We start from the raw sequence: 137,480 nt of genomic DNA on the forward strand, positions 1-137,480 counted from the left end.
AATGGAGATGATGGGCCTTTCAGAGAAGAGCTATCGAAATGGTGCCCTTTGTTCTCCACCCCACCCCCACATTTTTTTTTTTTTTTTGCTTCCGTTCCCCTCCTCTTTATCCTCTTCCTCCTCCTCTTCTCTCTCCTGCCTACCCTCTGAGTTGAACTCCCCAGTTTGCGGTAGCAGCTCAGGTATTAACTCACACTTTCTCTGGGCAGCCCATGTGCTTGCGGATGACCCTCCCAGGTCAAGAGCAGTGGTCAAACCTTAGTTTCCTTCCAGAGTTAACCACTGCCCTGGCTGTGGCTGCTGCTCTTTTCTCTTCCCCGGAGAGGGGATGTAAAGAGAATTGGAGCAAACTCTGAGCATCATCTCTCCACTCACACTCCCTGACGTGTAAACACAGCACAAGGAGCATACCAGATACCTATAGGACCTCTCAATAGCACTCTACTTCTCAACAGTAGTATATATTCTTATCCAGAGGCACAAAATTACATCCTAACTTCATTTCAATATAGGCTCCTCTACTAAAAATAATTTTAAATGCTATCTGAATAAAGAAACCCACATTCTTCTGTTTGCATATTCACAACATCTCCCTGGAAGGTAGGGGAAATGTTTACAATGTGAGAAATCAGATCTATCATGTTTCTCCAGTGAGGTGAAAGGCAGGAAGGAGCAGTCATTTTAGGGAGAGCCTGGAGAGCAGTGTCTATTGGTTAAGGGGCCCCTTCCTCCATGGGACCCCTGTGCCCACACTCCTTAGTCTCCATACCACCTGGGTCACACCTGAGGAAAAGTTTTCCCACTAAAGAGCTATGAATTAAATAAAGCTACCTCATGAAGTTGAAAGAAACTGTTGACATGGAAGCAGTGATCACTCTACAGTGAAAAACAAAAGAGTTTTATAGAAACTCAGCTGTGATGGTAACATTTAAAGCTGTCACATTTTATATAGTTATTAGTTTTTAATTAGGTGCTTTTGAGGGAACATCTAAAACTAGAAAGAAGTTTTGATTTTCTTAGTCTATGAACCAAACATAAAACAATAATAATTGGTTAGAAGCCTATATGAAGGTTGCAAAGTGACTCCTTATTTCTTGGAGGACAATGGGTACCCTGGCGTTGGAGAGTCCCCTGAAGCTCAGCCTGTGGGTAGAGACATGGTCATCCATGTGTGCAGACCAGGACCCCTACCCTTTATCTAAGTCTCAAGGAAGCAGGGGGCTGCACAAGCCCTAACCTTCCTTCTCCTTTCCCCAAAGAACTAATTTTTATGCAAAGTACATCATGTGAAATGTCAGACTGGATGAATCACAAACTGGAATCAAGAATGCCAGGAGAAATATTAGCAGTTTCAGATATGCAGATGATACCACTCTAATGGCAGAACGTGAAGAGGAATTAAAGAGCCTCTTGATGAGGGTGAAAGAGGAGAGTTAAAAAGCTGGCTTGAAACTCAGCATTCAAAAACTAAGATCATGGCATTTTGTCCCATTACGTCATGGCAAATAGAAGGGGAAAAAGTGGTAGCAGTGGCAGATTTTATTTTCTTGGGCTCCAAGATCACTGCAGATGGTGACTGCAGCCATGAAATTAAAAGACTCTTGCCCCTTGAAAGGAAAGCTATGACAAACCTTAGACAGTATATTGAAAAGTATACCTGTGGTGGATTCATTTCAATATTTGGCAAAACCAATACAATATTATCAAGTTTAAAAATAAAATAAAATTTAAAAAAATTAAAAAAAAGAAAAGCAGAGACATCACTTTGCTAACAAAGATTCAGATAGTCAAAGCTATGGTTTTTCAAGTAGTCATGTATGGATGTGATAGCTGGACCATAAGGAAAGCTGTTGCTGTTTTCAGTCACTCAGTTCTGTCCAACTCTTTGCAGCCCCATAGACAGAAGCACACCAGGCTTCCCTGTCCTTCATTATCTCCCTGATTTTGCTCAAACTCATGTCCATTGTGTCAGTGATGCCATCCAACCATCTCAACTTTTGTCGTCCCCTTCTCCTCCTGCCTTCAATCTTTCCCAGCATCAGGGTCTTTTCCAGTGAGTCAGTTCTTCGCATCAGGTAGCCAAAGTATTGGAGTTTCAGCTTCCCCATCAGTCCTTCCAATGAATATTCAGGACTGATTTCCTTTAGGATTGACTGGTTTGATCTCCTTGCAGTCCAAGGGACTCTCAAGAGTCTTCTCCAGCACCGCAATTCAAAAACATCAGTTCTTTAGTGCTGAGCCTTCTTTATGGTCCAACTATCACATCCATACATGACGGCTGGAAAAACCATAGCTTTGACTAGACGAACATTTGTTGGCAAAGTAATGCCTCTGCTTTTTAATATGCTGGCTAGGTTGGTCATAACTTTTCTTCCAAGGAGCAAGCGTCTTTTAGTTTCATGGTGGCAGTCACTACCTGCAATGATTTTAGAACCCAAGAAAATAAAGTCTGTCACTGTTTCCATTGTCTCCCCATTTATTTACCTTGAAGTGATGGGACCACATGCCATAATCTTCATTTTTTGAATGTTGAGTTTTAAGCCAACTTTTTCACTCTCCTCTTTCACTTTCATCAAGAGGCTCTTTAATTCCTCTTTGTTTTATGCCATTTGGGTGGTGTCACCTGCATATCTATGGTTGATATTTCTCTCAGCAATCTTGATTTCAGCTTGAGCTTCATCCAGCCCAGCATTTCACATGATGTACTCTGCATATAAGTTAAATAAGTAGGGTGACAATATACACTTCGAGTGTTTGAGGGTCTCCTGAGGAGGCATGAGTCAGCAGTGGCCTGCCATGGGGACAAGGGCTCTGGCAGCAGTAGTCCTGGGAGGCTCAGCATGTGGCATAAGTTCTCTTGAAGGAGGTCACCATTAGCCCCACTATAGAGCCACAGGGCGGGTGACTCACAAACTGGAGAACAATTACACAAAAGAAGTTCTCCACTGCTATGACAGTTCTAGGCCCCACAACAGACTTCCCAACCTGGGGATCTGGCACAGGGAGTGAGTATCCCCAGGGAATCTAACTTTGAAGGTCAGCAGGATTTGATTACAGAACTTACCCAGGACTGGGGAAACGAGAATCTCGGGCATGAACAAAATACTGTATGAACCCCAGGACCAGGAGAAAGGAGCAGTAACCCCAGAAGACACTGAGCCAGACTTGCCTGTGTATGTTTGGGAGTTTCTGGTGGAGGCATGGGTTGATAGTGGCCTGCTGTGGGGTCAGGGCCACTGACTACAAAGAAGGCTGAGCACTGAAGAATTGATGCTTTCGAATTGTGGTCCCGGAGAAGACTCTTGAGGGTCCCTTAGACTGCAAAAAGATCAAACAAGTCAATCCTAAAGGAAAACCACCCTGAATACTCTTTGGAAGTACTGATGCTGAAGTGCCAATACTTTGGCCACCTGGTGTAAAGAACCAACTCATTAGAAAAGACCCTGATGTTGGGAAAGATTGAAGGCAAAAGGAGAAGAGGGTGGTAGAGGATAAGATGGTTAGATAGCATCACCAACTCAATGGACATGAATCTGAGCAAACTCTGGGAGATAGTGAAGAATAGGGGAGCCTGGCATGCTGTATTCCATGGGGCTGCAAAGAGTTGGACGTGACTTAGTGAATGAACAATAGCAACTATGATCCTCAGGCTGCTGCAAAGCAGGTATGAAGGCTTTCCAAAGAGGGAATCAAACTAAAGAATGGTGTGAGTTACCCAGAAGCGCACGCAGAGAAGGGGAGCTTCTCAGGCAGACACCATAGTGGTACTCACATTCAAATGAATGTGGTCTTCCAGGATTTCATTGAAGTCTAGTAATTGCATAGCGGTATCTCAAATATGATGCTACCTTAAAAAATTCCAACTCACCTGCATTAGTGTGGATTCTCACCAGTAGAAGATGCTGAAGGACATGGGTGCAAGCAGATAATTTGGGGTGTGACCCTCAGAAGGAGGGCCAACATAAGGGTGAATTGTCAAGGTCACCATTGTGGGCAATGTAGATCAATTCCACCTAGACTTCCTGAGAAGTGTTCCAGGTACTTCTGCTTGAGGACAGGGGCATTGATCCGTGGGCTCCATCTTTTCCACTGGTCAAGGGTGTCTCTTACGTATTAGTCTCTCTGCTCTTCTGAGCTGGGCATTCACCAAGAAAGGTATCATGGACCAGGGGGAGCCCAGAGCAACCATCCAGATGTGCAGAGTGTGCTGGAGAAGGGGCATCAAGTATGGCACACCCACTGGGACTCACTCTCCCTGTAAACACATATTTTCTAAGGACTCCCAAGCAGAGGCACTGTCTACACTTTAGAAGGAAGGCTTGGTAAAGGAGCCTTTTGCCCATGGTGTCTGCCTAGTAAGGAATACATGTAGAGTTTTAGCTCAGGAAAGGTTTTTTTCTCACAACCCCTACATGGTGTAACCCAGTCCTCCAGTCCCCAATTTGTTTCTAATCTTCTTCATTTTTTACCTTTCTTTATATCCCATTTCGAGTTACCACTTGAGGACTAGGGAACCAAATCCCGCTTTGTAATGATTCTAAAAGGTTCTCAACTATTAGTTGGGTTCCTCTGAGAAGCAGAACCTGAGATGTGGTTTAAGAGCATATAGTTTTTGTTTTTGACTTTTTGAGACGTAAGGAGATGCAACAGGCATGGGGAGGTGACACAGGAAAGGGAAGGAACCCACAAAAGGTTGCATTAGTAAGTCAGCTAATACCAAAGATAACTGATTCATAACCTCATCATAAGGCTCTAGAAATGGTATAAAACATCTACTGCAAAATGACCCCAACTAAGGGGAGAAAGGATAGTGTTACTCATGACCCACATTCTGTGCCATGTTTAAAGGGCACCAAGCTCTGTGGTTCCAGCAGCTCCCCAGCAAGGTGCTGCCCTGGGTATCAGGCTGAAGTACTTTGACATAGAGGAGGCTGAGGAGACACTTGGTGGACCCATCAAGTCGGCTGCAATCTCCCATGCACCTTGACCTTCCAAGAGACAGACTTTTGGGGATTGAAGCTCACTGGGATAAAATTCCTCAGGGTTCTTCTCCTAATGAAAACCTAAGCTGTCAACTGCTCAGTGATACTCTTGATTACCCCTTTTTCTTCCCTACTTATTTGCTTAGCTCTTCACTCTCCTCTGTACTGTTGTGCTTAGCCAGCAAGTGACAAGTTTCTACATTTCTAAGGCATGATATTTTTCATATATTGCCTGTTATGTATAAGCTCCCAACTGCCTGTTCACCCTAAAACACTAAATGTTTTAAATCTAGCATATATCTGCTTAAGCTTAAGATGATATTGGAAGAGATTCGTCTGTAAATGTCACAAATGACAAAGAGCCTTCACCACCCGAGGGCTCCTTCTCACAGGTACTGTTTTGATCACATCTCAGGAGTCATAAAACAGGCTCTGGAGACGCACCTGTGCTTGTTACATAGATTCTGAGTGACTGCGATGCCGCCCACCTGCAACAACACCCAGACTCCTCATGCCCATCGGTTTTTGCTCCCAAGCCTAGATTATGTGGCTTTGTTTGTGTAGCACATAACTTCACAAATTACCTTATGGGTTGTAATTTGAATCAGAGAACATAAATTACCACCTTTGTTCTCTGGCAAGTGCCAGCAGAAGAAAAGGGAAGTGACTTTGCTGAGTAACTGGCAGCTACCAGAAATTTAACATCTCTTTAAGGTGCCATTAGTAAGCTACTAATATCAAAGGCAAATTATATGACGAACGATATTTCTGTCTTGCTGAGAAAATGAACACAATGTAACTTTAGACAAAGCTTTTTTTAAATTCAGAATTTCACTAGCTATGGTTGAAGAAGCTTGCCATTTTCATTCTTTTATTCTCACATAAATGTTTTAAGTTATTACAAAAATATCTCTCATAATCTCAATCATTAAAAAAAAAACAAACAACTTTGTCACCCCTCTCTGAAAGGCTTAGCTTCAGGTTTATTTTCAATAAGCCCTGTTTTCATCTCTATTTGTTGATCCTGGTAGAGAAATGCAGCGTTTTGTCACTAAAGTACACCAATAGTTACAGCAAGGCTGGTTTACAGAAAACATTCTTTCCCTGATTTTGTTCAAATGCAAGTGCTGATACAATTTGATTAAAGTAGCTGTAAAATATGCTGGGTATGTGGGAGGTAAGAGTATGGAAAGAGTTTGAGAAATCCTAATCCTGCAGCTCTCAAGACTGTGAGAGTTGGACTCCATCTGGTGTAAATGGATTAAAAATCTTCTCTCATTTCAAAGGTTTGATCTCAACAAGGGCTTGATTTGATGAAATCAAAGTGGCAGCTTGGATTTGAAAACTATTTAGAGTGGAACTTCCTAAAGTTTACATGTGAGGGAAGAATTGGCAGAGGTATGAATGTGGAGTGACCATGTATTTATATGTGTGTTTCACTGGAGGTCTGTTTGCAGAGAGAAGGGGCGAGGGGGCGGGGGGCGGAAAAAAAAGTTGAGAATGAGGATAAGTGTAAGTATCAGGTTATTTGCTTAACAGAAGGATACAGAAGGATGTTTTTATAATTCTTAGCTTGGAAGGTGAAAAAGTGTGTTAGCTTTTAAAGAACAGAGTCTCCTTCTGCAAAAGCCATTTTTTTCTATTATCTCTCCTTTCTTCGTATTCAAGCCCTGATATTTACTCTCAGGAATTTGTACTTCAAGTTACCTTCCTCTTAACTGTGTGCTATCTTTAGTGACTAATACCCCAAATAGGCACAGGAGAGAAAACAAAAACAAAAAAGTGGTCCAATGGTAGATGGTCAATGGAGTGTGGGCATGAAGACAGCCTACATATGTGGCCTTTAAAGCCTAAATCTTTACAAGTTGCAAAGAGTGATTTCTTTAGAAAGGGACTTCACCTTCTTCCATTGAATTGGGGCAATTATATCTCACTAATAATGTGCATACAACCCTGTCTCTCTGGGATGGTGCAGAAGTATTCTGCATAGTCTCCCATCCCCCACTATACCACGCACAATATTAACAAAAACTCTGGCGATTTCTACTGTTGCCAATAGGCAAATTCTACACAGTATTTGCAATGGAAAAGGTATTGGTAAAAAATCTGGTTCAATATTCTGCATAAATTTTGAAATGATAGTAGAGGAGAGCAAGATGGCAGTGGTGGGTATGATTCCTGGTGAAACAGAAAGCAGCAACCCAAAGTGGCTTTGCTACTCAGAGTTAGCAAGTGAATGCAGAAATCCCTGAGCAGGATTCTTATACATAGGCATAAGAAACCACCAAGATGTAAATAAAGTACCTCTGTACATTTTATAAACTGTAAGTTCACACTGTGTTCTATATATACCTTGAACAAATAGAGGTTATTGAAAGCAATACTCTACCAGGAAAAAAAAGAATGCATTTAAACTCTACAATCTGCTTTCATCCTTGCTGCCTTTACAAGTCATTCAACTCTCTGCTCTCCCTTTCATGCTTGCTTTCCCCTACAGTTATTGTATTACCAGCATATGGGACAAAAACTATTGTAAAGCAGGTAAATTTAGAATTTCCTGCATAAAGCAAATGACATAAATGTTTGCAATCTGTCTTCTATTGGTGCTATAACAAACTGTCACAAATTTAATGGCTAAAAACAACACAAACATTATCTTATGGTTCTGTAGGTCAGAAATCTGAAATGAATCTCATGAAGTTAATAATAAGGTTTCATTTAGTTGGTGGAGGAGAGATTCTATTTCCTTCCCTTTTTCAGCTTCTAGAAACTGTAGGCATTCCTTGGCTCATAGCCCCACCTCCTTCTATCTTCAAAGCCAGCAATTGGATTATTTCAACCTCCTTTTCAGACTCTCTCCCTCCTGCCTCCTCTCTCACTTATAAAGACCATTGTGATTATATTGGACCCATCTGGATAATCCTGGATAATCTCTCCATCTCAAAATCCTTAACTTAATCACATCTACAAAGTCCCTTTTTCCATCTAAGGTAAATAGTAACACATTCTGAGATTAGGATGAGAATATCTTGGCTATCTTTTATGTATCTATCACAGGTACATAAAGTAAAACACACATCCTGACAAAGCACTACTCTAAAATACAGGTTTTAGTATGCTAAATTTATTCTTTGTTACCTGAATTGAATTAGTTCTACTGTCTAATTTGTTTTCAATAGAAGGAAAATAGGAATGTGCTAACTTTCAAAGCTGTTTAATGAGTTACCCAAGTGGCTCCAAAGTAATGCTATGGTCTTCAAGGATTTAGGATTTTTTTTTTTAAGTTCACAGTGGTAAGTGGACTGAAGGTGATATTCTTTGTTGTGATTTCCAATTTTGGTACATAAGAACAAAGTGAACAACCTAGCACTTTTGGAGAACTCTGTTTATGGAAATAATTAAAAAAGTGAGAATGTCAGTGTCAAGGAACTGGTTGGTTATTACAGATATTTGTCTCTGACTCATCTCATTCCATTTAATTATGAAAGAACAACTTTCAGAAGTTCAGTGGATAGTGGGATTTACAGAATGTTCCTCCAATAAAGTAACAGAAACACTGGCAAAATTTGTCAAAATCAACATTTTCATAACCCTGGAAATTAACCAAAGGCTGCAAGAATCTAATGAGGGTTTTTTCAAGAAAAACTGAAAAACATTATTAAGAACAGCAGAGATTGTGTTATTTTTAATTTGACTTACTGTCATTCCCTTCTCCCCAGCTCCACAGTAGCCTTAAAACCAACAGAGCACAACCATGGTGGCAGCTGTGAAGAGGCTGTGAATGAGACATCCACAGTGGACTCTGAAAAGCTCTGACATATTCCCAAGATCTACAAGGCTGTAAATATGTAGAGCCTGTAGGGTTGTGCTCATGACCAAGAAAGACCTGAGGGAACCCCACACTCTCACTCTGGCTGATCTTGAAGCTGTACATAAGCAGGAAGTGAAGGCTAAGACAGAGCTATAAAAATATTGGGACATCATTGGTATACCCCAACACAAACACTTTGAAAAGAATGGAAGATTTATTGGTTAAAAGGCTCTAAGGAGTCTCTAGGGAAATCTCTGCTGCTGCTGCTGCTGCTGCTGCTGCTAAGTCGCTTCAGTCGTGTCCGACTCTGTGCAACCCCATAGACGGCAGCCCACCAGGCTCCCTTGTCCCTGGGATTCTCCAGGCAAGATCACTGGAGTGGGTTGCCATTTCCTTCTCCAATGCAGGAAAGTGGAAAGTGAAAGTAGGAAGTCACTTGGTCGTGTCCGACTCTCAGTGACCCCTTGGACTGCAGCCTACCAGCCTCCTCCATCCATGGGATTTTCCAGGCAAGAGTACTGGAGTGGGGTGCCATTGCCTTCTCCAGGGAAATCTCTAACCAATCATTATCCAACCACTAAGCTAACTGAGCAAAGACTTGAGTGACTGCACACTACAAAGAATGCAAATTTTACAGAATTAGTCTAGGAAATTACTTACTTACTGAAGCAAGTAAGCAGCATCAGTAACAACAAAGCAATAAGACAGCGTGGGTTGGGATGGGGGTAATCTGATTTTTAGAGTTGCCACATTATATTATTTAAAATGTTCAGGGGCTTCCCTGGTGGCCCAGTGGTTAAGAATCTGCCTGCAAATGCAGGGGACACAGGTTAGATCCCTGCTCTGGGAAGGTCCCACATGTCAAGGAGCAACTAAGTCTGTATGCCACAACTACTGAGCTCGTGCTCTAGAACCTGTGAACTGCAGCTACTGAGCTACTATTAAAGTCTGTAAGCCTAGAGTCCATTCTCTGTAACAAGAGAAGCCACTTCAATGAGAAGCCCATCAAGCACAATGAAGAGTAGCCCCTGCTCAGCACAACTAGAGGAAGCCCATGGACAGCAATGAAAACCCACCACTCTCATAAAACAAATTCTAAAAATAAAATAAAATGTTCAGTTTTCAACAAGTTATAAGACATGCAAAGAAAGACAAAAGTTTGGTCTACATTGGAGGGTGGGAAGCAGGGGAAAACAAACCATAGAATGTGCATTTGAGGAGACCCAGATGTTTGACTCACTTGACAAAGACTTTAAATGAACTATTGTAACTATGTTCAAAGAACTAAAAGAAATCATGTCTAAAGAATTAAAGGAATGTTGGACAACAATGTCTCACAAAGCAGAAATATCAGCAAAGATAAATTACATTAAAAAGTACCAAATAGAAATTCTTGTTTTGAAAACTAAATAACAGAAATGGAAAAAGTCCTAAAGAGACTCAACAGCAAAGATAAACTGGAAAAAAAAGATCAGAGAACTTGAAGACAGGTCCATTGAGATTATCTTGTCTAATGAATAGAAATAAAAAGAATGAGTAAAAATAACTGAGCCTCAGAAACCTGTAGGATATCACTGAGTATACCAATATATGTATAATGGTAGTCCCAGAAGGAGCTGAAAGAAAAGGAGAAATAGATGGAATATCTGAAGAAATATAGTCAAAAATTTCTCAAACTTGATGAAAAGAATAGTTTTCAAGAAGCTCAAAACCCCAAGATAAGCACAAATATATTTGTACCTATACACATCATAATCAAACTGCCAAAAGTCAAAGAAAATCTTAAAAGCAGCAATTCCTTCTATGAGGTCAGTATTAAACTGATACTAAGGTTACACAAAGACATCAGAAGAAAACTATAGGCCAATATCTGTTATGAATATAGATGCCAAAATCCTCAACAACTAGCAAACTGAATCCATGAACACATTAAAAAGGATTATACATTATGACTAAGTAAAATTTATCTCAGGATGCAAGGTTTGTTTGACATCTGAAAAATTAGTTTTATCAATAGAATAAAGAACAAAAGCCACATGATCATCTGAATAGATGAAGGACAAGCATTTGAGAAAAATCCAGCAGGTTTCAATGATAAAACACTGGACACACCAGGAATAGAAGAAAACTTCCCCAACCTGAGAAAGGCCATCCATGAAAAGTGCAGAATTAGCATCATGTTTAATGTATATGTTCTGAATGTTTTCTTCTAAGATCAGGAGCAAGAGAAGAATATCTGTTCTTACCACATGTAGTTAATATTGTATTAGAGGTTCTAGCCCAGACAATTAGGCCAGAAAAAGAAATAAAGTCCATCTAGACTGGAGAAAAGTAAACCCATTTATACTGATAGAAAGTATAATCTTGACTATATAAAATCCTAAATAATCCACAAAAATAGCATTTCATTGGGGTTGCAAGTTATAATGTCAATGTGAAAAAAGTCAATTGTATTTTTCTTTAGTATCAATGAACATTCTGAAAATGAAACATGAAGTTGAGAAAATAATTCCACTTTACAATAGCATTAAAAATAAAATGCTTAGTAATAAATTCAACAACAGAATTTACACACCAAAATATGCAAATTTATTAAAATAAATTAAGAAATCTAAATAAATGAAAAGACACACATGTTCATGGATCAGAAGACTTAATACTGTTAAAACGGGAATATGCCCCCAAACTGATCTACTGATTCAGTACAATTCTTATAAAATACCAACTGACTTTGTTTTAAAAGAAATTGACAGATTTTTAAAATTTAATGGAAATGTAAGGAATCCAAAATAGCCAAAAACAATATTGAGAAGGCAAAGGTTGAGAGATTCCAGAACTTAGTATTATTGTTGTTTTAGTTACTAAGCCTTGTCTGACTCTTTTGCAACCCCATGGACTGTAGCCTGCCAGCTCCTCTGTCCATGGGATTTCCCAGACAAGAATACTGGAGTGGGTTGCCATTTCCTCCTCCACAGGATCTTCTTGACCCAGGGATTGAACCTGAGTCTCCTGCATTGGCAAGAGGTTTCTTTATCACTGAGCCACCAGGGAAGCCTGGTGTAGTAATCTGTAGTAATCAAGACATAACAAAGGACATATAGATTAATGGAATAGAATTCAGGGTCCAAAAATAATCTCTTATATATTTATAGTCAATTGATTTTCTACAAATGTTCCAAGATAACACAATGGAGGAAATAATAGTCTTTCAACAAATGGTACAATATCCTTTGTAAAAGATTGGAGATGGATCCCTACCTCACACTACACACAAAACATAAATCAAAAAGGGACCGTATACTAAACATCTAAAGTAATAGCTAAAACTATTAAAACTTTTACAAGGAAACAAAGTTAATCTAATGAGTTTGGGTTAGGTAATAGTTTCTTAGATATTACAACAATATGAAAAAAAATGGACTTAAATTTTTAAAACTTTTGTGCTGTGAATAATAATATAAAAAGATTGAAAAGACTACTCACAGGATGGGAGAAAATATTTGTAAATCTAGGTACAAGGGACTTGTACTCAGAATATATAAAGAATTCATAACTCAACAATGATAAATAATCCAATTTAAAAATAGGCAAAGGATTTGAATGGATATTTTCCAAAGAAGGTACAAAAATGATCAATACACATGAGAAAAGATGCTTGATATCACTAGTCACTGGGGAAATTAAATTAGAATCACAGTAAGATTCCACATACCATTAGCATGACTGAAATAAAAAAGACATAATAGCAAATGACAATGAGGATGTACGTAAATGGAACTATCTAAATCACTGGTCTAAATGTTAAGTGGTACAACTCATTTAGAAAACAATTTGACAGTTCCTTAAAAAGCTAAGCATAGAGTTACCATTTGAGTTAAACATAGAGTTACCATTTCCACTCCACTTATCACCCAAGACAAGTGAAAATATATATTCACACAAAAATGGATCTTCCCAACCCAGGAATCGAACCGGGGTCTCCTGACTTGCAGGAGGATTCTTTACCAACTGAGCCATCAGGGAAGCCCATAGTGAAAATTTATATTCACACAAAAAATGTGTATGTGAATGCTCATAGCAAGATTTGTAATAGCCCAAAAGTGAAAAGGAAACAACCCAAATGTCTAAATGATGAATGGGTAAACAAAATTGGGTATATGTATATAATGAAAGAAGTAGACAGACACAAAAGGTCACATATAATATGATTCCATTTGTGTGAAAAGTCAATAACATGTAAATATATTGAATCAGAAAGTATATTAGTGATTCCTTAGGACCAGATAGAAAGGGAGTGTTGGGGCAAATAAGGAATGACTGCTACTGGGTACTGGGTTCCTTTTTAGGGTAATGAAAGTTCTAAAATGAGATAGTGATGATGATTGCACGATTCAGTGAATACTAAAAGCCACTAAACTGTATAGTTTGAATAGGTGAATTCATGATATGTAAATTGTCTTAATAAAGCTATTTATATATATGTTTCATATATATATATGAAACAATGTATTTTACTGAGAAATGTATATACATATATATTGGAAAAATACCAGGTACAAGGAGCTTCTTAGCTAGCGTTTCAACTCAACCATCAATCTTACCTGAAACCTTAGGGCAATCAGTTTTTCTCTCTTGGACTCAGTTTTCTTATCTGAAAAATGGGCTACTAGTAACATCCATTCTTCAGGTCATACAGAGTTGCTATGAGGCTTGAATGAGATTATTAGGGCGGAAGCAATGGTCAACTAGGTAGAGTTGGACACCACATAATGTTTTTAGGTGTATCTTAGACTGTAGAGTGTCGAGGTCAAGAACATGAAATCTAGGGCCAGGCCGCCTGTGTTTACTGACTCACAATGATAAAGAGCAAGTAACTTTACCTTTGAATGTGTGGTCTTCTGTAAAATGGAATCACAGTAGGGCTGCTTTCACAAGCTTGTTACAACAAAGAAATGAATTAATAAAACACATACAGACTTACAAACAGTGAAATTCAGTGGACTATGGGATGGATATGGATTCTGAGAATGTACTGCTCAATCTCTGAGTGTTAGAAGGAAGAAGAGGGAGGGAGAGGAGTGATAAGAAGATGTTGGAGGGACCGAGAGAGAAAGCTATTACGTCAAATTGACATCATTTGAGATTATGAAACAAACTGTGATGGTGAGGAGTGACTTCAGTACATTAATATCATTCATTAATCAGCTATAGACATTTCTAGCAAAGAGAAGGAAAGTACTTCTTTGTCCATATCCTAGATTATTCCATGTTACCATATTGTTAAAAACAATGGTAAGAAGTATAAGAAAAAACTAGTCAAATAGCTTTGTTCTCATGTGACTTTGCAAATGTCATTCCTGAGAAAATCTGGAGGTTATAAAGAAACCATTCACTCATTTGAAGCTACTCATTAGGCACCTAGGTGGGCTGCTGAGGAGTAAGATGACTTTAACTTGTGGGCCCTAAGGCAGATGTCCAAAATGAAGTTTCTTGACTCTCCTCCTAGAAGGATAAACTCACCAAGACCAGTTTAATGTTTCCTATGTTGTCTGGAATATAATGGAATGAATGAATGCATTTTTCATCATTGCTGGGAAATTTACATTTTCATATTGAACAGGCCCTTTCAGAACTCCATCTGTTTCTGCACATTTCATATCTTGAGCTAAGTGTTTAGTAAATGGGTCTTCAACAGAACAGCCTTTGCAGAGGAAGGCTAAAGCAGTCTCAGCCTCCACTTTGGAAGAGTTGAAGGTCCATTAACAGATACACGCATCATGGCATGAGGTAGAATGACACCAAAATCAACCCGAGGGTCTCAGAGAATCATGGAGAATTAGAAAGGAGAGCAAACTAGAAGAGGGAACTAGGGAGAGACCTAAGGAGATGGCAGTGCGGCTGGGGAGAGGCATTCCTGGCAAGCATGGGATGCATGCAGACCCGAGATGCGGGGGGTAATTCTGTTTGCCTGATATGCAAGGAACATATGAGGGAGGGATGAGAGGAAAGACTGAAAGATAACACAGTATTTAGCCATTCACCCAACCTCAGGTTGCAGTCTAAGAAGTTTGGAATTCATTTTTCAATTTATGGGAGGATAGTTTTTAAAGTTTTAAACAGAAAAATATTGTGATTGGATCTATGCTTTAGAAAAACTTGTTCCCTTTAAGACACTTTCATTTGGAAACGTTATTCTCAAATGAAGTGCCAGACACATTGTTGCTTCTGAGAAACTATTCAGTTTTGTCTTTATAGAGAAGGGAATCATCTGATTGTTTTCTTTTTCTATTTGGCTCCCAGGACACAAAGTGCAAACTGCCATTTGATTTTTACTAGGTTAAATGCATGGCCTGTATTTCTGCAATGGCTTTCTCCTAGATCTTGATCTTCCATTCTCATGTCTGTGTGCCATGATTCTGACTTTTATCCTTTACATTTTCTCTTTCATGTTATGGATTCAGGAAACTTATTGCAAATCCTCTGGTTAAAACGAAGTAGAGATGTCTCATTTTACATCTGCATCTACCAGTACGTACATTGGCATATAGTTTGTGGGAAGGATTGGATAAGCATGCATTTGAACCCAGTACACCAGTGAGGCAATAGCAATGTATGATGAGATCTGAGTTGGAATCACAGCAACACAAATGGATGGTGTACAGTGTGAGTCCTTAGAAATGTCAATGTTAGTGAGAGTTCAGTTCAGTTCAGTTCAGTCGCTCAGTCGTGTCCGACTCTGTGACCCCATGAATTGCATCACGCCAGGCCTCCCTGTCCATCACCAACTCTCGGAGTTCACTCAGACTCACGTTCATTGAGTCAGTGATGCCATCCAGCCATCTCATCCTCTGTCGTCCCCTTCTCCTCCTGCCCCCAATCCCTCCCAGCATCAGAGTCTTTTCCAATGACTCAGCTCTTCGCATGAGGTGGCCAAAGTACTAGAGTTTCAGCTTTAGCATCATTTCTTCCAAAGAAATCTCAGGGCTGATCTCCTTCAGAATGGACTGGTTGGATCTCCTTGCAATCCAAGGGTCTCTCAAGAGTCTTCTCCAACACCACAGTTCAAAAGCATCAATTCTTTGGCACTCAGCCTTCTTCACAGTCCAACTCTCACATCCATACATGACCACAGGAAAAACCATAGCCTTGACTAGACGGACCTTTGTTGGCAAAGTAATGTCTCTGCTTTTGAATATGCTATCTAGGTTGGTCATAACTTTCCTTCCAAGGAGTAAGCGTCTTTTAATTTCATGGCTGCAGTCACCATCTGCAGTGATTTTGGAACCCCAAAAAATAAGTCTGACACTGTTTCCCCATCTATTTCCAATGAGGTGATGGGACCGATGCCATGATCTTTGTTTTCTGAATGTTGAGCTTTAAGCCAACTTTTTCCACTCTCCACTTTGACTTTCATCAAGAAGCTTTTTAGTTCCTCTTCACTTTCTGCCATAAGGGTGGTGTCATCTGCATATCTGAGGTTATTGATATTTCTCCCAGCAATCTTGATTCCAGCTTGTGTTTCATCCAGCCCAGCGTTTCTTATGATGTACCCTGCATATAAGTTAAATAAGCAGGGTGACAATATACAGCCTTGACATACTCCTTTTCCTATTTGGAACCAGTCTGTTGTTCCATGTCCAATTCTAACTGTTGTTTTCTGAACTGCATACAGATTTCTCAAGAGGCAGGTCAGGTGGTCTGGTATTCCGAACATCTCCTTCAGAATTTTCTACAGTTTATTGTGATCCACACAGTCAAAGGCTTTGGCATCATCAATAAAGCAGAAATAGACCTTTTTCTGGAACTCTCTTGCTTTTTCATGATCCAGCAGATGTTGGCAATTTGATCTCTAGTTCCTCTGCCTTTTCTAAAAGCAGCTTGAACATCTGGAAGTTCATGGTTCACGTATTGCTGAAGAGCATGGCTTGAAGAATTTTGAGCATTACTTTACTAGCATGTGAGATGAGTGCAATTGTGTGGTAGTTTGAGCATTCTTTGGCATTGCCTTTCTTTGGGATTGGAATGAAAACTGACCTTTTCCAGTCCTGTGGCGTCTGCTGAGTTTTCCAAATTTGCTGGCATATTGAGTGTAGCACTTTCACAGCATCATCTTTCAGGATTTGAAAGAGCTCAAATGGAATTCCATCACCTCCACTGGCTTTGTTCGTAGTGATGCTTTCTAAGCCCCACTTGACTTCACATTCCAGGATGTCTGTTGTCTGGCTCTAGGTGAATGATCACGCCATCATGATTATCTTGGTTGTGAAGATCTTTTTTGTACAGTTCTTCTGTGTATTCTTGCCACCTCTTCTTAATATCTTCTGCTTCTGTTAGGTCCATGCCATTTCTGTCCTTTATCGAGCCCATCTTTGCATGAAATGTTCCCTTGGTATCTCTAATTTTCTTGAAGAGATCTCTAGTCTTTCCCATTCTGTTGTTTTCCTCTATTTCTTTGCATTGATCGCTGAAGAAGACTTTCTTATCTCATCTTGCTATTCTTTAGAACTCTGCATTCAGACGCTTTTTTCTTTCCTTTTCTCCTTTGCTTTTCGCTTCTCTTCTTTTCACAGCTATTTGTAAGTCCTCCCCAGACAGCCATTTTGCTTTTTTGCATTTCTTTTCCATGGGGATGATCTTGATCCCTGTCTCGTGCACAATGTCATGAACCTCATTCCATAGTTCATCAGGAACTCTATCTATCAGATCTAGGCCTTTAAATCTATTTCTGACTTCCACTGTATAATCATAAGGGATTTGATTTAGTGAGAGTTAGTGAATGCCAATGTTGGTGAGAGTCTTAGATGTGTGGTGTGGGCAGACCAAAAAGTCAAAGCTGCTTGATGTCATGAATCAAAGACCAGATGACTAGATTTCTTTGAGAATAGTGGCAGCCTTAATATAAGCAAAAATATATAAGAGGAAGAAAAGATTTTTATGTGAGGGTGATGAGGAGGATTCTAGAAATGTTGACTCAATTGGACACACCCAGTGGGCAGACAGAAGTGGGGGGTGGGGGGCAGTCATAAGGGCATCTAAGCTTGTGGCATAGCTTGGGAAATCACTTGCATAGAGATGGGAGTTGAGGGAATGCAAGGTGGTGAAATTTCTGAAGAGGAGTGAATAATGAGTGAAAAGCAAAAAGCTAAAATTGGGGTCTTGGTCAATATTTACACTACAGGATGAGAGAACTGAGAAGAATCAGAATAGTACACCCATAAGAGAACCAAAATGAACATGTGACAAGACAGGCAAGAGTGGAGACAGTAACAAGGAGGAATCTGTGATCAGTAAGAAAAACCACTGGATTTATTCATGAGCAAATCACTGATAACTTTTAAGAAAACTATTTCAGTCAAGTGATGAGGTAGGTAGAAGTCAACTTTGAGGATTTAAGAAGTGATTGGACCTTGAGAAAGTAAAGTGTGTAGGTATAGACCAGTAGCTCTCAAACACAACCAGCAGGCTGGATTGAGTATGTGAGACACATGGGCAGGTGAGTGACAAGAGTACTAAATCTTCACAAAAGCCACAGCGAGACAACCAGAATTCTGCATCTGCAATGGGAACATGTCTCGTGTGTGCACATGTGAGCATGTGAGCATGTGTGTGTGCGCGCACATGTGGGAGTATTTTGTGTGTGCGTGCTTGCACATGTGTGTCTGGTGGAAGGCAAAGGTTCTTTATTCACCTGCTGTGCTGCAGTTCATGGGTGTGCAAAGAGTCAGACACGACTTAGCCAGTAAACAACATGAACGTGCGTACATGGTCTCACTTTTATTAAGATGGAATGTCATTCATAAAAGGCTACCTTATGGTTTCAAACGGTCCTGACTTTCTTGTTTTGAATGGCTTTATTTTTTAAAACAATTTTAGATTTGTAGAAAAATTAAACAGATAATTTAATTTTACTCATATACCCACTCTCATAGTTTCCCTTCTTACTGACATCTTACATTTGTATTACATTTGTTGTAATCAATGAACCAACATGGATAAATTATAGTCCATAGTTTATTTGAGCTTCCCAGGTGGCACTAATGGTAAAGAACCCACCTGCCAGTGCAGGGTAGGTGAAAGAGATGTGGATTCAGTCTTTGGGTTGGGAAGATCCCATGAGGAAGGCATGCAACTCACTCCAATATTTTTACCTGGAGAATCCTATGGACAGAGGAGCTTGGCGAGCTACAGTCCATAGGGTTGCAAAGAGTTGGACATGACTTAGCAACTAAACAACAACAACAATAGTTTATTCAGATTTGCTTAGTTTTTGCCAAATGTTTTCTTTCTGTTTCAGGATCCCATCCAGGATATATTACATTTACTTGTCATGTATCCATAGGCTCCCCTTGGCTGTGACAGTTTCTCAGAGTCTCCCTGGTTTTGATGACCTTGACAGTTCTGAGGGAGTACTGGTCAAGTATTTTGATGTTTTACTTTTAACATGGCAAAAAAAAAAAAATCTAACATAACACTTGCTAAACATTTTTTTCCATGTGATATCTCTTAGTACTCACAGTACTTCCTGTCTGTGTAGTATTATATTGTCATGATTCTGCAGGTGGGGAAACTGAGGCTTTTTCTTTCTCATGAAACATTTAGCAAAGCTGAGTTGGGATAGGAAGTTGAGGACAGAAATGTACAATTTTAAAACTGGTGAACAAACCTTTACTACCTTGCACTGCTTTTCTGGATGTTTCCAATTCCTCCCAATCCAGGAAGGCAACTGAACTTTTTCTGATAGGTTCACACTTTTAAAAGTTGGTAGATTGTATGATGGCTGATCTTTAGACGTCTGCTTCTCACTTCTCCAAACAGGTCATTCAAAGTCCATGTTGTAACAGAACATATTCTGCAGAAACCTAGGAAGGCTGTTGCCGTGTCAGATCCTAGGGTGTCTGCAGAAAGCCACTCTCTGCAGGCTGAATCTGGGCTCAACACCCTTCTGTCCACACTCATACCCAGCATCACAGTCAACTCAGTGTCTGACCACTTTTTCATCAGCGAGCATATAATCATTCAAAGGCCCGGCCCAAAGCAACCTCTCTGAAAAGATCTTATGAAATCATTTCTTTTTGCAAATCCATAAAAATCACCTCGGACTCCTTATCAATAGGGAGGCTTAGAGGGAGAGCAGAAGTCATTGGATTATGATGTGCTCATTTTAATGAAATTCCTCTCCTGCTGAGATGTTCCCTGCAGATTTTCCATATTTCTGCCTGGGAAAGGTTTGATGCTTTCCTGCCAGTGCCAAGAGTTAATTGAAAACATTTCAGGATAAATTCTACTCGGGGGCCAATGCTTCTAGTCCATCGTTATTCCTAGCAATAATAGAGGAGTAATACAATTATTAATAGGCATGCTGTATCCTCTTAAAATGGCCGTGATTTAGGAACCGCGTCTTCAGTATTCTTTCTAAAACTCCACACAAAACCCTGAAATAAGAGGCTGGGAACTTAGAAGAAAAGTAAGCTTGGCTGCTAAATTATATATAGTTTGGATCTTCCTGTTTGGAGTGCATGCTTGGTGGTACATGGTTGCTGTTTTAGTCTCAGAGTTCTATTTTCAAGTCTAGTATTGGGTTTTGAGCAATACATACTTATGGATATTAAAAGAAAATGTCTGTAAACATTGACAAAACAATTTAAAAAAACAATTTGTAATTGTGTGAGATTTTGTGACAGTGCTGGTCTGGGCAACTTACATTGTGGTAATCTCTATCAAAATTGAATTAGATTTAAATTGAAAATACAGCCTATTTTATTCTCTATCTGCTATTTGACGATCTCCAAAACTTTATTGAATAACGTGGAAAACTAATAGTAATTGTTGTGAACAGAAATTTTTATTTTCTTTACTTTTCCATGTGGTTGAAATGTTAATTCCTTTATTAACACCTTTCCATCTTGTTTGAAAAACCAGTGGTCAAGCCTTTTTTTTTGAAACTTGATCTCTGTGGCCCTTCTAGAAATGCCAGGATAACTGAGCAAATTAGAAACACATCTCTGCCCTTGGTGTTGCTTGTTAAAAGGAGCAATTAACAGCATCCAATCTTCAAATCTTTTCCTTTTTTAGTGAGGATTCACAGACAAAATGTCTATGAAAGAATGGGTAAATCATAGAGTATTAGCAGCACAATTATTCAGAGTGATACTATAGCTTTAAATCAATACAGGACATTGAGTCAATCAATCATTGTGCCATCTTTTTGTTCTCAAAAACTGTATGAATCTTACACATATTCATAAATTTAAGAAATCTTTTAAAATATTCTCATGTAATCATTTTCTATGTAGGGAAAATTGAAACTTGTGGTATAAGAGAGTAAGAGACAGTAGGGGCTAGAATTCTCATCTGTTCTTAGATATTCTTGTTTGCCTTCCCTTCTAGAGTATAAGCTCAGTGGAGGCAGGGACAGTTCAATCACTGCTTTTTTCTCCTATGCCTAGAAGGGAGCCGAGTATTCACTGAATCAGTGAAATAATTTTCTGGCTCTTCTTGACTCTTGCCGTTACTTGGGGAAATAAACCCAATCAGAAGTAATTTTCTCCTTCATTAAATTATGATGGTGTGGTTTTTGTGGAGAGGAGGTCTACAACAAGATCATTTTAACTAATGATGCATAATAAGCACTTTGGGGATATTCTTAGATGTTAGCTAGAAATGTTATTGCTTCTACAGTGAGAATTTTAGGCTCTCCATAAAACTACACCAGAAGATGCCTCTACCTCATTCAGTAGATTTTGCATGAAGTCCCATCACTCCTTTAACTCATATTGATGTTCCTCAGAATGTAATCAAGAGATGCCTGTCAAAAGCACAGATTGTCATTCTTCTGCCTTCAGTGATTCTGGTTGGGTCAGTATGAGAGTGGAGCCCAGGAATCTGCACTTCAAGCAAGTTCCCCCAGATAATTGTTATGCATGCAAAGGTTTGGGGAACACCAGATGAGTTTTGACACCTGTTTATGTCAAAACTTTGGAAGGAGCTACCGTCATGCATAATGTAGTATCATGATATGATATGGTATTTGTGTTAGAGAAAATAGACTTTCTCTAAAATGAAGCCTAACTAAAGAGTTTACCAACTGTACCAGAATTCTCAACAAAAGAAATCAAAAATTTAACCACAACCCTGTCACCCTCTAAATGCAACTTCCTTTCTTTTAAAATTTCAGGTTTATTAAGATATAATTGATAATCAAAATTATAAAGTATTGCAATGTTCATAGTGGTGTTTTGATACACAGACACATTTTGAAAGAATTCCCTTCACTCAGTTAATTAACATATCCATTACCTCATGGATATACCTGTATGTATATATCTATAAGAAAACATTGGAGTTCTATTCTTGTATCAAATTTCAATTATACCATAAAAGTGTTATCAGTTCTAATCACCATTACATTAGATGCTCAGGTCTTATTCATCTCATAGCTGGAAGTTTGTATCCTCTTATTAAATTCAGCTCCTTTTCAAATACCCTGTATTAGTTCGCTAGGACTATCATAACAAAGACCACAAAATACGTGTCTTAAAGAACAAATTGTCTCAGGGTTCTGGAAGTTGGAAGCTAGAAGTCTGAGACTGAAGTGTCTTCAGGCTTGTTTCTTCTCAGGGCTATAAGCAAAAGTCTGTTCCATGCCTCTCCCCTGATTTCTGGTGGTTTGCTGGCAATCTTCAGATTTCCTTAGCTTGTGGTAGCATGACTTTAATCTCTGCCTTCATATTCACATGCTCTCCCTGTATGTGTGTGCCAGTATCTAAATTTCCAATTTCTATAAGGACACGAGGTATGTCAGTCCATTCCAGTATGATCTCATTTAATTTCACTACATCTGCAACAACATTCTTTTTTTTTTTTTCCAACATTATTTCTAAATAAGCTTTACATCCCAAGGGACTTGGGGTTAGGATTTCAACATATGAATTTACGGAAAAAGCAATTCAACCATAACCTCCCATCCTGGATAAGTAGGCACCAGGAACACTTAAACTTGGGGGGCCCATCTCAGGCCCAGGACAGCTTGTCACCTTCCACAGCCTGGATGCACAGAAGTGTCCCTGCAATGGGAACCACATCAAGAGTGGGACAGACTGTCCAATAGCATCACAGACTCAACAGGTGGGTAAGAGCCATCACTGGGGAGTGGAGTCAATGGAAGAGGAGTTATGGAAAGCAGAGGAGCAAAGACTGAACCAGGGGAACTAAGGAGGAAGTCGGAGAAATTGCTGCTACCAGTGACATCTCCGAATTTCTGGATCTAGAACTTTAGGGGTGCCAATGACGAGGGAGATGGGGAAATTTGCCTTGAAATTGTGGTGAATTAGAAAGTACATCTTCATTTTCATGTAGCTCATATTAATATTTATTTGGATAGTTGGGAGAGAACTGTGGGGTAACTCACACCACCTCCTGGCCATCCCTCTATTCTGCTATTCGTTGTTGACCAATGATGAGGACAATGATGATTGTGCCATTGTCTTCATAGTATGTAATATAGTTCCTGGCACATAGAGACACTTAATATTATTGGTTGCATAAATAGCCCAAAAGGGCTAAGACTTCACTTAAGACCAAGTATGTTTGTTTCCTGGGGAAAACATTCTCACTGGTGGCATCACAAACAAATTAAAGTCAGATGGCATGCCTGGAATGTGCTTAGTTGACAAAAAGAGTGTATGTATTCCAAAAGGTCTGGCTTCGTTCTGGGATGTTTTATACAACCTCAAATGAAAAAGGAATGTTTAAAATGAAACTCACCAAGGGAGACTAAATGTCAGCACCATATATAAAGAATCCTTCAACTTTATCACCAATGAAAGCTACATCTGCCTCCTTCCCAGTGGGCAATGTTTATATCCAAAGGTGGAAAAGAGAAGTTCTAGAGACCTGATACATTTGAAATGGACTCTATTCCTACCACTGGGTAGCCTGGTTTGTGGGTCCAATAGTCATAATATAGCACTTCAGATTTGATGGGCATCTATAGTATATTACCCCCTGGTGGCTCAGGGGGTAAAGCATCTGCCTGCAATGCAGGAGACCCGGGTTCAATCCCTGGGTTTGGAAGATTCCCCTGGAGAAGGAAATGGCAACCCACTCCAGTATTCTTGCCTGGAGAATCCCATGGACAGAGGAGCCTCGTGGGCTACCATCCATGGGGTCGCAAAGAGTCGGACGTGACTGAATGACTTCACTATAGTATAGCATTAACTTCATAGGATGAACTCATTTGGTTTGCATTTTTCTGTTCGGCAGAGGTAGGGTTCAAATCATCCCCATTTCCTAGTAATAGTAACAGCTGCCATTCTTTGACCATCTGCCCATATTCTTGTACATTAAGATATGGAACCTCCATTCCTGTTTCTATAGGGAGTCCCTGGGTTTTCTATAAGAATCCATCAATTCTCATGGCATCATTTTTTTTCTAGTCCCCTTAAAGTCTAATTTCCTATGTTTTCTGTATTCTCATCCCCTTCTCTGCATCTTGGATCCGTTTATTTACACCAAGGCTAACCTGCAGTGACAAAAATCTCTTTCTTCCTGAATCACATTTCCATCACTTAACAAAAACCAGGAGCATCAAGGAGAGTATATTTTTAAGGGAGTTTTATAAATAACAGCAAAGAATATGTATGTAAGTTCCATGTGCTGTGCTGTGCTTAGTTGCACAGTTGTGTCAGACTCTTTGCAACCCCATGGACTGTAGCCCATCAGGCTCCTCTGTCCATGGGGATTCTCCAGGCAAGAATACTGGAGTGAGTTGCCATGCCCTCCTCCAGGGGATCTTCCCAACCCAGGAATCGAACCGGGGTCTCCTGCATTACAGGCGGCTCCTTTACCAGCTAAGCTACCACGGAATTTAAAATGAATAACAGATATTCCTTGTTGTCTGTAAGTCCATCCACTGTTTCTGTGATACCATGTTCCATCTTTTGCCAGGCTGCTGTGTCTTACCTTGGTCTCCACTTATTCTCTTCTCCTCTAACTTCTGATTTCCTCACTACACATTACGGTTACTTCTCATAAAAAACATTTGAATTACCTTTTTATGTTCTCAGGTCAAGCTTTCCATTCTGAAGCCTCTTATTCTACCCAACAACTTATCCCAGTTCTCCCTAAATAGGCCATTTCTTCCCTAAGAGGAATTTTGGTTCTAGCTGGAAAAATAAGTTTTCTTACTTTGCTTTTATTTCATAGCAATTCACTAATGGTAGATATAATTGATTACCTAATTTTTCTATTTTCCCCCCAAAGCCAGTGGTATGTATTGTTAATTCTAAGAAAAGATGGATTGAAAAGAAAGATATGAGTAGCAAAACAGAGCAAATGATTTATGACACAGCTTGGAAGTGGTGGAGGGAAGAAAGTATTAGGAACAGTGATTTTTTTTTTTTTTTAGGAGGATAATGTAGACTAACTTTAAACATTGAGAAAAACTAATGAATATATGGGTTAAATTTTAAGATAAACACTAGGAAAAATAGAAATGAAATGTATAACTTTCAAACAATTAGGAGAGTTAGGGCGGGAGGCGGGGCACACAGCAAAATGACAGACACATGGTAAAATTAAAACATAGGGCTTCCCTGGTGGCTCAGTGGTAAAGAATCCACCTGCCAGTGCAGAAGCCACAGGTTCAATCCCTGATCCAGGAAGATCCCACATGCTGGGGATGTAGCCCATGTGCCACAACTAATGAGCCTGCGCTCTAGAACCCAGGAGCAGCAACTACTGAAGCCCAAGTGCCCTAAAATTGTGCAACAAGAGAAGTCATCACAATGACAAGCCAGTGCACCACAGAAAAAGAGTAGCCCCACTGTCCAAAACTAGGTGAAAGTTAACATAGCAATGACCCCCCAGCAGAGAGAAAAACAAATTTTTTTTAAAAAGTGAGCTAATAATTTAGTTCAAGAACCCAAAAAAGTAAGAAAGAAAAATGAAGTAGAAGTAGAAGTAAGAAACCAACAGTGATACAGCAAAAATTAACAATAGAAGAAACAATCCCAGCATGAATTTCACAGATGAAACTCAAGAAAACATTGTTTGAAAAAATAACAGTATGAGCAAAACATCAAAAGAAAGAAGGTGCATAAAAGATTAATAAAGAAGGAAGACATAAACATAAAATTTAGAGACTAGAAATCTGAAAGGGACTAATGTATACAATGCAATATTAATGTTTTAGAAATCTAGGTTAAATTGATTTTATTTTGTAAAATTATAAATCACCAACAATAGCTCATCAAGTATAGTAGCTCAGTCATCAGATCAGATCAGTAACTCAGTTGTGTCCGACTCTGCGACCCCATGAATCGCAGCACGCCAGGCCTCCCTGTCCATCACCAACTCCCGGAGTTCACTCAGACTCATGTTCATCGAGTCAGTGAGGCCATCCAGCCATCTCATCATCTGTCGTCCCCTTCTCCTCTTGCCCCCAATCCCTCCCAGCATGAGGGTCTTTTCCAGTGAGTCAACTCTTCGCATGAGGTGGCCAAAGGACGGGAGTTTCAGCTTTAGCATCAGTCCTTCCAAAGAAATCCCAGGGCTGATCTCCTTCAGAATGGACTGGTTGGATCTCCTTGCAGTCCAAGGGACTCGCAAGAGTCTTCTCCAACACCACAGTTCAAAAGCATCAATTCTTTGGTGCTCAGCCTTCTTCACAGTCCAACTCTCACATCCATATGTGACCACAGTAAAAACCATAGCCTTGACTAGATGAACCTTTGTTGGCAAAGTAATGTCTCTGCTTTTGAATATGCTATCTAGGTTGGTCATAACTTTCCTTCCAAGGAGTAAGCATCTTTTAATTTCATGGCTGCAATCATCATCTGCAGTGATTTTGGAGCCCAGAAAAATAAAGTCTGACACTGTTTCCCCATCTATTTCCCATGAAGTGATGGGACCGGATGCCATGATCTTCGTTTTCTGAATGTTGAGCTTTAAGCCAACTTTTTCACTCTCCACTTTCACTTTCATCAAGAGGCTTTTGAGTTCCTCTTCACTTTCTGCCATAAGGGTGGTGTCATCTGCATATCTGAGGTTATTGATATTTCTCCTGGCAATCTTGATTCCAGCTTGTGTTTCTTCCAGTCCAGTGTTTCTCACGATGTACTCTGCATACAAGTTAAATAAGCAGGGTGACAATATACAGCCTTGACGTACTCCTCTTCCTATTTGGAACCAGTCTGTTGTTCCATGTCCAGTTCTAACTGTTGCTTCCTGACCTGCATACAGATTTCTCAAGAGGCAGGTCAGGTGGTCTGGTATTCGCATCTCTTTCAGAATTTTCCACTGTTTATTGTGATCCACACAGTCAAAGGCTTTGGCATCGTCAATAAAGCAGAAATAGATGTTTTTCTGGAACTCTCTTGCTTTTCCCATGATCCAGCAGATGTTGTCAATTTGATCTCTGGTTCCTCTGCCTTTTCTAAAACCAGCTTGAACATCAGGAAGTTCACGGTTCACGTATTGCTGAAGCCTGGCTTGGAGAATTTTGAGCATTACTTTACTAGCGTGTGAGATGAGTGCAATTGTGCGGTAGTTTGAGCATTCTTTGGCATTGCCTTTCTTTGGGATTGGAATGAAAACTGACCTTTTCCAGTCCTGTGGCCACTGCTGAGTTTTCCAAATTTGCTGGCATATTGAGTGTAGCACTTTCACAGCATCATCTTTCAGGATTTGAAATAGCTCAACTGGAATTCTATCACCTCCACTAGCTTTGTTCATAGTGATGCTTTCTAAGGCCCACTGGACTTCACATTCCAGTATGTCTGGCTCTAGGTGAGTGATCACAGCATCGTGATTATCTGGGTCATGAAGATCTTTTTGTACAGTTGTTCTGTGTGTTCTTGCCATCTCTTCTTAATATCTTCTGCTTCTATTAGGTCCATACCATTTCTGTCCTTTATCGAGCCCATCTTTGCATGAAATGTTCCTTTGGTATCTATGATTTTCTTGAAGAGATCTCTAGTCTTTCCCATTCTGTTGTTTTCCTCTATTTCTTTGCATTGATCACTGAAGAAGGCTTTCTTATCTCTTCTTGCTATTCTTTGGAACTCTGCATTCAGATGTTTATATCTTTCCTTTTCTCCTTTGCTTTTCACTTCTCTTCTTTTCACAGCTATTTGTAAGGCCTCCCCAGACAGCCATTTTGCTTTTTTGCATTTCTTTTCCATGGGGATGGTCTTGATCCCTGTCTCCTGTACAATGTCACAAACCTCATTCTATAGTTCATCAGGCACTCTATCAGATCTAGGCCCTTAAATCTATTTCTGACTTCCAATGTATAATCATAAGGGATTTGATTTAGGTCATACCTGAATGGTCTAGTGGTTTTCCCTACTTTCTCCAATTTAAGTCTGAATTTGGTAATAAGGAGTTCATGGTCTGAGGCACAGTCAGCTCCTGGTCTTGTTTTTGCTGACTGTATAGAGCTTCTCCATCTTTGGCTGCAAAGAATATAATCAATCTGATTTCGATGTTGACCATCTGGTGATGTCCATGTATAGAGTCTTCTCTTGTGTTGTTGGAAGAGGGTATTTGTTATGACCAGTGCATTTTCTTGGCAAAACTCTATTAGTCTTTGCCCTGCTTCATTCCGTATTCCAAGGCCAAATTTGCCTGTTACTCCAGGTGTTTCTTGACTTCCTACTTTTGCATTCCAGTCATCTATAATGAGAAGGACATCTTTTTGGGGGGTGGTGTTAGTTCTAAAAGGTCTTGTAGGTCTTCATAGAACTGTTAAACTTCAGCTTCTTCAGCATTACTGGTTGGGGCATAGACTTGGATTACTATGATATTGAATGGTTTGCCTTGGAAACAAACAGAGATCATTCTGTGGTTTTTGAGATTGCATCCAAGTACTGCATTTCAGACTCTTTTGTTGACCATGATGGCTACTCCATTTCTTCTGAGGGATTCCTGCCCGCAGTAGTAGATATAATGGTCATCTGAGTTAAATTCACCCATTTCAGTCCATTTTAGTTCGCTGATTCCTAGAATGTCGACATTCACTCTTGCCATCTCCTGTTTGACCACTTGTCATTTGCCTTGATTCGTGGACCTGACATTCCAGGTTCCTATGAAATATTGCTCTTTACAGCATTGGACCTTGCTTCTATCACCAGTCACCTCCACAACTGGCTATTGTTTTTGCTTTAGCTCCATCCCTTCATTCTTTCTGGGGTTATTTCTCCACTGATCTCCAGTAGCATATTGGGCACCTACTGACCTGGGGAGTTCCTCTTTCAGTATCCTATCATTTTACCTTTTCATACTGTTCATGGGGTTCTCAAAGCAAGAATACTGAAGTAGTTTGCCAATCCCTTCTCCAGTGGACCACATTCTGTCAGATCTCTCCACCATGACCCGTCCATCTTGGGTTGCCTCACGGGCATGGCTTAGTTTCATTGAGTTAGACAAGGCTGTGGTCCTAGTGTGATTAGACTGACTAGTTTTCTGTGAGTATGGTTTCAGTGTGTTTGCCCTCTGATGCCCTCTTGCAACACCTAGTGTCTTACTTGGGTTTCTCTTACCTTGGGCGTGGGGTATCTCTTCACGGCTGCTCCAGCAAAGCACAGCCATTGCTCTTCAATGTGGGATAGCTCCTCAGTAGACCAATAAATAAAGTGAAAAAACTTTTCCTTAATTTCATAAAGCATATACTAGAAACCTATATCAAGCATCATAATAGAAACAGAACTATTTCTCCTAATGTCAGCAAACAAGGAGAATGGCCACCTCTTATCATGCATTCCTATTTAACATTATACTGGCAATTCTAGCCAGGTAAATATGACATAAAAATTAATTACGAGGCATAAATACTATAAATATTAGAAGGGCTTCCCTGGCGGCTCAAACAGTAAAGAATCCACCTGCAGTGTAGGAGACCTGAGTTTGATCCCTGGGTTGGAAAGATCCCCTGGAGGAGGGCATGGCAACCCACTCCATTCTTGCCTAGAGAATACCCATGGACAGAGGTGCTGTCCATGGGGTCGCAAAGAGTTGAACACCACTGAGTGCCTAAACACAGCACAGCACAGAAAGGAAAAAATTGTATTAGCAGTTTTCAAAAGTGGCATATGAATTCCTGGAGGGCCCTCAATAACTTTTAAGGTTTCCATGAGGTAAAAATTGTTTTTATAATAATCCCTAGGCACTATTTTCCTTTTTCACTGGATTGACATTTGACTGTTGGAGCAAAAGCAATGGTGACTAAAACGGATACTGATTTGGCATACGTCAAGGCAATAGTACCAAACTATGCGAGTAGTCAGACTCCTCACTGCCTTGCACTACTACTAAAAAAATTTGACAGTGCCACCTAAGAACCTCTGTAGTGAAACAATAGAAATTTTGTTTAAACTCAACACTACACTACATGTCTTTTTAACATTCCGTATGACAAAATGGGGAGACCATGTATTTTTGCTTCGTTAAATGTTTTACTCAAGGAAAAACACCTGTTTGTTTGTGTGGCTGTTTGAGATGTGAACTGAAGTAGCCATTTTCCATTAAATACTGCTTTTATGTGAAAGAATGAAAGATAAACTATTTTTATTCAAACTTGGATATTTGGCAAATATTTTTGTTGGAAATAAACACTGTCATAGGAAAATAACAGGATTTGTTGTCAACATAACATTAGATCTTGCATGCAAAAATGAGAATTTTTGGAAAACTTGTATCTCTTACTATGAACCTAATATATTTCCACTAATTAGAGAATTTTATGATGAGATTGGTGATGATATTAACAAGCATTGTTTATTTTATACTATAAATTAGTGTGTGTTGATATTTGAATTATCTTCATAATTCAGTAACAAATATTTTTCAAAAGGGGCTTCCCTGATAGCTCAGTTGGTAAAGAATCTGCCTGCAGTGCAGGAGACCTGGGTTTGATCCCTGAGTTGGGAAGATCCCCTGGAGAAGGGAAAGGCTACCCATTCCAGTATTTTGGCCTGGAGAATTCCATGGACTATACAGTTGAAAGAGTTGTAAAGAGTCAGACACGACTGAGCAACTTTCACTTTCATTTTTCAAAAATCAAATAAATTTAAAATCATGCATAAAGGAAAGTTTCATTAAAATGGCAAGATAGAAGAATTAACATCATAGATTATGAAATATTTATGGATATGATTTCAGATTCTACCTAACAATTAAGCTTTAAAAATCTACCATTTATTGAGTATTGTAGTATATCAAAGAAGAATGTCCATAATTATCTGAAAAGACAATTAAATTATCCCTGTTTTACATATATATACACACACACATATATATATAGTGTATCTCTTATATCATATAAGATTAGATTGAATGTAGAAGCAGATATAGAAATTTAGCTGCCTTTTCACTACTTTTTTAAAAAAAAGACATTTTTCATTAAAATATATTATCTTAACATGTATAAGTTTCTTATTCTTAATTACTTATTTTGCATTTTTAAAAGGCATTCATTTTGATTTATAATATGGTAAATATGAGTATGGGGCTTCCCAGGTGGCTCAGTGGTAAAGAATCTGCCTGCCGACACAGGAGACTCAAGTTTGATTTCTGGGTCAGAAAGATCCTCAGGAGGAGGAAATGGCGGCTCACTCCAATATTCTTGCTGGGATAATCCCATGGATAGAGGAACCTGGCAGGCTACAGTTCATGGGGTTGCAAAGAGTCAGACAGGATTGAGTAACTGAGAACAGCACAACAGCAAATATGGATGTACAGAGCCCGTGGGGTTTGCCCAAATAAGGTCTGGCCTTTGCCCTCAGCTTCTGGAGGTTTTTATTTGCTTGGAGGTCTTGGATTAAACAGGTAGTAAGGAAGTTATTTAAGTTGGGGATCTAGCCACATCTTATAGTAGGAGCTGGTTTTACAAGAAAGGCCAATAATGTGATTCATGGGTCACATGGAATCAGTCGACCTGGAGACTGATATCAACCATTTGGGCAATCAATCAAGCAATCATGTATACATAATGGAGCCCCAATAAAGACTCTGCACACAGGGCTCAGGCACGCTTCCCTGGTTGGCTGTAATCTACATGTATTTTCACATATACCCTGACCCCATGAAGAGAGAGCATAGAAGCTCTGCTGACAACTTGCCCTGTTTCTGCTCTATAAACTTTTTCCCAGTGAGAAACTGTGAGCATAACAGCTCTCAGTGAGTTCTGTGAGTCCTCCCAGTGAATTACTGAATCTCAAAGTTGCAACTGATATCAGAAATCATAGCAGGGTTAGAAATTGTGCCCCCCTAACTCTTCACACCCACATAGACAAAAATCTCAGTAATTTTTAAAAGTATAAATCTTCCTTAGATGAGAAAGTTTGATAATCATTAATACAGTTTTATATGTTTAAAATATCAAGGAGCATCTCCTCCCAATAACTAAAGCCCATAAGAGCTCAACAGGTGATTAGATACAAGATCAATGTTCAAAACTCAAGTTTTCTACATGCCAGCAATAATGAATTAGGCAATGTCATTATCATCATCACCATCATCCAACAAAAACTACGAAGTGCCTAGAAATAAATCAGAAAGAAGTAAAACCTGAATAAAAAAAGAAGGTGAAAATGTATAGTAAAATCTGTTTATGGATCTGTATAATATTTACCTAACTGGAAAGATGGAAAGACTATTATAGAGCTACCAGTTGTCTCTATATCAATCTATGAATTACACCCAATCCCAAAGTCTCAATGAAAGCTTTTGAAAGAAATATCAGAAGCTAATTCTAAATTTTCTCTGAAAGGCAAAAAGTACAGTATTATGCAAAGTAAAACATCTTGAAGCAGAAGAAAGTGAAATAATGGTCCTACTATGTATCATATCACATTGTAAATTTTTTGTGAATAAAAGAGTCGGCTGGTATTTCAGGTCTTTTCTTGCCTTTTGGATCTAACATTCTATAAATTCTGAAAATTAAAGCTATAAACTACTCTCTAACCTTTCTTTCTTCCTATCATTCCTGCAGAACTCAAGGGCCACATTTGTAACTGTGGGAGTGTTTACAAATTGGTTTCCATAATTCTTCCCATCTCTGAGTGCATGCTCCTTGGCAATTGGACTTTGCCTTTCTTCTCATCAAGACGCAGAGTCTACCTCTCTACCCTTGAAGCTGGGCCTGGTCTTGTGACTTGCTTTGTCCAATGGGACACTGGTAAATGTGATGCAGCTTGAAAAGTGCTTGCACTTTGGTGCTTTCTTCTCTTGCTGCTTTTGGAGTACAGCTGTCATAATAAGAAACCTGGGCCAACCTGCTAGATGTAAGGAACACATGTCTCAGCTGCTTCCATCACACCAGCCAATTCCAAGTCATGTGAATGAGGCCATCAGGAATATACCCTCCCGCTATCTGATCCCAAGCTAACCACAGCCAAGAGAGCCCAGAAAAGGTCAGCAAAGAACTGCCCTGTGAGTCCACTGTCTAAATTGCCTACCAACAAAATCATGAGCAAATAAATGATAACAGCTGTTAAGTCACTAAGTTTTGGGGTGGTCTATTGTGAACAGAAGCCATGTAATAACCAGTTTCCTGCGAGCACCCTAAATAGCAGTCCTTTTGAAAAAAATACTATTTGTTACAGTAGATTAATTCTGGCAAAAATAAAAAAATGTCAATTGACAATGAGACAAGGGGCTTCATTTGACCATTTAAGTGATGTGTATCTGTTGTCTATTTCTAGAGCTTACTATGGTTATTTAAAAAATAATATGTAGTATGCAAGTTTGTGATTGATTCATTTACTTGCAGATAATTTGTCTTGCCAGCATATAATCATATGTTTTCATTTAGGCACATGTCAAGAATTAAGGTATGTTTTAGTTCCTAAAAGTGCTGTAATAAATTTTGGCTTAACTTTTCTATCAGAACTTTGCTAGAAGACAACCATACAATGAACTGAAAATTATGGGATTTAATTCTTCCACTTGTAAAACACATAAAAAACCCAGAATGATTAGTCATACATATAAAAGTTTGTATTTTCCCACATATATCTGTGAGGCATGAACACATTTTGAGAAAGGAAAGATAAACAAAACGCTTAGTGAACAGGTATAGAGAAAGAAGAGGGTGTGGTCATTCTTTAATACAGAAAGAATGATCTTGTTACAAGACCGAAAAGCACAGGGAACAAGATTCAGAAAACAGATTTATATGTTGGCCCACACTCCTCGTGGGCAGGAAAGTTCACTTTTTAGTTCACTGCTATATACCTTGTATCTAGAGTGTCACTTGGCACATTGTAAGCACTCAATAAACACTGATTGAATGAATGAATGAATCAGTGAATGAGTTGATGAATAAAAGTTGAGTTGAGTGAATAAAAGATCTCTTGAGACAGTTCTTGTTCTAACAAGAAGCAATGTTTTTATGATTTATTTTCATTTGTCATGTGTCCCATTGGACAAATTACTCTGCTTTTTGAAACAGAGTAATTTTACAGTTTGAATTATTTTAACCTTAGAAAAAGATCACTTCATGAGAATTTGAGGTAGACTGAGCGTAAGGGTAGGGAGGTCATAGTCCTCTGAAACATAGGTAACACTGCTAGCTATCAAAGGTGTGAAATTACTCTTTCTTATTTCTTCTATAGGGTTCTGAATATTACTAAACAACATTTAAATTTGAAAATAAGTAATATATATTCATCGATAAAATTTGAGAAACATATAATTATATTGTTCTTACTAGGAGGTATTGGGGGCAGGAGAAGGGGATAACAGAGGATAAGATGGCTGGATGGCATCACTGACTCGATGGACATGAGTTTGGGTAAACTCCAGGACTTGGTGATGGACAGGGAGGCCTGACGTGCTGCAATTCATGGGGTCACAAAGAGTCAGACACAACTGAGCAACTGAACTGAACTGAACTTACAGCGTCAGACTTTAACCACCAGACATATCCATAACTGAGCATCATTTCTGCTTTGGCCCAGCTGCTTGATTCTTTCTGGAGCTGTTAGTAATTGCCCTCCGCTTTCCTTAGTAGTGTATCAGAACCTTCCAACCTGGGTCGGGGGGGAGTTCATCTTCCAGTGTCATTTCTTTTTGTCTTATCATACTAAGGAACAAGAGGAACTAAAGAGCCTCTTGATGAGGGTGAAAGAGTGTAAAAGCTGGCTTAAAACTCAACATTCAAAAAACTAAGATCATAGCATCTGATCCCATCACTTCATGGCAAATAGAAGGGAAATGGTGGAAATAGTGACAGATTTTATTTTTTTTCTTGGGCTCCAAAATCACTGCAGATGGTGAGTGCAGCCATGAAACTAAATGACTCTTGTTCCTTGGAAGAAAAGCTATAACACACCTAGACAGCATATTAAAAAGCAGAGATGTTACTTCGCCAACAAAGGTTCATCTAGTCAAAGCTGTGGTTTTTCCAGTAGTCACTCATGGGTATGAGATGTGGACCATAAAGAATGCTGAGTGCCAAAGAATTAACGCTTTCAAACTGTGGTGTTGGAGAAGACTCTTGAGAGTCCCTTGGACTGCAGGGAAATCAGACTAATCAATCCTAAAGAAAATCAACCCTGAATATTCATTTCAAGGACTGACACTAAAGTTGAAGCTCCAATACTTTGGCCACCTGAGGCGAAGAGCTGACTCATTGGAAAAGACTCTGATCCTGGGAAAAAACTGAAGGCAAAAGGAGAAGCAGGGGCAGAGTAGTAGATAGCATTACCAACTCGATGGACATGAATTTGATCAAACTCTGGGAGATAGTGAAGGACAGGGAAGCTTGCTGCAGGCCATAGGGTTGCAAAGAATTGGACACGTCTTAGTGATTGCACAAGAACAACAATAATTATATAAGAAAGAAAGTTATAATTACCTGCAATGCCACATTTTGAGAATCAGTGTGATACAAAAAGTATGATTTCAATCTCTTGACACAAGCAGACCTAGATTGTATATACTGAGCACACACACATGCACTGGTCTCAAGCATTTTCATATTTAGGTGTCCATGTCCAGAAGCTTTATCATTCCATGCTTCTGCTTCTATTACGATGCCTCTGCCCTTCTATTTTCCCTTCTGAGATTCCTTTCCTGGGCACTTGTTCCTCTGCCCACTGCCCTCTTCTCTCTATACTTTCTTTGGGTGCATCTCTCTTAGAGTCTTAACGATGACCACTCTATAAGTCTGACTCCTGCCTCAAGCTTCAGCCCTGAAGCTGGTTTTCTGTAGTGCACTGCCAAATGGATATTCCTTATATCCCCAAACACAACTAGCCTCTGAATCTTTCTTTCCTGAGGACTGCTAGCCTGAAACCTAGTAGTCCAGCGGTTGGTCTTCTTCCCTGAATGTTCCATGTTTGACCCATCACAGTGATCTGACTTTTTTTTAACTGGACCTAGCAGTAACTGTTGTCCCTGTCTCTGGTCTTCATGCTTTAAAACCACCATGTACTCTGTTCAAGAAGGTGAACTTCTGGAACCTTCAGCTGGGAGTTTGCAGAGGTTTCCTATAATGGACACTGGGCAGGATAAAGTCAATGCCTAGAATGACTTTCAAGGCTCCTATGACCTGGTATTTGCCCTTCTTTCAAGCCCTATCCTTGTTACTTCCCACTTTACATTTTGTTGGTGACACAATCACACATATAAACATAAGCAACCATGCGCATGTGCATGCATACACACACACACACACACACACGTGTGCACGCTGTTGTTCAGTCCCTCCATGCCTTAGGACGTGTGGTTCCCTCTGATGGAAATGTCTTCTCCACTATTCTTGCTAATGTCCATTTCTGTCTTCAGACTTAGCTCCAAGCTTGTCTTTTTCTCCAAGCTTTCCTTAAACCCAGGCTAAGTCATCTGATCATCCTCCTCTATGCTCGCCATGTGATGTTGAAAGGACATGGGTGTCTGTATCCCCATCTTGACTGTCAGCTTGTCCAGGGATGAAAGTACATCATACACACAATGGTAGCTCCTCAACAGATATCTGTAACATTGAAGCAGATTCTTTTTGTTCACCCTCCACTCCCCTCACTTGTTCAGGATTACAGGCAAAGGTCTCCATCATCCTAAGAGCTTACATCAATGTTCGCTATAGAAGGATGCACCAAACAGGCATAACTACTTGACAGGTAAGAGGAGACAAGGGTTAAAATTAAAGGTTAGATGACTGGAACTTTCATAAAAGAGGTATCTGTCTAAAAGTCCTCAAATCTCACTGAAATGTTCCTTATTATGATACTTGGTAGTTGTGAGAAAATGACTCCATTCTAGCACCCGAGAACCCACAAATATCTTATATTTAAATATAGAAATAAACAGAAAAGTTCATAGTGATAACCAGAGAATATAAAGATGTCCATAAAGTCTGGAAATAGATAATAGGACTTATTTTTTTTGGTAATAGATTGAAGATGTCCTTGATGACGTGTGTTTACACCTGTTTGCAGACTTACCCTGCTTGCTTAAGGGGAACTCGGTAAAGCTACTACAGTATATATCAGCACCATCGAGAGAAACTGTCTTTGATCCACATTCTAAAACTGGACTTGCAGCACTACCAAATCACCCAAATATAAGTTTGACAAATGCCATGTCAAAAAAATGTAGATATATGATTTTCTTAAGGAACCGAAGCTCCCGAAATAAGGTAAGGAAACTTTCAATATGTCAGCAGCCTTTCTTGCTTCTATTGCATGCATATTACACAGGGTTTGGAGGTAGCCCTCCAAAATATTAGCTGAAAGCTTTCTCGCAAAGCAAATCTTTCCCACATCCTTCCCTGCAGTTCCTCTTTAAGAGGTGTCAGCATGGCTGAAAGAATGAAGTGGCTGCACATTGTTTGGCAGTGCTATTATGTGCTTAACATTTCCATAACAAAAGTGCCACTCGACTTCTCCCCGATTAATGCAGCTGGAGGGCTCTTGTCGTCCTTTAATAAAACATTGTTGAAATCATTTATTTAGAGCCCCTGGTTACTAGTGGGAGAATGACCATCTTTGTGCCAAAATATAGTGTATACAGTCCACTATTTTGTAGTAGATCATTCTGTTATTTAAGAAATTGATTAAATGGATGCCTTAGAAGGTATTTATGCTAATAGCACATTACTTATGTCATTCAAATAGTCAAGGGTGAAGCTTTTCAACTGTCCAGCAGAAGCAATCTCTCCAGCAGAATACAGTAACTTCTGACTTTACTTAACTCACAAGGCTGCTAGACCCACTGGAAGCCCAAGCCTCCTGGAACTGTTCCTGGGCCATGGGCATTGTAACAAGATGCTTCCCAACAACCTTGCTTTGGGGAGCTGGGAGAGACCAGGTCAACTGACCCTGTTTCCGAAGGTCCTTGGTGTAAGATGTCAGAAACCAAATCATGCGTGTTTTCTTTTTTATGGGATCAAAAAGGGTCACATGAGGAAGTTGGAGAACTTCCACTGTTGAAACCTGTGAGCTAATCACGCAAAGGCAAAGTTGAAAGTGGGAAGATTTTCAGTGCTGAGTCTGCAATCTTGGAAAGTTCTCAGGGTACACTCCTCTCTTTTCATTTTATACAACACAGCATTGCTGGGAGGAATCGGGGTGCTGGAGTGGTGAGGAAGGAACCTCCCACTCTACATGGTTTCTCATGACTCTTCAATCCAGAGAGACTGCTGGTTATGAGTTGTCTTCACCCTTGTGGACTCCCCTGGGAGAGCTGCAGTGCACCCCAGACGTGTCAGAGCATGGTGGTCCCTGAAGCGTGTGGTTTCCTTCGTTATGGACATTCGTCAGGACCCTGCCCACGCTAAGGGATATCCTGCTACTTAGTGCAAGAATTTAGTTCCCTGTGGCCATTTCCCACTTGACACACGTGTATTGCCCGCGTACATTGCTAGATATTGTTGAAAATAAACAGAGACCTTATGTTATGTCCATTGTGGTCATACACAAAAGCGTTGCCGTGTGCTTGGGTGAGCAGTGAAGCCTGAACCTCCTTCCATTTACTGTATGGTCACTGTCAGCTCAATGAACTGCCCCCTTGTTCTCCACCATTGTCCCACACTCCCTTAAACATTTGTCACTGAAGTGCCTCCAAAGACAAATCAACTGTCACGGAGAATGCAAACCTGCTAACAGGGAAATGGGAGCGGCCGGGAGGACACAGATTTTCCATGAACTCCAAAAAGCAGTTGCTCTCACCCTGGAAGACTTCTGTTAGAAGTCGGGTGCTTTTTAACACTACCCTGGAAAAGCCAAGGCTCCCTTGCCTTCAGTAATGGTACTTCCAGGCATTCTCCATGAGACATTTGGCCTTCTCAAATGTCCAAAATTCCAAAGGCTCCCCTGAGAGCGTGAGATATTACAGATGTCAACATCTGTAAAAATCTTTTCTGCCCAGGAGCAGATGGCAACCTATAATCCAGGAACCTAACATCTCAGCAACCTGTTCTGGAATTCACTAGGTCTGCAGAGGGCTGAGGGGGGCTCCTAGGCTCCAGAGTAGAACTGTTTAAATTAAAATGGACCACCGATCAATGTTCACTTTCTCCAAAGAAGAAAGCAAAAAGCCTCGAGTCCTCGCGCTCCCCAAGAGTGAGTTGTGTTGATTTACTCCAGGCAGATGCTTTTGACAGGACCCTGTAAAATCAAGTCGTGAGTTTATTGTAGCAGTTAATTATCAGGCCTTTTCTAGTGCTAATGCCTTTTACTTCGTACTGGGGAAAACTGGGCCTTTTACTGGGACAAAGACTTAACTTTTAGTCAAGAATGTGTTAAAATAACAGGAGGAGATGATTTAAATATATTTAAGGACAAATGCAGAAGCATTTGCTAACTCTTGGTTTTGTAAAGAAAGCTGATTTCATTTACAAGTCTCTTGGAATACTCTTTGTTCACTTACCAAAGAAACAACGCTTTCAGCTTTATTTTAACAATATGTTTACTCAACCATTCAGGTGACCCGGTTCTAGCCACACACCACTCTCCTGGGCTGACTGACACCACAACTATCTCAGGCTTTCTAATGCCATACATATATGAATCTTGGTTTTAGATGAACTAAGAAATGCCTCGAAGCCGAGCGAGTTAGAGGCAAAAGAAACTTCCAATGTAGGGGTGGGAGTGAGTGGGAGGAAGTTGGAAGGGGGCATAGCTTTGTTAATTACTTCAGGCAGCAGAGAAATCTGGTTATGTTTTCTCAGCACATGTTAATATCATATAAAGAGACACGAGATCTTGCTAATCTGTCGACCCCTCAGACAAAGTTTATTTGTGGTGACTTTTAAACTCCTGACTTGCCTTCCAATCACCGAGTTTAAAATGAAAAGCTTTAAATAAACACCAGGAATAGAAGATAAATAAACTTTTTTTCCCCCTTGCAAGTGCCTAGCTTGGCGAGGTTCAGACTCAAATCCCCAGAGGACAGAGCGCTCTCTTTTGTGTTAATGTTTAAAAGATTTTCCAATGCCGGAGTTTATTCCTACTGCAAACATTTCTATTTACAAGGTCAAGTGTATCAGCACTCGACACAGCTTAAGAGTGTAATTATTTATCTAAGGGCGTTTGAGTGTAGATCAGTAGCTCTGGCAGGAACCCAGCCTTCAGCCCACTGCTAAACAACTCCTCACAACAATATTACAAGTTCTGGTAATTGTTCCTCTCCCCAGTGTGTTTACTTTTGCCCGCCTGAATGTTTTGTAACAAAATTTTGTACTTTTTCACCCAAAGTGTGAAAATGACTTTGAAGTTGAATCTCCCAGGTTTCCTAAGACCTATTGGTAACAGATGTTATTGGCATGTTTGATTGTAGGAGGACAAGGACTTCTAGTAGCCAGAGAGGAGACTCCAGAGGGTGGGGGTGAAGAGGGGGGGTCCCAGTGGAAAGGAAGGAGGGTAAAGAGATGTGTGGGTTAGCCCCAAACTATGCCAAGCCTCTCCACAAATGTAAATACCAATGGAGACCAGTCAAATTATATCTTTTTAGCTGCCTCATTTACAGATGTTTAATTGTTCATTAAATTGAAGGCAGAAATAATAGCCCTCATTTCTAGTCTTGTACTGTATTTTAATTTCAGTTGATGGTTGATAGATTCCCAGTGGCCCCTCCACCCTGCTTCTCACCCATTATTGGGTTAACCACAATGTGACTCTGGAAAGTAACTACACCATATTCATTATTTAAAACTCTTTACTGATGTACAGATTTTAATAAAATCAAATAACCAAAAAATAAAAAATAAAAATACACAAAGCCACAGTTACTTAAAACATAGGATTTTTTTTTAAGTCTATAAAAATACAATGTTTAAGGCAGTTTGGAAATGCATTTATACATTTCTACAATGTTCATAAATTCTCTTGAAAATAAGAATGTTAACTTCAAATCTATAAAATACACTGTACATTTTTAAACTGTTCTAGATAGAGCAAACTTCACAATTGATGGTGGTTCTGGATCCCTGGTGACAAATGGATTCTTTACATTTCAGGCAAGAAAGGTGTACCATGGATGTGGATTTAAATTTTTTAATTTCTTTTTAAAAAATAAATTATTTCTGAAGCATACAATTTATAAAAATTCTATATACAAAATACAGCAACTGGTAACAAATCCCAGTTTTAATACATTTTATATACGAAGTACCAGGGGTGAGCGCCCTGATAAAAGCAGAGGCAATATATGTTCTCTGCATATTTGTACATACAATTTCTTGGTGTAAAGAACAAAAATGACAACAAAACAAACATCATAAAGAGGCTTTCATAAATGGCAGTGCAGAGCTCTTTTAAATAAAAACTTGCATTGTTCAACACCACTAGCAACTCTCTAGATAGCATTTTTGGATCCTTAATCCTAAGCAATGTGCTAAGAGATTTGAGTGGTGGCAATGAAATTAAAGTCAAGGGCTCAAAACTATCCAAACTCAGGAAAATTAACCCTTCTCATGCCCTCACCTCCCCCGCCTCCCCCCCCCCCTTACAAAACCAATTCTGGGCGCGGAAACCAAGAGTAAACGAGAATCAATTACGATTGCAATGTCCTCACTGGCCACAATAAAAGTCGATACCGGCACCCCCCCCCCCAGAAGAAATACTAATAAACAGTCCCTATGCAAATATAAATCCTTCTTCAAAACTCCCGCTCCAAACCCAGTCCCTTGAAACTCTTAAGGCCCCACTGGTCATCATCCTCTCTTCGGAGTCCAGGACTACGGTTCTGTCCCCCTGCCAGGCCAGTTTCATCCCAGGGGTCTGGAGCTAGGCCGGCTTCTGCGGGGAGTTTCTGGAGCCTGGAATGGGGGCAGGGAAAGATGTCCAAAAAATCCTGCTCCGGAGAGGAGGCAAGGATCCTGCGACAAGTCGAGGGCGGGAGATCAGCTAGGCAGAAACCACCTAGAAAACGTTTTGGAAAAAAATCCCCGACCACCCCTCTGTCCCCGAGCCACAGGTGCCCCGTCGCCGACCCTCCCGTGGCCGACGGCGGGGGGCGCGAAGGCTAAAAGAGCAGCGGGAGCAGCAAGATGGAGGCGAACAGGGTCCAGGCGCTTCGGGGTGCCGAGCGGCAGCCGGCGCCGCTGCTCCTGCGCCCGGGCCCGTAGGGCAAGTCCCCGCGGCCGCCTGCCGCAGCAGCGCCGCCGCCCGGGCGCGGCGGGTGCGGGACCCCGTCATCGTCGTCCAACGGCTGCTCGCCGCCCGTGCCCCCGGTGCGCTGCTCGTCGTCGTACTCCTCGTCGTAGTAGTCGTCCAGGCCCCCGTCCGAGCCGCTGCTGCCCGGGCCATTGCCCAGTTCGGCGCCGAAGCACAGGCGGGCCATGTTTTCCTTGACCGACTCGCAGATGGGCCGTTCCAGGCCGTCGCACACGCAGTCGTTGAGCAGTGCCGCCTTGGGCATGGCCAGCATGTCCTCGATGACCGTGCGGCACTCGTCGGTGCAGCGCAGCCCGTTGAAGAGCTTGCCGCAGTAGGTCAGGTAGCGGCTGAGCGCCAGGTTGCAGCGGCTGTCGCGGTCACAGCGCCTCCGGGCCTCGGTGCAGCCCAAAACCCCGCCCGCGCCCGCGCCGGGGCCGCCTGCGCCGCCGCCGCTCGTCCGGGGCAGGCACGGCTCAATGGCGCGCTTGGTGGACTTGCAGTTCTCGTCCTGCGCACAGTCACAGTCCTCCAAGGCGGGCCCGCGACGCGTGTGGTTGAGCTGAATGAGGGCCGAGATGCAGTGGCTGGGGCAGCGCCAGCGCGAAGAGAAGGAGGCCGCCGAGGCCGGGAAGGCTGCAGCTGCGGCGGCGGCCCCCGGCACGTCGCTCCCGCCGCGCTGCGCCAGCACCGGCGCGCACGCCTCGGCGTACTGGTTGTAGGCGTAGCTGCACTCCGGCTCTCCCTGGCACTGCAGCAGCGCCTGCCAGCAGATGAGGCGGCGGCCGTGCGCCAGCCCCGAGCCCCGCGGCGCCGAGCCCAGCAGCTGCAGCAGCGCCATCAGACACAGCCAGGCGCCCGGCACGGTTCCCCTGCGGGCCCCGCCGCCGCCGCCCAGCAGCCCTGTGACCATCGCGGGCAGCGGCGGCCGCCGGGCGAGGAGCGGAAAGGAGACGAGGCGCGGGGAGCGGCGGACGCAGAGCCGGCGGAAAAGTTTGCCCCAGTCCTGCCAACTTCTTGCATGAGTGTTTTCATAAATCCATGCGCGACGCCGGCTGTTGCCCCACTGCTTGCAGAAGGTCGGCTCTCGCTTGGGCTGCGGGGTCTTCCTAGAAGTGCACGGCCGTGGAGAGCCCCTCCGGTCGGCCCCCGGCAGTGGCGGGAGGCGTTCACTGCCGCCCTCGGAGGTTGCTGGCCGCGGGGCCGCGGCGGGGCTGCGGGACCGCGCGGCGCCGCGGGTGCATTTTGCTTTGCCCCTGCAGATCCGTTGTGCGGCCGCGGCGGCTCCTTCCTCCCGGACTCAGTGCCGCGCCGCCGCCGCGGGTTCTCGCATCGCGCCGCTTCCTGGCTCGCGTCCGGGCGCTGCCCGCCTTCCCGCGGCCCGGCCGCCCGCGTCCCCTCCCCCTCCGCCCGCGGCGACCCCGGCCTCGGCTCCGGGGAGCTCTTTCCGGGCGGCACGGGGAAAACGGGAAACTCGGCGCGGCGGGAGAGCAGCGGCTCCCGGGCTTCCCTCGGCGGCGGCTTCTCGGGTGACAAGGAGCCCGGGGAGCGGATCCGCTGAGCCCGGCTGCAGACTCGCTCGCTGCGAGGCTTTAAATACAAAAGTGGGCCGGGAGCCCCCGCGTGGTGCCGCGGTGCCCCCTCATTATGCATGCATGGAAAAGCAAACAAACAAAAACATTAGCAACGCTCCTCCGGCTCGCCGAGCCCCGGCCCCGCGCGCTCCAAGCCTGCCCGCTTTCTCCTTTCTCCACTCTCTTTCGCCCTTTGCTCGGCCCCCTTTCCCGGCTTTTCGAGATGCTATTGGTCCCGCCTGTTGTTGTTGAAACTTTTTTTTTTTTTTTACGAGCCGCTGGAGTGGGGTTGCGGAGTGGGGGAGGGCGGGGAGGGTGGTGGGCAGCTCACATTCAGGCATTCAGGGCTTGAAAGGAACGGCTTAAGGAGCCTGACAGAGGCCCGGGAGCTCCTCCTACTCTTAAGGAGGCTCGGATGTGGAGCCCTTGCCCGCGCACGGAACCAGCGGGCCGGGCTCAGGGGCAGCTGTTTGCATCCGGCTTGGCCACGGTCCTTTTTGTTTGGTTCTTCTTTTTTTCCTTTCTTCTTCTTCTGTTTTATTTATTTGGTACTTTTATTAATTCTGCCTGGCCCTCATCTGTGCTCTCGACTGAATTCAAAATTCAGTTTGTTTTCCGAGTTGCCCATCTTTGCCGGATCATCACGGCGGGGAGGAGAGAACCCAGGGAATTTAATGTGGAACTCTGAAACTTAAAAAAAAAAAAAAACCCAGACACACACAAGAAAGAGGCAAATGCTTTAGCTAGGGGGATATCAATATTCACCACCCTTTTCAGCCCCCACTCAGCACCCTGGTTCCCATTTACCGATCTGGCAGGTATGGCCCTGGAGCCAGGCATTGTCATTTTCAAGACAGAAATCCAATAAGTCAAATTAAATTTTTTTTTTAAGAAGGAAAGTTTCTAACGGACGGTGATGAAAAAAACAACACATTAAAAATATTTAGGGATGTTGCGCAGTACCTTCTGGCCGCAGTCAGAACACAAGAGGAAGGGGATAGCTTGGCATCCTCCAAGGTTTCTATTCAAGCGTATGTTTCAGTCTCCCTCGGTTTAAGGGAAACCGCCGCCTACAGCAGCCTCTGCGATCCAGGCGCGGGAGTTTGCAAACTACCTTAACTGCGGCGCAACGCAGCCTTCGACCACCAGAGGCACCGGGCGTCTGCAGCCTGTCAAAAACTGGCGCTTTTTTCCTCCCCTTTCCGTGGAGAGACTATCAACTCCATCTGTCACAAAACTTCAGGCTAAATCTCTGGTGAAGCCGAGGCAGCCGGGGCTCCAGTACACACAGCGTTCGGCTGCCCGCCTCTCCCCAGGGTCCCGGTGAGTTGGAAATGGCAAAAGTTAGAATAGAGACACAGCGTCTGCAGACTTATCAGTCTGCAGAAAGCCTCCTGTTCCTGCGGAGCCTGCTGCATTCCTCAGAGGCTCAGGGTCTGCATTAGGAAGCTGCATTTCAGCAATTCCCCAAAACAAAACGAAACCAAATAAACCTTAAAAAGCCAGGGTGAAGTAAGACAGACCTCGTTGCTCTGACTTGAATAATGGAGAACGCACAAACAATAGCAATCTATATTTAAATATATTAAGTCTGCAACTGGATGGCCCATTGGAACAACCACTTCCCAGATTCTAGGGCATTTTTTGTTGTTTTTATTTTGTTTTGGTTATTTGGAATTGTAATATCCGTCCTGCCGGGAGGGCTTGGACAAGTCACACTCCCTTGACTTGAACCTTTCACATGTAAGGTACAAGGCCAGATTGGACCCTTGAAGAAGTCTTTTCACGTTTAATGCGCTGTGACTTAAGGCTCATAAGAACAAGGTCGGCAGTCAGCTGCATTTTAAACTGATGTTTGGTTTGTTGAGTTCCTTTGGAATAGTGGGTCTCAAACCTTAGTGAGCTTGAGACTCGCCTGGTGGCCTAGTTTAAAGCCACACTGCTGGGTCCTCTCCTGGAGTTCCTTATGCAGTAGGACTGGGGTGGGGGTGGGGAGCAAGACTCTGCATGTCTAACAAATTCTCAGGGAAAGCTGCTGCTGCCTGTTGGGAACCAGCGTTTGAGAACACCCTTTCTAGAGGTCCACATGTTTTGTTGTTTTTTTGTAAAAGTAGCCCCCATCCTGGCCTTGATAGAGCTCAGTGGGATTTCAGAAAGGCAAAGAGCTTTGAGAACTTTGGGGGAATCACCTCAGCACCTCTGCCTCATGGCATTTCAGGCCAGCATGGCTTTCAGCAGCTGGAAAGACCAAACTTTTGAAAAGGAGGCTATGATGATGAGATAGAAGGAGGAATGAGCCCCCTCCCCCATCGGCCCCAGAGACTGAGTACCACCTTGCTTCACATCCAGGTTTTCATTGATAGCCACAGCCACCAGACCTCCAAGCCCTCTCTCATCACCCCCACACTAATCCCCATATCACTCTGTACATCCCTTAAGCTGACTTAAGCTTAAGTCATGATTCCCATTTTGAGCTTTTACCCCCACACCCCACCCCCTCAAATCCCACTTCAACTGGAGTCTCAATTTGTTCCTAGCAAAATCTTGCATATTCCCAAGCTGCTTTCTGAGCTGAGTCTCCACCTTCTTGCTCTAATTAAAACCAGCTGGAACATACAGAATAGGAGAAAATATTTGCAAACCCCATATCTGATAAAGGATTAATATGCAAAATATAACAGGAACTCATACCATTCAATAACAAAAAAATAAACAATTTGATTAAAAAATGGAGAACTCGAATAGACATTTTTCTAAAGACGACATACAAATGGCCAACAAATACATGAAAAGATGCTCAATGTCACTAATGATTGGGGAAATGCAAATCATACCACAAAAGCTATCCCCTGACACTTGTTAGAATGGCTGTCCTCAAAAAGACAAGAGATAAAAAATGCTGGTGAGAATATAGAGGAGAGGGAACCCTCATGCACTGTTACTGGGAATATAAACTTGTGCAACCATTATGGAAACCAGAATGGAGGTTCCTCAAAAAATTAAAAATAGAACTGCCATATGATCCAGCAATTGCACTTTGGAATACTTTATCCAAAGGAGATGAAATCACTATCTTGAAAAGATATCTGCACTCCCATAGTCATTCCAGCATTTTTCACAGTAGCCAAGATAGAAAACTACCTAAGTGTACATCAGCAGGCTAAGAAAGGATCAATAAAATGTGGTTTTATATACATACATATAATGGAACATGATTTAGCCATAGGAAAAGAAAGAAAAAAGAAGGAAATCTTGTCATTTGCATCAACATGAATGTCCCTTGAGGGCATTATGCTGCGTGAAATAAGTCAGACAAAGAAAGATAAATATTATCTGATTTCACCTATATGTGGAGTCTTAACCAAGTTCATAGAAACAGAGTAGAATGATGGTCGACAGAGACTGAGGGTTGGGGGAAATGAGATGTTGGTCAAGGGGTACAAACTTAAAGTTATGAGATGAGGAAGTTCCAGGGATGTAATGTATAGCATGGTGCTGTAGTTAACACTACTGTGTTGTATACTTGAAAGTTGCTATGAGAGTAGAACTTTAATATTCTCACCTTAACAACAACAAAAAAATGGTAATTATGTGAGGTGAAGGATGTGTTAACCAATCTTATTGTGGTATGCATTTCACAGTATACATGTTTATTAAATTGTCAAATTGTAAACTTTCAACTTATACAATGTTATACATTAATTATATCTCAACAAAGCTGGAAAAAAAATACATCCCAGCTAGCCTTTTGAGGCAGCCTTCCTCAAAAACGTTCTTCATTTCTGGCTGATTTTTCTTCCATAACCCATTTCCCACCAGCCCTGGAAATGGAGTACATGGGCTGCTGTTCCTCCCTTGTTCCCATTTCCAAACTATTCTCTCCCCTTCTCCCTGGAAACCTTCATCTTCCTTGAGTGGCTGTCTGCTACTCCAATAGTCACCCACTGACTCTTCCTCCGTCAATAGTGTCTCTCTGGCTTCCCTTGTGGCTCAGCTGGTAAAGAATCCACCTGCAATGCGGGAGACCTGGGTTTGATCCCTGGGTTGGGAAGATCCCCTGGAGAAGGGAAAGGCTACCCGCTCCAGTATTCTGGCCTGGAGAATCCTATGGACTGTATAGTCCATAGGGTCGCAAAGAGTTGGACACAACTGAGCAACTTTCACTTCACTCACAGCGCCTCTCAACCAGGACTGCTCCTGGAAACCACAGAAGACAGAAAATGAGTAGAGTATCTCTTTCCTCCTCAAGTATGGTGTATAACCAGTACTGAAACTGAGGGTCATACAATAAACCTGTAACCTGGCTTCACTGACCAAGCTCGTTTTAATTTTTGCTACAGAAAACTTACATGTCTTCCAAGTATCACGTTCCATTCTAAGTCACTTGAGTCTTGTCCGACTCTGTGCGACCCTATGAACTGCAGTCTGACAGTCTCTGTCCCTGGGATTCTCCAGGAAAGAATACTCGAGTGGGTTGCCATGCCTTTCTCCAGGTGATCTTCCCAACCCAGGAACTGAACCGGTGTCTCTTACATCTCTTGCGTTGGCAGTCGGGTTCTTTACCACTAGCACCACCTGGGAAGCCCCAGGTGTCATGTAGTCCAAACAATAAGATGTTTGCTCAAGCTGTTTTATAGGAACTTGGAGTCAGCTGTGTACAGTTAGAGCTGTAGCCAGCTAAGACCACCCAAGCATCAACTGAGCATGCTCGGTTGTCTGCCTTGTGACCTCTTGACATCAAAGAACCAAAAACTCTACCTAAGAACATACTAATGTGCCATTTTCTAAACACTTGTCTCATGAAGACACCTGTAGCTCAGATGTACCTGGGTGGAATGATGATTCCTCCCCCTTTTCTCACTTTCAACCCCCTTTCCCCATGCTCCCCACACCTCAGCTTTATCCCTTAAGTACCCTGAACCCTTCACCTTTGGAGAGGCACATGAGAAGTGTTCTTGGGTCTCCTCATTTGACTGCCTTGTGAATACACACTTTGCTATAAACCTTGGCATGTCAGCATTTGCCTTGCCGCATGTCAGGCAGATGAACCTGGTTCTGCAACGGTACCACCCTGGGCACAGAGAAGTTGGTCCATCACAGTGGATGCTGTGTCAGCCAGAGCTTGACCAGAGCAGGATTTGTGAGCAAGACAGACGGATTTATTATGGAGAGGGGAATTCCCACAAGGGTGATAGCTGGGCAGTGGGCGGTATGGTCTGTTGTTTCTGTATCTGGTGTTCAGCCTGAATTCACCAGAGTTGGCCAGATTGGTGGTTGGAAAGGAAAACTGGGACTTCAACTTGTGAGGAAAGCTGGACCCAGTTGGGGTGAACTGGAACTAGCGTCTTCCTCATCACTTCCAGTCTTGGTACCTCAGGGGGTAACTTGTAGGGGAAGGTGGTGGCTTCAAACCTGGAGCTGATACACACTTTGTCCAGGACTCAGAGAAGCCGACGTAAGAGAGTGGTGGGAGCTTGGGAAGCTCAGGTCAGGTGCTGACCCATCCCAACTAAGGGGAGATTTAAATCAGCAAGGAAGGGTGCCAGCTGCCACAGAGTCTACAAAGAATGTGGTGCTGCTGCTTCATTTCCTTCTTTCAAATCTAGTGCAAAATTCCCCTCATGGCTGACACCAACAGGGAACCGTGTCGGGGGAGGAATTCTGGGAACATAGCTCCATCTCAGCTCAGCAGACATGGTATAAAACCATTCCTGGTGCATTTGGGCATTCAGGCTTAATTTCCTCAGGGGTGCATTTCCTCATGGTTTCAGCATCTTACTCACTGGTTTCTCTCCAGTCTACTCTTCATGACAAACTTGACCTCTTGAGTTCCTTGACTTCTTCACATAAATGCAACAGCTCTGAACTGTATCCTAGGCCTAAGCATTACCATAACTGTGTCACCTTGAGAGTTTCCAGTTCCGAATCTGTAATTGGAATGTCATTTCACTGGCTACCAACTCCTGTCTTTCCAGTCTGGCTCAGTGTTGTCACTTCTCACCTGCTCAAAATGTTCTTTATAATTACTTCTGCTGCTTTCTTAATGCACTTTCTACTGTATCATGCCCATCCACTTGCAATAGGCTATACTTCATTCTATCTTAACAAAACAAACCCTTCCTAGACCACAACTCCCCACTCAGTAACTACCCCATTTCTATTAAAACTTCTTATAAAAGTTGCTTTTACTCACTTTCTCTGCTGTCTCCTCAATTCACTATAATCAAGATTCATCACAGTATTTTTCTCATCAAGGATGACTGAAATCTTGCTCTATCCAACAATCACTTCTCAGTCCTCATTCTATCTGACATTTCAGTACCACATGACATGATGATAACCCTTCTCTTCAAAGTACTTTTTTGTTTGGCTTCTGAGACTCTGCATTCTCCTGTTTCCCATTGTACTGGCTGGGGGGCTCCTTCTCTCTCAAAACTCACTCCTTAGGTGATCTCATCCAGTGCCTAGATGCTGAGTTACATCCCTTGATTTGATCATTTCAATCCCAGTCTTCCTCTGATTCCCATGTATATTTATTCACTTGGTTGCTTAATGAGCATCACAAACTTAGCTTGCTCCAGGAGCACTTCTGTTTTCCCATCCCCAAAACATGTTTGTTGCCTGGTCTTTCTGTGGCTTGTATTTTCCAAAATTCATCTCCATCAATGTCCTCCATCCTTTTATGTCTGTGCTACTTATATCAAGAGGCAGAGTCTAATTTCTTTTCCCTTAAATCTTGGGCAGACATTAATGACTTTGACCAATATAACGCAATATTGGTGACTGACATTTCTGGGACCATCCAATGAGGGCACAAAAAAACCCTGCAGCTTCTCCCTGGGCCTCTCAGAATGCTTGCTCTGGAGAAGCCAGTTACTGTGTGGGAAATCTGACTGCTTTCAGACCACCATGCTGTGAAGAAGGCCAGGCTTGCCATGTAGAGAAGATGTGTGGAGAGACAAAGAGATGGCTGGGGAGCTCCCAGCTTTTTCGCCATGTGAGTGAGAAGGTACAAGATGTGTGAGTGAAAAGGCCATCTTGGATATCTAGCCCTGTGGAATCTTTAGATGACTCTAGCTACAGCTGCCATGTGATGGAAAGCATATAAGAGAAATCCCAGCCCAAGGTCATTACTAGGATAAGGGGAGGTGAAGCAGCCAGATACAAAATTTAAGGAAGTGTTCACTTTCATAGTGATGCTGCAGGGACTTTGAGAGAGTGACCTTTACATCCTGTACACTAGACACTTCATTCACCTCATCCTAGTTCTGATCTTGCCCCATGAATGGACCACGCAGCTTACCCTGGTCAACCCAAAGAACCATAATAAAAAACCCAAGATGTTGTTTCAAGCCAGTAAATATTGAGGTAGTTTGTTATTCACCAATAGTTAATCATATATACACTTGCCATCATACTCAATTGCTTGGGTCAAAGATTTTCCTGGATTCTTCCCTTTTCTTTACATCCCACATCCAATTGATGGCCCATCAAAGGCAGTCAATAAAATATTTGATGGGTTTAATGTGTGAAAATCAAACTTATGGCTTGTCTTCTAAATTAGCCAACTTCAGAACTTCTAAACCATTTATACTATAGAAAAGAGAACAGAGAACCAGAGAAGTTAAAAGAATCAGTTCTGAAGTCTTGACATACAAAATAATATTCCCAGAGTGCTGTGTGGTTCAGTGTAAGAAAAAAAGGTTCAATGTTAAGCATCACCTACCTGTTGGTGCTTAGCAATATGGCAGAGAGAAGGCCATGAGAAGCAGAACTCTGCCCTTTCAGGGACTTAGCAATATGTCATTGGGGAGTGTCTAGGATGCTTACCTCTTAGCTGAAGGCTTAAGTCATAGGTCCCCACTCACCTGTTTTAATTTATTTTTGTTTTTATAAGTAGAGAATGTGAATACTTGGTAGCAGACATCCAGTAGAAACCAACAACATCTACTCTAGAATTCTATATGCTACCTTACATCCTGAATGTCTACCCCTTTCTTCCTAAAAGTCTTCTCTGTCTCTCTCCATTGCTTTCTTAAAGAATGAATTCTTGGGAACAAAATAGGATGGGAATCTCATATGGATGGGAATCCCATTCATGCACAATAAAGTTGGATTATTCCCACAGCTGAAGATGCGGGGCCTTTTCCAAAACTCCATCTTTCCTTCTAACCCCCTCAAAGACCGTCTTATTGATTTCATTTAAGAAAACGTCTCTCTCATCCAGCCTTTCTGTGTTCCCATTACCCTGGCTTCTTAGAAATTTTCACCATTGCTGACCACTAGGTGCTTCCTAACTCTTTCTCTAAATCAGAGGTTCTTAACCAGGGAAGTGTCTCAGAATCACTTGGGAGGTTTCTTAAAAATACATATACCCATATAAGTTCCATTACACTTGAATTCTTCCCTAAGGGCCCAGGAGTGTGTATTTTGAGGAAAAAAATTACAAAGGTTTATTTCTGGTCAAATAACCCTGCAAGTGGTTCCCAGATGGGGGAATTTCATAGATCGGTTCACTTTTTAAAAAATTGGATTGTCTTTGAAAAAAAGATACCAACTTTTGAATTCTGTCAGATATTAACAAATAAAAAAATCCTTACTACCAACTTTTAACATTAGTGTTTTATTAAATAAAGACAACTTTGAAACCCCCAAAGCAGTGTGGGAATAACTTGAGAATGAAAGTGAAAGTGAAGTTGCTCAGTCGAATATTCTTGAGAATAGAAGCTTTTAAATTGAATGCATTTAGATTTTTTAAAAGCTTAATACATTGTTCTATATTTTCTTATTTTCCCAGAAAGTTTTGACACAAGGGAAACTTCAGAAGTTTTTGCGAGTCAGCATTTTGGAATCACTACTCTAAAGTAATCTTCCATGCTGCTGCTAAGTCTGACCAGATCACTACTCCACTTAAAGACTTCCAGTACTTCTTTGGGCTTACCTGGTGGCTCAGGCAGTAAAGAATCTGCCTGCAATGTGGGAGATCTGGGTTTGATCCCTGGGTTGGGAAGGTCCCCTGGAAGAGGGCATGGCAACTCTTTCCAGTATGCTTGCCTGGAGAATCCCCATGAACAGAGGAGCCTGGTGGGCTACAGTCTGTGGGGTCACAGAGAGTTGGACATGGGCAACTAAACACAGAACACAACTCTAGGAAAATGCCCAAGGTCATCACCATCACTACAGTTAGTAATAGTTTGGAGAAATATATTTGTGTATATTTGTGCAAAAGATATAAAACATTTAGGAATAAATTTTATAAGGAAGACTTTGGATGCATGAGTAGTTATAAGATATTACAATGAGAATGAAAATAAGACCTGAATATATAGATAAGGTATTCAAAAAATAAAATGCTAATTTTTCTAAATAATATATAAATTTAATGCAATCCCAGTTGAAATCTCAACAGGGTTTTTCTTAGAACTGGATGAAATTATATTAAAATTCATATAGGAAAGTTGATTACAAATACCTAAGAAAATTACAAAACTCAAATGAAAGGTATCATAATGTTGCAGGAAGGGGGACCCCTTCCAGGGCCTGAAACTGGGATCTTGTCTAACACTTGGAAATGAATTGTCCGAGGAGACACATGTGCTGACAAAGCAAGAGATTTTATTGGGAAAGGGCACCCAGGTGGAGAGCAGTAGGGTAAGGGAACCCAGGAGAACTGCTCTGCCACGTGGCTCACAGTCTCAGGTTTTATGATGATGGGATTAGTTTCCAGGTTGTCTTTGGCCAATCAGTCTAATTCAGAGTATTTCCTGGTGGCACACGCATCGCTCAGCCAAGATGGATGCTAGCGAGAGGGATTCTGGGAAGTAGACAGACACAAGGTGTCTCCTTTTGACCTTTCCCGAACTCTTTGGGTTGGTGGTGGCTGATTAGTTCCGTATTCCTTAACAGGATCTCCTGTCATAAAACAACTCATACAAATGGTTACTAAATTAATATCAGGTATTTAATACTGAATATTTACCAGTTTACATGAACCTGGAATTTATTGTTTAATTTAGAATTATTTGATTTGTAAGCACTTATCTTTCTTTAAGCCAATTAAATAGAGCTCATTTACAAATTAATCTCAAAAAGATTATCCAGAGATAAAGACATACTGAGACATATTTAGACAGACACAACTGCAAGATCTAGTTTCATTTTCTAAGTTTAGTCATGAATTAGATATTATAATATAAATTTTACTAGTTTATAAAAAACAGTTGGAATAAATAAAACTTTTAAAGGCTTTCCATTTTTCCTCAGTGTCAGGGGTTAGAGATGGTCTAGATAACTGTTCCTGAGAGCCCTGGTCTCAAGGCACAGAGAAAGAAAATCAAGTTCTAACAAAATGGTGGCAGGTCTAAACCAAATGGTGGCCAGACAAAGCAAAATGGCCATCAAAAATTACAACACAGAACACAAAGTTAAAACATACACATATAAACCTGGCAGTCCTCACCAGACACTCCCTTAAATACAAGAATACAGTCTCTCAGAAAACCTCCTATAGAGACACAGAACTTCAGATCCAAGTACTAACATTTTAAGGAAACTATATCAGGTCTTCAAAGATTTTAAAGGGAGGAAAGGAAGCCAGGTTGAAAGAAGAAGGGGAAGGAGGAGGGAGAGGGGGGTCAAAGAGGTGGCCTTATAGACATCTCCTGCCACCTGCAGATACCCAGGCATTATGGGACTTTACCCTGGGCTCCAGAGAAGGGAGGACTGGAACTCAGCTCTACCAGAAATCAGACCAGAACAGAACCAGAATTCGAGTTCTCTGCCAAGAGGAGATCATCAGTCTCCAATCCTCAGCTCAGGCTGAGGCCCTTCGACCAGATTCCTGTGTCCAGGACCTGGGGGCTAGAAAATAGGGGGAGGATAGGAAGGGTTAAGGAGAGGAAAGAGGAGAGAAGGGGAGAGAAGTCAATAAAGTCTCTTGTTCCTTACTGGTCAGGGCACTCTGGCCAGTCGTCCGAGTCAGGAGACCAGGGACAAAAAGGTCCCAGTTGCAGCTGCTGAGTCTGGTCCATTGGCAGGCAAGCTGGCCCCTGAGTACCCCGAGTGGTCAGAATGTCAGTCTCAGCAAAGAGTCCCATCAGAGTCGCCATTTGTTGCAGGAAGGGGGACCCCTTCCAGGGCCCCAAACTGGAATCTTGTCTAACACTCAGAAATGAATTGTCCGAGGAGACACATGTGCTGACAAAGCAAGAGATTTTACTAGGAAGGGGCACCCGGGTGGAGAGCAGTAGTGCCGGAGTCTAGCTCCGGCGGCCAGGGAATCAGCCTGAAGGGGTGAGCCGTGTTGGTGGACGATGATGTAGCCTCTGACTCATAGTATGGAACTGCATGTTTATTTCAAGCCTCAGGTTTTCTTTTATACTTTGACAAAAGCTTTAGGTCAGAGGTTTGACATTTTTAGTTTCCCCCACTCAGATTTACTGTCTCCAGAAATCATTGTTGTCCTTCAGAGTTCCCGCTTCAGCGATTCTCTCAGAATCGGCTTTACTGTTATCTACTTTCTCTTACTTACTTACTACTTACTTACTACTTACTCTCTTACTTACTACTGTCCCATACTTAACTTGTGATTACAGTGTAACTCATGCTACATTCCTCAGTTTATTTCTTATCTTTCTAAATCCTGTTTGCTCCTAGCATCTTAAGATCACTATCTCCTAAAAAGGCTTCTAGCTATTCTTAATTATTCCTAAACCTTAAACTCAGCAAACTTCTTTTGCCATAAACATTCCCCTCACAAACAGGTCTCAGATAATAATCTTTCCTATGGCCTCAAGCTGCGGCCTACATGCTCATCCTGGGACATTCTTTGTAAAGATCCTTGAACAAATGTCAATGGTTATTTTATAGATTATTTTCTGGGCACAACTGCAGAAGGCTTTGTGCTTTCTCCTGCTCCTCTCAAGAACAATAAGCACCTTACCATTCTTTCCAGCCAACTCAATCGAAGAAAGGAAGAAACAAGTCAGAATCACAAGAGCTAACCCCTTCATCCTGGGACCGTGCCTGCAAGATGAGGAGAGGGGGTTGGGGGCCGTGCCTCCATTTTGTCAGTAATGCCTAACGCGGCTCCCAACATAGTAGGGTAAGGGAACCCAGGAGAGCTCCTCTGCCCCATGGCTCACAGTCTCGGGTTTTATGATGATGGGATTAGTTTCCGGGTTGTCTTTGGCTAATCAGTCTAATTCAGAGTCTTTCCTGGTGGTGCACGCATCACTCAGCCAAGATGGATGCTAGTGAGAGGGATTCTGGGACGTGGACGGACACACGGTGTCTCCTTTTGACCTTTCCCAAACTCTTTTGGTTGGCGGTGGCTTATTAGTTCCGTATTCCTTACCAGGATCTCCTGTCATAAAACAACTCATGCAAATGGTTACTAAAGGGCCTGACCAGGGTGGGCGGTTTCAGTCAGTGTGCTTCCCCTAACAATAACATATGATACAGCCTTAATAATTAAAGCAATATGGTGCTGATTAGACCATAACCTTTGTCATATATTTATTTCACAAAGTTTATGATTTAATCAGTGGGAAAAGTATGGTCTCTTAAATAAATGATGCTAGGAAAACTGGTCATCCGTTTAAGAGGAAATGTAAAAAATTAAAAAAAATTAAATAGAAGCTTAAATATAAAAAGTAAAATAAAAACCAAATGTGAAAATCTAGGCTATGACATATATCCTAGAATTTAGTAAGACTCTTATAACCAAGACTGTAAAATCAGAAGTTATCAAACAAAAACAAACATATTTGACTATATAAAAAATTAAGAAGTTGTGTATGGAAAAGATAACCAGAGACAAAGTCAATAGACATACCACAGATCTGGAAAGAATGTTTATGAGGGAGATGACAAAAGGCCAATTTTTTTAGTAAGCAAAGAGCTCTTAGAAGCAAAAGATAATCTAAGAGAAAAAGGGGAAAGATGTAAATAGACAGTTCTAGACAAATAGAAGTGCAAATCCAAATGTCAACAAACAAGTGAAAAGACATTTAAATTAATTAGTAGTTAGAGCAAAGGAAGTGAGAAAACAATGAGATATTGCTTTAACAACCAGGAGACAGGCTAAACATTGTGGAAGCGCTGTGACAATAGTTCTCCTTAGGATACCTCTGAAGGAAATGCACCATCAATGTTGCTGATGGAAATGCAAATTCTTTTTGGAAGCAGATCTAGCTACACCTTTAAAATGTAAAATAAATGTAAAATACAACCACTCGGCCCAGCCCAGTTCTGAGAATCTTACCCTACACTCCCTCCCAAAAAAAAACTACAGAAGAAAGAATGCTATGTTTATTTATCCTAGCAATCTCAATAGAAATACTTTCTTTCCCCCCAAAATTTCTAGACAAAGTGCTAGAACCTCATTTGGTCTAGGTAATGGACCCATGTACCTTAGGAGAGAGAGAGAGAGTAGGCTCCCTGAAGGAAAACCCAGGGTGTCATTAGAAGAAAAATTTCCTCCACCAATGTGTTCCGTAAGTCAGCCCTGGTCCATGTGCCTTGTGAGAAGGTAGGAGTAAGCATTTGGATTCTTTTATAATAATTTGGAAGGATAATTTTATATGTGTTGAATTGACCAATAAAAATTGGGGGCTTCCACTTTGTAGGTATCATTTCATTTGGGTGATATGGTATCTTCTCTGCAGATAGGAACTTCTCCAAGCTAGAGTGTATGGAGACCAAAAGCACTCACCTTGAGCAGATAAATGTCTGCCAGCAGTACAGTATGCTGGGGGACCTGACACGGATGGTGCTTGTACTTATGAAGTGACTCTTCCAACCCTGCATAGAAACAATCAATTAATTTGTTGCAAGAAAGTGTGAATGAACTTCTGTCGTTTCACACTGTCTTTACAAAACCCTCTTGGTAAAGAGAGGATAGAGCTGATTTTGCCCCACCCCTTCAGGAAGATATCCACAAAGACACTGGGACCTCAAGATTATGGTTTAGACCATGCATCTGTATTTATTTTTATTAATTTTTTTTTAAGTGATAGATGGAAAAATAACCCAGTCTTTCACCACAAATTGTTGGAGAAGTTCTGTGCTCTATGTTGATGCTAGCTGTTTTCTCTTGTTTTTGAGGCAAATAAGTTGTTAGTTGTAGGAACTTAAGGGCTCACCAATGTCTGAAGATTAATAAAAATGTAGGAAACAAACTTCTGATTCTTCAAAGAATGTCATTAATAGCTACAGGATGCCAAGTGACAGCACGACCCAGATTTTCTGATTCCTCATAGAGCAGACAAGAGCAGCTATTCTCTGGGGGTGGGAAGTGTACTCCACACTATTGCTTTGTGAGATCAAGATACTGGCTGGGTGTCAACAAGAGGAAATCCCACTGAATCAGCAGGCACTTCAATTCTCATGAAACTTGACATTCAAACTTTATGAAAGACAGATATTAATGAAACAGAAATTTAAAGTCCAAATAGACCATTTGAAGCATAATCTGCTTTACCTTCCCTGGCATGCAGTTGGCAGTCAGTATGAGTCAGTTCAGTTGTGTCCGACTCTTTGTGACCTCATGGACTGCAGCACTCCAGGTTTCCTGTCCAACACCAACTCCCAGAGCCTACTCAAATTCAAGTGCATCAAATCAGTGATGCCATCTAGCCATCTCATCCTCTGTTGTCCCCTTCTCCTCCCACTTTCAATCTTTCCCAGCATCAGGGTATTTTCCAATGAGTCGATTCTTCACATCAGGTGGCCAAAGTATTGGAGTTTCAGCTTCCCCATCAGTCCTTCCAATGAATATTCAGGACTGATCTCCTTCAGGATGGACTGGTTGGATCTCCTTGCAGTACAAGGGGCTCTCAAAAAGTTTTCTCCAACACCACAGTTCAAAAGCATCAATTCTTCGGCACTCAGCTTTCTTTATAGTCAAACTCTCTCATCCATACATGACTACTGGAAAAACCATAGCTTTGACTAGATGAACATTTGTTGGCAAAGTAATGTCTCTGCTTTTTAATATGCTTTCTAGGTTGGTCATAGCTTTTCTTCCAAGGAACAAGTGTCTTTTAATTTCATGGCTGCAGTCACCATCTGCAGTGATTTTGGAGCCCCCCAAAATAAAGTTTCTCACTGTTTTCATTGTTTCCTCATCTATTCGCCATGAAGTGATGGGACCAGATGCCATGATCTTAGTTTTCTGAATGTTGAGTTGAGTTCTGAATGTGCCATCAGTATAGTTTTCTACAAAGAGTAATTTTTCCAAGATAGCACCTTATGCATATTTGGACATGACATCTTAAGTTCTTCAGTAATTAGGGCCAATTCTTTAGTGGACATGGTAGGATGTTTGAAAGCTGTGCCAAGCCTTGTTGTAAAATCTGGTTTTTCACTATTGATATCAAGAATAAACTTTTTGTAAATGTGTCATAAATATGGATAAACTGTTCTCTAAACATTAAAACATAATTTGTGAGAGAGCTTCTCAATTATCTTAAAATTTTGCTTTTTTCCCTTGTAAAAGTCTAAGCAAAGGCAATAGGCTTCCTCTCCGCATTCCATCCTCCCCCATCAAGAAAACCTTGTCAACAACAAAATTATCTATCAATAAGTTAACGTAAAATTTATGAGTGTGTGGTTAATGTTTCTCAAAGAATTTGGGAGAGGGGCATTAGAATTGCTTCTATTTTTATTGCTAAATATATATAATTATCATAAAGTATCTTGGGAAAAATCTATGATCTTATTGACTGATAGTTGATAAACTGTCTAAGGCTCTTTTGAAATGTGAATCCCAGGACTGTACCAAATGTATCACAAGTAAGTTCATAGTCTTCCTACATTTTAAAGCTGCTTTCATATTTACCTGCTCCTTTGTTACTGACTTTGATTCAGTTGAAGCCAACAGGTATTTATGGAATGCTTAATTATGTATGTCAGAAAGCTGAAGCATTTTTAAAAAGACTCTTCCTACTTTCTACTTTGTTCTGTTATCATTGTTATTATTAATAGACTTTACTTTTATAAGTACTGCTAAGTTTACAGAAATATTGATTGGAAAGTATCAAGTTCCCATGTATCTCCTGCCCTTTTTTCCCTGGCTTGTTCCCCATTTTATTTACATGTTTTATTAGTATGATACATTTGGTACAATCAATAAACAAATATCAACAGTTGTTATTAACTAAAGCCTATAGTTTACCTTAGGGTTCACTCTTTGTGTTGTACATTCTATGGGTTTTGACAAACGTATAGTTTCATATATTGACCAGTCTGTATCATACCATTATTATACAGAATAGTTTGACTGTACTGACAAACCCCCTGGAAACTTTCTGTTTTAACCTAAAACTGATGTTAAATTGAATCATGGATGTTAAATTGAATCTTTTCATTTATAGCTTTATTATTTAAAGTTTCCACATTTAGTATTTCTTTTTAAAATTTTTTTATTTATTTTTAGCTGCAATGGGTCTTTGTTGCTGCATGCAGGCTTTCTCTGGTTGCAGTGAGGGGGGCTACTCTTTTGTTGCCGTGCATGGGCTTCTTGTGGTGGTATTTCCTGTTGCAGAGCACGGGCTCCAGGGCATGCAGGCTTCAGTATTGTGGTTCCTGGGCTCTAGAGAGACCACAGGCTCAGTAGTTACAGCATATGGGCTTAGCTTCCTTAAGGCATACGGAATCTTCTCAGACCAAGGCTCGAACGTGTTTCCCCTGCATCGGCAGGATTGTTAACCACTAGACCACCAGGGAAGTCCAGTATTTCTTTTTTCTTCTGTTGAAAAAATAGTGAGGCCATACATACCATTTGAATCCAAAATTTGTACACATGTCCCTAAATGATTAACCATTTATATTGATAGAATCTTTCATATAATTCAGTTACCCACCTCAGATATATTTATTGAGTTCTTACCTGGATCAGCACTCTGTTCCAACAGTCTTTTGATTAGGGGTGCTTGTGATAGGCAGCTTTATGCCATAGAGCTTCATTTCATGCAGAGATACATGTTTAATTACCAAAGCTCCTTTCACCATGTTTTCTTTGTCACTTTATTTTTATTATTATTCAAATGCATTTTTGAATAGGAAATATATGTATATAGTGCGAAACATACAAGGTATAAAAACATTCACATGTCCAGAAAGACTCCCACTCACCTTTGCACCCACATACTCACCTCCCTCAACAACTGTTATCAAAGTTTTATATGTGTCCCCAGAGATATTACATATGTATACAAAATGAATCTTTTAAAATAATAATCTTTGCCTTTTTTTCACTTAATAATATATTTTGGATGCTGTTCCAAGCACTGACCTATTACTTGCTTATCCTTTTGATGAGTGCATAGTATCCCATTTTTTTGATGTTCCATACATTATTTAGCCAGTCCTTTACTGATGAACAAAGTTCATTTTTTGTGGTTTCAATGCAGCAGTGAGTAACCTTGCACATATGTCTTTTTATAAGTACTTTAATACAGCCAGAGGATACATTTTAGGAAGTGACATTACTGCATCAAAGAGGAGGTACATTTTAAACTGTGATAGATCCACAGTTCTATTTATGATAGTGTTACAAAGCAGGTTCACTGCCCCTGTGGACACAGAAGCCAGTACCATGACACCAGCTTTTGAGAAAATGAAGAGCTTTATTGTGAGGTTGACCAGCAAAGAGACAGGAGGCCAGACTCCAATCTGTCTCCATGATCCACAGTACAGGGTGAAATTTAAAAGGTTGGGGAGTTTCAAATTTGGAGGCTGATTGGCTAGTCTTGAATCAGTTCATGTAAGCTATGAACTGATGTATGGACTGATGTTGGAAGTCAGATTTTCCATATTGACCAATTTCTTGCTTCACAAAGGGCTCTGGTGGCAACATTTCTATTTGAGTTAGGTGGGCTGGGGGTTCTTAGTTCCAAGGTCATCCTGGAGACATGGCTTTTTAACTTGCACAGGTGAAGTGTTATTCTCTAAAATAACTCGTGTTGATTAATCAATCAACCTATTTAAGGAGGCAAAACCAGTTTCAGCTGGTTTCTGTGCTGTTTCAATGGGTCAGCCATTTTCCATAGAAGTTGTGTCAGCGTACGGGAGTGCTATCTGCTTGCATCATAACCAACACAACATGTTATTAAACTTTTGGATCTTTGTCAATCTGATAGATGAAAATTATACCTCATTGTAGCTTTAATTTTAATTTCTCTTATTATGTGTAAGACAAACATTATTATTTATGTCTTCAGAAAATTAATAAGGTAAAGATTGATGGCATTTAAGTTGAAGGCAGTTAAGTGATCCAACACCACCTAATAAGTGAGAATGCCCAGAGAGTGATCTGCTAAGCTTGCCACCTTGGCCACCATTTCACCTTGTTTCCATAGCACCCAGCACAGTGTGGGGGATGAAAGGTTTGCATTTCCTGGGAGTTTTCCTATCCTTGGTCTTAGTAGTTCTCAAAAAAGGTGTTGAAGAATGCCTGTTATAAAGGGAAATAAAACTCCTTACTAAAATGGCAAGATCAATGAATTCTAAAGAATCCTCCCCAAATCCCTTTAAAATCTTAGGTATTCACCCTCACCTCTGCCCTGAGATAGATCTGAATCAATATTAAGAAACTTGATACTTTCCAATCTATCCTGAATCTGAGTAACCACAATGATTGACATAAAATTCATGTTCTAGACTTCTAGGAGAGGTGAATTTATCCTAATACTGATGACACATATTTGAAAAAACACTCTTTCTTTTCCACTTCCTACTCAGAAACACTAGTTTCCTCTCTGTATGTGACTTCAAACTTGGACCTTTGGTTTCCTTATCCTCTGGGACCCTGAGAACCTGTGGTTTCGAGTAGCAGTTAAAGACTTTGCCTTCATTCATGATGTATATGCATATATCATTGGAGTTTGTTGGCAGGTGGAGGCTTGTCCCTGACTTGTGCTGTCTCTTGATACTCCTGTCCCAGTTTGCTGCCGAAGGAGGATTATTCACCCTGATCATCATTTGCCTGAAGTCAGGGTTGGGTCTTGGAATATGAGAAAAGACAGAGCCATCTGGGGAGGAGTGGGTTTCCGAGGGCAGAACAGCTTGTGGTAATTTGACAACTGTTAAGCAAATCAACAAAGCAACTAAATGAAGCAAACTTTCTGGAATAGAAGTACTGTCAATCCTGAATTATAAATTTTCAGTTATTATCCTTTATTTACCAAATATTGAGCACCTACTATGTATCAAGTACTGTTCTACGTTTTAAAGATATAGCAAGTGACTAACATGGGAAACATGCCTGCATATAGGGTTGTTTTGGGGTTCCCAGGTGGCACTAGTGGTAAAGAACCCACCTGCCAATGCAGGAGACATAAGAGTAGTGGGTTCGATTCATAGGTCAGGAAGATCCCCTGGAGGAGGGCATGGCAACCCACTCCAGTATTCTTGCCTGGGGAATTCCATGGACAGGGGAGCCTGACAGGCTACAGTCCGTGGGGTCGCAAAGAGTCAGACACGACTAAGTGACTAAGCACGGCACCAACGCAGGGTTGTTTTATCCAAAGGTCATTGTAATTGTCTTTCCCCATTCTTATGGTGGATCTGAGGACCTAGTGAATCATACCTAGAAAAGAAGCATCCATTTCTAGTAAACCACAGCTGCACTTAGACTCAGCCTTATCTCTTTGCTACAAACAAAAGAAGTGAGCTGAATTCTTTCCTAACACAGAGCACATCATCTAGATTCCAGGAAGAAAAGTCTTTAAGATTCTCAAGGCCATCTGGGGGAAGCATAAATGACAAGGAGAAAAAGCACCGGTTTGAAAGCTGGTCAGCCACTTTTCTGCCAAGGGCTTGTCAAAATTGCTCAAGAGAAAGAAAAAAGAGAAACAAGTGCACATATACATTTTTTAAGTAGCCAGCAACCAAGACAACACCAATTATTCAACCACAGTAAAGAAACCAGCAGCCAAACCACACTGATTATTTAACCGCGTATCCAAGTGCTGAACACAGCCATAGCCAGCAACGTTAATTTAATGTAAATATCCTGAGTAACCAGCCCCTGTGGAGGCAAGTGTTGCAGCAAAGGACAGGGCCTCACCTTTCCTTGTCTTGGCTCCAGATGTTTGGAGCTGGAAAACTGGCTATAATCCAACTAATATCCCACCCCCTCTTTTTCTCCGTTTTGCATTTGTTTCTCTAAAACCCTGATTCATTTTTTTCTTACTGATCCACTGGTCTCATACGCACACACAAACTCAGGGAAACATTTCATTTGGTGAATTCTGTTCTTTTCCTCTTGATTTGTACCTTTTCTTTCCTTTCCTTTTCATTTCAATCGTCTTTCTTCTTTTCAACCTCATTGCTTTCATTCCTATGTATTTGATTCCTGTTTATTTAATTTTTACTTATCATATATAAAGTTTATTCTTAGTAAGTGTTTATAAGGAAAACATAAACTTTCTTCTTTGCAACTTGCAACTGCAGAAATTTCCACTAGGTTGAATTTTACTGTAAAATAGTTCCTTTCACTGGGAAATACCCAGACTTGTGAGCCCGGATGTCCAAGTTTGAAAACATAGTCCTATTTTCACTGGCCACAAATATAAACATCTGACTCAAGGTCAGCCAACCCATTGGTGTCTATCTTCTGCCTTACTCACTGGTATCCAAAGCTGCCAAAGAAGATCAAGTCTGCTGTGCTGTAAGGACTCTCAAGCTCCAAGGAGACATTACACGAGTAGGTGTCCCAATCCATAGTTTCACCTGAGTCAGTCTTCCAGTCATCCCAGGCCAGGTGTCAGATGTATAGGAAGCAGCATCAGGTGCTTCCAGCCCCCGGCTCTCTGGTCATGCCCCCTCCAGCTGCTTAAGTCTTCCCCACCCAGATCTCAGACACTGTGGAGCGGAAACCTAGTCCTCCCTGTCTGAATTCTTGTGCCCCATCTGATTTCTTGATCCACAGAATCTATGAACATAGAAAAATGGTTATTCTTTAATGCCACTAAATTTAAGCTAGTTAGTTACATAGTGATAGATAACTTGAATCCCAGCTCAAAGGCTAGTCTGAGAACTAAAGAAATGATTGTATGTAAAAATGCTTAAAACTAGACCAGTGCCAGCCACATTGTAAGTTGACCTTCCTCAGTGGTAGCTTTTATCATTACTGTGATAAAATTTCCACTGATAAATATAGGAAATTTGAAGAATTATTTAATAAAAATCCTCTTCTCTCACTCATCTTTAAAACTTCATAAGAAAATCTGGAGCAGAATTATGGAGTTTGTAAGTTGTATTGTACTCCCCAAGATCAATGTCCTTACAAGCTCGGATAGAGAGAGACTGCACAATGATTTTCTAATAAATTGATAATTTACAGTCTGATGTGATAAAGGTCCGGAAAAACAAAGCCCTCTGTACTACAACAGAATTTTTCCTTAGAGAAGGTCCAGAATCCTGCTCACTTTTATGTTCCTCTGAGCACCCAGCAACAAAGCGGACTCCCTACCAATGTTTGCCTCGCTGACTTGATCAATGCAGTTGTGTTCATTATCTTGCATAAACTTCTGGGAAAACATTGCTTTATTTAGTATTTTCTCTATTTTTGCTTTTAAATTTGTAATATTTTCTGAGACGCTGATTGGTAATCTCATAAAATTTAAATCGATGTTAATGGATTAAATAGCCAGTATTGTTAAGAATGTACAGTGCAGTGTAAACACAAAACTCTTGCACAATCTTTTCCTGGACTTGTGCTTTTTTGAACTGGGTTCAAATCTAAACTGAGCAAGGCCACACAGGGCGTTAGAGCAAAAAATGTAAAGCTGGAATGCACTGAACCCCCTTGACTGGGGAAGATAGACCTTGGAGGAGGGAATTTTAAGGACATGCTTTTTATTTCTGGTCACCTGGCAAGCCAATCTACGAAAACATACCACACAAATGTGTTTTTCAAGCCACACACATTGTCTTAGTTAGAAAAACAACTTCAAACATCACATAGTGTTTTGGAAATTATTTGCTGAAAATGTCAACATACCCCCTGAAAGAAAAGCAGTTGCCTAGTTTTTGGACAGTTCTCATGTGCAGATTTCTTAAATTTGAAATAACAAAATAGTTAATATGATTATTTGGAGATGTATCACATTTTTAGATGGCCTGTTGAATGCTTTGCTCTGAATAATTAAATGTGTCTCATCTTATGGCGAGCAGTCCCTGTGGGTAGAGGGCAGACAGGAAAGGGAAGAAATGCCAGTAGGAGGAGCAGAGGGGCAAAGGAAAGACAAAGGGAGGGGAGAGAACAGATAGAGAGTGTGGATGGCTTCAGCAAACGGTACTCTCCTTTGAAACTCCTAGTCTCCACAGTTTTACTACAGCAAATATTAGTGCTTCTGTTTACATTTACAGTCAGTACAGAACAATCTACATATACAAAGTGAAAATTATTTAGGGCTGGTTTTGCTCAGTCAAAATGAAGTCTGGGGTAATTGTATTGCTTCTGAGTTCCTATGCATTGACCCAGTTTGGAATGTTCCTTTGCAGGGGCTATTGACTTTATGGATCAGAATCACCATCATGAGTGTGGGAAGCATGACCTCAAGTTTCAGGTAAGCAGCCTAGAGAACATTTTTGTCTCAAACAGAGAGAGCACACATCAACTAAACATCCATATGCAATTGATTTGGCTACTTGCACTGTAACTTTATTTCAGTGGCTTGCCCAATATTCTCTTGCAAAACTATATCCTTCATGGATTACCACCATTATCAATGAATAGCTTTTACTAAACATTCACATTTACAGTATATGTCATTGGCTGGACATAAAGTGTATGTTACATGGAGAACTGAGCTTACGTGTGCATTGTGCCCTTAATCCTACCTATTTTATCGATGAAAGGTTGAGATGCTCAGTGCCATACAGTGAGTAAGCAAAAGAACTGGGATTTGGAGCTAGGTCTAGCTGACTCTAAAATCTACCTTATTTTACATGACATGATACACAATGCTTACTTGGAACAGTTGGTATTGGGAAACTGGTCTACTGGGGTCTTAAATAATCCTTTCGTCTTTGTAGTCTCTAGCTTAATGTTGGCCAATTATTCCAGCAGACAAACCGAGCAGGTTGGAGGAGGGGGCTGACTTTGGTATCAGCTTGTTGAGACTGGCAATCCAACCCCAACTTTGATACCATCACAGTGAAGTCAGCCTGGCACAGCCCCCACTTGCCAACTGCCTCAGAATTGTGGTCTAGCCACAAGCCAGACACCATAGGCTCTCAGACTGGTGAAAAGGCTGGGCAAAAGGCTTGGAGAGAAATGGGCGACCTGTAGACTGCGGGTTTTCCATGCCTGCCAAGCTTTGCTTTCTTAAAGAGAATGAAAACTTAGTAGTTGGCTGTCTTGGATTCAGGTAATGATCCCAATAAATTCACATGTATCAAGTGACTCTTTTTGCATGTGTAGGCAGCACTGGAAATAAATAACTGAAAAGAAATAATTATTTGATGCTATCTCAAATGTCTCTGTTCCCAATTTTGCATAAAAGCTTGTTGATGACTTGAGTCATCCTGATGTATGCGTGGGACCTATAAATATATATTGAGCACTCATGGTATAATGTGTCAGGAGCCATACTTTTTCCTGAATTTATTTTGCACTCAGTGTTCATATTAACTAAGCTAACACTCTGCCATGGTGCCAGATGTGGATAACGGTGATCTTTTTCTCTATTCCTCCAGCCTCAGAGAGGGTCTCACATTGGCTCTTGCCAGCCTCTGGGTTGTACCACCATTGTGGGCTCTGCTTCTTAGCTTCTATCATCTTTGAAAGTATAAAAGTGTTAGTTGCTCAGTCGTGTCTAACTCTTTGTGATCTCATGGACCATAGCCCACCATGCTCCTCTGTCCATAGGATTCTCCAGGCAAGAATACTGGAGTGGGTTGCCATCCCCATCTCCATTTATCATCTGTGGAAGGAATTAAATTTCCTCTATTTTATATACCTAGAGTGGTTTGTTTTCCTGGTTGGACCCTGACAGATATAGTTTTTATTCAGAATTTATTTTATATGTATATGAATTGCCTTTGATATAAGATTTTAGTAAGATCTAGAATGGGAGTCTTTCAGTTCTACAAATGTTCTGTGGGTTCTTACTATGTACAAAGTGGTTACATAGGTAACAATTTACTGATTGTTACACAGTCAGGGTCTAAAAATTTGAGATCAGCAAAAAGTTTTTTTTCAGGTCAGTGGAATATAATTGACTCAATCAATTTTCTGCCTGCATATAATAAGAAGATACTTGGAGATGGAAACATTTATGAATATTCCTGTTTGAACTGTGTCAAAGTCAGGGCTTTTTCTATGATGGTGTCATCAGATTGCCTACTGGTGTGTATTCTCAGAGAATGTGAGCAAGTTCATTCAAACTGTAATTTATACTGATTATCTTGCAGGAAAAATTAGGATCATATTCAGAAAGGAGGGTAGTACACATGTTTCCTCCCACCCTCAATACAAATACATGAGGATTGAACCCAATGGGCCATTAAGAACTTCCAGATCATCAGTCATTGATCTATGAAGCCTATGAGGTCCACCCACCAGATAAATTTACTAGTAAGGATGGGAAGAGACAGAATAAGGGAGGCATGAGAAGAGCCCTTTGTAATTTTTCATGACATTTAAGTGAGCAAATAAGCTAGTGGTTAGGATAATCCCAAATAAACTGTGTTGACTAATTTTGTGCATTTTATTTACCAAAGAACATGCCTGCAAATTCTTAAATTATAAATCATGATATATTGAGGGATGCCAAGAAATCATGGATTTTCACTGACTAAAATCACCTGATTTCTCAGGGAAATGGAAGTTAGAGCTTGGAATATCTTTAACCACTCTTCTCTGATACTGCCAGAATCTTGCTTTTATTCAGACCTCCTCCTTGTGTTAGCCTCAGAGAGGAAGAGGCTAGAAGATGTAGCAGACCCAATGTAGTAGAGAAGAACATGAAAAGAAGGAAGGAGTGGAAGAGAAAGAAAGAGGAGGGGTGGAAGTACAGAGTAACAAACAGTCAAGGAACTGTAATGGGTAAGGCCACAGCCATTCCAGATGCTGTTGCCTGAACGCTTCCTGCTTCCCTCCATTTCCTGCTTCTCCTATTGCCTTAGCAGCGGGAATGCAGCCCTCCTTGTTGCCCTGGCCCTGTGAGGATGGGTTAAAGGACTTTAAATTTGTTTTCATCTCTTTGCTCAGGTAGGAAGTAAGCTTCACTTCCTTATCTTACCTATCCTTATCCTTTTGTACTTAAAGTATACTTTTATTTTTAAAATGTTAAATATGAAAACCTTTCTCATCATCATTTTTCTTCTTGAAATTCAGCCAATTTTGTAGACTGATTGGCCACCAGTTCTCCATTTTCCTTACTGGATATGGGACCCAAAACATTTCCAGCTCCCTTTTATGTTTGCTCAGCTAAAAATACAATTCACCCCTTTCCACTTCAGCAACTGAAGAAGTTGAAATATATAGTTTACTTGCTTTGTTGGGCTTCCCAAATGACTCAGCAGGTAAAGAATTCACCTGCAGTGCAGGAGACACAGGAGGTTTGAGTTTGATCCCTGGGTTGGGAAGATCCCTTGGAGGAAGAAATGGCAACCCACTCCAGTATTCTTGCCTGAGAAATCCCATGGACAGAGGAGCCTGGCAGGCTGCAGTCCTAAGGCCTTCGGAGTCAGACACAACTGAGTGACTGAGCATAGCACAGCACTTGGTTAAAAAGTAGCACATTTGGATATCAAATTAATTTGGTTCAAATTGAGGACAGACGAATATTGAGCCAGCTTGGAAATGATATTTAAGGCTCTTTCCCCCTCTTGGGGGACACAAGATACCAAAACTTCACAACAGATTGAGATTTCAATTGGTAGTTACTGAAGAGGGCACCCCTTTCCACTTCTTCCCCTACTTTCCTCTTTAAAGAATTTCCTGAACTGACTGAATTTAGAATAGAAAATAATAGTAAGCATTACTTTGGAAACAGTGTGGTCTAGTTGGTGTCGAAAACTTTAAACTTTTAAATGTTCTCTTTGTGAAGGAATTTGCTAATTATCCAGCAGATGTTTTTTCTTTTTATCCCTTATGCGTCATAGTTTCCTTAAAATTCTCTCCCTCCTTTCCTTTCTTGCTCTGGTTCTGGCTCTAGCTCCATCTCCCCCTCTCCCTCTCTTTTCAAGTAGTGAGGACAGGTTCAAAGAATGTGCAAAGCTTATATACCTCAGAGCCAAAGTTCTAAGGCTCTGTCTTGATGAGAAACCCTCTTACTTTAATTATAACCTCTTCTTGAAGATTCTCTTCCAACTGAGTGATTTGTGTGTCCTGGAACTAATTTTATTAAGTGGGTTGCAACATTCAATTGCTTGTTTGGATTTCATGACTCTGCCTAAACCTTCGATGCCCCATTAAAATAATCAAATATTGGATTACGAGTACCTGTATTTTTTTCAGAGGATTTAAAGCTGAGAATTCCTTCACAGTTCTGGGAATGATCAGAGAACTATCAAAACAACTCAAAATCTTGGCTGGGAAGTGATGTTCTTATCCTTGAAAGAAAAAAAAGTACTCAAAGGCCAGCAGAATATTAAAGTCACCTGGTTATTTTGCATTCATCTTAGTCAATATTTTGAGCCACTCATATCAGGTTTTGAAATAGAGTTAAATGTCTTTGTTTAGTTATATAATTTGTTTATCTTTCATAATATGTTTCAAAATGAACTCTAATTTATGAATTTATTATTGGTTTATTCTTAAAGGTTAACTATTTTTCCTACATGGTATATTTACATAGCCTTGAAAACAAGAGCCCTGCCAATGCAGACTCATTTCCCAGGGACCTGGTGTAAACCAAGTGGGTCACATCTGCGCAGGTAATTGCCTCCATATCGTGATGGAAATGAGACTCTCAGCAGCTCATTCCGGCTCCACTCCCTCCACCTGGGCTGAAGCTCCCAGACAGGCTTTCCCACTCCCTCTGCCCTGCCCACACCTGTTTAAAAAACAGATGCAGGAGCGTGAACCCAAGAAGTTACAGTGAGAAAATGTGTGAGTGAATTTTATGATTGCCTAATTTTGTGGGATTACTGAGCAAATAACTTGTTGTACAACTGATTCCTGGGAAGACAAAAGGCTAAAAGTACTGAAAGGTTTCTATACGGTAGGTAATGAATCAAGAGATCTGCTATAGTCATTCTTGGTTCCACACGAAATTTTCCTTTCCTAGACCGTTTTGCCATGAAAAGCATTTGGTGGTTCTTTCCTGTATACACCACCCCGCCCCAGCCCGCACATCTACCAATGCTGTTACTACTCCTTCTATTACTGCTACTACTCACACACACACACCTTTCCCGAGAAAGAGTCGCAGCGCTGAAGACAGGACTTGCCTGAGTCTCAGAATATTCTAAACAATGAGGCCAATCACTTCAATTTGCAGAAGCATGGATGTTGCTTGGAGGGTTCTTGAAAACCTGCTGTTCTTTTCAGCACCACCTGCATTTGGTCTTTAGAACAGAGCTCTAGTACTTCCCAAGAGTTCTGGTCAATTTTCAAATTTTTAACTTCTTTAATTAGATGAATGATGACTGGATATGGAATCTTCAACAAAATATTTCTTGATATTACTGTAACTTTCTTATCCCAGAAAGGGACCATCTTAGATGATTCTTGCATAAGAATTTGAATTATTTGGCCATATCAAATTGGGTGATAAAAATGTGTAGAGTTAAAGGAGTGAATTGACCAAAGCTATATGGTCATTTCTGCAGATGGTAGAGAGGACAATGGAGGAGGCAGTTGGGATTCAGGGGTGGAAGTCTTAGTGCTCTGTGTGGCAAGTGAAAGTCCACTGTGAGAGAGGCAGTCTGATCATTATTCCTCTTATTTCTTGTAAGTTTAGGTGATACTCTCTCTGAGGCTTAAGGTATGTCCTTGTGATACATGTCAGTTCAACTCAGTGTGCCTCCATCATGTGAAGAGGGCTAGATGGCTAGAGAGCTATATTCTACAAGACTTAAAATGTCAAAGACCAGCAATCACGATTCCCTCCTAGTGCCCCCTTCCTGCCAGAGAGCATTCTGAATTGGAGGAAGTATAGTGCTGGGTGGGAAAGAGGACAGACCCTAGGAGGGGCCTGTAAGGAAGATGGGTTTCCCCCAAAGTGTGTGGAGTTTAACACCATGGAGATTAGGTGAAGAAATCATTGAGAGAGGTGTAAGTTAGCAGGCCAGGGTTGAGTATGTCCCCAAGGATACCCTTTGTGAAGATGCTTTTCCTTCCAGTTATGTGTGCTTTCTCCTCAAACTATGGGAGAAAATGGATTTAGAGTACAGTTATAATTTTTCTCTTCTAGGATATAGTTATCTTGCATATCCTTCCTTTATACCTGCAGGAAAGTCTGACCACCCCTTCAGTCTTAAGTGATGCCCAAAGTGGAGAAGAGGAAATAGGAAAATGAGGGAAAGCATGGACATGTATCCAATCAGTATCCTAGCCCAACCAGGAGCCATGGTTCAAGCAGAGAAAGGACAACACCCTTCCAGCAGATTATACCTGGTAGTGACCATCAGGAAACCAAGGTTCCCCGAAGGATGGAGCCATTGGGAGGAGCATTCCAAGTAGACATCCATAAACATTCTGGTGAGCAGAGACTATTAGATTGAAGACCCAGGAAAAAAGAAAAAACAAAAGTGAGGGAGAAGAATTTGTTAAGAAATATATTATCTCCAAGCTCTCCTCCACCTGAATTTATATCTCATAGTTTCACCTTCAAGCTTCAGTTTAGAAATAAAACTTCTCCAAGAAGTCCCACAACTTCATATGATGTCCTAGATATCTTATAGGATATTGGACTTGGTTTAAATTATTTTTAAATCCATCCAAATGCCTTTTCCCTGCTGACAGCTCCATGCTGCCCACTCATATAAAAAGACTCACCAGGAGAATAAATTATTTCTTCCCTTGTCAGTGGTAATTTGTGTTCACTAAATTACCTCCAGATCTACTTTCCTGAGTCAAAAATAACTTCATAGTTTTTTTTCTTCCTTCCATGTCCATCTTGGAAAGACATATAGATTTTGAAGTTAACCTCTCTCTGCTAGATACTCAGAAATAATTAAGCTCGTTTTCTTCTTAAGTCAGCCAGATGTTTCATTTTAAGATGGAACAATACATGGTTTATTTGACCCAAGTTCTCATGGAAAGGCCATTGCTTTCACTTTGATAGTCCTATTTTGTGAGAGGTAAAAATGAAAAACATCTTTAAAAGAATTCCTTTTTTTTCTGGGAACAGTGCTTGGTCTCAACAGGAAACCACATTTTTAAAGAACATGTAAGTTATTACTGATGATGCTCCAGAATCTGATCAAACAGTTTAAGCTGCAGACATCACGGTGGGATTTTACCACATTGTTCTTCATAACTGTTAAAAGAGATTGAAATGTCTTATGATGTCAAGGTCTGTTTCTGGCAAGGCATCTATTTACACAATTTCTTTGTCACTTTAGCATTTTCTTCTAATCAAGCTGGGCTAATGTGCTTAGGGTACCTTTTATTTTTGTCTTAAAGAATGCTAATAAATGGTTAAGGGTATTTTTTACAACATGGTGAGTGTTATTTCACAATGTTTCATTAGCTACAAATCCTCAAGTCACTTTTAAGAATTCCAGATGCCCTACTGTAGGTATTTTTGCAGCTGTTTTGTAGGAAATCATGAAAGTGCAACTCTTCAACAAAAAAAGGCCATATCTCATTCCTGCAGGGATCAGTCTCTTTACTATACTTTATAGTAACAAAAGGGCAATGTAAGGACAGCTGTGTACTGTACAAATTCTATCTGCCTGAAGTTGGGATAGTTACAATATCTTCTAATTTGTAAGATGGTTTGATTTTACATGGAAGGAAGACTTTCCTTTGAATATGCTCTGAAGTAAAATTTTTCTTCCTGCTATTTGTAAGGTAAAATTAGACTAAAGAAATCTGTCTGAATCCAATGCATTTGCTGTTGCAATTCAGTTTTTTTGTTGTTCTTTGTGTTTAGATTTATAAGTGGAATTCATTCATTCTTTTACCTGTCACATAACATGTTAATCTAATTGTCAATAACTATTGACTCTTCTTAAGATCACATATTATTTCCTTTACTAAAACAAAATTTAAACCTTGAAAGTTATATTCTGAAAAAAAAAGTTGTATTTTGTGGATATTGTGGATATTTATTCACCAATATCGTTTTATATCTCAAGAGTATTTTGGAGCGCAGATGACCACAGTTTGTGATAGAAAGTTCCTTTCATTACTTTCAGTATCACACAATCTATGTCTTCATTATCAGACAGCATTACGTGTTATTGTTGTTGTTTTTCAGGCACTAAGTCATGTCTGGTTCTTTGTGATCACATGGACTGCAGCACCCTAGACTCCCCTGTCCTTCACTGTCTCCCAGAGTTTGCTTAAATTCGTGTACATTGAATCAGTGGTGCTATCCAACAATCTCATCCTCTGCTGCCCACTTCTCCTTTTGCTTTCAGTCTTTCCCAGCATCAGGGTCTTTTCCAATAAGTCAGCTCTTAGCATCAGGTAGCCAAAGTATTGAAGCTTCAGCTTCAACAACAGTCCTTCCAATGAATATTGAGTTCATTTCTTTTAGGATTGACTGATGTCATCTCCTTGCAGTCCAAGAGACTCTCAAGAGTCTTCTCCACTGCTGCAATTTGAAAGCATCAGTTCTTCAGCACTCAGCCTTCTTTATGATCCAACTCTCACATCCATACATGACTATTAGAAAAACCATAGCTTTGACTATACAGACCTTTGTCAGCAAAGAGATATGTTTTTAAATATGCTTTTAGGTTTGTCATAGCTTTCCTTCCAAGGAGCAAGCAGTCTTTTAATTTCATGACTGCAGTCACTGTAGTGATTTTTGGAGTCCAAGAAAAGAAAATCTGTCACTGCTTCTACTTTTTCCCCTTCTATTTGCCATGAAGTGATGGGACTGGATGCCATGATCTTAGTTTTTTAAATGTTGAGTTTCAAGCCAACATATTTACTCTCCACTTTCATCTTCATCAAGAGGCTTTTTTGTCCCTCTTATTTTTTACCATTCAGTTTAGTTCAGTTCAGTCACTCACTCATGTCCGACTCTTTGTAACCCCATGAATCGCAGCACACCAGGCCTCCCTGTCCATCGCCAACTCCTGAAGTTCACTCAGACTCACGTCCATCGAGTCAGTGATGCCATCCACCCATCTCATCCTCTGTCGTCCCCTTCTCCTCCTGCCCCCAATCCCTCCCAGCATCAGAGTCTTTTCCAATGAGTCAACTCTTCGCATGAGGTGGCCAAAGTACTGGACTTTCAGCTTTAGCATCATTCCTTCCAAAGAAATCCCAGGGCTGATCTCCTTCACAATGGACTGGTTGAATCTCCTTGCAGTCCAGGGGACTCTCAAGAGTCTTTCTCCAACACCGCAGTTCAAAAGCATCAATTCTTTGGCGCTCAGCTTTCTTCACAGTCCAACTCTCACATCCGTACATGACCACTGGAAAAACCATAGCCTTGACTAGACGGACCTTTGTTGGCAAAGTAATGTCTCTGCTTTTGAATATGCTATCTAGGTTGGTCATAACTTTCCTTCCAAGGAGTAAGCGTCTTTTAATTTCATGGCTGCAGTCACCATCTGCAGTGATTTTGGAGCCCCCCAAAAATAAAGTCTGACACTGTTTCCACTGTTTCCCCATCTATTTCCCATGAAGTGATGGGGCCAGATGCCATGATCTTCGTTTTCTGAATGTTGAGTTTTAAGCCAACTTTTTCACTCTCCTCTTTCACTTTCATCAAGAGGCTTTTGAGTTCCTCTTCACTTTCTGCCATAAGGGTGGTGTCATCTGCATATCTGAGGTTATTGATTAGAGTGGTATCATCTGCATATCTGAGGTTGTTGATTTCATATCTGAATTGCAATGTTCCTGGTGGTCATTTCTTTCAAACAAAATCAGTGAGAAATGTTGAAATTGAGATTTAGGGCTCAATGGCCTTCTTGAAATTCACATTGCTAAGATTTTGGCTACAAAGTCAAAGCTAGGGTATGAAGATTCCATTGGTAGGACCTGTGATATAAGGAAAACTGGACTGAATCCAGATGGAGGATCAGCCTGTGACTCTAGCTATTTCTAGTTGTTGGCAATATTACCGAGAGTTGATTATTTCAACTCTCACATTTTATGGATGAGGAACCAGAGGCCCTTAAACACAAAGCTCTACAGCCAATTAATAATCAAGTCCCTGAGGGTAACATTTTTGCCCTTTTGTTTTTCACTTTTATTGCTTAAACATAGGTTTATAGATCTCATAATGGGTTCATGTGAGTGTTATTCATTCCCAAAACATGCAAAATGACTTAGTAAAGCCATGGGCATGCCAAGCTGTAAAGACAGTGAGTACCCATAGAAGATTTGACATCTAGTGAGAAGGTAACTTACTGAACAAGGATTCCAATGCATGGAGGCAGCTGCCCTGATGGGGCAGACATGGAGATGGGGAATAGAACAGAAACAAGAGAAGTCATGTTCAAGGAGGCAGGAAAGTCCTTCTGGAGAAAAATGCTTTTGACACTTGAGGTGAAAGTTAAGGTGACTTCTCCAGGCAGAGGGAATGACATTGGGAATGTGCTGGAGTATTATCTTTGTTACTCAGCTTAGAAGAGTGGAATGGTGGGGGGAGAGGCTGGAGGTAACTGATTTTTTAAAGAAGATTCTAACAATGCCATTCTCCCACTGCTAGCACCAACCCAGCTGGTCTTACACAGCAATGACTCACCATCCCACCCCCTACAGGGACTCATCAGAAAATGACTCTCCCTGGGGAACTCTTAAAAGAGAAAGGAGAAACAACCCCCTCTCTTAATCTCCGTGTGAGCTATCTCCAAAATATTTAGTTTAGAAGGATTTTCAACTCCATCATCATTTTCCTCAAAACTATTTACTACAATTATTGCTTATAGTACTAGTTGTAAGATAGTGAAAGTGTTAGTTGCTCAGTTGTGTCCAACTCTTGAGACTCCATGGACTGTAGCCATCCAGGTTTCCCTAAATTGAACAATAAATTCAGTTCCACTAAAGTTCTGGGCTTGTGAAATGTTTCTGCTTTTCTTTTAAAAATATATTCTATGGGATGTTTTTTTTTAGATTTAAGGAACTGATTCCCTTACATATATTCATAATCTTTGGAATAACATGATTCTTAGCCTAAATCCCTAGTTTTCTAAGTAGAGAAGGAAATTATCAGGACCTGTACTTTCATCACAGGTGGACGAAATAAGGTAATATATTTAAGGTGCTTAGAACAGCCTGGCATGGAGCACATGGACAAAAAATAGGATCACTTTCCTCTACTTGTGAAGAAACAGGTAAGGCCTACTTTATGAGAACTTTGGTTGAACTGCATGCATAGAAAGATTTTGCCAGTTAATTTTACTACTGCCCTTCTTGACAACCATCCTATGAAACACAACTCAGCTGTCAGTGAGGACGTGGGGTACAGGTGAATTAAGTAAGGATTCAAGCTTTGCAATACTTAAGGAAAGCAACAGTAAAAATTATTAAAATAGAAGCTAAAAAGACAATAGAAAAGACCAATGAAATTAACAGATGGCTCACTGAAAAGATAAACAAAACTGATAAACCTTTAGCTAGATTCACCAGGAAAAAAAGACAGAGGCCTCAAATAAAATCAGAAATAAAAGAGAAATTACAAATGATACCACAAAAATACAAATGACTGTAAAAGGCTACTATGAACAATAAGAGAGCAACAAATTGGACAACCTACAAGACATGGATACATTTTTAAAAACATACAGTCTTCCATGACTGAATTATTAAAAATAAAAAAATAGAAGGTTTGAATAGGTTGATTACTAGTGAGGAGATTGAATCGGTAATCAAAAATCTCCTAATAAAGATAAGTCCAGGACCAAATTGCTTCACTTATCCTTCTCAAACTCTTCCAAAAAATTGAGGAAAAAGGAATGTTTCCAGACTTATTTTCCTAAGTCAGCATTCAGTTCAGTTCAGTTCATTTGCTCAGTCGTGTCCGACTTCTTGTGACCCCATGAACCGCAACACGCCAGGCCTGTCTATCCATCATCAATTCCCGAGGTTTACCCAAACTCACGTCCATTGAGTTGGTGATGCCACCCAACCATCTCATCCTCTGTCGTCCCTTTCTTCTCCTGCCCTCAATCTTTCCCAGCATCAGCGAATTTTCAGATGAGTCAGCTCTTCCCATTAGGTGGTCAAAGTATTGGAGTTTTAGCTTCAACATCAGTCCTTCCAATGAACACCCAGGACTGATTTCCTTTAGGATGGACTGGTTGGATCTCCTTGCAGGCCAAGGGCCTCTCAAGAGTCTTCTCCAATACCACAGTTCAAAAGCATCAATTCTTCGGTGCTCAGCTTTCGTTATAGTCCAACTCTCACATCCATACACGACTACTGGAAAAACCATAGCCTTGAATAGATGGACCTTTGTTGACAAAGTAATGTCTCTGCTTTTTATATGCTGTCTAGGTTGGTCATAACTTTCCTTCCAAGGAGTAAGTGTCTTTTAATTTCATGGCTGCAATCATCATCTGCAGTGATTTTGGAGCCCCCAGAAATAAAGTCAGCCACTGTTTCCCCATCTATTTCCCATGAAGTGATGGGACTAGATGCCATGATCTTAGTTTTCTGAATATTTAGCTTTAAGCCAACTTTTTCACTCTCCTCTTTCACTTTCATCAAGAAGCTCTTTAGGAAAAAAAAAAAAAGAAGCTCTTTAGTTCCTCTTTACTTTCTGCCATAAGGGTGTTGTCATCTGCATACCCAAGGTTATTGTTATTTCTCCTGGCAATCTTGATTCCAGCTTGTGCTTCTTCCAGTCCAGCGTTTCTCATGATGTACTCTACATATAAGTTAAATAAGCAGGGTGACAATATACAGCCTTGACATACTCCCTTTCCTATTTGGAACCAGTCTGTTGTTCCATGTCCAGTTCTAACTGTTGCTTCCTGACCTGCATATAGGTTTCTCAAGAGGCAGGTCAGGTGGTCTGGTATGCTCATCTCTTTCAGAATTTTCCACAGTTTATTGTGATCCACACAGTCAAAGGCTTTGGCATAGTCAATAAAACAGAAATAGATGTTTTTCTGGAACTCTCTTAATTTTTCCACGATCCAGTGGATGTTGGCAATTTGATCTCTGGTTCCTCTGCTTTTTCTAAAACCAGCTTGAACCTCTGGAAGTTCATGGTTCATGTATTGTTGAAGCCTGGCTTGGAGAATTTTGAGCATTACTTTACTAGCGTGTGAGATGAGTGCAATTGTGCGGTATTTTAAGCATTCTTTGGCATTGCCTCTCTTTGGGATTGGAATGAGAACTGACCTTTTCCAGTCAGCATTACCTTATACCATAACCAGACAGGTTCCTCCGTCCATGGGATTTTCCAGGCAAGAGTACTGGAGTGGGGTGCCATTGCCTTCTCCAATAACCAGACAAGGACACCACACACACACAAAAAAAGAAAATTTCAGGCCAATAGCTCTGATGAACTTAGATGCAAAAGTTCTCAACAAAATATTAGCAAGCTGAATTCATCAGTACATTAAAAGGGTTGTACACCATGATCAAGTGGGATTTGTTCCAAGGGTATAAAAATAATTTAACATCCATAAGTTGCTCAATGTAATAAGCATTAAGAAAATGAAGAATAAAAAATCATATGATCATCTCAATAGATGCAGAAAAATCATTTAAGAAAACTCAACATCTATTCAGGGTAGAAACTCTCAACAAAGTAGGAATAGAGAAAATGTACCTCAGCATATTAAAGGCCATATGTGATAAGTCCACAGTTAACATCATATTCAACAATGAAAAACTGAAAGTTTTCCTCTTAAGATTTGAAACAAGACCAGGATACCTACTATTACCACTTTTTTCAACATAGTACTAGCAGTCCTAGCCAAAGCAATAAAGAAAGAAAAAGTTTCCATCAAAACTGGGGAGGAGGGGGGCTGTGGGAAAGAACAAAGTGAAACTCTCTGGACTATGTGATTTTATACAGAGGAAATCCTAAGGACTATACCAAAACATTGTTTGAACTAATAAATTAAATACAGTTGCAGGGTACAAAATCAATATACAAAGATCTCTCATATTCACTTTCAACAAACTCAGAGAGAGAAATTAAGAAAGAAATTCCATTTACAATTTTATCAAAAAGATTAAAATACATGGGAATAAATTTAACCAAAGAGATAATAGGCCTGTACACTGAAAATTATAAAAGATTGAAGAACACACAAATAAATAGATATTCCATGATCATGGATTGGAAGAATCAATATTGTTACAATGTCCATATTACCCAAAGCAATCTGCACATTCAGTGCAATGCTGATCAAAATCCAATGGTATTTCTCAGAGAAACAGATCCTAAATTTTGAATAGAACCACAGAAGACTCCAATCAGCCAAAGCAATATTGAGAGAGATTAACAAAGCTGGAGGCATCATTGTTCCCTGATTTTAGACTATATTACAAATCTATAGTAATTGAAACAGTATGGTATTGTCATAAAAAAAGACATATAGTTCAATGGAAAAGAATAGAGAGGCCACAAATAAATCCCCACATATATGGCCAAGTACGTAGCCAAAGGAGCAAGAATATAAAGTTGGGAAAAGAGTCTCTTCAATAGATTATGTTCTGCAAACTGATGACAGACCAGGCAAAAGAATACAACTGGACTACTAGCCTATGCCATGTGCAAAATTAACTCAAAATGGATGAAGGACTTAAATATAAAACCAGAAATCATAAAACTCCCAGAAGACAATATTAGCAGTAAACTCCTTGACATTGGTCTTGGCAAAGATTTTTCGTATCTGATTCCAAAAGCAAAGGAAAAAATAAGTAAATGGGACTACATCAACTAAGAACCTTCTGCATAGCGAACTGTCAACAAAACAAAAAGAAAACCTGTTGAATGGGAGAAAATATTTGCAAATCCTTTATCTGATAAGTGGTTATTATCTAAAATATATAAAGAACACATAAAATTCAAAGTGAAAACAAAACAATTTGATTACAAAATGGGCAGAGGATCTGAATAGACATTTTTCAAAGATAACATACAGATGGTCAATAGGTCATTTAAAAATGTTCAACATCACTAATCATCATGGATATGCAATTCAGAATCACAAAGAGGCATCACCTCACACGTGTTAGAATGACTAAGATCAAAAAGGCAAGAAGTAACAAGTGTTGGTGAGGATGAGGAGAAAAGGAAACACTTGTGCACTGTTAGTGGGAATGTATACTGGTACAGCCACTATGGGAAATAGTATGAGGTTCCTCAAAAAAGTTAAAAGGAGAACTACCAGAAAATCCAGCAATTCCCCTTCTGGGTGGAATCCAAAGAACAGAAGAACACTAACTTGAAATCATATATGCACCCCTATGTTTATATATATATAATATTATATACACACAATGGAATATTACTTAGCCATAAACAATGAAATCTTGCCATTTATGGAAACATGGATAGATGGACCTAGGAGTATTATGCTAAGGAAATAAAGCAGAGAAAGACAAATACTATATGATTTCACTTATATGTAGACTCTAAACACCAAACCAAACAAACAGAACAAAGCCAGACTTATAGAACTGACTGATGCTTGCCAGAGGGGCAGGTTTTGGTGGGGAACAAAATGAGTAAAGGAGGTAAAGAGGTACAAACTTCCAGTTATAAAATACATAAGTCATGGGGATGTAATGTATAGCATAGTGTACATTATGATAATATTGCGGTGCATATTTGAAAATAACTTATTCACACATACACAAAGTTCTAACTTTGTATGGTGGCAGATGGTAGCTAGACTTATTGTGGTGATCATTTCAGTGTGCACAAATATTGAATCATTATGTTATATACTGCAACTGATATAATGTTATATTTCAGTTATACTTCAAATAAAAAAAAGAAAATTCCAGGAGATAGTGAAGGACAAGGAAGCCTGGTGTGCTGCAGTCCATGGGATCGCAAAGAGTTGGACGTGACTGAGCAACTAAACAACAAAAATAGAAAAAAGATGGAGTCAAGCATCATTAGTGAGGTGAAATATTTAAGATATATAATTTTACTTAACTCAGGTAAACATAGTAACTTGACCTATGTTAATAAGGAGCTTCCTAGCAGGGAAAATTGAAATGTCTGCCTTAATGAAGCAGATTAATAAATTTGTTATTAGAATTTAGAATGTTAATGATTCATCTAAAGTGATTGTGAATAGCTTGTTTTCTTAACTGGCTTTAAAAAGTGTCTGATTTTTTTTTTTTTACACTATTAATTTATTTAGCTAACTTTTCCTCTCTGGACTGTGGAACTGTAAACCAGTTCAGCTGCTGCTCAAATATTAACCAACTCCCAAGTGAAGTCTATGCTAATGATGCTATAAGAAATTTAGGGGTAACAGACTCATTCATTTGCAAAATATTCACAGACATGGAAGATAAAATAGTTTGTTACTCAGTTGAGATGCTTGGAAAATATGTTCAAAGGATCTCACTCTTTCCTTTCAAAATATGGAACATTACAAAACACATGTGCTTACGTGGCTTAGATACATGAGCTAAGAATGTTTTTAAAGTTAAAAAAAAAAAAAGATTAGAGGAAGGAAAAGTCCTTTAATTGAAAAGAATCTCCACCAATATAAGGAGAATAACATTTCAGTATCTGAGAGCCTACCATGACCTGCACTGAGACAGAGGAGGCAACATTGAATAATCAATGGAAAGTTTTTGTATAGTCAGTAATTATCCCTTTCCAGAAAAGCAAAGGGAAGGCCCACATTCCATGTCCCAATCTGGCTCCGTTCTGTGCACTCAGACTATTTCACTGAGGCCTCTGACTGCATCCCGGTGACACGACCCACACAATGGTCACAGTCACCAATGCAGTGCTGGCGCCAGCAAGCTTTAGTTTGTTAAGGAAAAATACTATTTTCCATGTATGTTTAAATAATACAGACACATAATATAAAAAAAAAAAAAACAGAAGCTCTGGGTCTGTAATTTGATTCTCAGCCTTTGCAAAATAGGCAAAAATCCAAATATTTCTCTCTGCTAAAAAGAGTTTAAAATACGTTTCCAGGGATAACTTGGCTGGAGAGGCTAACTTGGAATTGGTGAGCTGAAAAGTTTGATTAGGTGGCGATCTGCATTTCTGAGAGAGAACCAAAAGGGCTCTTGGAATTAGCTGAGATCCAAAGGGAAGGTGGGCTCTATAATAGAACTTTCCAAGTTAAAATCAAGTGCTCATGTGTGGTGGTGGTGGGGTGAGTGAGGGAGTTGGGGGGGATTGAAGGGGGTAGGACACATTATTTTTGAAGTTTTAGACTTAGATCATGGAACAAAGTAAGGTAATACAAGGCCCACTATAAATCTGGCTTTAGAATCCTTTGTAATTAAATCTCTAGGACTCCAGATATAATACCTTGGCTGGAAGCTGTATTTCAATAGTGGTCCAGAAATGTATATCACTTGCCAGCTAGGGAAGCATCATTCTCTGAACACATATCACCCACACTGCCCTGGATCCTTCAAGTCAGGCCAGTCACATCCCAGGGGGCTCAACAGGTGAATCTCACACCAGCAGATATTTTAGGTAATCTCTCTCGAATTGCTCCCAACATGCTTGTTCTTGTCTTCACTCCCTGAATCCAGCTGTCTACATTCCAATAGTAGTCATTCTACATTCCTATAGTAGTTATTCTCCTTTGGGTTAAGTGGATTGGAGCTCAGCACTCCCACTTGACTGTCAGACTTACCACTGTAGATCCCAGACTGAAAAGCATCGCCTCTGATTGAGTCTATTTCCTCCTCTCCCTCAAATGAGTTTCAAATATCTCTTTGGTAGAAATAAACAACTTCTCCTAAGCCTTATGAAACAAGAGATAAAGATGACTAATACCTGTTCTCTACTTTCAAGGAACTTACAATCAACTGTTTTAGGTAAGATATTGACAAGGAAATAGGGCTAATATTATTATGAATCTCATGTTATGAGTGCAGGATGAGGGGATGCTCCATTGCCAAGATAAGGGAAAGAGCAATTCTCTTTAGAAAGACCAAGAGTATAATAGTTATGAAAAGATTTTGAGGGAGCTACAACTGGTGTTTGCTTTAGTTATTTATTGCTGCCATTAAAAAATAATCATAAACTTAGTGACTTAAGACAAATTTATTACCTTCAAGTTCTGTAAGTCAGAAGTCTGACACTGGTCTCACTGGACTAAAATCGAGATGTTAGCAGGGTTGTTTCTTCTGGAAGCTTTGGAGAAGAATCCACTTTTAAGCTCATGTACATCATTGACAAAGTTCAGTACGATGTGGTTGTAGGATTGAGGTCCCCATTTCCTTCCTGCCTCTCTCCATTCCTTACACATGATCCCTAAACTTCAGAACCAGAAATGGCATCAATCTTCTCAGGCTGCCCATCTCTTCTGCCTCTGTCTCTTCTGCTTCATCTTTCTGTCTTCCCCTCTGCCCTTAGGGACCAGATTACCTTGGGTTTACCTGGGTAATACAGGATACTCTCCTTTATCTTAAGATCAGGTGATTATCAAGTTTAATTTTATACACAATCACAGGCAGAACCCAAGGTGGTAGAATTCATGGGAGCCAAGTCTTATCTAGTAACGTGTTTTTATGATATTAAGCAAAGGGGTACAGAATAGAATTCAAATCATGTCCATATTAAACAGGTGCTAAGTTGCTTAGTATGGCTCAAGTTTGGAAACACGAGGTAAATCAGAATCCATTTCTTGCTCAAAGTCTCTCCTAGAGAAGAAGACAGACTTCTTTTCAAATAATTTTGATACAATAAGCTATTTGCAAAGTGACAACCAACATTAATAATTTTGTGGTTTTATTTTGATAGGCTATGTTTGTCTTTTGAATTTTACAAGTTGTATTTCATCGTGTATTTAGGACCATGATAGGGGCTTCCCAGGTAGCACTGGTGGTAAAGAACCTGCCTGCCAATGCAGGAGACATAAGAGACATGGGTTTGATCCCTCGGTGCAGATCCCCTGGAGAAGGGCATGGCAACCCACTCCAGTATTTTTGCCTGGAGAATTTCCATGGACAAAGGAGCCTGGCAGGCTATGATCCATAAGGCTGCAAAAAGTCGGGCTGAAGTGACTTGGCCTGAACACATGCACACAGGATCATGATAAAAGTTTTGAGGACCACTGAAATGCATGCATGCATTGGCCAAAGACAGGGCAAAATGAGATAAAATCTAAGAGAGCCCCATCCTTGATTGTCCCCTTGTCCTCACCTGCAGTACTGACTCTGACCTCCCATCCTGGTTTCAACTTGCCACTCAACTTGAAATATTCTCTCCTTTCCATCATAGCACTGAAATGGTAGAAAATCAGATAATAAGAGCAACATTCCATTTGGCACTTTGAAACTCATGTCTCATTTGCATCTCCTGTGGAGCGCTTTCTGTTCTCCAACATCCAATCTTCCTTCCTCCTTTGTCACCTCTACCACTCAACTGATATATTTGATAAGGGAATTGAGGACCGGAGGGCCTCAATTTTACTCATTTTGGAATATCCTCTTAGTCTGCCCATACCAGACCTAACAGTGTTATAGATAGTGAAGCCATTCAATAAAGTTGTAGTAAATTATTATTTTTAAGGCAAAAATATTAAAACTAAGTCTTTGATTGGTTTTAGAATTTAAAGTGAGTGACAGGAAATGGCGTTTACTACCTGAAACTTTTCTCTTTTTCATGCAAAGAAGAAAGCAAGTGGTTAAGTGGTGAGGTATGAGCCTCAAAAGATTAGGGAAAACAAACACAATTGAAGAAAATTTCCCGTGATTCAAATGCAAAATAACTGAATAAATGTCATCCTGAAATACCCTGTGGGATACAGTAAGTCCCCTTTATGCCAGTGTGTGTGTATGTGTGAGAGTGTGTGTTCAGTTGCTATGTCTAGTCTGACTCTTTTTCAACCCTGTGGACTATAGCCTGCCAAAATCCTCTGTCCATGGGATTTTCTGGCCAAAGACAGGAGTGGGTTGTCATTTCTTCCTCCAGGGAATTTTCCTGACCCAGGGATGGAACCTGTTTCTTCCCTGTCTCCTGCATTGCAGGTGGATTCTTTATCGCTGAACCATTGGGGAACTAACCCTCAGGTTGAGAATGTTCAAAGAGTTGGAGTCGAACCTGCGTTCCATCAACAACAGGAGCGAGTGAAATTGCAGCTTGCCCTTCCATCTTCAATTGCTGAGGATCATTCAGTTCTACCATCTCCCACCTCCTCTCCCTCCTCCAGGCAGTAACTCTTCTTGCCTGTTCACTCGATGCCAGTCCCTGTATGCCAGCTATTATATTGTACTACTAACTTTTCTAAGTACTGTACTGTAAAATTAAAAACGTTTTATTTTTTGTTTGCTTTTTCTGTACTATATGTATGAAAAGTATTGTAAACGTATTACAGCACAGTACTATATAGCAGATTGTGCTAGTTGAATTCCTAGGCTAAATTTGTTGTGCCAACAAACAAATTGGACTTACAACTGCTCTCAGAACAGAAATCATTCAACTTGTTCATAAGTAGGGGACTTACTGTACAGGAGTTGTGAAAGGTGAGTAGGGCCATTGTACACATTCTGGAAAACCAAACATTTAAAGCAGACATTGAGAACATTTGGTTCCATATTCATCCTTCAGGGCATTAAAATTGCCAGTCAGTTGACCTTAAAATAGGAAGCTTATGGCTCAGTGGTAAAGAATGCACCGGCCATGCAGGAGCCATAAGAAACACAGGTTCAACCCCTGGGTTGGGAAGATCTCCTGGAGGAGGAAATAGTAACCCACTTCAGTATTCTTGCCTAGATAATCCCATGGACAGAGGAGCTTGGCAGACTACAGCCCATGGGATTACAAAGAGGCAGACATGACTAAGCAACTGAGCACACATGCATCAAGGTGGGCCCAACATAATCAGAATGATCCTCAGAAATGGAAGGGAAGGCAGAGGGTTAAGAGTCAGAGAAGATGTGATGAGGGAAGCAAAGTCAGAGTGCTATGGCCTGAGGATTCCACTTGTCACAGTTGGTTTCGATGATGGATGAAAGGGCCATGAGTCAAAGAAGGTGGGAGCCTCAAGCAACTGGAAAAGGCAGGGAAACACATTCTCCTCAAGAGCCTCCAGAAAGGGACATAGCCCTGTCTTGAATTTAGCCCAGTGAGAAATGTGTCAGACTTCATTTGTGTTGTCTCAAGCTACTCAATTTGTGGTAACTTGCTACAACTCTCACAGGAAACAAACAATTATATAATTAGTCAATGTCCTGTTGTCTGTGGTGGACAGCCCACAAGATGCATTGTGGGAAAGCAGCCCTCTGATTGGCTCATGCTCCATGAATAAGGCTAACTGACAGACTCCAGGATGTCGTGGGGGAAAGGTCATTGTGACTCCCCAGCCATGGAGCCCCAGACTGCTGGGCTGTATGGGACAAAAGCCCAAATCCCAATCATTGCAGAAGTTAAAACTGATATCATACAAGCCGAGTTCAGCACTCAGATGCTTTTACTCGTACATAGAATCTTTTTTTTTTTTTTTTTAATGTGAATTCGTTTCCAACATTTAAAGATTCTCTTGCAGGAAGAGGGACTCCTTCTAGGGCAAGAGAGTGGGCTCTTGTCTAACACTCAGAAATGAATTGTCTGAGGAGACACACGTACTGACACAGCAAGAGACTTTATTGAGAAGGGGTGCCTGGGTGGAGAGTAACCGGCTAAGGGAACCCAGGAGGACTCCTCTGCCACATGGCTCACAGTCTTGAGTTTTATGGCCAATCATTCTAATACAGGGTCCTTCCTGCTGGTTCATGCATTGCTCAGCCAAGATGGATTCCATCGAGGAGGATTCTGGGAGGTTGGTAGGACACATGGATTATTGTCTCCAGTCTCCTTTTGACATTTCCTGAATTCGGCTGGTTCGTGGTAGCTTGTTAGTCCCATGATCCTTACCAGGACCTCCTGTTGTTAAGACAGCTCTTGCAAGTGGCTACTATCTTGCCTGGGTATGGCGCAGATGGTTTCAGTGCTTCCCCTAACCATTTCACGTAAGCATCAGGATTTCTGACTTTTCTTGGAAAAAGTAAATCAGAAAATGTTGCCACACTTGAATCCCATGGGAGTGGAGTCGTGGCTGCTCTTTAGACAGCACACTTGCACTGTTGGCTCCATATGCTCTACTCTACTGTCTCACACCCTCTCCCTGTCACCCTACCACACGGCCTGAAGGGACCAGTGTGCAATCCCTGGTACTCTGCTTGTGTACAATACACATTTCAGAACTGGCTTATTAGGGAAAGATACTAAAGGGAATCTAGCCACTTTCAATGCTTTTATCATACATGATAGCAAAGAATGCCTTCATTGATTTCAGAGACAAAAAATCCCAATAGTTTGATTCATTCCTCCATTCCATCCAAGTTCTTAGCCTAAGCAATACCAAGAAACACTGGCATTGGTGCCTCACAGGGAATTTCCAGGTCTACTTATGATTCTCATTCTGATCAGCTAAACCTTTGCTCCTTTAAGAATTTATAGAAAACTGACTTCAACAGGTAAGGGAAGCAGTTTCTAAAGGATATGTATATAAATCAAGCTGGAGTACTTTCAAGATGATAGACAATGAACTCAAACAAAATGTCAAATGGTCTGATAGCATTTTCACGTGTACCCAGCCAAGGTTTAGAGAAATCCCTGTGCACTTTTATTGGATTAACAACACGTCAGCTCTGACATCAGCTGCAACACAATCTGCTATTGCAAAATGCACTTAGGAACCCTGATGCATTAATTGTTATGTTTGGCTTTATTACACACTTATCTTTTTCCTCATATCTGAAAGCTAGTGGTTATGGGCTAGAATTTTTGGAGAAGTGATACCTTAGAAGCTCACACTTGAAACAGCTCTGCACAGTGATGGAATGTCATAGTTACAGGAACAAGAGAGGAGAGTTGGCTCACAAAAGGGTCAGTGTCCTGAGTGGCTGGGTAGGAATCCACTTTTTCCACCTCAGGCTCTCATCTTCAGCCTACATGTAGTGAATAACCAGCCATACATGTGCAAAAGAGCGGTTGGGCTGGGCTTTGACACGGCCTCTGTGGGTGTGATAGATGTGCAGAAATCCAACCCTTCCCAGGGGGGTCAGGTGGAACCATCAAGACAAAGTGAAACAACTCTGTCCTGGAAAAGAACTTTTTTTTCCCGCTATTTGTGCCAAAGCGTTACAGTATCCCTACTAAATTGGAAAGCTATGCAAAGAAAGAAAAAGCCAAAATGAAGCCATGAATTGAAATACTCTCTGCATAGAATATATTTAAATTGTGCAAAAATTTCTGTATGAAGAAAGAGAGAAAGAAAAGAAAAAAGAAATGGCATTCACTTCTCATTTCCAAGGGCGGGTTGAAAACATCTGCTTTCTGGATTACAGAGTGAGACAGTATCCACGTCTGTGAAAAAGCAAGATCTCTAACATCTTTCCTTTGGAGGCTGTGGATAAAACAAACAAGGGGAGGATGAATTTCCCTCTGGTCTGCCGAGGCTTGCCTGAGCAGACAGAAAAATAGAGTACGTGCCTGCCCACCATCCCAACTAATAAAACTTGTGAAATATTTTTTCCATTGTCTTTTCATTGCTTTTCATTCTCTCCCTGTCTTCTTACATCTCTTAAGCAGTGATTCTGATGGGACGTGGGTTTATTTGAGCCTTTGATAAAACACATACCACTACGCTTTTCCCCAGCCCAGGACTCAAGGAGTTTTGAGAAATACCTATAAATTTTCCTAATTGCTAGACAGTTTTTCCACTTCTAGGCCAACTGGCTTCCCTTAGCCATAATGTCGAGCTCTGACCTATGACATGAGGGGCTCCTAATTGATGACTACCAAATGCTGAAAGGGGCTTTGGTTTTACTCATTTTTCTTCATCTGATTCTCAGCCTTGGGGCAGGCTGGCTTTTTAGTCCTGGTCTGAGTGGGCAGAAATGTGCCAATTCAGAAGGGAAACTGGGAAGGGGACAACTGTGTGGGCTTGTTGTGTGCCAGGCAGTGTGCTGAATTTTGCCTTACTTTATGGTCACAAACACTTGAGAGGTCAATTTTGTCAGTCTCGTTTAGACAATTAAGGATGTCAGATAAATAAGTTGATCATCCTAAGCCAGTGAGTGGCAGAGCTGGCAAACCAAACCAAAGTTGCCTGCCTCTGAAGCTTTAGTTATCTACACAGCTTTGATAAGTAAAGGGTCTTGAAACTTCTTAAAAGATACTTTGATGCTTGCTCTTCAGAACTTTTTATCACTTATATTGTCCCTGCTGCTGCTGCTAAATCACTTCAGTCGTGTCCGACTCTGTGCGACCCCATAGACGGCAGCCCACCAGTCTCCCCCGTCCCTGGGATTCTCCAGGTAAGAACACTGGAGTGGGTTGCCATTCCTTCTCAAATGCATGAAAGTGAAAAGTGAAAGGGAAGTTGCTCGGTCATGTCCGACTCTTCGCGACCCTATGGACTGCAGCCCACCAGCCTCCTCCGTCCATGGGATTTTCCAGGCAAGAGTACTGGAGTGGGGTACTCTTCTTAATATCTTCTGCTTCTGTTAGGTCCATACCATTTCTGTCCTTTATCGAGCCCATCTTTAAGTCAAATATTTTCTCATCTGCAACTACAAGTGTTATTGATTCTCTGATGTCTGCTTCTCAAAACTAGTATGAGAATTATGAACAACAGAGGTAAAGCATCTAGAAAGTGCCTGTCACTTGGTAAACAGCTGGCAATCATATAGCTTACATTTGTTATAGTTGTTAATATACAGGCTTTCTAGGGGAGCAGTGGGGTCTTCGACAAATGGAAGCTTCCTTTAAGCATGCGTTGGTGTAACAGACAAAATTCATACATTCCATCAAGCCTATTAAGGGTCTTCACCCCATCACCTTGAGATTCCATGAGATATTATCAATAGGCACAAATAAAATTTTGAAATTAACTGAATTTGAAGTGTTGCAAGTCAGATAAGAAGAAACAATATTAAACAAACCCTTCTCATTCCTAAGGAATGGGTGAGTTTACTTAACCATAAGTAAGGTTCTCCTTCCAAGCACTTCTTTTCTCCTCCCCGTGAGCTCATTTGGCTTATCTTTTTAGCTAGAGGGGAATTTCAAATCTGTCAGTGTTACTGACTGGATAAATAGCTTGCAAGGGAAGGACAGTTGGAAATAAGTCTAAACTGCCATTTGTTGACAGTTTGAGGTTTATAAGTTGTCTAGAAAGTTAAAAAAAAAAAAAGACTGAAATGTTAATCATGGGCAAAAGTAATTCATTCACAAATTCAATCAACTTTTATGAAGTTCCTGTGCTTGGTGCTGGGAAAACAAGGTCAAACAAGCCAGGGGCCTGTCATTCTGGGATTAGACAACCTAGTATGAAAGACATGTGAGCAAGTATATGTAAAAAATCTATTGATATGGCCCAAACTGTATTTACACAGTGATGTTGAAATCAGGATGACCGCTGGGATTACTGCTATTCATTGCTACCAGTGACTGAGCACTTCCTATGCACCAGGTTTGTCTTAAGTTCTTTATCTGCACTGTTTCTTTCTTTGTTTTTGACAGGAAAGTAGGATTTATTGGTGGGTGTGAGTAAGGAGGGTAAGGCTCTTGTGAGTTCAGGGCCCACTATTTGTTCAGAGGGCCACAATTAAGGATGTATTTGACCCCACAGCCATCTGGGATGAGTCACTTTTCTGCAACCATGTTTTCAAACTCATCCACCTTAAACTTAGGAAATCTCCACTTCTTGGAGATGTGCATCTTCTGGTGACCAGGGAACTTGGCCTTGCAGAGGGCCTCAATCACATGCTCCTTGTTCTGCAGTTTGGTGCAAATGGACATTATGACTTGGCCAATGTAGACCCTGGCCACTGTGCCCTGGGACTCTCCAAAGGTACCTTGCATACCTGTCTGGAGCCTAGACTGAGGACAGCATGCCAACCATGAATGTTCACTATAAAGGACTGTTTCCAAGGTCCCTTACGGCAACCTGTACAGGCAACAGGCTGCATACACTTACCTAGGAGGCTGCTGTTTGCAGCTTATCTGCTCTGATTTGCATAAAAATTCTTTCTGATCATTCTGGTTGTTATGTCCAATTTACAGATGAACACACTGAGACCCAAATGTACACAACTAGTTAGTGGAAGGAGCTAGAATTCATATCTAGGACTTCTTAAATCATGAAGCTCATAGACCTTATTAAACCATGGTAGAGGTTTAAACAGTGAACCCAGGTCTCCTGCATTACAGGCAGATTGTTTACTGTCTGAGCCACCAAGGAAGCCCAAAATGGAGATTGAAATGCAAAAAGTAATTAATTCTGTTGCCAGTGCTGAGTCATGTCGGGGCAGGGGAGGGAGGAAGGATAAGAAAAGGCTTCAGACAAGAGTTGACCCCCTGTGGACATTTCCTTTGTAGAAAAAGACTTCTCAGAAGCAAATATGTGGTCCATGGTCCTATAGCATATTTTCTAATGTGAGAGAGAAAAAAAAAAAAAGGATGGAGGCAGAATGGTATCTGAATAGGTCCAGCGCCCCTGGAAAACTGCAAACCTCCAATGTAATTGGGACTTCAGGGACCTGGGATTGCTTGTTCTGCTAAAGTACTTGAAATTTCATGAATAAAAGGTTTTCTATGAATACAAAATTATTGTGATTGTCTACATTAGACCACAGAAACACTATAAACACTCAAAGAGAAGGGGAGATGTCTGAACCTATTTGTTCAGCATATGAAAGAGACAGGGAACCTGGATACTTTTGAAATCACTTGTAAGGAAGTTTCCTAACCAGACATCCAAGACCAAGAAATTCTTTTAGTCATATCGGATTCTGTTCTTTTGCATAAACCTTGACTTGAGTGGTGCCATAATTTTCCATGAAGTAATTATGAGATTTTTTTAGTCGGTCCAGGTTTTTGGACATCAGGTAGACATAGAATTGAGAGGCTAATTTTAATTCTTCCTATTATTTTAAAGTTTCCCCCAATAAAACTACTTAACAGATGATGGTTCCCTGGTAGTCTAGCAAATGTTCCACAGGCAATTTGGTAGCTTAAGAGAACAAAACAGAATTTCTCTGCCTAGAACATTTTGGCCCATCTCTTCATTGTTAATTTATAAATCATATTGTTTTAGGTGCATCTTTTATATTTCAAATTTCAAAACAAACTTCAAAAGTTAAAGTGTGATATTATTCCATTTATGTGAAATATCCAGAATAGGCAACTCCATACACATAGGAAACTTCGTAGCCATTAATCAATTGCTCCCATTCCCCTTTTGAGATGATGAAGATGCTTTGGAACTAGGAGGTGGTAGCTGCACAATACTGTGAATGTACTAAATGCCACTAAATTGTTGCTTTAATATGGATAATTTCAAGTTATGTAAATTTTATCTCAAAAAAGTATGAAAGCCAAAATAAGAGCTCTTACTTTCCTCTCTGAAAGATTACACATTTGATATACTTTTCTTTCCTCTCTAGACTTTTTCTTTCTCATTTTAACTGATATTGTTTAGGATTTAAGATAAAGATGGTTTTTTTTTTTTTTTTTTTTACAATACATCAATAGTTTTCTATTTTTAGACATACTGTTGACATTCGTGTTATGCCTCATGTGCATTAACTTTCTAGTCTAAATTCTGGATTTTTTTATTTCATTGTCCACTAGTATTTGAAGAAAACATTATCGCTTCCCCATTCTTGAATATGTTGCAGCATTCTTTGAGCAACTTTTAAAGTAAGAGTATATGTATTAAATGTTTTCTGAAGCCTTTCACTCCTGAAGATGACTTTCAGTTACTTTCACTTACAAATGATAAATGAAACTTTCGCAAAGAGTCAGACGTGACTGAGTGACTGAACAACAACAATCATCAGAGAAATGTAAAATCAAAGCTACAGTGTCACAATGATGACTAACATCAAAAAGTCTACATATAGCAATGCTGGCGAGAATGTGGAGAACAGGAAACGCTAGTACATTGATGGTGTTGTGAACTGGTGCAGCCACTGTGTGGTGCGGACACAAAACATCATGGAGGTTCCTCAAAAACTAACAGAACTACAGCAATGGCACCGAAATTCCACTGCTGGGTGTATATCTCAAGAAAACGAAAACCCTATTTTGAAAATATTACATGCACTCCGGTGTCCATAGCAGCATTACAATAGCCCACTTTTAGAAGCAACCTGAGTACTCATGAACAAATGAGAAAGAAGCTGTGGAAGAATCATAGAAACAATAGAATGTTGTTGTTGCTCTTGTTCAGTTGCTAAAGTGAAAGTGAAGTTGCTCAGTCATGCCTGACTCTTAGCGACCCCATGGACTGGAGCCTACCAGGCTCCTCCGTCCATGGGACTCTCCAGGCAAGAGTACTGGAGTGGGGTGCCATTGCCTTCTCCTGTTCAGTTGCTAAGTCATGTCCAAATCTTTGTATCCCTATTAACTGCAACATGCCAGGCTTCCCTGCCATTCACTATGCCTCTGAGTTTGCTCAAACTCATGTCCATTGAGTCAGTGGTGCCATCCAACCAGCTCATCCTCTGTTGCCCTCTTCTCTTGCTCTCAGTCTTTCCCAACATCAGGGCCTTTTTCAATGAGTTGGCTCTTCACATCAGGTGGCAGCTTCAGCTTCAGCATCAGCCCTTCCAATGAATATTCAGTGTTGGTTTCTTTTAGGGTTGACTGGTATGGTCTCCTTGCTGTCCAAGGGACTCTCTCAAGAGTCTTCTCCAACGCCACAGTTCGAAAGCCTTAGTGCTCAGTCTTCTTTATGGTCCAACTCTCACATCCTTACATAACTATTAGAAAAGCCAAAGCTTTGACTGTATGGACCTTTGTAGGCAAAGTGATATCTCTGATTTTTTATATAATGTCTTGGTTTGTCATAGCTTTCCTTCCAAGGAACAAGCCTCTTTTGATTTCATGGCTGCGATCACCATCTGCAGTCATTTTGGAACCTGAGAAAATAAAATCTGTCACTGTTTCCACTTTTTTCCCACCTATTTGCCATAAAGTCATGGGACTAGATGCCATGATCTTAGTTTTTTTAATGTTGAGTTTTAAGCCAGCTTTTTCACTCCTCTTTCACTCTCATCAAGAAGTTCTTTAGTTCTTTGCTTTCTACCATAAGAGTGGTGTCATTTGCATATCTGAGGTTGTTGATATTTCTCCTGGCAGTCTTGATTCCAACTTGTGCTTCATCCAGCCAGGCATTTCACATGATGTACTCTGCATATAAGTTAAATTAGCAGGGGAACAATATACAGCCTTGTCATACTCCTTTCCCAATTTTCAACCAATCAGTTACTCCATGTCTGGTTCTAACTGTTGCTTCCTGACCTGCATACAGATTTCTCAGGAGACAGGTAAGGTGGTCTGGTATTCCCATATCTTTAAGAATTTTCCACAGTTTGTTGTGATCCACAGTCAAAGATTTTAGCATAGTCAATGAAGCAGAAGTAGATTTTTTTGTTTTGGAATTACCTTTCTTTTTCTATGATCCACTGAATGTTGGCAATTTGATCTCTGGTTCCTCTGCCTTTTCTAAATCCAGCTTGTACATCTGGAATTTCTTAGTTCACATATTGTTGAAGCTTAGCTTGAAGGATTTTGAGTACTACCTAGCTAGCATGTGAAATGAGTGCAATTGTACAGTAGTTTGAACAGTTTTTGCATTGCCCTTCTTTGGGATTGGAAAGAAAATTGAACTTTTCCAGTCCTGTGGCCACTGCTCGGTTTTCCAAGTTTGCTGGTATATCGAGTGCAGCACTTTAACAGCATCATCTTTTAGGATTTGAAATAGTTCAGCTGGAATTCCATCATCTCCACTTTATTTGTTCATTGTAATGCTACCTAAAGCCCACTGACTTCACATTCCAGGATGTCTGGTTCTAGGAGAGTGACCACATCATTGTGGTTATCTGGGTCATTAATTTCTTTTTTGTACGATTCTTCTGTGCCTTCTGGCCAACTCTTCTTAATCTCTTCTGCCTCTGTCAGATCCTTGTGGTTTGTGTACTTTATCGTGCCCGTCTTTGCATGCAATGTTCTCTTGCTATCTCCAGTTTTCTTGAAGAAATCTCTAGTGCTTCCCATTCTATTGTTTTCCTCTATTTCTTTGCACTGATCACTGAGGAAGGCTTTCTTATCTCTCCTTGCTATTCTTTGGAACTCTGCATTCAGATGGATATATCTTTCTCTTTCTCCTTTGCCTTTCACTTCTATTCTGTTCTCATCGATTTGTAAGGCCTCCTCAGACAACCACTTTGCCTTCTTGCATTCTTTTTCTTGGGGATGGTTTTGGCCATCACTTCCTGTACAGTGTTACAAACTTCTGTCCATTGTTCTTCAAACACTCTGTCTATCCGACCTAATCCCTTGAATCTATTGGTCACCTACACTGTATAATCATAAAATATTTGATTTAGATCATACCTGAATGGCCTAGTCTTTTCCCCTACTTTGTTCAATTTGATTCTTAATTTTGCAAAAGCACCTGAAACACAGTTAGCTCCCACTCTTGTTTTTGCTGTCTGTCTAGGGCCTCTTCATCTTTGACTGCAAAGACTATAGTAAATCTGATTTTGGTATTGACCATCTGGTGATATCGATGTGTATGGTCATCTCTTGTGTTGTTGGGAGAGGGTGTTTGCTATGACCAGTGCATTCTCTTGGTAAAACTCTGTTAGAGTGTTACTTCATCATCATAAAAGATGAACTTCTGCCATTTCCAACATGGATGGACCTAGAGGGTATTATGCTTAGTGAAATAGGTCAGACAGCGGTGAATACTTTATGCTTTCACTTATATTTGGACTCTAAAAAATAAAGCAAATGAATGTATATAACAAAACACAAACTGATTTACAGATATAGAGAACAAACGAGTGGTTACCAGTACGAAGAGGGAAATGGGAATGGAGGAGATCAGAGTAAGAGATACAAACTACTATGTAGAATAAATAAGCAACAAGGGTATATTGTTCAGCCAGGGAAATATAGTCATTATTCTGTAACAACTTTAAATGGAGTATAATCTCTAAAAGTGTCGATTCACATCTGAAACTAATATAATATTGTAAATAAACTATATGTCAATTAAAAATCTGGTAATTTATTTCCATTTGTTCATCCCTGCAGAGGAAATTTATATTTTACCTCTGGAAAACTGAGGAATATTTTATTAGGCATTGAGTGGTTTAAGTAAAGAAATAAAAAAATTAGATTTTCCCTAACTTATTTTGCTAATACAGAGTTTCTGAGAAATAGGAAGAAATAAGAAAGGAATTGGAACCAGCCATATGAAGAGTTTCTTTTCTGTTTGTCCCTCTTTCTTCTACTGAGACTGAGGCTCTGACAGTTCTGATCTTGGGTGTTAAGAAAGCTTTCAGGACTGAGGATTCTTGGAAATCAGGGAGGACAAGGGGGATGGGAGTGTACATGTCTCCTGTATCTATAATTATGCTATTCATACAGTCTCATTTTACACTGATGATATGATAATGATAGTGATGGTTTTTATATTTAACTGTCTATTATTTGTCAGATTTTGTGCTAGGTTTAACACACGTTATCATACTTAATCCCTGTGATCACCTTCAGTTCAGTTCAGTTCAGTCACTCAGTCGTATCCAACTCTTTGAGACCCCATGAATTGCAGCACGCCAGGCCTCCCTGTCCATCACCAATTCCCAGAGTTCACCCAGACTTACGTCCATCGAGTCAGTGATGCCATCCAGCCATCTCATCCTCTGTCGTCCCCTTCTCCTCCTGCCCCCAATCCCTCCCAGAATCAGAGTCTTTTCCAATGAGTCAACTCTTCCCATGAGGTGGCCAAAGTACTGGAGTTTCAGCTTTAGCATCATTCCTTCCAAAGAACACCAAGGACTGATCTCCTTTAGAATGGACTGGTTGGATCTCCTTGCAGTCCAAGGAACTCTCAAGAGTCTTCTCCAACACCACAGTTTAAAAGCATCAATTCTTTGGCGCTCAGCTTTCTTCATGGTCCAACTCTCACATCCATACATGACCACAGGAAAAACCATAGCCTTGACTAGACGGACGTTTGTCGGCAAAGTAATGTCTCTACTTTTGAATATGCTATCTAGGTTGGTCATAACTTTCCTTCCAAGGAGTAAACGTCTTTTAATTTCATGGCTGCAGTCACCATCTGCAGTGATTTTGGAGCCCCCAAAAATAAAATCTGCCACTGTTTCTACTGTTTCCCCATCTATTTCCCATGAAGTGATGGGACTAGATGCCATGATCTTAGTTTTCTGAATGTTGAGCTTTAAGCCAACTGTTTTCACTCTCTTTCACTTTCATCAAGAGGCTTTTTGATGATCTAGATTCACTTTCTGCCATAAGGGTGATGTCATCTGCATGTCTGAGGTTATTGATATTTCTCCTGGCAATCTTGATTCCAGCTTGTGCTTCTTCCAGCCCAGCATTTCTCATGATGTACTCTGCATATAAGCTAAATAAGCAGGGTGACAATATACAGCCTCGACATACTCCCTTTCCTATTTGGAACCAGTCTGTTGTTCCATGTCCAGTTCTAACTGTTGCTTCCTGACCTGCATATAGGTTTCTCAAGAGGCAGGTCAGGTGGTCTGGTTTGCCCATCTCTTTCAGGATTTTCCACAGTTTATTGTGATCCACACAGTCAAAGCCTTTGGCATAGTCAATAAAGCAGAAATAGATGTTTTTCTGGAACTCTCTTGCTTTTTTGATGACACAGCGGATGTTGGCAATTTGATTTCTGGTTCCTCTGCCTTTTCTAAAACCAGCTTGAACATATGGAAGTTCACAGTTCACATATTGCTGAAGCCTGGCTTGGAGAATTTTGAGCATTATTTTACTAGCGTGTGAGATGAGTGCAATTGTGCAGTAGTTTGAGTATCCTTTGGCATTGCCTTTCTTTGGGATTGTAATGAAAACTGACCTTTTCCAGTCCTGGGGCCACTGCTGAATTTTCCAAATTTGCTGGCATATTGAGTGCAGCACTTTCACAGCATCATCTTTCAGGATTTGAAATAGCTCAACTGGAATTCCATCACCTCCACTAGTTTTGTTCGTAGTGATGCTTTCTAAGGCCCACTTGACTTCACATTCCAGGATGTCTGGCTTTAGGTGAGTGATCACACCATTGTGATTATCTTGGTCATGAAGATCTTTTTTATACAGTTCTTCTGTGTATTCTTGCCACCTCTTCTTAATATCTTCTGCTTCTGTTAGGTCCATACCATTTCTGTCTTTTATTGAGCCCATCTTTGCATGAAATGTTCCCTTGGTATCTCTAATTTTCTGGGAGAAATCTCTAGTCTTTCCCATTCTGTTGTTTTCCTCTATTTCTTTGCATTGATTGCTGAGGAAGGCTTTCTTATCTCTTCTTGCTGTTCTTTGGAACTCTGCATTCAGATGCTTATATCTTTCCTTTTCTCCTTTGCTTTTCGCTTCTCTTCTTTTCACGGCTATTTGTAAGGCCTCCTCAGACAGCCATTTTGCTTTTTCGCATTTCTTTTCCACGGGGATGGTCTTGATCCCTGTCTTCTGTACAATGTCACGAACCTCCGTCCATAGTTCATCAGGCACTCTATCTGTCAGATCTAGTCCCTTAAATCTATTTCTCACTTCCACTGTATAATCATAAGGGATTTGATTTAGGTCATACCTGAATGAAATATTAATTGTAAACATTCCAATTTTATAAGGAAAGGAAGTAAAGTATGGGGTTGTTAAATAACTTATTCAAAATGACATAGCTGAGTCTGCTTGGCTAGGGTACAGAGTATGCAGTTTGATTCTAGAATACATGCATTTAGCCATCTGTCTCTCTAGATCCGGGGGGAGTGGGCAAGTATAATGAAAAACACCTTTCAGAAGTGCAAAAGTTTAGGTCCAGAAAGAGTAAGTAATTTTCCTAAAATAAATAGGAAAATTGGTACTTTAACCTTTGTCTAATGTTAACTATACGAAGCTACCTCTAGATGGTCAGAATCAGATAACCTTAAACTTAAGAACCAGAAGTAGTCTCAGAGATTATATCATTTCAGTGCCTAGTCTCTCATTTTACAGATAATCTATAATCACTAAAATCTCTAACCCAAACCAATCAGAGGTCAGTTCTACAGAGCAAGACAACTTTATATATCAAAGGAGAGTTATTGTTTGAAATTTTATTTCTATCAAAAAAAAATGAAGATGAGGGATCCAGTTCTTGATGGCAGCACAGCTTTTTACAGAAAATTCAAGTGCCTCATTGTTTCTCTGCAGCAAGAAGACAACTTGGGAAAGGATTCTGTAGACACTGAGCCCATTGTAGAGAGCTGTGGGACCCAGAGATTTTCATGAGAGTGAACATGCCCTTCGAGATCAAAGCAGATTGTCTTCTAAGAGGCGTCCAGTGGGCCATCCTCTGAAAAGTGACCCACTGTTCAGCATAGCTCTTTCCAGGACACTGAATTGGAGCCAGCTGGTGCCTGGAACGTACCTTGTATGTCACCTTCTGATCTCCGTCTAAAGGCCAACTGTATGTGATTAAGCATAACAGACACAGAGCTTGTGTTAAGCCCCGGATGTAACTTGTTGAGTGAAGAGCAATTGACTTGAAAATTGGACAAATGGATTAAGTTTCTTCTCTTAGTCTCTCTCTTTCTCTCTTATTTTTAATAGAGCAAGATTGTATCCTCTGGGCCTAGTCAGTCAGTGCTTGCTGTTTCTGAGAAGGATATTCATGAGCTGCTGCACTTCAGGGATACTAATTGGGATTTGACGTGAAATTTTTACCCTGACATGTGCATCACCTAAGGAGGATGGCAACAACTGGCATCAAGCAAAAGTGTGTTTTGGTTTTTCCCCGTATAGTGACCAAATAATTTAGTGTTTTTTTTTTTTTTTAAAGCTCTTGCTGCTTCTCAAAATTGCTTGCACATTGGAATCACCTTGAAAATTAAAAAAAATACTGATGCCACTGCCAATCTATTCTACCCAACGTATTTTAATTTAACTGGTATGAGGTGTGGCCTGAGAACAGGGAATTTTAAAGCCCCTGAAGCAATTCTAATGCACAGCAGAGTCTGAGAACCACTGGAAACCACTTTTAAGCCCCATCACTCTGATGAGGCGCCAGCTGCAAGCATGTTTTATACCAACATGTTTGCAGAGTATAAACATCACAGTGCAAACTCTTGCACCCAAGAACCCTGTGCTGCTAGTGGACAATCTTTGGAAAAGTTTGAATTTGTAAACTGATAATACATATAATTCCATGGGCTCCATATGGTTCCTGTTATGCTGAGGGAACTATACACATTTGCCTTGCCCCAGGATGAAAAGATAAATAACAGATGTGGTTAATTTTTATCATACTTGTAGTGAACAATAATAGAAAAATAAGAAATGAAGGGGGCAGCGAGAAAAGTAAATCACATGAAAATAAAACTTAAATCAACTATACTAGGTTATATCTTTGGATTTTAAAAATCCAGTTATATAATAGATAAGAAATAACTGTATCATATAATTCTTCAGTTCAAAGGGAGGCAGTCTCTACAACGACAAGAAGCAATATTAAAATTTTGGATGTTAATAGAATAATCTTAAATTGTTGATGGTAATGATAACTAAAATTTATACTTTACCATGTGGTAAGCACTGTACTAAGCATTTTACACATACTAACTAATTTAATCCTCATTACAACCCTGAGATAAATACCATTTTTATTTTACAGATAAAGAAACTGAAGCCAGAGAATTTAAGTAATTTGTCCAAGGTGACATGTTTACTGTGTGGTGAAACCACGAACTGAGCCCAATTCAGATACCATTCAAAGACATTCTAAAGGTCCTGGTGATGACCTGGTGACAATTCCTTCACAGAGAGAACACTGGTCCCATCTACAGAGATGAAGCAGAGTGTACAGCTGGAAGAAGTTTTTGGGAGAATTGCTACTAAGATTTAGGATGGCTGGGAATAAGAGTAATAATAATGCCAGGAACTAACATATACTTTGTGCCAGGCACTGGGTGAAGTTTGGGTGTGATTCACATATTCTCTACTTTTTTAGCTGTGAATCTCTTACTCCTGATGGTCCACTTAAGTCAACATGTGGTTGGCTAGGGTCTCTGTTGTTGTTCTGTCACCAAGTCGTGTCCAGCTTTTTGTGACCCCATGGATTGCAGCACACCAGTCTCCTTTGTCCTCTACTGTCTCCCAGAGTTTGCTCAGATTCATATCCATTGACCCAGTGATGCTAACTAACCGCTCATCCTCTCCTCCCCCTTCTCCTTTTGGCTTCAATCGTTCCCAACATTAGGGTCTCTTCCAGTGAGTTGGCTGTTTGCATCAGGTGGTCGAAGTACTGGAGCTTCATCATCAATCCTTGCAATGAATATTCAGGGTTGATTTCCTTTAGGATTAACTGATTTGATCTCCTTGCTGTCCAAGGGACTCTAAAGAATCTTCTCCAGCACGCTTCCCTTTGGAGACTTCAATTTTGTGCATATTAGGTCACGTGATGTGGTCTCACAACTTAATGAAGCTCTGTTTCTTGTTTTTGTTTTGAGAAACTTTTTCCTTTGTATTTGACTTTAGATGGTGTCTCTTGCTATGTTCTCAAGTCAACTGTTCTTTCCTTTTGCAATGTATAATCTTTTGATTGATTTTTTTCTCATCATTATGGCTTGCATTTTCTTGCTTCTTTGTATGCCTGGTAGTTTTTGATTGGATGCCAAAGATGCTGGATATTCTTGCATTCTTTTAAATATTCTTTATTTTTTTCTACGGGATGCTGTTGCGTTACTTGGAGGCACATTGCTTTTAATATCTGTCAATTGGGACCAGGGTAGTATTTAGTCTAGTGCTAATAATCCCCATTTCTGAATATTCTGTTCAATGCTAAATGAGTTATATTGTTTGCCTGGTGGTAACAGACACTGCTGCCAGTCTGTGTGCATGCCAGGTACTGTTGTATCTGAGTCTTTGGAGGAGATCTTTCCCCAGACTTGAGTAGTTTCCCCACATATATGCACTGCTCACTATATTGAATACATAAAGGAAAACCTCTAGAGATCTCTGCAGTTCTCTGTCTATGCAGCTACCCTCTTTGTGTGCCGCCTGTGAACTCCAGCCACCTTACCCTGTCCAGATGTTTATCTTCAGTTCTTCGATTTGGGGACCTGCCTGTGCTCTCCATTCCCATGCTGTGGCTTAGAATCTCTTGCAAGGTACAAATATGAAACAATCCTAGGCCTTATCTTATTTTTTCTGTGTCTCTTAAGGATCACTGTCTTTTGTCTCTGATGTCCAAAGTGTTGAAAACCATTGTTTCAAATATTTTTTCTATTGTGTTTGTTTGTTTTTTCAGGTGGTTTTATAGATCCTGTTCCTCATACTCCATCTAGACTGGGAATAGAAGTATGAAAAATCTTTTTTTTTTAAACAAACAAACTTTTTGTTCAATCTTACCAGAGGTTTGTTAATTGTTAATTTTATTAGTATTTTCAAATAACCCACATTTGTCTTTCTGAAATCTCCTTATGGTATATTTGTTTATTCATAATATTTTATTTATATATTTATGTTACTAATTTCACTTATTTTTATTATCTACTTTCTGATTGGCCCAGTATCTTTACACAGACATAAATTGGAAACACTCCCACTCAGATTAACCCCCGGGCAGCTGGTAACTCAGCTCAAGTAACTCAAGTGGCTCTTGTCTGGCATACAGCATAAGTAGACTCACCTACATTGAGGGAGTTTCTTGCCTGGCAATAAAGTTCAGTGTTTCCTGAAGAAGTGAAGAAACATGAAAACTCCACATATCAAGTGCTCTAATCTGCAAGCATCCTACTATGGATGAAGTATTCAATTGGCAAGGAATTGTGTTAATTAAGTCATGATCAGTCACAGGGGAATAGAGCTCAGGACTGGACTCAGCTTAGAATCAAGATTGGGAGCTGGTGAATTTTCACAGAAAACATAATGATCTCTATACTCTACCATGTCCTATGGCAGGAGGTGCACACAAACAGCCATTGCTCTAGAAATTTAGAAGGTGGAGAATTGGTTCATCAGTGGCCAGGGTGATCAAGAAAATCTTCATTATGTGAGGGGAATATCTTAAAACTAGTATTGAATGGAAATCTTATTAAATGAATACTTCAATTTCTTTTTGAATACTTCTCAAGAAGATGATCCCTATCATCACTGGCCTAAGTGTCTATGCTTTTTATTTTTTCTAACGTTCTGGATTTTTTCTCACAAATTTCTATAAGATAACATTCCTAAGCCCTGTGGCACTAACACTGTTCCCTAACATAATTATTGAGTAGCTGCTATTTGTGTTCTCAGAACCTAACATACTTTCTTACAGAAAGACTGCATGTATCTTCCATTTCCTACACAGATTAAAGTTTTGAATGTGATTCTTTGGTTACAGATAGTCTTTCAAGATTTGTAATCAGGCAAAGGCCACATAGTTTTGTGCCATTAAATCAAATAGATAAAGTCACATGTCATATGCCCTCCATTAAAAAATAAGGAGGTGTTTGTTCCTTCCCTATTCATGGCAACAGTCCTGTGTGTGTGCTCAGTTGCTCAGTCATGTCTGATTCTTGGCAACCCCATGAACTGTAACCTGCCAGGCTCCTCTGTCCATGGAATTTTCTAGGCAAGAATACTGGAGTGGGTTGCTATTTCCTACTTTCGGGGAATCTTCCTGACCCAGGAATGGAACCTCTGTCTCTTGCATCTCCTGCATTGGCAGGTACATTCTTCACCACTGTGCCACCTGGGAAGCCCAGCAACAGTCCTGGATAAGCCAAACGTGCTGCCATTTGCTGTGGGAGAGGCTGTGATAAATATGGCCATCTTCAGAAAGGTCACAGTCTTGTGAGGAAGAGTTACAAACCAAAATATCTAGCAATGACCTGATTTTGTTGCATTTACATGAATGCCTTTGATAGTTATGAGGACCTATCTGTGGCAATTCATCACACAGAGGCACTATGGATAACAGGACTCTCAAAATACAGTTCTCATAGATGTTAAGTCTGTCTTGATGAGCCATAACAACTGGGAATCACCACCTTTATTGACCTTTACAAACCCACTTGCATTTACATGAACATGACTTGAATTATGGCAGATCTGGAAAGAAAAATCAATACAAGTAGAAAAGAAAGTGTTGGCCTATTGCTTTCTCTATAATATTTTAATAATTCAATTATTATACAGGTTAGTGAAATACAGTAAACTAATTATAAGGAAACCAATTATATTGTCTAAGTTGCATGATGTGTGTATTTATTTCATTTGTATATCATAATCTATGACATTATTGAACGACACTTTGTACCGAAGAATATGCTATGTGTCTTGTATATATTGTCTCATTAAAGATTTGTAACAATCCCATGACACAGGTATGGTCATCATCCTTATTTTATAGAGGAAAAAATTAATACTTTAAGTAACTTCATGATTAGGCATGGTGGATGGGGTAGAGCCAGGATTTGAACAAGAAAAGTTAGACTCCATTATGATTGGTTGCACTCCGCTTGCCATGTTAACTGCCATGTATGATCACTTTGTGATGTAAAGAAATACTGAATCACTGTATTATGCACTGGAACTAACATAGTATTGTTTGTCAATTATTCTTGAATAAAACAGGTGATTTAGATATCTAAAAAGATAGGAACTTAGCCAATAATGGCATATATATGCTTATATATGTTTGTGTAAACTTATAATGTATATATATTTGTGTGCTTAGTTTCTTAGTCATGTCCAGCTGTTTGCAACCCCATGGATGATAGCCCGCCCGGATCCCACTTCCCAGGTGGTACCAATGATAAAGAATCAACCTGCCAATACAGGAGACATAAGAGATGCAGATTCGATCCTTGGGCTGGGAAGATCCCCTGGGGAAAGGGCATGGCAACCCACTCTAGTATTCTTGCCTGGAGAATCCCATGGATAGAGGAGCCTGGCAGGCTACATACCATAGGCTTGCAAAGAGTCAGACATGACTGAAGTGACTTAGCACCACTAATACCACCATATATGTAGTATATGTACAGTTAAATGCTGAGTTCCAAAGAATAGCAAGGAGAGATAAGAAAGCCTTCCCCAGTGATTAGTGCAAAGAAATAGAGGAAAATAATAGAATGGGAAAGACTACTGATCTCTTCAAGAAGATTAGAGATACCAAGGGAACATTTCATGCAAAGATGGGCTCGATAAAGGACAGAAATTGTATGGACCTAACAGAAGCAGAAGATATTAAGAAGAGGTGGCAAGAATACACAGAACTGTACAAAAAAGATCCTGACGACCAAGATAATCATGATGGTGTGATCACTCACCTAGAGCCAGACATCCTGGAATGTGAAGTCAAGTTTGCCTTAGGAAGCATCACTATGAACAAAGCAAGTGGAGGTGATGGAATTCCAGTTGAGCTATTTCAAATCCTGAAAGATGATGCTGTGAAAGTGCTGCACTCAATATGCCAGCAAATTTGGAAAACTCAGCAGTGGCCCCAGAACTGGAAAAGGTCAGTTTTCATTTCCATCCCAAATAAAGGCAATGCCAAAGAATGCTCAAACTACCACACAATTGCACTATCTCACACGCGAGTAAGTAATGCTCAAAATTCTCCAAGCCAGGCTTCAGCAATACGTGAACCATGAACTTCCAGATGTTCAAGCTGGATTTAGAAAAGGTAGAGGAACCAGAGATCAAATTTCCAACATCCACTGGATCATCAAAAAAGCAAAAGAATTCCAGAAATACATCTATTTCTGCTTTATTGACTATGCCAAAGCCTTTGACTGTATGGATCACAATAAACTGTGGAAAATTCTGAAAGAGATAGGCATACCAGACCACCTGACCTGCCTCTTAAGAAACTTGTATGCAGATCAGAAAGCAACAGTTAGAACTGGACATGGAACAACAGACTGGTTCCAAATAAGAAAAGGAGTACGTCAAGCCTGTATATTGTCACCCTACTTATTTAGCTTAAATGCAGAGTACATCATGAGAAACACTGGGCTGAATGAAGCACAAGCTGGAATCAAGATTGCCCGGAGAAATATCAATAACCTCAGATATGCAGATGACATCACTCTTACAGCAGAAAGTGAAGAAGCACTAAAGAGCCTCTTGATGAAAGTGAAAAAGGAAAATTAAAAGTTGGCTTAAAGCTCAACATTCAGAAAAGGAAGATCATGGCATCCAGTCCCATCACTTCATGGGAAATAGATGGGGAAACAGTGGAAACAGTGTCAGACTTTATTTTTGGGGGCTCCAAAATCACTGTAGATGGTGACTCTAGCCATGAAATTGAAAGACACTTACTCCTTGGAAAGAAAGTTATGACCAACCTAGACAGCATATTAAAAAGCAGAGGCATTACTTTGCCAGCAAAGGTCCGTCTACTCAAGGATATGGTTTTTTCAGTAGTCATGTATGGTTGTGAGAGTTGGACTATACAGAAAACTGAGTGCCGAAGAATTGATGCTTTTGAATTGTGGTGTTGGGAGAAGACTCTTGACAATCCCTTGGACTGCAAGGAGATCCAACCTGTCCATCCTAAAGGAGATCAGTCCTGAGTGTTCATTGGAACGACTGATGTTGAAGCTGAAACTCCAATACATTGGCCATCCGATGCAAAGAACTGACTCATTGGAAAGGACCCCGATGCTGGGAAAGATAGAAGGTGGGAGGAAAAGGGGACGACAGAGGATGAGATGGCTGGATGGCATCACCGACTCAATGGACTTGAGTTTGGGTAAACTCCGGGAGTTGGTGATGGACAGGGAGGCTTGGCATACTGCAGTCCATGGGGTTGCAGAGTCAGACATGACTGAGTGACTGAACTGCACTGAACTGAATTTAGAATATAGAAAAATAGTTAAGGCAGCGTTTGTGCATGCATACAAGCTCAGTCATGTCTGACTCTTTGTGACCCCATGAACTGTAGCCCACCAGGCTCTTCTGTCCATGGAATTTTCCAGGCAAGAATACTGAAGTGTGTTGCCATTTCCCACTCCAGGACATCTTCTTAACCTAAGAATCAAACAAACATCTTCTGTGTCTCCTGAATTGGCAGGCAGATTCTTTACCACTTCACCACCTGGGAAGCCATGGCAATATATATATCATCAAAAATTATCAACTGTTTTTCTTCTCCTTAATTTATCACTGTGGCTCAGATGGTAAAGAATACACCTGCAGTGCAAGAGACCAGATTTCGATCCCTGGGTTGGGAAGATCCCCTGGAGGAGGGAATGGCTACCCATGCCAGGATTCTTTTTGGAGAATTCCATGGACAGAGGAGCCTGGTGGACTACAGTCCAATGGGTCACAAAGAGTTGGACATGACTGAGTGACTAATACACAAACACACACACAGATAGACACCTATAAACATATGTATAGACATACATATACATACGGATGTTCCAATTCACTGGAAAGGAAAGTGTGTTTCATTTTGTGCTGTTCCATGTCAGGGCATATGTATGTGACTGCTACTGATGGGAAAGAGTTTCATTTCAGATGAGGCCTCTACAGGAACCCCACCTCCCAGAACAAAACAAAGTCCCTTTCTGGGCACATTGCTTACATTTCCAAAACAGACTTTTTTCCATGCTGGCTCATGTGAGAACTTGCTATGAACACATCTCTGTCCCTTTCTGGACTTAAGCAAGATTGGGGGACCTTTGTCTAGAGTTCCCATCAGTGCTTGAACATGGGGGCTGCTCTGCAGATATGTCAACATATGCCTGAATGTTTCTTTCCAAGTGAACTCTCATCTGTTCAGTAAGAACTAATTTGTGCTCACTACTGGTTTCCCTTTGAGATGGAGTCCTATTAACACATCTTGATTTTTAGAGGGTGAGGGATAAATGGGAAAATGGGTGCATTCCCTTTGTATCTTTATTTACTTAAAGTTTTGTTTTCAGGCAAGCGAATTCAATATATGCCTTTCCCCAGGGCGAGAGGCTCACAAAGCAGAAGGAATGTCATTTTTCAGCCGACAGAAATAGAGGTAAGTCAATCTGGTGCCTACATGCTCTGTGAATGCTGGCGGCCAGCCAGAGTTCAGGTCTTAATTAAGCAGATTAGGCCAAAGAAAGCACAAATGCAAACCCAGGCAAATTACCAAAAATTGCTGTTATTCCAGCATTCCAACACACAGGATTTCTGAATATAAACTGTCCCCCCAAAACATTGTTGGTTAAGACTGAGGATAGCAAATCCTCTGGCTGACTGCAAGTCTGTCTGCTGGAACTTCAGATATATAAGCTCCGATCTGAGGCTTTTCCACACATGCCGGGCAGGAGGGCCTCTGGGACTGTGTGTGTATGCGCACACGTGCATACGCACATGCACACTGAAGATTCATCATGTCAAAAGCAGTACTCGCCCTGCAGTCCTTGTTAGAACAACCATATCACACAATGGTTTCTTTCTAAATAAACAGAGGAGGAGAGCTGGCCAATAAGGCCTTTTTTAGGTACATCAGGCCAAATTCAATCAGCAGTCCCTGCACAGACAAGTGGTCTTCTATGTTGGCTGGCTTGGGGAACAATATCATCCATCCCGTACACAGGCTCCCATAATTGCATCTCATTCCTGATTCCTGCCAAAAAAAAAAAAAAAAAAAATGACCCCCTCTTCCCATAGTTTGCAAAACACATGGGAAGGAAATAGCAGATCGGAGCTAACTGGGCAAGAATTCTAACCAGATGATAGAAAAATGCTTTGTCAAAGTAAGAGTTCTTTGAATTTTTAAGAGCCTTGTATAATTTAATACACAGTCTTTTCAAGATGAAGTCCAATATGGGGCCAGCAGAACTATCTGCCATTATTTCAGAACATTTTGCCAATTCTTTCATTTTGGATTCTCCAGAAGAGAATCCAAAATACAACATTCTTTGTTAGTCCTGCCCCTACTTTTCTTTTTGGCAAGAGTATAAAAGAGTTTGCCACTTAAGCAACACAGTAAAAGACACAATTGAAGAAAAAAATGCCTTGTATAAGTGTACTGTGTTTTCATCTTTATTAAATAAACCCCATAAAGAAGTGATTTTTAAAAAGTCTATTAACCTACCATTGGTTTGCTGGGGGAGCTGGCTAGTGTCTGGCTCCCTGAGTCAGTGGCCCCTTTTATTTGTTTCCATGATATTTGTTTTCAGCTTTTTGTCTGCAATAGTCACTTGAAACAGGAAGCACTCTTCAGAGGTTGTTGCTCTTGACCAAGACTATGGATGAAGTGGATACAAGGCTATACCCTGAGCACTTCCTTGGGGAAGAAACAACATGGGGAGCTGTTTGCCTGCTCTTTGGAGGTTTTTGTCTGCAGGTGTGAAGGCATCGTTTGCCTATTTTGGTAGAGCCTGCCTCCTGACTTCCTAACCATTATCTACCCAGGTGACTATATTCTCTGCCAAGGTAAGTCTACTGGGGGACAAAACTCTGTATTTCATGATTATCTTCATTAAAAAAAAAAAATGCTCTTCCCTTTATTGTGAGTATTTGAAAGCAGGAAAGTAATTTCATAACAAGATTAATTCACAGAAAGGTAAGAATGACTAATAGCATTTTGAGGAATACCACTTCAAGTAATTTGTTCATACTTACAGAATAAGGACATACATTTCTTTGAGCATTTCATCTGTTTGAAAATAATCTATTCTGTCCCTGTGTGTCATTCAAAACCCAGTTTTAGATTTCAAATATGTTATCATGATAAAGTTAATCCAAAAGGATAAATCTTTATTGACACTACTCTAAGGACTAGGATAGATAAACAAGACCTCTTCAAACCCACAGATCATATCATATTGGAAACTGATTGCTCAGATCACTCTGTCATATTCTTATATCTAAAGCAGGACTGAGGATTAAAAACCTTCCTACGGTGTCTTTGAAAGATCCTTTCTTTGCATGGATGATGGGGCAGAGTGGCTTAATATCAGAAAGCATGTTCTATAGAATAAAATAAATAAGTACATAATTAATTCCCATATAATCTATTCCCTTCTTTGCTTGGTCAGAAGTTCCTACCATTTGATTCTCTATCTGTGGAGTGAATATCAAAGAGGTACAACAAGACAGCTATTCACATAGGAGGGGCTTTCAGAAGACTCCTAGCTTGGGCGGACACAAAACTGTAGAAGACAACAGTTAAGACAAGGGTAAAATGAGCTGGTGAAAACCTAAAGGCAATGGACTGCTGCTGCTAAGTCGCTTCAGTCGTATCTGACTCTGTGGGATTTTCCAGGCAAGAGTACTGGAGTGGGTTGCCATTGCCTTCTCCAAAAGGCAACATGAATTAGGAGTTAAAGCCTCAGAGATCCAAATGGCTTTCCCAGTGAAAAATTCATGTATCTTGACCTAAGACAGGAAATGAGGAGGAGAAAGAAGCCACCAAGCAGAAGAAAACTTAAACATTTGAAGAGAGAAAGTCAATATGCTCCAGATGCCTATAGTGGAGACATTTTGGGAAAAGTTCCAGAAGTGTGTTATCAGTGGAATTGTGCCCTTCCTGCAGAGCCCTCTGGAGGACCAATAAACCTCATTGCAGGTCACCATGCTGGTTGGATTCTCATGAAGAGGGAAAGGGAATGGGTAGAGCCATGGAGGAGGAGTGATGCCTCCAGGAATAATTTTCAAGAACATTTTATGATAGTGGGATGAACATATTCAGTGGTGACCAAATATAGAGAGCAATTAACACTGAGAAGAAAGATTCATAAATTTCGAGTAGAAAAATCTGATTTGGAATTCCCAACTTTGCTCCCAACTATTTTAAAAGGTCTCTCCTGATGCTGTCTATCCCTATTGTGAAAACTCAAGTTGTCTGCAAAGTTACAAATGCCTCACATACCACGGTGCTGTGCTCTCTAACTCCCAGGATAATTATTCCTCTCAAAGCAAGGAAGTCACTGATAGAAATACAGTTAACTTTATTGGACAGCAAATTTGCATATATTCCTTCTGGGAGAATTAGTCTGAGGCGGTATAACTTGAAGGATCTCTATAAAGAGTAAATATAGATTGAGACTTGGCTCTTGTTTTCCTCAATAATCGAGAAAGATGATGGGCCGTAAGTGTCCTGCAAATGTCCTTTCTCTTCCTAGAACCTACGAAATCACTCTCCCTACCTCAGGCCATCTGGTGTTTGCATTATACTTTCATGTGGTTTTTCGCTCACAAGACCAAGTCTTCACCCACCCTCTCTCATGTCAGGAATTTGATTCCAGCAAGGCTTTGTCCAGCACTTCCGCTCCTCCTTTCACATGTTTCTTGAAGCACCATGATTTCCCTGAATAATAAAAGCTTTTTTCCTCCTTATTGTTTTTCTTCTATTGAACCTCCAGATATGAAATCAAATGTTGTACATAAACTGTGTTCCTACTTTACTTGTGTATTTATTATTTATTCATAGGTATTGGTTGTTTGTGTGCATGGCTTAGATGTTCTCTGTAGAAATATTCTCTTTTTTGTGTGTCAATAATGCCCATGTTCAGTTGTAACCTATTTAAAGGTAGAAAGTATACTCTTTAGCAAGTAGTTTTTAAGATGAATCTCTCTCTATATATATAAATATATATTTATATATATATTTCATATATATTTCAAAACACTCAAGTGTTTTGTTCAGTAGTTTTTGTAAGTATAATTTGTTGATTTTCAAAATGGTTTTCTGCTCAGAGTGCACTATCACAGAGTAGAGACACTACACCATCATGAAAAACCCACAGCTAAACTGTATTTGATAACGAACCATTGGTGCTGACAATGATATTCACTCATACCTGCTTTTTTGGTTCTTTTAAAAATGGCCTTCAATTGTAACATGATCTTTGATACTGTTTTTAAAAAGTGAAAAACAATTTATAGTAACTGGCTTTCAGCAATTTGGGGTGAATCATTTCAGATAAATAAAGACAGAGAGCAGAAGAGATGAATTGTCTCTATAGTTCTCTGAAAACCAGGAGTCAATGATATTTACAAGGCAAGTGGGGAAGGCATCCTCCTTTATTTCCAGTGTTATAATATCTCACTGCATGGTCAGATTTTTAGGGATGTGGTGGGGCAGCCCTCTGTTACTCCCACTGCAGAGTTCCACTGATAAACTGCTTGGAGCTAACAAGACTGTTTTTAGATTGGATGTTTGAGACTGAGCCCAGTAGCAGAGTTGTAGTCCTGGATGAGACAGACCAGTAGGAGACACATTGTGTAGCTGATATTTGCCTCTTCCTGACCAAATGCTGCTGCATATGAATGAGCCTCTAAAGAAACACAGTGTATCTCTTGGGGTGGGGGTGTGGGTGTGGGTGTCAATAGAAAGGTTGACATGATTTTAGGTGACTCCAGACTGCAATTGCATGGCCTGAGCAATACCAATGGAGGAGGCTTCCTTTGCTTCTGAGTTCTCCTCCAGAGAAGCTTCCACCAGAATGGCAGTGACCATGGTAGAGAGATTCATGTTTCCTTTGGTGGTGGATGGTCTAGACCATCAGACACACTTACCTGATTGAGGCCCCCGCTTCTCTCCTTGCAGGGTCTCTGCATTGCACTGGCCTGGCTCCAGACTTCCTGAATCTGGCTACAACAAAAGCAACAGTCCCCCAAAAGGAGCCTTTTAGTCAATGGTTTAAATTCCTGGTTTTCTGTCCCTCAAGGGACAATGAAAGGGGCCTGACCTCTTGGTCACCTCAAGAAGGTTTGGAGTTCTCTGGAAAGAGGAGAAAGACAACCTTTTAACAGTTTGATTGGATAGCTGGAGTCACTACACAGGCACAGAAAAAAGACTGAAGAGAAATAAGGTGGAAAATTTAACTGTATGGTGAAATTTCAGGTGATCTCCTTTTACTCTTTGTAAAATTCTCTACAATAAGCATGTGTTTTAAAAACCACTAAAAATAAATAATGTTAAAATATGCACCCAAAACCTGAACACAGTAAAATACTTTAAGTATGTGCTTATGTACAAAAATTCCAAACAAATCAAGGTTGTCAGAAATCACAAAAGATAATTTAATTCAAATTAAAGATGTGAGCTATTATCATTTTCAGATATTTACAGAATAGACTAGCAGGACTGAACTGTTTGTGGACGAGACATGATAACTTTGTTTCCTGCTGTGTCAGTTGTTTCTCTGTCTTTAACCAAGATTATATTTCCAGAATATCTACTTCTCCATTTATCCTGCCTTTTATTTTTCCATGGTTGCAATCTCCTGTAATTATGGGAAAAAGTCTTTCCTAGAGCAGCAGCTCTGAGATTAGCTAGTTTGGAGCCAACCTGAGTATTCCCAATTGGTGCTCATTATCTTCTTTGTAAGAACACAGTTTTCAGGACAGAGTTAGCTCTGCTCTGAGACTTTAAACAGCTGGAAAATGCATGACTTGACATGCATTAGATCTGACAGCATGTGAATCCACTGTTCAAAAGTACTTAATACCTATTTAATTTTCTTTTTTTGGGCATTTTATTTTCTTGTCCTTAAATAATCACCACAGTAATCAAAAGCATTTATGAATTACTGAAGTGGAACTCGAAATACTTAAGAGCCGATTGATTGCTTGGATAAACAAATGCCAAAGTTCAGGAGAAGGTCAGAAAGTTGAGTGTTGTCTTTTATTTTGAAGAGCTCAGTCTTTAAATTGCACACATTTGTCCTTGAACTGTCTGAATTCATCTTGAAAGGGCCGAAATGATCCCCAAATTAAGTCCTCTTGTACCTTGTTGATATACATTTATTTAAGAAAACATGAGACCCCCATTTTGTTAATTTTTAAACACTAATCTATGTTTCAAGATTTAATAAACAGTCTTTGTTAATGACCATTTTAGTCATTTATTCATTCATTCATTCTAACCTTTCTGGATTACATCAGAAAATAAAACAAACAAAAATGTCACTATGGAGCTTAAATGCTAGTCAGTGTAGAATAAACATAATACATAAGTAAAATATATGGTATGATAGGTTCTATGGAAAAAATAGAATAGCACAGGGGAGATGGGGAGAAAACAGACAGCAATTTGAGATGGGGCAGGGGGAGTGGGGATTCGGGTCAATCTCATTAAGAGGGTGACTTTTAGGTAAAGACTTGCAAAGGGGAGCAGGTTAGTCAAAAGAAGGGAGTGATCCAGGCAGGCAGAATAAATGGTGCAAGAGTCCTGAGAAGGGGAGGAGAAAGGGAGAAGGGGCTGGGCACAGGACAGAGGTGCAACTGGAGAGAGAGGGGGCAGGGGCGCTGGTATGGAGGGTGACCTCAGAGACAGCGTGGGGGAGGGGTTAGAGATTGTGTAGGGGCTCCTAGGCCACCACGGAGAGCTTGACTTTTCCTTTCAAAGGGGAGCCATTGCAGAATTTTAGAGGAGGACTTGACCTGACTTCCAGGGATCACCCTGGCTGCAATATTGAGACTGGATTGAAGTGGGCAAGCTTAGGAGAAGGGATACTAGATAAGAAGCAATCAGAGTGCTTATGATGGAGCTGCTTAGAGCAGATTGGTGGCAGAGGAAGCAACGGGAAATGGTCAGACTGACCCAATTATCCAGGTGGAGCTAACAGGGCTTGCTAATGGATGGGAGGCAGGTGTGAGGGGAAGACAGGAGACAAACCAGGTTGTCCAAGGACTCACCGGCTCAGCAATGTGAAAAATGGGGCTGCCTTCCAGTGAATCTGTGTTTCTGTTTCAGAGACTCAATGGTAAACTTCTGGAAGACAGGGACCAGTGTCTTGTAAACTTCATTTGTTATTTTTGTTGTTACAGCACTAAGTCATGTCTGACTTTGTGATCTTATGGACTATAGCATGCCAGTCTCCTCCGTCCTCCACTATCTCCTGGAATTTGCTCAAATTCATGTCCTTTGACTCAGTGATGCCATCTAACTATCTCATCCTCTGCTGGCCCCTTCTTTTGCTTTCAGTCTTTCCCAGGATCAGGATCTTTTCCAACGAATCTGCTCTTCACATCAGGTGGCCAGAGTATTGGAACATCAGCTTCAGCACCAGTCCTTCCAAAGAATATTCAGGGTTTATTTCCTTTAGGACTGACTGGTTTGATCTCCTTGCATTCCAAGGGACTCTCAAGTGTCTTCTTCAGCACCACAGTTCAAAAGCATCAATTCTTTGGCAGTCAGCCTTCTTCATGGTCCAACTCTCACATCCATATACAACTACTAGAAAAACCATAGCTTTGATTATATGGACCTTTGTCAGCAAAGTGATATTTCTGTTTTTCAATACGGTCTATGCTTGTCATAGCTTTCCTTCCAAGAAGGAAGCGTCTTTTAATTTCATGGCTGCACTCACCTTCCACAGTGATTTTCAAAAAAAATCTGTGACTGCTTCCACTTTTTCCCCTTCTATTTGCCATAAAGTGATGGGACCAGATGCCATGAGTCTTAGTTTATTAAATGTTGAGTTTCAAGCCAGCTTTTTCGGTCTCCTCTTTCACTCTCATCAAGAAGTTCTTCAGTTCTTCTTCATTTTCTACCATTAGAGTGGTACCATCTACTTATCTGAGGTTGTTGATATTTCTTCTGGAAGTCTTGATTCCAGCTTGCGATTCATCAAGCCTGGCATTTTGCATAATGTATTCTGCCCGTAAGCGAAATAAACAGGGTGACAATGTACAGCCTTGTTGTACTCCATTCCCATTTTGAAACAGTCCATTGTTTCATGTGAGGTTCTAACGGTTGCTTCTTGATCTGCATGCTTCTTCATCCTGCATATTCTCAGGAGATAGGTAAGGTGGTCTGGTATTCCCATCTCTTTAAGAATTTTCCACAGTTTGTTGTGATCTATACAGTCAAAGGCTTTAGTGTAGTCAATGAAGCAGAGGTAGATATTTTTCTGGAACTTCCTTACTTTCTCCATGATCCAGTGAGGTTTGGCAATTTTATCTCTAGTTCCTCTGCCTCTTTGCAACCCAGCTTGTACATCTGGAAGTCCTTGGTTCATGTACTGCTTGAAGGATTTTGAGCATAAACTTGTTAGCATGTGAAATAAGTGCAACTGTATGGTAGTTTGACCATTCTCAAAGAATGGCATTGAAATGAAAGCTGACCTTTGAGATTGGAATGAAAGCTGACTTTTTCCAGTCCTGTGGCCACTGCAGTTTTCCAAATTTGTTGGCATATTGAGTGCAGCACTTTAACAGTGTCATCTTTTAGGATTTGAAATTAGCTCGGCTAGAATTCCATCACTTCCATTAGCTTTATTTGTTGTAATGTTTCCTAAGGTCCACTTGACTTCACACTCCAGGATATCTGGCTCTAGGTGAGTGACCACACCATCACCATGGTTATCTGGGTCATTAGGATCTTTCTTATACAGTTCTTCTATGTATTCTTGCCACCTCTGTTTAATCTCTTCTGCTTCTGTTAGGTCCTTGCCATTTCTATCCTGTATCGTGCCCATCTTTGCGTGCAAAGTTCCCTTGGTATCTCCAATTTTCTTGAAGAGATCTATAGTGTTTCCCATTCTATTGTTTTCCTCTATTTCTTTGCATTGTTCACTTAGGGAGGCTTTCTTATCTCTACTTGCTATTCTTTGGAACTCTGCATTCAGATGGGTATATCTTTCCCTTTCTCCTTTGCCTTTCACTTCTGTTTTTTTCCTTCCTCAGACAACCATTTTGCCTTGTTGCATTTTTCCCCCCCTTGGGGATGGCTTTGATCATTGCCTTCTGTAGAATGATGTGAACCTCTGTCCATAGTTTTTCAGGCACTCTGTCTATCAGATCTAATCTCTTGCATCTACTTGTCACTTCCACTGTATAATTGTAAGGGATTTGATTTATACCTGATTCATACCTGAATCACCTAGTGGTTTTCCCTACTTTCTTCAATTTAAGCCTGAATTTTGCAATAAGGAGTTCATGATCTGAGACACAATCAGCTTCAGGTCTTGCTTTTGTTGACTATATAGAGCTTCTCCATCTTTGGCTACAGAGGATGTAATCAATCTGATTTTGATATTGACCGTCTGATGATGTCAATATGAGAGTTGTCTCTTGGTTTGTTGTAAAAGATTGTTTGCTATGACCAGTGTGTCTCTTAATGAAACTCTGTTAGCCTTTGGTGTGCTTCATTTTTTACTCCAAGGCCAAACTTGTCTGTTACTCCAGGTATCCCTTGACTTCCTACTTTTTCATTCCAATCTTCTATGATGAAAGTGGGGCTTCCCTGTTGGCTCAGAGGTAAAGAATCTGCCTGCGATGCAGGGGCCGCAGGAGACAGGGGTTTGATTCCTGAGTCAGGAAGATTCCCTGAGGGAGGGCATGGCAATCCATTCCAGTATGCTTGCCTAGAGAACCCCATGGACAGAGAAGCCTGGTGGGCTACAGTCATAGGGTCACAAAGAGTAGGACATGAAAAAAGCTACTTAGCATGCACACATGCATGATGAAAGGGACATTTTTTTTTGGTGTTAGTTCTAGAAGTTGTTGTAGGCTTTCATAGAGTCGATCATCTTCAGCTTCTTCAGCATTAGTGGTTGGGGCATAGACTTGGATTACTGTGATGTCAAATGGTTTGCCTTGGAAACAAGCTGAGATCATTCTGTCGTTTGTGAGACTGCACCCAAGTACTGCATTTGTTGTAGTCTTTTGTTGACTATGAGGGCTACTCCATTTCTTCTAAGAGATTCTTGACCACAGTAGTAGATATAATGGTCATTTGAATTAAATTTGTCCATTCCTGTCCATTTCAGTTCATTGATCCAAAGATGTCAATGTTCAACCTTGTCATCTGCTGTGGAATTCTCCAGGTCAGAATACTGGAGTGGGTAGCTGCTCCTTTTTCCAGGGGTCTTCTTAATCCAGGGATCAAACCCAGGTTTCCCACATTGCAGGCAAATTCTTTACCATCTGAGTTACCAGGGAAGCCGAAGAATACAGGAGTGGGTAGCCTATCCCTTCTCCAGGGGATCTTCTGGACCCAGAAATTGAACCAGGGTCTCCTGCATTGCAGGCGAATTCTTTACTAGTTGAGCTGCCAGGGAAGCCCTTCTTACTCTATAGTCAGATGTTATTTTATCATCTGAATTTCACAGGGTACTTTTTCAACAGGTGTAAGTCCAGAGAGATAGATGGAGGAAGGGGAAGAAGATCAGTTCACACTTGTGCTCTAACTATCTTGTTCTCTTGCTGCAAGGCAGCATGGACTTAATCCAGAAGACACAGGAAAAACACTTTTGAAGCTTTTAAGGGGCTCGTCCAGTAACATCAGTACCCGACACTGGCCAGTGTAAACAAGAGAGTAATTGGTGTTGATGCAGCAAACCAGAGTCCCAGGTAATTGCTGCTGCGTGGAAATGTACGTACAATAAGCTATACATGCGTGTGCTCTGATCAGAACTCATGAACTCCTCTCCAGTCCCTGGCCTGGGCATCAGAGTAGTCCCATTAGGACCTTCTCTTGGTCATTTGAATGCTCCCCCTTCTGCTGACTTTTTGGTTCTTCCCACAGCCATTTCTTGGTCCCATTCATTGTTGGTGCTTCTTACTCATCATCCTACATAATTTCTGGACTCTTCCTACTCCTTAAGAAGCACCCAGGTCCTAGGTGCTTTCAAGCACCTTGCTACAGGTGCTTGTCTATTGATACAAAGTGACTCACATGTTTTACATTTCAATATTTATTTACACAAGTTTACCAATGTGCACTTCGTGCAGCGGTCTCCAAGGGAAGCTACAGCCTGCCACCACTAGAGATTAACAGTCTGTTCTTTTTTTGCCAGGTAGGCAGAAGCAGCATCTCATTTTCATCTGCATTTTTCTCCCTACTGGTGAGACTGAGTCCGTTTTCAGTCCAATGTTCATTAGCCATTTGTATTTCTTTTTTTAAAAAAATTATATATTTGGCTGCATTAGGTCTTTGTGGCATACAAGCTTCTCTAATTGTGGTGAAGAGGCTCTGTCACTCTGTGGCACGTGGGATCTTACTTCCCGACCAAGGATCAAACCCATGTCCCCTGCATTGGAAGGCAGACTCAACAACTGGACCATTAGGGAAGGGCTGGCCATTTGTATTTTCTTTTCTGCATTAATTTCTCATATCTTTCGACCCCTTTTCTACTGGGTAAATTTGTCTGCCTTTCCTTTAACAGTTGTATATTTTGCAAATGTTTTCTCCCAAGTTGGCTTTTAAAATTTGCTTGGCTTCCCTGGTGGCTCAGAGGGTAAAGCGTCTGCCTGCAATGCAGGAGACCTGGGTTTGATCCCTGGGTCAGGAAGATCCCCTGGAGAAGGAAATGGCAACCCACTCCACACTCTTGCCTGGAAAATCCCATGGACAGAGAAGTCTAGTAGACTACAGTCCATGGGATTTCAAAGAGTCGGACATGACTGAGAGACTTCACTTTCACTTTTTTTTTTTTTTAATGTTTTTTGTGGTATCTTTCATAGTGTATATATTTTCCTCTTAAAGTCATCAAATCCAATTTTATTTTCCTTTCTGGGTTCTGGTTGTTTTTTTTTTTTTTTAATCTTCCTTAGGAAAACTTCTCCATATGAAGATTGTAAAGAGCTTTTCCTTAAGAGGGACCTCAGATTTTCTTCCCTTTGCTAAGTTACTTTTATGCTATTTAATTATATTTACGTCTATTAGATTATTCAACTAAATATTAGAACTCTTCAACTTTTTATTATGCAGTCATTTAGCCCATTTTTGTACACTCAATTAAAAAAAAAGTCACAGCAGTTAATTTAAAAAAGAAGTTCTCCTTTACTTTCTTCTAGTAAATTTATAATTATATATTATGTATATAAATTATACATAAATTAATAATTTTGGTTTTTACATTTGGCAATCTGAATTTTTTTTATATAGTATGAGGTATGCTGCTGCTGCTGCTGCTAAGTCACCTCAGTTGTGTCTGACTCTGTGCGACCCCAGAGACGGCAGCCCACCAGGCTCCCTCGTCTCTGCGATTCTCCAGGCAAGAACACTGGAGTGGGTTGCCATTTCCTTCTCCAATGCAGGAAAGTGAAAAGCGAAAGCGAAATCGCTCAGCCATGTCCGACTCCTCGAGACCCCATGGACTGTAGCCTACCAGGCTCCTCCGTCCATGGGATTTCCCAGGCAAGAGTACTGGAGTGGGGTGCCATTGCCTTCTCCGAGTATGAGGTATATTCATCTGAATACTTTTTATATAGTATGAGGTATGAAAGTAACTTTATTTTCTTCAAAGAACAGCCAACATTATTTTCTGAAAAAAACAAAAAACAAAAAAACACATTATTATGTGGCCTTCATCTTAAATTCTAGTCCCTTAATCCAACAGCAACAATTATTGAGCTCTGCTACATGAAGAACTCTGGTAAACTCAGAGTGGTGAAAAAGACAGAGGTTCCTGGGCTTCATCAATGTTTGGCTTGGTTAATATCATTAGTTAGATCTTATCTTGTTCAAATGTAATGGATCGTTAGCTTTCTAAGAATGGCAATACTACTGTTAATAGGTATTACATATTTGTATAATTGGAACTATATAATGATTTTATACCTACCACACATATTTTATCATATAACAGGAACCAAAATAAAAAGATGATTTATAGATTTCCAGCTTTACCATGTCCTCATTAGTCACAGAAAAGCACTCATCCATGCATCAGTGGCAAGAACAAGAGTAGTCGGGAGCCACCTTGTGCACTCACACAGCAAACAAAGTCCTCCTTCTCTCTCCTTGCCCCCAAACTGATCAGAAGGAGTTAGAGGACAGGGAGCGGGGAGAAAGAGCATTACCATGTGCTACAAATGGCCACAAACAAGAACACTTCCTGCTTCCCTTGCTTCTCCTCTACCCCTACATTTTCCATAGGGGCATCCTAGTGAAAAAGTCTGATGTTGTATTAGATCCAACAGAAGTGGGAAGGAATGTTTTACTAACTTAAGAAAACTTTCTGATAAATAAGAGTATTCTTTTAATAAATAGGAAGATATCAAATGTATCCAGGTAAAGACTTACAATTTTGATTTGAAGTTGAACTTCAACAGTATATGACTTTTTGTTAGGTAGGTATAAGGGGAGCCAGGCAGGTTTTGCATTTCAACGGTGCTTTCTCTTTAGGAGCATTTCTTATAAGTGATGGACACCTCTCAGTGTCCAAACCAAGTGTCCTAAATTGAGTTATGCATATAAAAACTTTCACAATTCCATGGGAAAGCAAATCTTTATTCCACATAGATTTTTTTCTCCTCCATTATCCCTTCATGAAATCTGTTTCAGCCAAGGAAATAGAATGAAGGCTTTCAGATAGAACAGAAGATGAGAAAGGAGACACATTATTACTGAACTCAGCTTGCCTGCTCACCTCTCAAAAGGCCAATCATTTGAAAGGCAAGTGTTAATAGAAAAGAAAGGTGCTTTAATTAGAAAAGCCAGAAACTGGAGAGAAGGTGAACTCATGTCCTGAGAGCAACTCCAAAGATTCTGCTCAGCCATAACAGTTTCTGTATTTTTTTAATATTATTATTTTTCTTGGAGTACAGTCGCTGCTTTACAATGTTGTTTTGGTTTCTACTGTACAGCAAAGTGAATCAATTATAGGAAGATATATCTATATATATCTATATATATATCTTTATATCTATATCTATATATCTATCTATCTATATATATATATATATATATCTCCCGTCTTTTTTGGATTTCCTTCCCATTTAGGTCACCACAGAGCATTGAGTACAGTGAAGTAAGTCAGAAACAGAAAACCAAATTTAGCATACTAACACATATATATGGAATCTGAAAAAGCAGGTATAAACGATCTTTTTTACAAAGCGGAAATAGAGACACAGACGTAGTGAACAAACGTATGGATACCAAGGGGAAAAGAAGGGGCAGTGGGATGAATTAGGAGACTGGGATTGACATATATACACATTGACAATATGTATAAAATAGATAACTAATGAGAACCTACGATATAGTGCAGTTTTTAAAGGGGAAAATGGGGAAGAATCGCAGTGACTCATCCAGGCATGAGGTTAGGTTCTGCATTGTTCTCCATTGAGTGCAAACTGGCTGACTCTTGCTTCAGATGTTATTTTGCCCACATGATCTGAGGATTGTTAAGGGCAATGTTGAGGGTAGACAGCTACTCATTCTTTAACTGCTTGATCCTTCATTCCTACTTCTTTTAACTTAGGGAAAGAATCCACAGGATAGGCAAGGCGTGCTGTCCATTCAGGAGAGCATAAGTCAGGAGTTAGGTTAAATTACCTCATGATCTAATCTCTATAGTTAGTTTTTTTTTTTTAAAGATTAGAGGGGAACAGAAATGAGCAAATAGGAAAGGAGCAAAAAGAGCTGCTTTCAGCAGTATTTTGAGTGATGTCTTACAATATTTGTGACCTTGAGAGGCTCAGTCTTTGATTTTCATGGGATCTTGTTGACTTTGGACGCTCCTCCTGGTGACTACTCTGCAGAATGCTTCTGCCTCTCACCTCCTTCACTCTCTTCCAGTCCTCCATTCATCAACGGAATCCGACTAAACAGAGAATGACTGAAAAAAACCTACTACAAAGGCCAAACGCAAAGAGGCTGGACCTTTGAGAGGATGAAGTGTAGAGGAATAAGGAATAAGGTCTGAGGATTAGGACAGACACTGGACAGAGGATAAGATGGTTGAATGGCAAGACTGACTTGATGGACATGAGTTTGAGCAAGCTTTGAGAGTTGGTGAAGGACAGGGAAGCCTGGTGTGCTGCAGTCCCTGGGGTCGCAAAGAGTCGGACACGACTGAGTGACTGAACTGAACTGCCAGCTGTAGGACTGGGAATGCTGAGGCCAAGAGTCAAAGACTAAGGTCTTTCACCACACAGTTTATGTTAAAAAATTTAACCAGTTGGTCCTGATCAACCATAACAGGAAGGACTTCCCTGGTGGCTCAGACAGTAAAGCATCTGCCTACAATGTGGGAGACCCGGGTTTGATCCCTAGGTCAGGAAGATCCTCTGGAGAAGGAAATGGCAACCCACTCCAGTATGCTTGCCTGGAAAATCCCATGGATAGAGGAGCATGATAGGCTATATAGTCCATGAGGTTGCAAAGAGTCAGACACAACTGAGCGACTTCACTCACTCAACCATAACAGTGTCATCCTAATTGTCAAACCTCAGGGATGGTTGGGCCACCAGGTCTGTACATCAAGGGAGCACTCTGTGGGGCTCAAGGAAATGACAATTATTTATCAACCAATATGTCAGTATTTCAATATTTAACAACCAGTATGGCCTTCCCAGTGTGTGCCAACTGACTGCCAGTCCTGTCGCATTCTTGGCAAGAATCAGGGGAAGATGCTGAATGGATTAGAGAAAGATGACCAGACTTGCATCCCTTGTGGACTTTGTATGTCAAGAAAAGACCACATGAACCTGAAATAAAGGCCTATCTGCACATTTGCTGGAAATCTGTGTGTCACTTCATCACCAAAGAGGCAGATCCTGTCTGTAGGAACCACCCTTTGCATCCATGGTAAGAGCTGGAGTTACGCAGTGACAGTCAAAAAGAAGAGTCTGGAGCTCTGATGTAACTTGAAAATTGTGCTCATTTCTATTACAAGTGAGCTCTGATATACTTCCCTCACTTGCCTCATACAAATAGCTCTGATAACAGCTCCTGCTTGGAAGGCACTTTACCTTCTGTGAGGTGCCTTCAATGGATATTGTTTATTTGGGTTCCAACAAAAATGTTGTGATGTAATGTGTATTATCCCCAGGTTGTAGATGAGCAAAGTGTTGCCACCATGGTATCTTGCCCAATGAATCTGTGATTTAAAACAAAACCCACCCCTGGCTTTGCTCTTTTAACATTATGCCAAATGAATCACACATTTTAAGCTAGAAATTATCTAGAATTTAAAAGCCTAATAACATTGCTTAAGCTATTTAAAGAATGAGGGGCAACCATAATCAATTGCAGAAACACTTTTCTTCCTTTAGACCAAGGATTCTTTCCCATTTTTTACCCTTGCCAGCTCAGGAAACCCACAGGACTGGAAAAGGGAAGGGGCTGATGAGGAAGTCAGTTTAGATCCTGGGGCCTTTAAAGAGGCTCTAAGACTGGAAAAATCTTAACATGTGGTCCTGAAAATAAACCTCAGAGGATGATGCCTGAATATGTCTTTGAAACATCACCAAAATTTACTGATAATCTGTAATTTGAAGTTAGCACTTTTAACGTATATCCAACAAATTAAAGTTCTCTGGGAACATATTTACGCTTGTCAGTTTTGTACCAGCATACCTCAGCGATGTTGCAGGCTCTGTTTCAGATCCTAGTGGTAAAGCTCATATCATGATAATTCACATCACATAAATTGTTTTGTTTCCCAGTACATATAAAAGCAATACTTACACTGAACCGTTGACTATTAAGTGTTCAATAAGTTATATCCTCTGTTGTCCCCTTCTCCTCCTGCCCCCAATCCCTCCCAGCATCAGGGTCTTTTCCAATGAGTCAACTCTTCACATGAGGTGGTCAAAGTATTGGAGTTTCAGCCTCAGCATCAGTCCTTCCAATGAACACCCAGGACTGATCTCCTTTAGGATGGACTGGTTGGATCTCCTTGCAGTCCAAGGGACTCTCAAGAGTCTTCTCCAACACCACAGTTCAAAAGCATCAATTGTTTGGCACCCAGCTTTCTTCAAAGTCCAACTCTCACATCCATACATGACCACTGGAAAAACCATAGGCTTGACTAGACGGACCTTTGTAACAATGTATTACTTTAACTTAAAAATATTTCATTGCTAACCATCATCTGAGCCTTCCATAAGTAGCAATGGTTACATCAAAGATCACTGATCACAGATCACCATAACAAATGTAATAATGATGAAATATTACAAGAATTATCAAAATGTGATAGAGACACCCAGTGAGCAAATGTTGTTGGAAAATGGGGCCAATAAACTTGCTCAATGCCAAAGGGTTGCCATAAGCTTTCATTTTATAAAATTAAATATCTGCAAAACGTAATAAATGAGGTATGCCTATATTTCAGTGGTGATTTTCGTTTAGGAAAATATTCTCCATTCCTTGTAAATTACTGAAACCTCTAAGGGTTCAAACTAAAGGGGTTCTCACTTAGATTATTTACACAAAAATCTTCGTAATCCCATAGAAAAACAAATCTCTATTTCAAAAATGATTTTCATGTTTAAAATCTTTAGGGAAGGAAGTTTAAGTACTACAAAAGGTATACTAAGAATGAAATGGTGGGAAAATTAAGGGAAGTTGAGGGGAAAACTAAATTGATGAGCTTACTTCGCAACAGTTTTGAGCTACTGAAAACTCATCTCTCTACACCTGTTCCCTTGTCCCTTCCTATATGAGAACTTCATCCAAGAAGTGAGGCTATCTGTTACCAACCATGTCCATTTGTTGTTTCTCATTAAAACAGAAGATTTTCTATTCATTTCAGGGATTTAAACTCTAGTAAAATTTTCAGTGTTTCCAAAGCTACTTGATACTCTCTGTTATTCTTCTGAGATCAGTATAATCCCCTAATTTAAGTTTATTTTCCTCTGGTTTCTTAAATGTGAAAATCCACCATAGCAATTTTCTTGGAAAGTTCATGGACACAAATAGTTTTTTTTTTTTTTTTTTAATGTGCTTCATTAGCTCTGTAATTATTTTTTTGAACACTGACTTCATTTTATAAATTTAGATATTCTCATTTCACCCATTTTCTGTGCCCTCAAGGTGGCCCAACTAGAAAGGGAATAGGTGAATTTGTTGATTTTTGTTCTATGAATGTAAGCACAATCCTCTCAGCCCAAGGGCACATGCTCTGCAGGCCTCTTGCCCTTTCTGGCATGAGGTTTTGTACCCTGCTAAGACAAAAATCAGTTCAAATCCCCTGAGGACCAAAAGATCCAGATAAGAGGGCACAGCAATAGCCAAGAGAGAAGAAAGCACAGAAGGAAATATTTGGTAGATCTCTAAAACTTTAGTTTTAAGCCCAAATACTTTCTTGAAAGGCACCTTTGTGTGAGAGGGCTCATGGGTTTTTTTCTTATTCCTTTAGTTTCTTTCCAAGTCCTAGTGTGTGACTGTTGTTGGGTCATCAACTCCCCAACACAAAAGAAGGCGCTGAGGTTCCCAGGGCTTTTCCGAGAACAAAAAGGAGCCTGCCTCATGCTGATAAATTACTGGTGTTAGCACCTGTAAGTCTGTTTCACATTTCACTCCAACCTTTATTCACGGCTGATAACAGCAACTGAAAATGAATCCTGACAGCCTGTTGCGATTTTACAGTATCCAACAGGAAAGCCCAGCTAATTGTGAGCATATGATTTTTTTCAAGCACCAAATTTTATATTTAGTTCACTGCTCTGATAAACCTACAAATTCAGCAGTAGCTAATCATCAAGGCATTCATTGTTTTGCTCCCATAGTTTGAGCAAGTTGCAGTTTGTTTTCTGAAAAGCAACTTCTGCTAAGCTGGGAAGTCGTGATTGTTTCTTCATGGACTATCCCTGTGGAGGTGTTTTTTTACTAAACTGCTCCAAGAAAAAAAAAGCTGTTGGAATACCAAACAAAGGCCCCTGTGCTGGAGTCTTGCAGGAAGGCAATTCCAGTGGTGTCTAGTTTCAGGCCAGAATACTAAGGTCATAATTTCAGGCCATCGATGGCTCTCCCAGATGTCTTTGGTCAAGTTAATCACAGTTTGCCTGAAGGTTGCTTTTTTCAGGTAATCCATCCTAGTGTGATTGTAAATCAAGAGCTCCTTCTAGCTGAAAGTTGGGAGCTTTTAGCTCAGCCTCAGACTGGGGACAGTTAACACAGAGCACCTAATCTCTATCTTTTTCATTTTGAAACTGAAGCCAATTCAGTCACTCTTTCACAAATGTTGAAAAAAAGCTCAAGAAGTTTACATGTCAAGCAAGCCCGTGAGTATATCATCAGTTGTGTCAGCAGGAACATGTCAAAATTTCCGAGGACTCAGTGAGACTCGTCCCTGCAGTGGGTCCTCTGCCAGCTGAAGGTTTTCATCCCAGTGGTGTAGATTTTGTGCCACACCAGGATTCCTCAGCTAAGCCCCAATGGGGTGCCGAGTGAACTGGCCAAGTGCTCCTGTTGCTAGAGAAGAAAAAGCATATTTTTCTGTTTTTCCTGGATTTTCTTCCTTATCCCCTTGCTGCTGCTGCTGCTGCTAAGTCGCTTCAGTCGTGTCCGACTCTGTGCGACCCCATAGACAGCAGCCCACCAGGCTCCCCCGTCCCTGGGATTCTCCAGGCAAACACACTGGAGTGGGCTGCCATTTCCTTCTCCAATGCATGAAAGTGAAAAGTGAAAGGGAAGTCGCTCAGTCCTGTCCGACTCTTCACGACCCCATGGACGGCAGCCTACCAGGCTCCTCTGTCCGTGGGATTTTCCAGGCAAGAGTTCTGGAGTGGGGTGCCATTGCCTTCTCCCCCTATCCCTTTACAGCCCCTCTTAAGAATACGTTGTTTTTCTCTAGCCTGAAGTTGATCTTTTCTTGATTCTTATTTAATTCCTATTTAGATTAGAACACCTTAATAAAGAGACTCAACAAAGTTGGAATAGAAGTAAACTTTCTCCGGCTGATCAAGGCCGTCTACGAAAAAGCCAGAGTGAATGCTTTCTCTGAAGATGAGAAACAAGACAAAAATGTCTATTCTTGGGACCTCAATTCAATATTGTACTGGAAGCTCTAGCCAGAGTTGTTTAAAAGAAGTGGAAATTAAAATACATCCAGGTTGGATAGTCTTGGGGATCCCTGGACTTGTGACCGTTATCCCCAAGATTTCCTACCTCTGGCCTGCTGCTGCTGAGTCACTTCAGTCGTGTCTGACTCTGTGCGACCCCATAGATGGCAGCCCACGAGGCTCCCCTGTCTCTGGGATTCTCCAGGCAAGAACACTGGAGTGGGTTGCCATTTCCTTCTCCACCTCTGGCCAGCTGGTTACAAATTCAGGGGTTCCCACAACCATACTGGGGTTTGATAATTTCATTAGAACAACTCACAGGACTCAGGGAAGTACTATTTTAGGTCACAGCCACAAATCAGAACCAGCTAAAAGGAGAGACACATCAGGTGAAGTCTGGGAGGATTCCAAATGGAAAGTTTTCATTGTCCCTGGGTATATACCACCCTCCTAACATCAAAGAGTGACCATACTCAAAGAGCATCATCCACCAGGGAAGCTCCAGTATTCAGTTTTTATGGAGGCATTACAAAAACAAAATTGATTGAATGATTGCCTCTGTGGTTAAATTCAATCTTCTGCTCCCCTCCCCTTCCCAGAGGTTGTGCTGTATCATGTGGCTTGAAGCCCCAACACTGCAATCATGTGGTTGGTCTCTCTGAAATGACCGATCCCCATCGCAAGTCATCTCCTTAGCATAAACTATCTAGAGGACCCCCATAAGTCACTACATTTGCACAAACTATCAGGTGTGGTCCAAGGGACCCAAAGTGAGTAAAAGATACTTCTTTCACTCAATAAATTCCAAGGGTTTAGAGCTTACCACCCAGGACTTAGGGATAAAGGTAAGCCAAGTTCTTTTTACACAGAAATAGAAAGGACCAAGAATAGCTCAATGTTGAAAAAGGACAGAGTAACAGGACTTAAAGTTGTTGACATCAAAATTTACTTTGTTGTTGTTCAGTCACTGTCATGTCCACGTCTTTGTGACCCTATGGACTGTAGCATGCCGGGCTTCCCTGTCCTTCACCATCTCCTGGAGCTTGCTCAAACATATTTGAATCAGTGATGCCATCCAACCATTATGTCCTCTGTCGTCCCCTTCTCCTCCTGCCTTCAATCTTTCCCAGTATCAGGGTCTTTAAGATAGTAAGAGTGTTGTCCTGGTGTGGAAACAGACATATAGTTCAATGAAATAAAATTGAGATACAGAAATAAATCCTAATATTTAGGGTCAAGTGATCATCTACAGTGTACCAAGACAATTTAATGGGGAAATTCTCAACAAATAGTGCTGGGAAAATTTGATACCCACATGTACAAAATGGAAGTTGAACTCCTACCTCACACCATATAAAAATTAACTCAAATAAGTTGAAAACCTAAATGTAGACGCTAAAACTGTAAAACTCCTAGGAAAAAAAGGATAAATCTTCATGACTTTACATTAGACAATGGTTTCTTGAATATGACTCCAGAAGCACAGGTGATGAAAGAGAAAATTTATACACTATACTGAATCAAAATTATAAACTTTTATGCTACAAATAAGAGCATCAAGACGGTGAAAAGATGATCCACAGGATGGGAGAAAATACTTATATCTTATATGCAAATCATATATCTGATAAAGCATGTGAATGCATAATATATAAACTCACACAATCCAACAATAAAAGGACAAATAACTCAATTTAAAAATAACTAATTTTTTGAATAGCTATTTCTGGAAAGAGTATACTGCTGCTGCTGCTGCTGCTACTGCTAAGTCGCTTCAGTCGTGTCTGACTCTGTGCAACCCCATAGACGGTAGCCCACCAGGCTCCCCCGTCTCTGGGATTCTCCAGGCAAGAACACTGGAGTGGGTTGTCATTTCCTTCTCCAATGCATGAAAGTGGAAAGTGAAAGTGAAGTCGCTCAGTAGTGTCTGACTCTTAGCGACCTCATGGACTGCAGCCTACCAGGCTCTTCCGTCCATGGGATTTTCCAGGCAAGAGTACTGGAGTGGGGTGCCATTGCCTTCTCCGGAAAGAGTATATACAGATGGAAAACAAGCCCACAAAAAAATGTTTAATATCATTAGGGAACATGCAAATCAAAACATAACAAGATATAACTTCACATTTATGAGGATGGCTAAAATAAAAGGGATAGGTAACATAGAATGTTGACAAAGATGTGGAGAAATTGGAACCTTTATACATTGCTGCTGCTGCTGCTCAGTTGCTTCAGTCATGTCTCTTTGTGACCCTATGGATTGTAGCCCACTAGGCTCCTCTGTTGGAGAAGGCGATGGCACCCCACTCCAGTACTCTTGCCTGGAAAATCCCATGGATGGAGGAGCCTGGTAGGCTGCAGTCCATGGGGTCGTGAAGAGTTGGACACTACTGAGCGACTTCACTTTCCCTTTTCACTTTCATGCATTAGAGAAGGAAATAGCAACCCACTCCAGTATTCTTGCCTGGAGAATCCCAGGGATGGTGGAGCCTGGTGGGCTGCCGTCTATGGGGTCACACAGAGTCGGACACGACTGAAGTGACTTAGCAGCAGCAGCAGCAGGCTCCTCTGTCCATGGGATTCTCAAGGGGAAAATACTGGAGTGGGTTGCCGTGCCCTCTTTCAGGGCCATACATTGCTAGTAAGGTTGTAAAATGGTGCAGCCACTTTGGAAAACAGTTTGGAAATATCTCAAGATGTTAAATACAGAGCTACCTTATAACTCAGCAATTCTATTCCTTGATGTATCCCGAACAGAACTGAAACATATGTCTACATAAAAACCTGTAAATAAAATTTCACAGCAGCATTGTTCACAGTAGCCAAAAAGTAGAACAATCAAAACATCCATCAATTGTTGAGTAGATAAACAAAATGTGGTATAGCTATAAAGTAGAATATTATTCAGCCAGAAAAAGAACTGAAGCACTCATACATGCTATGACATGATTGAACCTTCACCATATTATGCTCAGTGAGAGAAGCCAAACACCAAAGTCCACATGTTGTATGTTTACATGTATATGAAATATCCAGAATATGCAAATCCAGAGACAAAATATAGATTAGTGGTTGCTGAGGATGGATTATGAATGACCTCTAAATGTCATAGGCTTTCACTTCTGGGTGATAAAGATGTACAGTGAAAAAAATAGATGATGGTTGCACAATTCTGTGAGTATTTTAAACACTCCTGAATTGTACACTTAAAAATAGTGAATTTTATTTGATAGATCTATATATAAAGTATATGTATATATATAACATATGTAAATATATCTTAATAAACTGACATTATAAAAACCAATAATTGCTTCTTGAGCCAATCATATCTTATTTTCTCAAGAAGGAATGCTTAGGTGGTGTTGTTGGGGCATGAGCAGGATCATAGTTCTTGAGTTTCAATGGTTATGGGTTGGAGGGCATTGCTACATAGGGTAGTGATTAAAGAGGAGATGATGGTTCAAGGGGAGATGCTGGTTCAGGGAGGAAAAAGATGACTTTAGTTGTGCATTAAAGATATGACAAATTACTGTATTCCATTCCAAAAATAAGTAAACAAATACATTGCACACAGGTAGGAAGAAACATAAAACCAACTTGTCATTGCATATATATCCTAGAATTATTCTTGCCTTAATTCTGCTTAATCTTTGTGCACCACCTCAGCTGATAAGAATGAGGTCTTGTGAGATAAAAGAAAACAAGCAAACACAGGTTTACATCTCGCCAACAGTCAGAGCTCCTGGATCACGCTTTCTGAGTTGTCTGATCGAATGACCTTTCTCCATGAGCCTGCTGTATCCAGCCTTGCTTGGTCCTCTCTTTTTTGTCTTTAGGGGCCAGCTTCCTCTTCCTGCCTTCCTCTCCCTTTGAGAGTAGACACATAGGAGGCCAGCATGTCTGCCTCAGTGTTTCCTATTCAACCTCCCTCCTGGGGACAGCTTTAGTGCACTTCACAATATTGCTCCCTTTCCTGCTGCTGTCAGAAGTCAGAGCATTTTATAACACAAAACACCCATGTTAATGCAAAATAAGTCATTATATGTAAACAAAGTTTGAAATAACCTAGCAGTTATATGTAGCCACATTGAGTTGATCTGACCATGACAATAAACTGTATTTGAAGTAACTTTCTGAGTAATATTCTGAGTCTTCAAGAGGAGCAGCACATTCTAGATGTTACAGGTCATTCTGCAGTAAAGTGATAGATGACTGGTTCTGGTGGCAAGTGGCCATGGTTCACCACCACAGAAAGGCAGCTTCCTCTGACTGGGAATAGATACTTACTCTAACACTCCAGTACAGCTCTTCCAAATATTTATAAGAGAAAGCAATATCCAGTTGCATTTCATGTCCTACCACAGGAGAAAGTTTAGGGAATTAAATATAATTAAGCAAGCTGATGTTTTAGGATGATGGTTTAATTGAAGTGTGCTGGGAAGAGGCCCTGTGATTTATGGTGTCAGGTGTGATACAGTCCAAAATGCAGAAGGTAGGAATGGAGAAGAGGCATTCAGACTCTCTGAATCTGCTTCCTTAAAAATCCCTGCAGAAGGAGAGGGTTATACCAGATGACACTGGCATCTTGTTTACTCCTGAAGTCCATGGTTAAGTGCTTACTTGGTCACTATGGTAGAGCTGGGGGGACAGCACATCTAATTGATTTGGTTATCAGTAGTGACAGCAGATTTTCTATGAGATGATGTTCACTGTAGTTTCTACTGTGACTAACAGTTATAAAGTTTACATGAGCAAATAGAAATGTGACCTATGTTTTATAATAATCGTAATCAAATCTCTTTTTGATCAATTTATGCCAGTGCTAATTCACATACTGTAAAGATTTATGGACCATCATGTATTCAAAAATTAAAATGTTTTCTTCTTTGGAATGTCATGATGCTTTCGTACAGAGGGCAGCTGCGAGGCCCTGGGAAGGTAAGCTGGGAAGGTAAGTGTGACATCTTTGGGAATATTGTTCTCCATCTCTATCACCCAGTGCTTCCCACTGGAATTACTACTCTGTGGCAACCCACTCCAGTGTTCTTGCCTGGAGAATCCCAGGGACGGGGAAGCCTGGTGGGCTGCCATCCATGGGGTCGCACAGAGTCAGACACGACTGAAGCGACTTAGCAGCAGCAGCAGCAGTAACCTACTAACCTCTAGGCTTCAAAACATTATCAAGTTCAATACTCTTTAAGCCTTTTTGAAATGTTTCAGACATATAAGAGCGTAAATAATAACATGATGATCCTCTTGTACTAACCATCCACCTGAAGAAACAAAACATTACAAATACAGATGAGATATTCATAGCCCTTGCTCTGCTGCACCCTTCCTTCTCTGAGGGGATCACCACCTGGCGTGACTTTTCTTTCTTCTCTAATTATGCCTTATGCCTAACTCATTAATGCAGAACACCACAGAACTGAATGATTCATTAAACAGCAAAGAACGTGTGTATGCCAAAAGATCCCATGTACTGTGTGGATTACATGTGTAGATTACATGTGTGTGTAGAAAGATGATGTGTGCATATATAGAAAGCCTACATGTATTGTTCATGTTAATAGATTTTGCCAAATAGTTTTCTAAAAGCTATTTATTTGGAATTGAAGGTTTCTACATCTGAAACACTATTTCAAAATCTTTAATTTTCTAGAATATTTTGAAGACCACTGGCCTTGGGATTTTAGTCATTATGTTTCTGCCATGATTGCGTATGTGTCCTTAGCTAAATGTAGAGCTCTGTAAAATATCTTAGTTTCTTTGTCTATGACATAAAAATGGACAAATAAACAAACTGCCTGGCTGGATACTAGTGAATTGAGTATAAGCCTGACTTCTATCTTCTTGGACTTACTTTCTAGTTTGGCAAAGGAAAAATGGTCCCCAGAAGGGGGTAAAAGGAGACTTTCATTTATTCTGCATTTCAGAACAACCATTAAAAAAAATTGGGAAGTAACAGAGGGAAAAAAATGAAAGTGATCCAGTTCTGTGGGGTTCTGTATTCAGATAAGAAACCTTCCAGGAACTCAATACCCCAATATTGCTTTGTACAAAAGTGGATGAAACAAATCACTTTAAAAGAAAATCAGAATCACACATTCTTCTCAAAAGTAACTTCTCAAAGTCAGAGTGAGCAAGACTAGATGAAACAAAATAGTTGTTATGAAATAAAGTTTGGAACACATCCTTTGTGAAAAACAAATTGTAGCTCATAGGAAAGACTGGGTCTTAACAAAACTCAAAAGCAAATTTGGACCAAATTAAAATACACAAGAAATTCATATCTGTTGCCCTGGACTTTGGGATCTACTTTGAACTCCAGTCCTATATATTCTCATGGATTTTCTTCTTAAGCCCATAAACTCTCAGGGGGGTAGACTAATGGCCTCTTAAAGAGGCACCTGAATTCCCCTTTGCCATCACCATAAATAAGCAAAGCACATCTCTAGCAAATCTCTAGATCATCTTAGAGAAACTAAATCCTAGAAAAGAAGGAAAGGAAGAAAGGAGAGAGGAGAAAGAACCATGACCCAAGCAAACCTTCAAACATTCAAAATTTAGAGTTAGGGACACTGTGGCATTGGACAAAAATAAAAAAGCAAAAAACAACCAATCAAACAGAAAACTTCCATCTTGTGCCAAAACATGAACTCCTGAGACTTAAAAAAAGAGAAAGAGAGAGAAAAGAAAAAGTTAAAATAAGCAAACAAACAAATCTTTGGTGTAAAGGCAAACATTGGGCTGCATTCAATGACTCCCTTTTAGATCAATTAATGCCACTGTTTATTTAATTCTGAATTCCGTCACATGTGGCAGGCAGGCACGCTGCTCTTCTTTTCAACTGAAACAGCGCAAAACATAGTCTGGATCCAAGGAAATCTTGCCAAAATCCCTGGCAATGTATCACTTTTTTAAGCCCTGTTTTGCTTTTGTGCTCATGGTAACGTTCGCAGCTGTTGAACGTGGCTTCGGGCTGTCTGACTCCCTTGAGAGAATTTATGTGTTTTTCAACTTCCTTTCCTTATTAGGAGGCAGGAATCTGCGACACCTATTAGAACAAGTATGCATAAAGGGTAATGACCGTGCAATTTATTAGTGGTCTGTTCTTCCTCAAATGAGCCCTTGGCCCCCAGCTCCAGGAGGCCGTGCCCATGTTTGAATCACCTCTGCTTTCTCGGCAGCAGGTGGGCATAGCAGCCTTAATCAAGGGAGTGGGAGAGACATTGGCCTCTGGGAAAGCAGTTTGTTTCTTCCAAAGCAAGGCATGGAAGGGCCTGGAATATCACGGTTTGAATTTCATGAATATGAAGTACTAGCTGACAAAGTGGACAGGATGTATGTAAAGAGAAAAATGTGACCTACAGACTTCATGACAGCTCTGCAGCAGGAGAAAATGCCTCAGATCCTTTGTCTTTTCATTTTTCTAAAATGCGAGCTGTTAGGGTAAATTTTTTTTCTTTGAGGCCTGAGTTAGGGGAATGAGCACTTTCCAGGAAAGTATGGGAAATCTTTGCTTACTCTGAGTTTCGGCGGTGGGGGTTGGGTGGGAGCAGTGAAGAACAGCCATTCGGGGGAAGGATGATTTAGAAGCTACGTGTGGGCTCCTTTGGGCTGATCGCTCACAAAAATCTGTCAACAGGAGGCAGGAAAGAAGTTACAGTTTCTAATAGATTCACGTTGTCAGCCTAGAAATACCAGGCTGCACTCTCTCCTTCCAGGGATCATGGTAAGGTTTGGAGTCCAGACAGAAAGTTCAGGAGAACAAAATGCTTGAGGACAAATTCATTTCTCTTAAAATCACATGTATGTTCAAGAAAGTGTAATTCATATGTTTTTGATTCTTTCACATTTAGCTTACCAAAATGTTTTGGGCAGTCGTGTACACAAAGCTTGTTAAGTCATTTTTCTTCAAGGCAGGAAACCATTTTAGGCCACAGAAGGTAGATACTAACCCCAGGAGGGCCAGGTTCAAACTCAGCCTCAGGGCATGACTGGGCTTCGCTGAGAAATATCAGGACGAAGAACATGTTGATTTCACTTGTGTAGTTTTTAAGTGCAGGTAGTTGGGGGGCAATGAGCCAAAGGTCTTTTGAGCTTTTGAGCATGATCTGTACTGTGAAGTGAAGAAAATAATGTAAATGTACTCTAACTAGCATGGTAAACAAGTCAAAATTTGTCCAAAATCAATTCTCTTTTTTCCCATGAATGCTCAAAAATTCTTCTCCTCTAACATCATCTGTGACCCTTTACATCACAGACTTGTTTTCATATCCCTCTGGCCCAGTACCTAACACGTTCTACAAGGCTCTGCAGAAACTGACCTGAGCTGAAATGACATGTGTTTTCAATGTACTGATCATATACAGAGTGCTATGCCTATGGCTTAGATGAAGTGATGGCCAACAGCCTGTGCTGTTGAGATTAGAGAAAACACATTCTGGTGGAGAAAGTAAAAGTGATACATGGGAGGAAAACCTACTGGTAGAGATAAGCAGGTAGGAGGGTGTTGGAAAATATTGGAAGATGTACTAATTTGCTGCCTCTCCTCCCTA

The 137,480-nt window shown here is 40.5% G+C and overlaps 1 protein-coding gene, 1 long non-coding RNA gene and 1 pseudogene across 2 annotated transcripts; 1 reads left to right on the top strand and 2 right to left on the bottom strand.

Moving 5' to 3' along the window:
• Nucleotides 1–40,932: 40,932 nt before the first annotated feature.
• Nucleotides 40,933–43,305, bottom strand: GAS1 (growth arrest specific 1). The gene has a single exon (XM_061426091.1). The coding sequence runs from the start codon at nt 43,300–43,302 to the stop codon at nt 42,259–42,261; it is 1,044 nt and encodes a 347-aa protein (XP_061282075.1). The 5' UTR covers nt 43,303–43,305; the 3' UTR covers nt 40,933–42,258.
• Nucleotides 43,306–58,001: 14,696 nt separating this feature from the next.
• On the top strand, nt 58,002–115,063 carry LOC133252994 (uncharacterized). The gene is made up of 5 exons (XR_009738143.1): nt 58,002–66,266; nt 66,476–66,540; nt 109,167–109,252; nt 110,403–110,658; nt 113,777–115,063. It is a non-coding gene; the product is annotated as an uncharacterized LOC133252994 (long non-coding RNA).
• Nucleotides 92,140–92,286, bottom strand: LOC133253536 (small nucleolar RNA SNORA70; annotated as a pseudogene).
• Nucleotides 115,064–137,480: the final 22,417 nt, after the last annotated feature.

The sequence above is a fragment of the Bos javanicus genome, chromosome 8 (genome assembly GCF_032452875.1).
Source record: "Bos javanicus breed banteng chromosome 8, ARS-OSU_banteng_1.0, whole genome shotgun sequence".
In the NCBI taxonomy this organism is placed as follows: domain Eukaryota; kingdom Metazoa; phylum Chordata; class Mammalia; order Artiodactyla; family Bovidae; genus Bos; species Bos javanicus.

Coding starts and splice junctions, on each gene's coding strand:
- GAS1 (XM_061426091.1), bottom strand. CDS start 43,302: ATGGTCACAGGGCTGCTGGGCGGCGGCGGCGGGGCCCGCAGGGGAACC.